We start from the raw sequence: 144,179 nt of genomic DNA on the forward strand, positions 1-144,179 counted from the left end.
ACAAATTAGACCAAAAAAAAAAACAAACGTCAGGCTTAAGACAAGTGAGCAGTGAACAAGGAAATCCTCCATGTCCTGTATAGAGTATCTTACGGCATTTACTACTTTCACTCTTTCAAAATGTGGTAAATCATTGCTACCCAGAGCAATTTACATCTCTACTTCCTAACCTTGAACTTGAAGTGCTTTAACTACCCAATTCAGCTTAGCATATCTATCTCCAACTTACCTATTACGATAACATCTTGTGAAGGATTTTAAGCTAGCCTCTAAAGTATAAAGAAAAAAAAAAAAAAAAAAAAACTCCAAATAGACATTCATAATTTCATATAGTATTAAAAAAATTATATATACAGAAAATCGTTTTTTTTTTTTTTGATAGGACAAAATTATTGTTTCTAAATACATTAACATGTAATTATTAACCGACAAAGACAAAAACAAAAACAAAATAATGTTTTTTTTTTAATATTAGGCTGGCTAAGAATTTTTTTTTTTTATTTTTAAGTTAGAGCATTTACAGTGGTGGTGCTAAAAATATTAGCTTTTAGTACCTCAAAATGCTATTTTATCTATTTTACCACCTCACTTTACAATACACCAAATATCAAATGTTCTATTTTTTTAATCATTTCATTTAAAATAATATAAAAAACTCATTAAAATAATAAGGAAGAGAGTGGATTTGAGTTTTTTAATTGAAGGATGAGATACAATCTTAATAAAATATTTTATTTTATTTTTAACAACTTGTTACAATAAATTGGTATTTATACTAGTTTATTGTAGTTGCAAAAAATTTAGTTTTATTTTTTCCAATAATACATTATATTCTTTGTTCTTTGGTGGTAAAATAGTTTTAATTGCTAAAATACAACCACCATTGTGAATATTTTTATTGTTTTTGTTAAATTTTTGGGTTGGATAGTTGCTATTTGAGTTAGACTAGTCAAAGTGATTGGAGAGAATGGGGCTAACTACAAAAATGACATATAGAATAACTATAAAAAAAAAAAAAAAATTGCACCCTGGGGGCTGGGCCCCCACCTGAGTCTGTCCTTGTGTCAATACTTGATGAGAATCAACAAGTATCAAAGGACCCATTGCACGTTCCAGTTGGGCATATTACTAGAGCAAAATCAAAGAAGCACTTAATAGGCTGCTTCAAGAGATTTTGGCTGATTCTAACATAGGACATTCCAAGCCTAGCCCAAAGGAAGATGAAGACATAATAAATTTAATCCAAACTTTTGAGGGCTAATCTGGCTTAATTGGGTGTGATTTATGATGTGGATGAATGACTGATTGACTTTCTAGCTCCATATCAATTAATAGATATTTTTCCTATTCTGGAGCTACTAATTTCAGACCAAATCTACCTTAATTTTAGGCTTCTATTATTTAAAACGTTTTTTTTAGCCATTTTCCTATTTTTGAGCTGCTAATTTCATACCAAATCAACTTTTATTATTTAGTACGTTTTTTATATTTTAGATTTTCAGTCATGTCTTATAAATAGCATGCACTTATTGTAATAAAGGATTATTGAATAAAAATCAGAAAAATGTGAGGTTTTGCTTCTTCTTTTGGTTCTTTAAGAACTGTGAACTTTACCATGGAATCTTCCTTGTGGCGTTCAAATTTTATACTTTCGGTTCGTGATTCAGTTATAATAATTGGGTTGAAGTCTGTTACTAATACCTCTAGTTTGTGTTTCAATTATAAACGTTGGCTTGGGGGTTCTATCAAAATCTGAATTTTAGTTTTCTTGGGCAAGTATTCCAATATTATTTGTTGGGTCTCAAAGCGTGTCAATTGAGATTCGCATCAACTTCCATGTCCTCTTAAGGACATGAACACTTAAAAAATAAAAAAATACATGGTCTGACTTTTTAAAAATAAATAGGTAAGCCTTATAGTTGGGGTAGTAGTTATGAACCCTAAAGACCATTCCAATGGGAATTGAGGAGGGAGGGGCCCAATTGGTAGAAAAAACCTACAACCGCTTCGAGTTATCCAAGTAGATTCATTATTATTATTATTAAAATCGTTGAAACTCTCACAATTTTCCTAGTCAGTACAATATTTAAATAAAATTATCATTTTATTTAAATAAAATTATCATTTTATTTAAATAAAATTATCATTTTATTTAAATAAAATTATTTTTGTTTAGTCCAAACTTAACAAGGAGTGAAACTCTATCTCTTTAACAAGTCCAATTTAAACTCAAATTCATCATTATCATTTTTTTAATCAAAACTTGATAAGGAGTAAAACTCTATCTCTCTAATAAGTCCAACTTAATGATGCGAACCTCAATCGACACGCTTTGAGACCCAACAAAAATATTTGAATATTTACCCAGGAAAGCTAAAATTCAGATTTATGATAGAAACCCTGACCCAATGTTTATAATCGAAACGCGAACCAAAGGTATAAGTTGACCTTGACCCAATGATTATAAAGAATCACGAACCAAAGGTATAAAGTTTGAACGCCACAAGGAAGAATCCCTGATAAGTTCACAGTTCTTGAAGAACCAAAAGAGAGCAAAGCCTCACCTTTTTTGATTTCTATTCAATAATATTATGAAAAATGTTTACAAACTTCAGAGCCTATTTAAGGGCCCCATAAAACTTGACAGACAAGAAAATATATTCTAAAATAACTCCTAATTGATACCTTACCATATCAGGAATCAAATTTGACCTAAAAAGCATTAATTGCCCCTAAAAACAAGGAAAATACCTAAAAAACGTACTAAATAATAAAACCCTAAATAAAAGTTGATTTGATGTGAAATTAGTAGATCCAAAATAGGAAAAAATTTGTCTTAACTGATATAGAGCTGGAAAGTCAATCAGCCATTAATTCACGCCATAAATCACTCCCAATTAAGCCAGATCAGCCCTAAATAGCTTGAATTAAATTTATTACGCTTTCATCTTCCTTTGGGCCAAGCTTGGAATGTCCTGCGTTAGAATCAACCCAAATCTCTTGAATCAGCCCATTAAGTGCTTCTTTGATCTTCTTGGATCTTGCTCTTGTAATAGGCCCAACTGGAACATGCAATGGATCCTTGAATGCTTGTTGATTCTCATCATAAACTCAAACTCAAATATTGATAATCTATATAAAAACAAAAATTCTGATAAGATTCAAAAAGAGAGAGAGAGAGAGAGAGAGAGAGACTCATGTTGAAAATAGGACTAAAAAAAAAAAAGACTCACGTTAGATTAAGAAAAAGAGAGAAAGAGAGAGAATCCTGTTAGGGCTCTCTCTCCCCTCCTCAAAGTACTAACAATTACCACCTTAAAACCCTAAACTTAACTTTACTTTAGGATTTAAGAGAGAGAGAGAGAGAGACTCATGTAACAAAAGAAGAAGAAGTTAGGATTAAGAAAAAAGAAAAGAAAAGAGAATGACTTCTGTTAGGAGTCTCTTTTCCCTCCTCAAAACCTTAGCAATTACCACTTTAAAACTCTAAACTTAATTGTACTTTAGGATTAAAAAAAAAAAAAAAAGCACAAGCAATCTGATTCAACTTTCTTCTTTGATTAATGAATTTTATGTTGAATTTGTTTATATTGTTATTATTAATAAAATTTCAATTTGACATATGTTGATATTTGTTTATATTGTTATTAATGAATTTTATCTTTTATATCAAAATTTTTATTTGCTTTCATATGTATCTGAGATTTTCTTTCTATCTTATTCTTTTGTTATGTTTAGAATTGATTTTCTTTTGAGTATTTGGGTTAATCTCCATAATTATATTGACATTGTTTTTGTGAGTTTGGTTTTTTGGTTGAAATTTATACTAAATATTTTTTTATATTATACATGGCAAATAAAGCATTTCTATTTTTTTGGAGAACAATCAAAGCTGCAACCTATGTTTTCCAGCCTAGGGAACGATTAATTTTTATTTGGTATGTTATATATAAATTTGTTGAATTTGGTTTGGTTTTGAAGTAGAATTTGGGGATTCTATAAATTTTGAAGTTTTAAGTCTTGGAATTTTTGGTATTTGTGTCTCAGTAGGTTGATCTTAATTCTTTACCTTAAATGATTTTTATTTACTATTTAGGTTCATTTGATTTTTTTTTCTTATTAAAAGCTATGATTTTTGGTTGATTAATTATTTGTTTGGCTTCAACATAAGGATAATGTAATTAGGTATTATAATTTTGATATTGTTCCATGTTTTGAATTGTCTATTTTGTTATTACTAAGAAAAAGTCATATTGCTACTCAAATTTGAAACTTGGTGTGTCTTTCTCGTATCATGATCTTTGTTTATATATTTGCAGTTTATATTAGTTTTGAGTATGCGTGTATATATAACTATTGTGAGTTTTACTTTATTAATTTAAGAATTATAAATTACTTTGTAGGTTTTGATAACTATGCACTTTGTAGGTTTTGGTAACTATACACTTGTAACTCAATAATGTTCAATGTTAGACAATACTTCTAAATTATGGAAAAGTATAAAAGTTAAATATTTCTTCATTTTTTTCAGAGTCAATAGTTTTTCCATGCATAGCATGAATTAGCGACTAGTTATTATTATTATGCAATTTATGAACCACAATCATACATGAATCTTTACTCGTTAGTTGTTACCTTGTTGCATTGGGAAGTAGTTTACTCGGATAAGTGGTGTTAATGTTGAGTTTCCTAATGCTAGTAAGGATTATCTCTTGAGCCTGGGGACTAGCGTCTTGGTGTTTGCAATTTGTTCATAATTTATTCAATAGATTTTGAAAAACTATCTACCATTTTTTTAATGTATCTGTATGTACACAATTTATACCTGGACCCAAACGCGTGATGGGTTCAGGCCCAAATGGCCTTATACAATCAAATTTATAAAGGGTGGGCTTGAAACCTAGGTCTTATGGATGTTGGACTACAGATGGAGGGCTAGATTCCCACTTCACATACAATCAAACGATAAATATATTAAAAAATCCTCCTCAGACGTAAGCCGAGGAAGTTTTAGATGAATATTCTTTTCTTGAACAATAGACTAAAATTGAAGATCCAGTATACAGTACTTTCTTTCTCCCTTTTATTTCTCGTCCCCCTTTAACCATGCCCTTTCTTTTTCTTTTATATCACTCTTCTTCTTCCCTTCATCCTCCACGTGTAGCAAAAACTTACCCTATTAGATGCTTGTCTCATCCACCTCCCTCTAGAAGTCTTCAACAATCGCTGGAAGGCTGATCTCCACTGTTCAGAGGTCATTTCCCCATTAATGTAGCCAGAGAAGTAGGTGCAGGGCCTTTAATGCGGTGGTAGTAGCTTTTCCCTTGATATTTTTCATACGTTCCTCCTCTTTAGGACTATATAGAACACATCTTTACCCACATAACCTTCCAGAATTCTCCTCCTAAACATCACGATGTGTCATGCAATCACTACTGAACTCATCCGAGGAGATGCTTTCCTCGGACATCCTCATCATGCTCTTCTAGTAGGAGCAAACTTGTGGGCCTCCAAGAATCTTCTCGGACAGGCTTATACCACCAATACCAGGCCCAAAGCCCAAATACTTGTTCTAATCATTCTACCCCCACAGTATCTGTTTATTATATTTTGAATTTATGTTCTATAAATACTATATTTTATTTTTAATTTTTCCATAAAATTATATTTAAGTTTATACAAAATTATTATAGATAAAAATCATAACAATTTGGTATTGTTAAATTATTTCAAATTGCTTGGACATTAGTCAAAACATATTTCCAAAGATTATTTTATTTTATTTACACTGAACTTATTAATATATACCTAATATTTCTTTCATGATTATATGTTTTGATTTTTTTAATGGGTAAATAAAATCTTCTTTGTAACCACTTGTTCTCTACGTTTTTATATTTGAATATTGATTTAATATTCTATACGTAGATATCCTTTTTTGGTTTATTAACCATGATGTATCCTATTTTCTGTGCAAATATTCACAAAGGATGAACAAATCTGTTTAGTTTTTATTGATTATGTATTTTTTTCTTAATCCTGTTTTATTTACATTCCTATAATAATTTTGTTCTATGACTTTTGCATTGTCATATATTTCACTTTTATTTTTATTTTGATTATCAATTCCAATATATAATCATTATAACAAAAGTATCAATTTCAACAAGTAAAAATCGTAAAATAATTAATTTTCTTTCTATTTTGTTTGTTTTTAGTGTGTTTGTTTTCAGTTTTTTTTTTAAAATTCTTTAAAAAGTACAATTATATTTTTAGACAATAAATAAAATATATAATTCCATCTCAATTGAGCAGTGTTCTATTGAGTTGAGTAGTAGTATGGAGTATGGAGTACTTAGAGCATCAGCACTGGAGTGGGCATATGGCAAATGTAAGCCCATTTGGCCATTCAAGCCCAATTTTCCCACTCCAGCAGAATTTGTAAATTCTCAAGATTGCAAAAAAAATTGCAATTGTGCTACAGTGTGATTCTAAATGTAGAATCACACTGTAGCTTAATTGTAAAAAAAAAAATTAATATTTTATTTGTAAATAGTATCAGTTCTCTCTCTGCGGTCTCTCATCTCTCTCCATCGATGAACTCTCTCACACCAAGCCTCTCTCTTCTCTCTCATCCCCTCTCTCTCTCTCTCTCTCTCTCTTTCTCTCTCTCTCTCTCGCCATCGCCGCCGATTCACCCACCCATCTCCAAATCCCTTTAATCTCAGGCTTTTCTCTCTCAATCAGTCTCTCATTTCTGGGTATTTTTTGTGGTTTTGGACAGTGGAGATCGGCGAGTGATTTGGGTTTCTAGCGGTGGAGATCAGCAAGTTGTGTGGGTTTCTGGTGGTGGTGGGTTTATGACTGATGTGGGCGTGGGTCAGGTGGTGCAGCGGCGAGTCGGCGACAACGGCGGTGTGGGTCGGTTTTGGGTTTCTTGTTTTGATTTTGGATTTTGATTTTGATTTGGATCGGCGATCGGAGATTGGTGAGTGATTTGGGTTTTTACCGGTGGAGATCAGCGAGTTGTGTGGGTTTCTGGCGGTGGTGGGTTTGTGATTGATGTGGGTGTGGGTCAGTGGTGCTGCGGCGGTGTGGGTCGGTGGTGGGTTTCTAGTTTTGATTTTGATTTTTGATTTTGATTTGGAACAAAGATCGGCGAGTGATTAGCTGGATTTTGCTCAGCGGAAGTGGGTGGTGTGATTGAGAAGGTGGACGGTGGTGGTGGTGTGATTGAGAAAGTTGACAGAGGAAGAGAAATAGAGATCAGAGAGAGAATTGAGAAATTTTTTTATACTATTATTTTTGAAGAGGAATAAAAATGAACATGACAGGTCCACGTGGTTGGATGTGACGACACGGGGGTGACGGATTGATGGTCAACAGCCAAGGAGCTCGGATCCACAGTGGACGGATAGATACAGCACAGTAGTCATTTGTTCCACTAATTCCAAAATAGGGTTTTCACTTTACGGTTAAGTCTGGTGTGGCTTTGCTTGGTCTCCACTAAAACGTGCATAAGAAGAATCCTTGTGTCACACGTTTAAGCCTCGATCAAGGGACTCCTACAAGGAAAAGAATTCTGGGAGGTGTGTAAAAGGAAAGAGTTCTAATTCTATAAGGAAAGGATTTCATGAAGAAGGCATGGAGGTTAAAACCCTACACTACTATAAATACCTTAAAACCCTAAAAAATCAAGGTATGCATTATTGACTCAACTTTGGCACTTTAGGGTTGTGAAAAGTTCTAATTTGACCTTCGGAGGATTTTTGGCTAGCACCACACTGGTGCTCTCTGTTAGGTCTTCGCTTTTCGTTTTGTAGGTGTTGCTTCGATTTGAGAGTGCGTGTAGCTTATTGGTGATTTTTCGGCATCATCAATTTTTATATTATTTTAATGTGTAGTATGGTAAAATAAAAGTTGGAATGTTGGTGTATTGTAAAATGGTATTGTATAATTGATAAAATGATTTTTTAAGATGGTAAAATAGGATAGAATTTGCATGAACCATTGTGGATGCTGTAAAAGGCTATGCAATTTGGAGCACCACATCGGCTAAAAAGTAACAATGGCTGATGATGCCGAAAAATCACCAATAAGCTACACGCACTCTCAAATCGAAGCAACACCTACAAAACGAAAAGCGAAGACCTAACAGAGAGCACAGGTGTGGTGCCGGCCAAAAACCCTCCGAAGGTCAAATTAGAACTTTTCACAACCTTAAAGTGCCAGAGTTGAGTTAATAATGCGTACCTTGATTTTTGAGGGTTTTAAGGTATTTATAGTAGTGTAGGGTTTTAACCTCCGTGCCTTCTTCATGAAATCCTTTCCTTATAGAATTAGAACTCTTTCCTTTTACACACCTCCCAGAATTCTTTTCCTTGTAGAAGTCCCTTGATCGAGGCTTTAATATGTGACGCAAGGATTCTTCTTATGCACGTTTTAGTGGAGACCAAGCAAAGCCACACCAGACTTAACCGTAAAGTGAAAACCCTATTTTGGAATTAGTGGAACAAATGACTACTATGCTGTATCTATTCGTCCACTGTGGATTAGAGCTCCTTGGCTGTTGACCATCAATCCGTCACCCCCGTGTCGTCACATCCAGCCACGTGGACCCGTCGTGTTCATTTTAATTCCTCTCCAGTTGCCCCCTCGTTCCTTGAGACTGTCAACTTTCCTCTGCAGTTTCATGAAATGATGGTTAGTTTTGACACTTGACAGGCGTGTTTTGATGGACAAGCTGGAACAATATCATAAATGTACCAGGGACACGTGGTGGTACTCTACTGGTTGTTTGTTGGAATCAATGCGCCCCTTCGTTTATCGCGCCGTTCCCTCTATATATACTGTCCACCCCTTTCATTTTTACACTCTGCTGATCAGAGTGCAACCGTCCACATTGTGTGATCTGTCGCCTCGAGAAGTTGAGATTCGTCATCCTCTCAGCTCTTCCATCGTATTTCCTTGCCGTCCAACTGTGAGTACCTTCTTTACTTAGTTTCTGTTCTTTATTTCGCATGTTGGTCCGTCGTCAGTATATATTTAGAGTCTTAGGTTTCCTTTACCTATCATCTGTAGGTGTCAGATGTCTAGTGAGGCGTCAAGTGGTCAGTCTTACGTCCGCAAGGGAGCGGGCTACAAAGAGGTGTTCCCGTCAAGTCAAGCAGACCAAAACACCTCTAGCGAGGAGAGGGAACCGTTAGCCAACTCTCCTTCCAATGTGGAAGATGAAGGGTAGGATGAGGACGGGTCAGAGTATGACTCGAACGATGACTTAGATGGTATAGATCCATCGATCCAGTTCGTCATAGGCCCTGATGATTTCAGAGAATTCGTCCTGCTCCCCTTATGGACGATGAACGACTTCGTTTCTTCCATCAAGCCAGCGCACTTCAATACACTAAGGCAAAAGTACCAAATACCCGACACTATACCCATCCGTCTACCCTTAAAGTCAGAGAGATGTTACTACGATGGTCTTGAAGACATTGGTGTTTACGAGCAGATGCTAAAAGCTGGCCTGCGCTTTCCTCTGAGTGCCTTACACCGTCGTCTTCTCAATACCTGGGTTTGGCAGTCACTCAAATCTCACCAAATGCTTGGAGGGTTTTCCTGAGCGACGAGGTCTTGTATAGTGTAATGTCTGATGGGGCGAGACGGTTAACAGTGGAAGAGTTCTTTCATTGTTACCATCCGTCTGAGATTACCAAGTCGAAGGGCATGTATAGCTTTGCGCTGAGGAGTCCGGTGCTTAGGCTAGTGTCCGAAACCCCAGACTCTAATCGTAACTGGAAGGGTCGATACTTCTTCTTTCAGGGAGATATGAGTCGCCCTGGTGATGACGAACACATGCCAGTAGATAAAACTTGGGGGATAATGCCCCCGTCCGGTATGAGCCCGCCTTATTCTTAACCGTTCACCCCTTTTTTTTTATGGAATTATTCTTAGCCATTCACTTTTTCAGTGAGGGACTGTCCACCTGTTACAACAGAGCAATTCGACTTTCTGGAAAAAATCTTTCAAACCACTAAGTTGTCGGAGAGGACTTGGATAAAGCTTGTCACCTTAGACACGCTGCATTCCAAAACCTACAACTGCAGCCCGTCGATACGACGTAGGAGTACGCAAACGTAAGTCTTTAATCCTTTCGCCGTTATTTTAACTTATACCACTACTTTAACCGTCTTCTTTTGCAGAAATGGACGATGCAAGGAGAAGGGCCATTATCAAACAGCAGGCAGCTAAGAAAAAACAAGGAGGTGATCTTTCTCCTAAGACAGGTCCATCTCTTCCAGCTACAAAGAGACCTTCCATTGAAAAGTTGGACCGTCATAGTAAGAAACAAAAGCTGGTGACGGGATTACCTGCCTGTCAAGGGTCCGGCATGGTAAGGTTGCCTTCCAAGCTGGGAATAGGTAAGGGCAAGGGTCTGATGACCAATCCTGATCCCGTCAAGGAAAAACCGCCCGTCCTACTCCGGGAAGATCCCTAGTATGCTCTCCGTCAAATCGGATCTATTATCAAGGAGGAAGACTATGAGGATCTCGGAAACCATGCTACTGAAGCTATAGGGGAGACTCGTTTGTTTAGCCTAACTCAGGTCATTACCCGTCATATATTTGCTTCGTCTTGTTCCTTAATACTTCGAACTAACTTATTGATATTGGTGCAGGGGGTCCTTATGGCCAAAGGCTTGATGGACCGTTGTCTTGCCTAAGAGAGAGCTCTAGAGTGCATACGTGCAAAGGCGAAGGCGACGGTGGAGGAACTTGACGAGTTGAAACTTTGGAGGATTCGTCATGAAGAAAAGTTGAAAATATCCGAGCAGGCTCGTGAGAATTTGGAGAAAGAGGTGAAGTTACTGAGGGGGACAGTAAAAGCTAATGAGGACAACATCCATCAAGCAAAAGTTGATGCTGTTAAGGAATACCGTGACTCCGACTCCCTTTTGGCCGAGCTTGGCTCCTCCTTTGGTGATGGGTTAGACGATTGTCTCCGTCAGGTGAAGGCCTCATTTCCTGACTTGAACCTGGCTCACATCAGCATAGACACTGAGGCCCAGACTCCTGCTCGCCCCGTCGATTCTGAAGGGACAGATGAGCTTTTTAGTGAAGGTCCTGGTGACGATGGGGTCCCAAAGGTTGATGAAAAAGAATCCGTTGAAGTTGACACCCGCCATCCGTTACTAGAAGGTCCTGAGGCCAACGAGGATACCATCGTAGTTTAGGACTGATATGTATATTTTGCAATGAACAAAAGCAATTTATCCAGTTTCAACCGTTGCCTTTTGTTAACTTTGTTTTGGCGATATGTATAGCTGTCCCTTTTTATAATCTTGTTGGTTTTTTATTTTTCATCTGGCAATTCGTTCATTATGTGGACTATCAATTCCATCTCATTTGTGATGATCCGTCTATTATGTGGACTTAATATATTTTTATCTTTCTTTGGATGATCTGTCCACTTGGTGGACTTGTATATTGTCATCCTACTTGGGATGATCCGTCCACTGTGTGGACTTGATATATTATCATCCATTTTAAGATGATCCGTCCACTATGTGGACTTGATATATTATCATCCATTTTGAGATGATCCGTCCACTATGTGGACTTAATATATTTTCATCATTTTTGGATGATCCGTCCACTGTGTGGACTATATATATTTTTCATCCTTCTTGGATGATCCGTCCAGTATGTGGATTTGTATATTGTCATCCTACTTGCGATGATCCGTCCACTGTGTGGACTTGATATATTATCATCCATTTTGAGATGATATGTCCACTATGTGGACTTAATACATTTTCATCCTTTTTGGATGATCCGTCCACTGTGTGGACTATTTATATTTTTTATCCATCTTGGATGATCCGTCCACTATGTGGACTTGTATACTGTCATCCTACTTGGGATGATCCGTCCACTGTGTGGACTTGGTACATTTTTAGTAAAACGTATTCCATATGCTCTGAATAAACTCCTCTTATTATAATGGACTGGTAGACTATATTGTTCATAGAAAATAAATAAAAAATGCCTTTTGGCTTTAAAAGTACTCATAGGAAATAAAAACTATGACTATCTAAAAATAAACTGGAAATGAGGAGGTAAATGTTGCTGTCGTCTTTGCCCTTTGTTTATTAGTAGTATTTCTTCAGGTGCTTCGTGTTCCATGGATGACTCAGCTTTCTTCCGTCTAGTGTCTCTAAGTAGTATGTTCCCTTCCTATGCCATGAAATGATCCTGTATGGTCCTTCCCAGTTAGGACCTAGTTTCCCTTGGGAGGCATCCTTTGTAGCGCCGAGTACCTTTCTCAAGACCAGATCTCCCACCTGGAAGTCCCTGTGCCTGACCTTGGAGTTGTAATGCTTCGCCATCAGGTCCTGGTATCGCGCTAATCTCTATTCAGCTGCAGCCCTGACTTCGTCCATAAGGTCGAGTTGTAAACGCAAAGCATCGTCATTCTTGCTCTTGTCGTAGTTCTCCATACGGTAGCTTGTTAATCCTACCTTTGCTGGTATGAGAGCCTCACTACCATACGCCAATCGAAGCGGTGTTTCCCCTGTCGGTGTTCTCGCCATTGTCTTGTACGCCTATAAAACACTTGGTAATTCGTCCAGCCATATGCCCTTTGCCCCCTCAAGCCGGGTCTTGATAATCTTAAGTAAGGACCGGTTCGTGACTTCAACCTGTCCGTTGGCCTGCGGGTGAGCGGATGACGAGTAGTGATTCTTGATCTCAAGCTGTGAACAAAAGTCTCTGAAGGTGTCGTTGTCGAATTGTTTCCAATTGTCAGAAACCAGCACCCTCGGAATTCCATACTTGCAAATAATACTTCTCCATACAAAACTACGGATATTCTTCTCAGTGATAGTGGCTAGAGCCTCTGTTTCCACCCATTTGGTGAAGTAGTCAATACCAACCACTAAGAACTTTAGCTACCTCACCGCTGTCTGGAACAGACCCATGATGTCTAATCCCCATTGTGCAAACGGCCATGGGGCAGTCATAGGGGTAAGTTCTTCTGTTGGTTGCCTTATGAAATTGCCAAATCGTTGGCACTTGTCGCAAGCTCTGACATATGTGTGGGCATCCTTCTGCATTGTTGGCCGGTAGTATCCTGCTCGGAGTAGCTTGTGCACTAAAGACCTTGATCCAGAATGGTTTCCATAAACTCCTTCATGGACCTCCCTCATCACGTAGTCCGCTTCTTCGTGGCCAAGGCATCTTAGGTATGGTCGGGAGAATCCTCTTTTGTATAGGACGTCTTTAATCAAAACGAATCGGGCAGCTTTAACCTTCAACTTCCTTGTGTCCTCTTTGTTATCGGGTAGCTTGCCTTCCTTGAGATACGCCGCTATTGGAGCTGTCCAACAACACTCATTTCTTACCTCCTGCATGCTAATATTATCTAATAATGATGAGAGCTGGGCGAAGGACAATACTTGTTTAGGGATGATCATAGGTTTGGCTGAAGCTGCCTTTGCGAGTCGATCGGCTTCTTGGTTCTCCTCCATTGGGATTTGAATCATCTTGATTTGGAGGTTATTCGTTCAACCCTTCACTTCCTCAAGATACCTTTTCATCCTTTCATTCTTGCAGTCATAGCTCCCATTAACCTGGCTGGTCACGATTTGAGAATCGGAGTATACGACCACACTCTTAGCTCCTGCAGCTATTGCAAGGTCCAGTCCTGCTACCAAGGCATCGTATTCCGTCTCGTTGTTGGTAGTAGAGAAGTCCAGACAGATCATGCATTCGATCTTATCTCCCTCCGGGGTGTGGAGTACAACTCCAACACCTCCAGCATGTTTATTGGAAGATCCGTCTGTATGGACTTTCCATATGGGCGTCTCTTCTGCCCCCTGGTCTTTTATGATAGTGAATTCAGCGATGAAGTCTACCAATATCTATCCTTTCACGGCTGCCCGTGGTTGGTATCGAATATCGAATTCACTCAGCTCGATTGCCCATAGCGCCATCCGTCCGGCAGCTTCGGGACTACTCATTGCTCTTCGTAAGGGTTTATTTGTCAGGACATTTATGGTATGTGCTTGAAAGTATGGTTTGAGTTTCCGAGCTGCGGTTACTAAAGCAAATTCGAGTTTTTCCATCTGAGGGTACCTCTCTTCTGCTCCTTTCAGTGCCCGGCTTATAAAATACACGGGCTTTTCTACCTTACCTTCTTCTCTAATAAGAGCTGCACTGACCGTTGTTGAGGAGACGGCAAGGTATAGGAATAATTCTTCCCCCGGCATAGATGGGCTGAGCAACGGCGGAGCGTAGAGATACACCTTTAACTCTTCAAATTCCTTTTGGCATTCGTCTGTTCATTCAAATGATCTTTTCAGTGTGCGGAAGAAAGGGAGGCATTTGTCCGTCGCTCTTAATACGAATCTATTCAAGGCTGCTATCTTGTCGGTCAAGCATTGTACTTCCTTTACCGTCCTTGGAGGAGATAGTTCCATGACCGCCTTTACCTTCTCTGGGTTGACTTCAATGCCCCTCTGGGATACCATAAATCCCAAGAATTTTCCTGCAGTTACCCCGAACGTGCACTTGCTCGGATTCAGCTTCATCTTGTACGATCGTAGGGTACTAAAAGTCTCCTAGAGGTCGCTCATGTGATCGGACTCTCGAATGCTTTTCACCAACATATCATCTACGTAAACTTGCACGTTTCGACCAATTTGGTGCGTGAACATCTTGTTCATCAATCTCTGATATGTGGCTCCGGCGTTTTTAAGCCCGAAAGGCATTACTTTGTAGCAGAAAAGCCCCTGACTTGTTACGAACGAGGTTTTTTCTTGATCAACCTCATCCAATTTAATTTGGTTGTAGCCAAAGAAGGCATCCATGAAGCTCAAGAGTTCGTGTCTTACGGTGAAATCCACCAAGGTGTCAATAAACGGGAGTGGGTAACTATCTTTAGGGCACGCCCTATTCAGATCTGTGAAGTTGACACACATTCTCCACTTCCCATTGGTCTTCTTGACCATTACTACGTTTGCTAACCAATTTGGGTTGTACACTTCGCGTATGAAGTTTGCTTCTTGTAACTTCTGTATTTCCTCAGCTATGGCTCGATCTCGTTTCGGGGCGAATACTCGCTTCTTCTGTCGGATAGGGGAGAATGAGGGTGATACGTTCAACCTGTGGACTATGACCGACGGGTCGATTCCTGGTATGTCCTCATGACTCCATGCAAAAACATCTTGGTTTTCCTTGAGGAATACTATAAGCGCCTGTCGGACTGTTTGGCTAGCCAAGGTGCCAATTCTGGTGGTCTGTTTAGGCCTAGAAACGTTGAGGTGTACCTCTTCTAACTCTTCCGCCGGTTCCGCTACCGTTCGCTGTTACTCGATGTTCATTGCTTGCAGGTGGTCGTCCATTTCCATCATGGCGACGTAGCATTCTCGTGCAGCCACCTGATTTCCGCGCAGCTCTCCAACTTCGTATTCGGTAGGAAATTTGATTATTAAGTGGTAGGTCAAAGTTACAGCCTTCCATGCATTAAGAGTGGGCCGTCCGAGGATGGCGTTATAAGCAGAAGAGCAATCGACCACAAGAAAAGCTACATCTTTGGTTATTTGCTGAGGGTAATCTCCGATCGTCACAGGCAACGTGACGACACCCAAAGCGTAGACCCTTGTTCCTCCGAAGCCAATAAGTGGTGCATTTGTTGGGATCAGTCGTTCTCTACCAATCCCCATTTGCTGGAACGCGGGGTAGTAGAGGATATCCGCTGAGCTTCTGTTATCCACCAAAACTCGATGCATGTTGTAGTCCCCTGCCCGTATGCTGACAACAAGCGCGTCGTCATGTGGGTGGTGAAGGTGTTGCACATCTTCTTCCGAAAACTCGATGCTGGGGTTATCACGTCGCTCCATTTTCGGTGAGGAACCTGTCAACTGGACGCTTTGAACCATCCGTAAATAGGTTTTTCGGGCCTTTTTGGACAACCCTGCAGAAGTAGTGCCCCTACAATCATCCGTATGTCTCCTACAAGTGGTCTGGGACGCTCATTCTCCCGTTGGAGATTTTGTTCCTGGAGTTGATCCATTCTCTCCTTCCTTACAAACCCCTACAACCTTTCTTGCCTAATGAGGGCTTCAATTTGCTGTTTTAAGTCATAACAATCCATCGTATCGTGGCCATGATCGCCATGAAAATAGCAGTATCTGTCTTTTGGCCTCTTGTTCGGATCTCCCTTCAGCTTGCCAGGAAACGTCAGGGTTCCTTCATCTTTGATCTGCATTAACACTTGGTCGATTGGGGCTGTGAGAGGGGTGAAGTTCGTGAATCTTCCCGCGGGTGGTTTGGGTCGTCGCTCTCTGGTTCTAGCCATCTTCCGTCCCTTATCCGATCGTGTTACTTCTTGCCTTTCCCTTTTTCTAGGCTTTTTCTCTCGGGCCAGTAAGGCATCCTCTGCGTTCATGAACTTCGTTGTCCTGTAAAACACTTCGGACATAGTCTTTTGGTCATTCTTATATAGAGAAAACAGGAACTTACCCTTCCGCAGCCCATTTGTGAACGCAGCTACAAGTATCTTGTCATCCGCCTCGTCTATTGAGAGTGCTTCCTCGTTAAAGCGAGCTATGTATGATCTTAGAGTCTCATCTTCTCGTTATCTAATGTTCATCAGACACGTGGTAGACTTCTTATGCCGGTGACTTCCGATAAAGTGTGATACGAACTGTGCGCCTAATTCCTTAAAAGTGCCGATGGAATTAGGCGTCAGCCTACTGTACCAGTCCCTCGTAGGTCCTTTTAGTGTGGTGGGAAAAGCCCTACACATGATTTCATCCGGTACACCCTGGAGATGCATTAGGGTCTTGAAAGATTCCAAGTGATCCAATGGGTCCTTGGATCCGTCGTAATTCTCCACCTGAGGCATGCGAAATTTTGGAGGAAGAGGGCATGAACTTACGAGCGTTGTGAAAGGCGAATTAGTTCTATGGACTAGGTCATCCAGGTCGCTGGAGATTCAACTTCTGAGGGCGTTCATCATCACATCCATCCGTTCTCTCATCTCCTGCATCTCAGCTGCTATGTGAGGTGGTAGGGTGTCCGAGATGGATGGCCGGTTAGTGTCCTGCCGCTCCGGTGTACTCGGAGCGTTGCTACCCTCAGGCCCTTCCGAGTTCCTCCCATCCACGCTTGCACCTTCTTTATCTTCCTCTGGTGCGCTTGGGTGCGCATTCCTTTGCTGCAGTTACTTTTCTAGATCATGATTCTGCTTGGTTAGGCACTCAACCGCCGCCTTAAGCGTTTGGACTTGCCTCTCTAAAGTTGTGGCGTGCGGTTCGTTGCCTTGATTGTTGGTTGTTGCCATCCATCGAGTGAATACCATGCAACTTTTTGTCTCAGGGATAGAGCAAAGGTTGATTACTTTCCAGTGCTGATGCTTTCCCACAGACGACACTAACTGATGATGCCAAAAAATCACCAATAAGCTACACGCACTTTCAAATCGAAGCAACACCTACAAAATGAAAAGCGAAGACCTAACAGAGAGCACCGGTGTGGTGCCGGCTAAAAACCCTCCGAAGGTCAAATTAGAACTTTTCACAACCCTAAAGTGCTAGAGTTGAGTCAATAATGCGTACCTTGGTTTTTGAGAGTTTTAAGGTATTTATAGTAGCGTAGGGTTTTAACCTTCGTGCCTTGTTCATGAAGTCCTTTCCTTATAGAATTAGAACTCTTTCCTTTTACACACCTCCCAGAATTCTTTTCCTTGTAGGAGTCCCTTGATCGAGGCTTAAACGTATGACGCAAGGATTCTTCTTATGCACATTTTCGTGGAGACCAAGCAAAGCCACACCAGACTTAACCGTAAAGTGAAAACCCTATTTTGGAATTAGTGGAACAAATGACTACTGTGTTGTATCTATCCGCCCACTGTGGATCCGTGCTCCTTGGCTGTTGACCATCAATCTGTCACCCCCGTGTCGTCACATGCAGCCACGTGGACCAGTCGTGTTCATTTTTATTCCTCTTCAATGGCTATTGAGCATTGGCCAGTCAAAGTCAAACTGAAACATTACCGTTTACACAGTACACACAAAGACTGTAATTTTTGGGTGTGACACTTTTGTACCCCAAATCTTCTAAAAGTTTCATCTTTCATGGCATTGTTTTTGGGAGAGAAACAAAGAGAGTTCACACTTCACTGCCAAATGCTAGTAGGCACAGCCAATACCCCAATACCCATCACCTTTACAACCCACAAGACCCTTCCTTCACGCCACCAACCAAAGCATAAATATTGTTAGAATAAGTAAAATAAAAAAAATATTTTTTGTGTGGACAGTCAAGCAACACACAAAAAACAAACGGTTAGGAATTGGAGGTTTGGAAAGAAGAGAGACTTTTGAGTGAGAGGGCTTTGTAGCTCAAATCTTCAAAAAAATTTCATCTTTCTTTCCTTTGTTTTTGGGAGAGATATACAACTCGACCGCTCAACACATTTTACCCAGCCAAAAGCTTAGTTCAAAGTGCTATACTACTGTTGCTGTTGGGTATATTTTCTAGAACTCACTTTCACTTCTTATTTTTGTTTTCTTTTGACTCAATCGTGCCATGTAAAAAAGCTTACATCTTTTATTATGTGATTCTTCACTCTTGTGGATAACTCCATTAAAACAAAAAATGTCCTCTTATATGTAAGCTATTAAGGTGATATAGGTAGTCAGAATGGTTATCGCTCGATTCTTGGTAATAATAATTTGCTGATAAGATCCAACCATAAATGACAAATATTTCTCTTCATTTTTTTACAAAGGCCTGAAATCTCTTTACATCCTACTTCCAAATAAATTTGACTACCATTACCATGTATGCTGCTCTGTATATTTCTTTGATTTTTTATTTTTTATTTTTCTGAGACATATATCACTAGCTAGCTTGAGCATTCGATGATAGTGGAAACAATAACTCTCTTATGGAACAAAAGATTTATACCAAAATAAAATTTTCGTTTTAATAACAGGGAGAGTGTATGATTAAAGTAGCCATGAGCTTACACTTGTCCAAGTTTAACTTAGGATGCACGGACGCGGCGCCAGAGGTGCCGCACCCGCGTCCGACCCGGAGACACACGAGGGACGCCACTGCTCGCGCGTCGGGCCGCATTCTGCCACGTGTTTTTTTTTTTTTTTTTCAACCGACTCGCGCCGACTCAGCTTTGATTCGCGCCGAATCGGCTAGAATCGGGTCGTATCGGCCGGCGACCGAAACGGCTGAAATCGGCCTTGAATCTTGCCGAAACAGCCGAAATCGGCTCTGAATGAGACCCGAACACCCTAAATCTGTCATTCCTCAATTTTATTTTGAATATTTGTTGCTTCTTTTGTGTTTTCTTTTTGGTTTTGTATTTTGTTTTGTGTTTCTTGCTTGCTTCTTTCTTTGTTATGTGAATCAAGGCATAGTAATATGTTTTTTAAGAATATTTTAATAGTAAAAATATATAGAAAATATAAATAAAAATATTTTTAATAATTTTTTAATTGCCGAGTCCCGCACCCGAGTCCCAAAATACACCCGTGCTTCATAGAGTTTAACAACTATGGCTATGATTGCTTTTATATATATATATATATATATATATTGTAAGTGCACAATTGCACCTGGACCCGAAGACAATCACGGGCTCAGGCCCAATGAGCCTTAAACAATGAAATTTGTAGAGTGTGGGCTTGAAATCTAGATTAGAAGTACTGGGAACTTGATAACAGACTAAAAGTTACAAACACTTGTAAATAATAAACGATAATGGCAAATAGACCTCCTCGGACGTGAGCCGAGGATTACTTCTGTATTATTTCTCTTTCTTTCTTAAAGGTTACAATTCTTTTTTTTTTCTTCTGTTTCTTGATCCCCCCTCCCTTTGGCCTTCACCCCCTTTAAATACTTCATTCCTTGATGCCTTTTGGCTAGTGACTAGAAGTTTCAGCCCTACTGTTCAGGGGTCACTTCCCCATTAATGCGGCCAGGAAGGTAGATGCAGAGTCTTTAATGCGGAGGTGGCAGCCACCTCCGCTCTTGATATTTTCTTTAACACTGGTGCATCGAGAAGGTTCAGGGTTTCCCCCTTTAACCATTAGTCTTTCTAGAGTTGTGCTTTGACCTTCATAATGAAGTTTTGAATTCTCTTGGGCTTGTCCGAGGAGAAGCTCGTCCTCGGCTGCACCCTCGGACCCTCGGCGTATGGGCCAATTTGTAAAGTTCAATTCTGGAGCAGGTCGGCCCTCCATGCTACAGTCCAAAGGCCCATATGCCCACTTGGGCCATTTTACACCTCACATATATATATATATATATATATATATATATATATATATATATATATATATTTATTTATTTATTTATTTAAATTGTATATATATGATTGCTTAAATTGACTACTCTCTACTCTATTTAATTGGATTTATTGTGATTCTAAGATAAATAAAAATTATATTTCTTATAAAATGATGTTTTAACTTTTAAACATAGCAAAAAAGTAATTCAAATATTTTTATTATGTTTTTCTTTTGGGAAAGAGAATTTTTACTATGTTGGTGATATGACTTTAATATTATTTATAATCATGTCAATTATTAGGAATTTTATAATAAATTGATAGTATTTTAACCTTTTCCTTGGATTTAATTAGTTTTAATGATGCATGATATATGACTTGATTTTTTTAAATATTTAAATAAGACATGCTTGACTAGCCATTTCACATTTTCCTATCTAATAATCATCAAAACGTAACTTTAAGCACGCTTTACCTGATAATATTGATCATATTTCATTAGTTGCATGAATTGATAAATTTATTTTATTCTTAATACTATCATTTTTATTTATATTTTTTTACAAGATTTACTTTTAGGCCACTATGCCACAAGAAATAAAATGGAATATTACAGTTTATCAAATATAATTTATTCATTTAGTACACAAAGTATATATGAATGGTTAGATTTTATTTTATTTTTAATGGAAGGAATTGTTAGATTTGACCTCTAAAAGTATGGATTAAATGAAATTTTAATGGGTATTTATACAACACACTATCAGTTTCATTTTTAATCTAACCTATCCAAAAAAAAAAAAAATTTCATTTTAATCTATACGTACGTTAAAAGGCTTAAATATAGTAATTGAAATTTACAGAGTAAATTGTCATATGTTCAACCACAAAAGGCATTGTAAGTTCCTCAAAATAAAAATGACTATTTGTTTGAATTGATTTTATTAAATTTTGAAATGGCATCAATAAATTAATTATCATATTAGTATGTAGATTTTTTTGCTTTTGTATCATATTTGATAGTTACTTTTAATGTTTTCTTTGGATATAATTATTTCTCAATGATTCATTTTAGTATTTTACTCTCAAAAGGCCAAAGGTACACAACGCTTCATGTTCAACTAATATGTGTTATTATCAAACTCGGAGAGACCATGATAATGCCCCATCTGATTTTGCAGGAAAGGACTCACATTTTTTCAAGAATATTCTCGACGAGACTCTTTGTGATCAAAAGCTTGTAAAATACTTAGATCTCTCTCTCTCTCTCTCTCTCTCTCTCTCTCTCTCTCTCTCATTTTTATTCGAAAAAATTGATGCTACTTAAGAAACATAGACTTGATTGGCTTGCTGCAGCTTGTTTAATTTGGATAGTATATATATGATGATCACCCTGTTAGTGCATTTATTTGCAAATTTGGAAAACATGTGACTTTGTGTGTTTTTATTTTACAAAATCTTGCATTTCATTTGCATGTAAAATTGACCAAAGATACTTAATTTGTAGATGATTCCAAAAACGTTTAAAAGGAAATATGGAGAAAATTTGTCAAGCCCGACATTTCTTCAGCTTCCAAATGGTGCAAAATGGAAGGTAGAATTGACATACCACAATGGTGAGGTTTGGTTACAGAAAGGGTGGAAAGAATTTGCTGAGTGTTGCACTTCAAAGCAAGGAGGACACTCATTAGTTTTCAGATTTGAAGATAACTCTCACTTTCATGTGCTCATATTTGATGAGAGTGCAACTGAAATAGACTATCCTTCCAATAGACCCAATAGTAATGAGCAAGGTAAGGTTGATGAAGAATGTGAGAGTGAAAGTTCTGTTCAAATCTTATCTGACTCTCCTCAACACCCAAAAACAAGGGATACATCATTAATCTCACAGTGTCGGGGGCGATCTCACAAGAAGAAGATGAAACAATTGAATGGCAAAGACAAAGCTGAAGCACTTAAGAAGGCAAGTGGGTTCAAATCCTTATTTCATCGTGGTCATGCAACCATCTTTCGTTAAGGCATGGTACATGGTAAGCTTTCAATTCAAAGCTTGCATACTAGAGCAACGTTGTCAAGGTTTTACTGTACGTTGTTTTATATATATATATATATATTATATATATATATATATATATATATATATATATATATATATATTATATGGTACTAATTAATAATATGTAATTTAATTGTGCAGAGTGTACCAGTTCCCTTTGCGGAGAAAATGTATATTCAAAATGGACAAGATGTGATGCTTAAAGTTGGTGATCAATCATGGGAGGTGTGGTTTTCGATTCCTAGGAATGGACAACGAGGTTCATTTTCTAATGGTTGGTCTACATTTGCAATGAAAATAATCTGCGAGTGGGAGATGTTTGCGTCTTTGAGCTGATCAAGAGTGATGATGTTGTGCTGAAAGTTTCTATTTTTAGAGTTTAGACACTGCCTCTGCCTCTGCCTCAGCCTCAGTTAAGCAGTTGCAAAAGTAGTATTGCTTTATAATTGTGGGAACTTGTTTATGTTGTGGTTATTAATTATTTTCTTGTATCCAAGGGCCCTTGCCTTATTAGGACTTCTAATTTCTAATTATCTATCAAAGTATTAACGGGCCTTATAATAATAATTGTAGGGTCGCAATTTGTACTTAAACCCAAAAAAAGGAAGAGTATAGGCCCAATAAGCCCAATACAATAAATTTGTAGAGAGTGGATTAGAAATTTTGCTTCTAATGAGCTTCCATAACAACAACAATGGTCCAAAAATTCAATATGATAAGGATGAATTAGTTTGTATGAAGAAAGTTGTTCTTGGGCACAAGCCGAGAAGTAGATTCTTATATTTCTTGTTTCTTAAAGATTGATTACAGATATTCAGTCTACAGTGTTTTCTCTTCCATTTCCCTGATCCCCTTTCTTCGGGACCTTCTCCCCCCTTATATATCATCCTTCTTGCTCTACACATGTAAGTCTAGTCTGCTACCGTTGATACTTGTCTCATTAGTACCTTCCGGAAGTCTTTAGGTAATAGCTGTAAGACTGAAAATTACTGTTCAGATATCACTTCCTCATTAATGCGGCTAGAGACTTAGGTACAGAACATTTAATGCAGTAGTAACAGCTTTCTCTTAGTTATTTCCCAACTGTTCCTACTCTTCGTACCCCCATGAAACATATCCTCATCCACAAGTCCTCTTAGAAGATCATTCCGGACAACATGACGCACTATCCAATCCTTACTTTGCTTAGCCGAGGAGATATCCCTCCTCGGATTACTTCCCTTAGCTTCTTCTGCCACAATTTGCTCGTGGGTCTCTAGGTCTGACATCTTTATCACTATTAATCTGTCATCGGACAGGTAAACACCCTCGGACAAAGCCCATGGCCCAATAATGCACCTTGGGCCTTTTATCCCCACAATAGCCCCTCAAAACTCCGTTTTTTTCTCCCATCCGAGGAGAAAATCTAGGTTTTGATCCAGCACGATGGCTTCCACACGCTTTTTCAATTTCTACAAGTGAGAATGTCGTTTCCCTCTCTTGTAACTGTTCCTAACGCTTCGAGGCCCGTGATGCCTCATTAAATGCTCTAGGCGATGCCTTGTCCTTCGCATTCAACGGTGCGATGCAGATCCTACGATCAAAATTTCTCCTTTAATTTTGAGCGGAATAACTCCCACTCAATCCCGTCTCTCATATAAAATGTCTAGGAGATCACAATTTTTCCTCTACTTCATAAACTAGTTAGCCCTTAAGAATCCTTCACTTTCCTGACTCTCAACAAGTTCCTGAAGAGTCATCTGTTCTTTCTCTCGTAAGTTTTCACGCTCCTAGGTTCTTTTCTCCTCGGCCACTCTTCTCGACCCCTTAATCTTTACCCTTTTTTCAAAATCTTCGTTTTTATTTTGTTCAAATGGGTAGTTTTAAAGATTTAGTAGATACTCCCATTGGTATGGAGGGTTTTAGAGCCAAATACCACATTCCCCAAGGAGCTGGTTTGAGGAATTGTGCCCCAGATCAGATACTTACTGATAGGAAAGAAAGGGAGGTCGTTATTCCTATGATCGCCTTCATAGAAAGAGGAATGATGCTTCCCATGGGGAACGTAACTCGAGACTACCTGTATAACAATATGTTGTGCCCTCACCAATGTGCACCCAATGTATTTAGAATTTTAGGTAGCGTCGACGCTCTCAATGAGCAGATGGGTTTAAGACTCACATGGCACGACGTTGTTCATATGTATGAGTGTCACTCACTTGTTGACTCGGGGTATTACCTCAAGTGTAGGTCTAGCATTGTTAGGCTCATATCGTGTCTTCCCAAATCTAACAAATGCATGAAAGACGACTACCTAATCGCCTCCGGAGAGTGGCACGACGGTCTTCATTGCCTCATTTGGGAGGGAACACCAAGTGTGATTCCATAGGATTAGGTCCCTTGGCACGGGCTTTAGTTCTCTTAGTTTTATCATTCATTTTTTGCTTTACATACATTTCCTTTTGATGACGGACTTTATTGGTCTAACCATGATTTGCTCCTCGGATGTTTTTGTAGACAAACAACACGTAGCGCCTCACCTAAGTCTAACCAACATCAAAGACCTCAACAGAGTTTTACGGTCCGAGGTGTTCGTGAGTGAAGACGGGTAGCTGAGGGCGGTCCATCTCATTTTGGGTTTTGAGCCAATATCGGTCATTTTTCAAGACGTGGGTAACGCAATCACAGCGGGCGACCCTAGGCGCCGAAGAATAGACGTCTCTAAAGCTGGATTTCTTGCCCGAGTAGACCTGCCTGATGAGTTTCCTCCCCTTCTTCTCGCATGCCCTATAGTAGCAATTCTCCTTCTTGTATATCCCGAAGTCCCAGCTGCTAGGAAGGAATCTACCTCCTCACGCTTGTCTCTCGAGGAGGAAATAAACTGATTCCAACTCGAGAAAGAAGAAGAGGAATGAATTAATCCCATCGAAGTTGGGGGATTGGGCTTCAAAGAAATCGAGAAGTTCAATGAAGCTCTATTAGCTAAGCAAGTATGGAGGATGATCAATAACCCGGAGTCCTTGTGCTACCGAGTTTTCAAAGCTAGATTTTTCCCGGAGTGCTCGATTTTAGAGGCGAAAGACTCAAGGGTTGGGTTCAATGCATGGAAGAGCATCCTTAGCGCAAGAGACGTGATCCGAAAAGGGATGGTATGGCGCATTGGCAATGGTGAATCAGTCTGCATAAAACAGGACAAGTGGCTACCTTCACAGCTGAGCAGGTCTGTTGTTTCCCCAATCCCTCAGATGCCACCTGATGCTAAGGCGAGTGAACTCATAGACCACGACAATGTAGCATGGAAAACTGATGTGGTGCAACAATTTTTTCTGCCCCATGAAGCCTCGAAAATTCTGGGCATTCCATTGAGTGAAAGGCTCCCCCCTGACCGAATCATTTGGGCTTGCACCCCCTCGGGTATGTTTTCTACTAGTAGTGCCTACAAATTGATTATATCATGTGATTCAGCTTATAGTGCAGGTCCTTCAAATCCAGCAGCTCAGAGACAATTCTGGAAGAGAATTTGGCAGCTCCGGACTCCAAACAAGATCAAGCATTTCATTTGGAAGGCTTGTAATAATGCTCTACCCACCATGGCGAATCTCCACCACCGCCACATTGTCACAACAGAAATTTGTGGAGGCTGCCAGGATCGAACAGAGGACACACTGCAAAGAAATTGAGTGTGTGTGGCATTCAATGGAGTGGTTCCACCAAGATGTATCAGTGCAGCCTGTGTCATTCAGTGACCTTTTTTCTAGGTTCATGCATTCTCAGGATGAATTCAGATTGGAGCTCTTCTCAATCACGGCATGGCTGCTGTGGAATAGGCGTAACGCTAGGCACTTTGGTCGTCCAGTCCATCCACTCTCCAATATTTGTAGTATGGCCGGTACCTTCCTCCAAGAATTCCTTGCAGTTCAGTCCAAGCCCCTAGCACCCCCTAGTCCAATCATTATGCAGCAATGGAGACCCCCTGAACATAATTCTTATAAGGTGAATTTTGATGCAGCCACTTTCAGTTCCACCAATTCAGCATGCACTGGAGTAATTGTACGTGATTGTGCTGAGGAGGTTATAGGTGCTCTTTCAATGCCAATTCCAATGCCTCAATCAATAGTAGCTGTGGAAGCTTTAGCGTGTCGCCGAGCGGTTAAGTTTTCTGCAGGAATTGGCTTACATCGGGTGGTGATTGAAGGAGACTCAGCTATGATCATAAAGGCACTTACCATGAACAACGGCGATCAGACTAGCTTTGGAAATATTATAGAGGACATTCGTGCACTTGTTTCGGGTTTTCAATTGTTAGAATTTAATCATGTACCCCGAGCTTGTAATTCAATTGCTGATGCTCTAGCAAAAAAAGCGAGCTCAGTGACAGGTCTTTAGGTTTGGTTGGAGGATACTCCATCCGATTTTACCCCCTTTGTTGTAAGGGATGCTTTTGTAGTAAGAGATATTCACTAAGTTTTTAAGTTATTGAATAAAGTCCCAGACTTCCTGGTCTGATTTCTCCAAAAAAAACGCCGTACACTTACAGCTACTTGCAATATTGTGGGGGCTGTTTGGTTCTGGTGATCATTTTTGTATTTTTTAAAAATATATGGATGAAAAAATATGTAAAAAAATATGTAATATTGATTAAAAATTGAAAATCTATATTTAAACACAGTTACCGAATGAGTCCTGTGCTCCTTTGGAATGCATTCATAACACAATTCGAGTTTTGAGGAGAACCAGACAAAGTTAAGGTTTGGTCAATTCAAACATAACACAATTCGAGTTTGTCTATTTTTATGCAACAAAGGGTCCAGGTGCATGAAACAAAAGTACGTAGTCAACTTTATTTTTATTTTTATTTATTTATAATTTAGCACGCAGTAGCTAGCATAGCAATGATAGCGTATCTTCTGACCCAAGATATCAATAAAGCTCTTTCTCAGGCATCTTTAGCCATTTATTTAAATTTTTGTAAAGAGAACAATGATATTTAGAGGGCGTTTGGATTGCACTTATCCTGCGTCTGTGCGTTTGCGTTTGTTGAAAGCAGGGACCCATGCATACCAGAAGCACAAAACGCGCTGAAGAAGAAAAGAAAAGAGCTGAAACGCAGGATGAAAGAAGAAAAGAAAAGAGCTGAAACGCGTGGATTCAACTGTTCATGGACACCTTCTAAAAACAAAAGAGCCGAGACGCACCGTTTCACTAAAAGCTCCAACGCATGCGTACATCACTGAGACGCACCGTTTCACTAATAAGCCCAGCTCCATCTCAATGCTCTGTCCTGTGATGACAACGGTGCGCACACCTGAAGCCATCTGATCGCACAAGCCCAGCTCCATCTCATCAAAACGGTGCGCTCCTTCCTCGTTCAACGGATAGTTTTTCTCTTCAGCTTTCTTCTTTTCTCCCAACTACCCTGGCAGAATGTGTTCAAACCTCTTCAATGCTTCGTCCGAATCATCTTCAATGAACTCACCAACCACAAAACCATCAAAACGCAAGCGATTGCATGGTAGAAGAAAGCCCATTACACGGAACTCTCTCAAAAAACCCCCTCGCTCTTCCTTCGCGCGAGCAAACCTTCTCTCCGCTTGGGACATCGTTGCCATTGTCTAGCTCGCATTCACGGGTAAGTTGCCTCTAATTTCTCATGCTCTCTCATCTGTTGGTGTGGTTATAATTTGATCCATGAGGCTTCATCAATCGTGGTTTTGTTTTTATTTTTTTGTGTTCATCGGTTGTGTGTGGTGTTTACGTTCAACGTTTGTGTGTGGGCATTTTTAGCAAAATCCATGACACTATAATGTGGGTTTCTTCATCCTTCGTGTAATACCGCATGTAAATTGTCTTCCTACCTCTGTTGTATATAAATGTATATGTGAGTTCAGTTTGTATTTTTCATGTGGGCATGCCTAACTGATTATATGACATGCACATGAACTGTTTGTTGAAATGCCTCAATGAGTATAGAAGGAAGTTGTAGCAAAAATGGTTAGGGAGAAATCGAAGGACGGTGCTAGTAATGATCCGAGAGGCGGCGGAAAGACATTAAGGAACTACAAGCTTTTTGTGAGTTCTGTGGTGTTCAAGTCCTAGAAGGCCAGGAGTGGAGGATTTCTAACCAAAATTGGGGTTGAGAAAGTGATTAGTTGGATAACCATTTTGGAAAAGTGGTGACGCCCTGCAAATTAAAAACAAATGGGATCACTTGAAAAAGGGTGGAAGGCCGGTATAACGAGTGTTTTGACAATGAGAGTGGGTTGGGTTATGATGCTAGCACTTTGGATTGCTTCAGGCCCCTGATGAGTGGTGGACCCGAAAGATTACGGTTTGTCCCTATTTCTCTCCCATTATTTATTATTGTTCAAAAAATTTATCACAATCTTTGTTCAGTTCCAATTTTTTGATATCATTTTTTTTTTTATGCAAATGTTAATGCTTTGTTATTCACTGGAATTGTTTTAGGGACCCATGAAATATCTCCAGTCCACAATTCAAATATTACATTTTGGCCAAACTTCTACTTCTCTTATTGTGTTTGCTGTTTTTATATTCAATTCATATTCTTATTGATTTCTTCTAAAGAAAAACCCATATATATATGTACTGTCCTATTATTTGAGCTACACTTAAAAAGAAGGAAATTATAATAAAGATTGTAGGGCATCTAAAGTACTCTAGAGGATGCTCAAATTCCCTAAACCTCCAAAATAACCAACACAACAGAACTTGTTCCACATACATCCCATCAAGAGATTAGCTAGAAGTCTTAAGGCCATGGCTCATAATGACAATGCTAATGTTAAATAATCCCAAATTCCTAATTGAATAATTGAATGTTAAAAAGTTTATTTGGTGATTCCTCACCTTCATCATTTTAATCCTAGTCTTGCTGAACTGTTTATATATTGGACACACCTAGAAATTCATCAATCATGACATGTTTAGGGATCCTAAGCTTAAACCTAGGAAGCTAAATGGTTGGTAAACCTGTGACATATTCCCCTGTTGTTTAAATCAGTTCCGGTTAATTAGTTTGAATGCAATACTGAAAATGTTCGCCTCAATAGAAGAAACAAGAATATGTAAATATGAAATTTGTCTATAATTTAATGCCAATCTCTCTGTATATATTATTGTGTTCTAACTACTGGTTCTCCACATGTAGGCATGTCCCAGTGCAAAAACCTTCAAAAATAAACGTTTGCCGAATCGTGAGGCGATGAACATCATGTTTGGAGGTACAGTTGCAACGGGAAAAAATGCATTCTGCACAAGTGCTCAAATGCCAAAGGAAACCACCGAAGGTTCTGGGGACTCTGCTGATAGCACACAATTTGTTGATCCCCAATGTGAACCTTTTCTGAATGTTGACGCAATGGAGGTTCAAGGTCCATCATCGTCGAGGGCAGGACCGACAATGACTAAGGGGAAAGGCCTGGCAACCAATGTCCACCTTTTCAAGCCAATTTGCAAGAAATCAAAACAAAAAAAAAGCGTTCAGTTGCGCAAGAGATGTCCGACTCTTTGAAGAGCATCTCAGAGGTTTTTCTTGAAAGTAGGAGTGTAGGTACCCGTACACCATTTGCTTCCACGGCAAGTCGCTCGAGTTAAAACAATGGACATGGTGTTGAGTCTTCCGGGGTGCACTCGGGTCATTGCCTTCATCTATTCGGCACCGTCTACTTCATGGAAAAAGAGAAGGGTAGGCACATGTTCGCGGCGCTTTGCGATGACAAGGACCTCCAGTGAAGTGGCTAGAAAATGAGTACCAAAGGCACCTGAATTTCATTTTTAGTGAAGGAAAGGGGATTGTCTCGATAGGATTGGTGTTGTAATCGGATTTTCAATGTTGTACTTGTTGCACTATGTGAATTTTGTTTTGTTTTTATTGGTAGAAACTAAAATGCTTACCAAGGGTGTGTATGTAAGACAATGGTTACCAATTAATTGTCATGAATATCAACGTATGCTTACTTGTTCCGTTTTCTTATGCTTACCTATTGCTTTAATTTTTTATTTTTCATATGTCCTAATATTAAGAACCTCTCAGACATTTTTTTTTGGGCATAGTGAAGTTCTCAAAGCTTGATCCTTCCCACAGCGGCATGACTTCTGACCACATGGAAGGTATGTACTTTTATACTTGCATGGCATCCTTTATACTTGAGCTGATACATACTGTTTTCCAATCATGAAGTAACTACTCTACTTGAATTTTATTATTACCGATACATCAATACTTGTCGAATTTGGAAAGAAAATGACGGAAACCGTTTTTTTTTTTCTTGGGAACCAAACAAAGCTGGATCTTTCTTAATTTTCTAAATTCATTTTTTGTTTCCAGCTTATCGATATTGAAATTGGAATATTTATATTCGTACGGGGATCGTAAGGCCAAAAATTCTTGGACTAATAAGAGTTTTGCTTCAGAGATCTCTGCTTGGACGTGCATAAATGCAATTCTCTGCATAACTTCCGCCTTGCCTCTCTCAGCTTTTTGCTTGCATGGGGTCACTTCTCTCTCTCTCTCTCTCTCTCTCTCTCTCTCTCTCTCTCTCTCTCTTCATCATAATTCTAGGCCCTGTTTGGATACTGAGAAAAACAGAGGAAAAGAAGAAGAAAAAAATCCAGGAATTTTGAGATTTCGGGTCTATACATATTCATTGTTTGTGATCCAAAGGGAAAAAAAGAACTTAAGTTGAAAGCAGGTTTAATAACTTTTGAATTTTTGCTTACAGAGAAAATATATGAAAATTAAAGGAAAGGAAAAAAAAATCCTTCAAATTTGAGAAATATATAAGAATCTCTGCTCTGCTTGAGATAGTTTTGCAAATTTTGGTGTACTGTGAGATTACAAACAGGAAATATATAAGATTTGAGATTCTAACTTGTTTTGTTTTCCTTAGCTTTCTTGTAGTTTACAATAAAAAAAAAGGAAAACTTTCTTTTAGCTTATAGTTGCTTTGTTGGTTAAGGAATCTTGAGGACTTGTGTTTGCTTGTTCAGAAACATGGAAACATGTTGGGGAGGACCTTTTTTGTGGTTTGTTAATTCTTTTCTTGGAGTTTTGGGAAGTTGTTTAGTCTATATAGATATGATTTATAAAAAAGTATTAGGTATTGGGGGATCCTATAGCAATAGCAGCTATGTATTGTAGGTGTTGTTTGATAGCCAAATCGGAGAGATGCTTCGGAAAGGAATTTTTATTTTTCCTTCTTTTTTAGTTGGCATAGAAAATAGAAATGAAAAAACCTGTGGCTTAAATTGGGAATATTTAGCTCAGGCAATGATTGTTCTCAAATATATATATATATATATATATATATATATATATATATATATATAAATTTTTTATCTTTTTTTTCATCACATTTAAATATTATTTTTCCATTAATTCTTTATTTTTTTTAACAACTACATATCTTTCGATAATTTTTATTCAATAACTAATTATTATAATAGCTAAAAATATTTAAAGTGTAAACAGTAAACGCTATAATGTTCTTTACTTGTAAAGTAACATTGTAAGAGCACTTGCAGCAGTGGAGCTAAATAGCTATATAGCTATTTTAGCTCTACCAAAACACCAAAAAGAAGCATGCAGCAATGGAGCTAAATCTATATTTTTTTAACTCATTGCTACAGTGCACATCTATAGATAGATGTGCACTGTTCATGAGAGCTAAAAAAAAATTAATTTTTTATTTTGTGTTCACATTACCTTTTTATTGTGGTGTTTTTATTATAGTGAGATGTATTATTTTATTGTGGAAGATATATTATTTTATTGTGATGTTTATATTATTTTATTGTGTTGAAAGCTAAAATAGATCCACTGCTGCAGCATGTGTGTAGGAAAAATAGATAAAGTAACTTTTGGTGGAGCTAAATTGCTAAATTTTTAGCTCCACTGCTGTGGATGCTCTAACAATTCTAATCTAAAAAATAGAGCAGGGAAGCCGTTAGAGTGGATTTTTGAAGTGTTTTCCCTCTAAAATTATCTTTAAAAAAGCCATTGGTGATGCTCTCACTCTTCTAAACCAAATTTGTTCTATATGAAGTGTGCGGAGAGTGCCACCCTGTAGGTGTTAGTCACTCAAGTACTTGTTGATGACCAAGCCAAATATACATTTTAATCTATACAAAGCTCAATTTATTCATTGATTTGTTTAAACTGTTTTACCAACGAACCGGATTAATTAAATAGGTCAATTTATTAATTGAATAAACAAAATCAGTGGATAATGGAGTTCAATTTTATCAAACCCATCAATCTTTTCAAGGCTATAAAACTTCATTCTTTCTAATATATATGTTTTTTTTAAAACCTCAAATGCTCAATAAATCTCAAATGTTTTAGCGTTATTATAAAATATAATTCATTTACCAAAAATAATTTATGTATTATTTTATTCGGATTATAGTATTATTAATTTTATTTAATTATAATACATGTGTCAATTTAGTTAGAAAATCTTTGACTACTCTAATTAAATGTCCAATCTATCAGAGTGTGTGTATATATATATATATATAATTTCCAATAAAATTGCTAGGATTCATACAAGATATATTCACATATATGGCTAAATTAACGACAGAGGAGAATCAAATCAAAATAGCATCTCGTAGAAAAAAATATCGGATACTGTGGGCCAAATTTTGAAGCAACTGCACGGCTAATTATCGACACAAATGATTATCTCTTGAGCTAAATGCTAAATGCTAGATGCTAAATGCTAAAAATTTTGAAATCCTTGATATGAATGCTCTAACGCTAGTAAATGTCAATCACATATAATGATTATCTCTTGAACCTGGGGACTAGTGACTAGGTGTTTGGAATTTGTTCATAATCTTTTCAATAGATTTTGAAAAACTGTCTGCCGATTTTTTAATGTATCTATTTACTTATTAAATTTTGAATTTATGTTCTATAAATACTAGTATATTTTATTTGTAATTTTTCCACAAAATTATATTTTAAATTTATACAAAATAATTATAGATAAAAATCATAACAATTTGGTATTGTTAAATTATTTCAAATTGCTTGAACATTAGTCAAAACATATTTCCCAAGATTAATTTATTTTATTTACATTGAACTTATTAGTATATACCTAATATTTCTTTCATGATTATATGTTTTGATTTTTTTAATGGGTAAATAAAATCTTCTTTGTAACCACTTGTTCTCTACGTTTAAATATTTGAATATTGATTTAATATTCTATACGTAAATATCCTTTTTGGTTTATTAACCATGATGTATCCTATTTTCTGCACTGTTTTCAGACTCGGACCAGACCGGAGGTCGGACCATGAAAACCGAAAATTGGGATGAAAATCGGTTTTTTAAGCATAAAAAACTGGATTTTTTTATTAATTTCGTGAACCTCTAAAATCGGGGTTGGGCCGCACGAACTAGTAGCAAGAACCGTGTGATCCAACCCCTTAGCAATTTTTTTAATTTATAAAAACAACTTAACACAATTTTATTGTACTTAATTAAATTATCTATCTCTTACAAGGAATAAAAAAAAATATAATTAAAATCCTTCAAAGAAATTCGACTTTACTTCAAAAATTAATCATAAATTTTAATGTTTTCACGGTTATTATTTTATTTTATTAACTTTCTTATTTAATTATTAAATATATACTTAAAAATCATTAAATTTCCCTCACATATATAGATATATTAGTTAATTTTGCTAGTTTTCTAAAATTTAATATCTATATTTAGGTTTTAATTAATTATTAAATTAATTATGACATCATCACAGTTCGACTCCGGCTTAATCTCGATTCAACCTCAGAAACCTTGAACCTCTCAATTTTACGGTTCAATGAACGGTCCGGGTTTCAAAATCATGATTTTCTGTGCAAATATTCACAAAGGATGAACAAATTTGTTTAGTTTTTATTGATTATTGGCGTAAATGCACTTTTAGTCCCTACATTTTGACCTGATTTCTATTTTGGTCCCTACATTTTATTTTTACCACTTTTAGTCCCTAAACCAATTAATGCGTGACATTTAAGTCCTTATCGTCACCCAACTAACAGAAAATGCTGACGTGGCTAACGGCACAGTAAAATAATAATTAAAAAATCTATTTTATCATTAAAAAATTGACACATCAGCATTTAAATTAATTTTAATTAAATAAAAAAATTAAAAACAAAATTAAAAACAAAAAATTGAACATGAACATCAACAACAACAAACCCAGAATCAAGAACATGAACATCAAACCCAGAATCAAGAACATCAACATCAACAACAACAAAATAGATTAGACCGAACCACACCCAAACCAACAATATCAAACCACACCCAAACCAACAACAACAAACCCACACCGATCAGACCAACAACAACAACAAACCCTGCAATCCCAACCAACGAACCCAGTCGAACCCAGCACCCACCAACAAGCTCCCTTCCTCCGAGACGGAACTGGACTGAGAAACCTATTGGAAAAGCTACGCCACTCTCTCTCTCTCTTCGCATCGGAGCGAAAAATAGAGCTGTGGAAAAACACTATCAATCCCAAACAGATTTCGAACTTGGAATACATAAAGCAGAAAATTGGGGTTTAGAGAGAAACAAGTGCAACACTTCAAAGAAACCTCGTTGTGGAATAAAGGCTTCGACAAAAGCGTCGGACACATGGCTCGAATCGTTTGCATCGTCTACGCTCGAATCCACTCCGTTTTCAAACCCTACATTTCGGATCTACCATTTTTCTCCAACAACAGCAACCTGCGCCTTGTTTCAAATCATAACAAAAGGAAAAACTTTTGGATCAAGCGATTGCCAAGGTTCTTCCAAACAACGTCGAAGAGGGAAATGCCGGTGGAGTTGAAGAGGCGGAGCTTCGGAGCGCAGACTCGGAGTAGAGCTGGACGATCTTGAAATCGTCGCGGATGAAAGCGACCGGACTGCCGAATGGGGCACAGGCGACTTTGTGGAGGCTGAGATCGATGTGCCTCCGCTGCATCGGGTGGTAGAGTTCCGGTTTTCGGTAGTAACGGTCGCCGAGAAGTTGCCACTCGGCGGCCACCGACACATTGGCCATCGGAAACGAGAGGAATTCAGATTGGGCATTTGATCGGAAAGGTATGGTTCATGAGACTTCCTTTTGCATTGGGCTGTGTCTGGGGTTGTGGGGTTAGTGTATTCTAGATTCTAATTTTGTTTTGTTTTGTTTTTTTTTTTCATTTTTCATTTTGTTTAAATTGATAAATTAATTTTAAAAAATCAAAATATTAGTGGATGCTGACGTGTCTTTTTTAATTATTATTTTATGCTCACGTGTCATTTTTAAATATTATTTTATTGGTCATGTCAGCTCAACAGTAAACTCTGTTTGCCACGTCAGCATTTTCTGTTAGTTGGATGACGGTAAGGACTTAAATGTCACGCGTTAATTGGTTTAGGAACTAAAAATGGTAAAAATAAAATTTAGGGACCAAAATAAAAATTAGGTCAAAATGTAGGGACTAAAAGTGCATTTACGCCTTGATTATTTCTATTTGTATTTTTTTTAATCCTGTTTTATTTACATTCCTATAGATAATTTTGTTCTATGACTTTTGTATTGTCATATATTTCACTTTTATATTTTTATTTTGAGTATCAATTCCAATATATAATCATTATAACAAAAGTATCAATTTCAACAAGTAAAAAATCGTAAAATAATTAATTTTTCTTTCTATTTTGTTTGTTTTTAGTGTGTTTATTTTCAGTTTTTAAAAATTTTTTCTTAAAAAAGTACAATTATATTTTTAGACAATAAATAAAATAATCTCATCTCAATTGAGCTGTGTTCCGTTGAGTTGAGTAGTAGTATGGAGTACCACATCAACATCCACATCCACATCCACATCGGCTAAAAAGAAACAATGGCTATTGAGCATTGGGCAGTCAAAGTCAAACTGAAACATTACCGTTTACACAGTACACACAAAGACACAGTGTCTGTGTGAGGGAATTAGGTGAATTGCAGATCCCAATCCGACTTTTGTACCCCAAATCTTCTAAAGATACAGTGTGAAGCCCTCTGCTCCCTGCAGCAGTACTGTTCCGACTAACACGCAAACAAACAAACAAACAAACAAACGGGACAGTGGACAGTGGACAGTCAAGCAACACACAAAAAAAAAAACAAACGGTACTTTTGGGTGAAAAGAAAAGAAACGATGCTCTGCCTTCTCTTCCTCTACCAGCTCCTCCTTCACGGCAAACCAACAGCAAAGCATCTAAAAAAGACCCACACATTCCTCAATCAAAAGCCACCATACCACATATATTTCTTTCTTTCTTTCTTTTTTGGTTTTCACTTTTCAGGAAACAGAGGTCTCTTCTCACGAAACCTTGCAGCAAGTTGTTCTCCTAGGCCCAGCACAGATGCTGATTCTGATTCTGATTTCGATTCTGATGTGTACCTCTCATTTCTTTCTAGACTTTGTTTGCTCAAGTAATCCAACTTATTGCTCTCCTAGTCCTAACTCACTATTATTCTTATCATCTATTGTCCATGCAACTTCGGTCAGATATGGGCTCAAATTGCAAATTTGGAAGTACTAATACATTCGTGTTTACGATGTTTTTTTGTTACATTTGAATTTTACAATGATTCATTAAGTGGCGTTTCTTTTACATGTACACAAGCTGTTTGATAAAATTCTTAAGTGGTGTTTTGTTGGCCTTTTTTTATTGCATCATATAGTTGTGAATCTTTTTAACTTTTATTCTCAAATTGCTTTTAGTTCAAGTATTGTTGATTTCAAAAGTCAATTTGGATTATAACACTCTAATCTGCACCTAAGAACCAGTGAAATTGTTTGTTCGTTTTTCAGATTTCAATTTGCTTCCAACAAGCTTCCCTTTCTTTATTTCAGCATGTTTTCTTTCCTTTTTTATTGTTGTGTTTGGCTGCAGAGAAAATCTCAGATATTTTCACAAGTATAATTTTGGATTTTTTGATTTGTTGGTGGTTGACAACTTTCATTGTGATTTGATGGTTGGGTTGTGTACATGAAAGCTTCTTAGAGAGCAACTTGGCTATTGTGGTGGTAGTGTACAGTTAATGAGGAAGGTTGTGACTTGTGAGGTGATTGGAGCAGCAGTATTCCATATTACCCTTCTGTCACTCTCAACTTCTTGCTCAAGGTAATAAAAAGTTTCCACCTTTTCTTGAGTGTGAAAGGATTTTGGGCTATTTTTTATTTTTTGGTTTTTATGGGTTTTCTTAATTCTTTCATGTTAAAGTATATTGCATTGATTTTACCAATGCTAATGAATTTTTTGGGGGGGAGGGTTTGTGTATAATATGATTGATAAAATTCCTCAATGAAGGAGTGGTACTGGTATACCATATAGATGAAAAAAAAGTTGTAGCTATAGTTTCCTTTATTTTAATTTTTGTTTGTTAGCCCACCAAGGAGGTTAAATTTAATCTCAAACTATTAATATTGAACCATACTTTTATATTGTTATTTTGTTGTGAAAGTTTAATACGTAGAACAGACTTCTTCTTCTTCTTCTTCTTCTTCTTCTTCTTCTTTGTGTGTGTATGTTATCCCATTTATAAAATCTACTAAAAGTTGAAACTATCTATGTTTGGTATGGTTTTTGGAGCCTATATAAGCTTGCTGTGAGGTAATAACTTTATAAAATAAAAAATAAAACATAAAACAGTGAGAAATGCTTCTGTCATTGATGATGAAATTTATTTAGCAACTGATATCTATTTGAAGGTAAATATTGCAATATCTATGGTTTGAATTAATAAATAACCTGTGGCTGCTCATTTTCAGTGTCTTTAGTCCCTGTTATCTCTAGCGATTGCTTCAGCCCTGAGATGTTTGCCGAAGCTTTGCAGGAGTTTCTTTCTATTGTCTTACTTTGAGTCCCCCACCCTCGGTTCGTCTTCTTCTCCCTTCAATTGTAACCTTCCCTGGATATCAATTTATTTATTTATTTTAATTATGTATTGGCAAGCTATCTCAGTAAGTGAAAAAGATATTACATTACATACTCTTCTGTCATATAAGTTACAGAAACTACGATTGCAGACTGCAAGATGAGAAAGCATGGTTTGTTTGGCTGATACTAGAAAATAACGTAGCAAAAGGCCATTATGTTTCTATGATTGAACACAATATGATATTTCGGTTTTGGTCTTTTATTTATTTATTTATTATTTATTTATTTGTTGTGTCAAGGATATTTAAAAAAGAAATTCGGACCCATTCTTTTTTACTTATAAGCCTAACTTTGGTTACTTCTTGAAGTATTTTTCTGTAATGCTTGGTTTTTATTTATGCAGTAAGTTTTGGATGTTCTAAAAGATGTTTTTAAAATAAAATAGTCTTGAAAGATGTTAGCACTATTTGAAGAGTGAATTGCACTAGAAATAGGATCAACAGAGGTATCCAGTTTGTGCTGAAAATTTAGAATTGGGTATTGTTGAGAGTAATTCATCTAATGAGGAGAAAGGATAATCTATTTAGGTAGTATTTCTGCACTAACAAATGCACTTAAGAAATGAGAACCGTGAGAACAAAACGAAAACTTTTGATACTTTACAACTACTAAGTTTGGTCTAGGATATCAAATTTTAAGGCCTACTGTTATTGGCATCATAAAGCATGAAACAGCTTACTATGTTCTATTTTCCTTGAATACTTGGTATTATTTAGTTAGGAGAGATGATTGTTAAATAGTATTAATGTTATAGGTTATAGCATCTTATAACATTGATCTTGAATGCCATTTGATATTCTGTTATGAATTAAACTATCAAAAAGGGTTAGGATAAGTGTATTAGTCAATTAAAAAAAACAACAATGAAAACAAAGATACATAATCTATCTTAACATTTATTTAGAGATTGTTTTTGTGTAATGTGTAATGAGCATTGACTTTACTGTGCGTTTGTTGAGTTTGCAGCATCTTTACCTGTTTGATCAAATGTGTTTGGAACTGCAATTTATTACTGTCATTTTTTTTCTCCCATATGTTAGGCTAATTGGAGTGCAATTTATTGGGTCTAAATTTGCTGAATTATTTGATTGGCTGCAATTGATGTCATATGAGCTTGCTTTACTATTTTGTAGATAAGCTTATTTTCCTTTTTGATTTCAAGAGGAGGTTGTGTTGACAAGTTGTAAATTTTATATTTAGCGACTAATATGACTTATTATCAAACTCGGAGAGACCATGATAATGCCCCATCTGATTTTTTGGGAAAGGACTTACATTTTTTCAAGATTATTCTTGACAAGACTCTTTGTGATCAAAAGCTTGTAAGAATACTTACATCTCTCTCTCTCTCTCTCTCTCTCTCTCATTTTTATTCGAAAAATTTGATGCTACTTAAGAAACATAGACTTGATTGGCTAGCTGAAGCTTTGTTTAATTTGGATAGTACCATATATGTATATATATGATGATCACCCTGCTAGTGTATTTATTTGCGAATTTGGAAAACATGTGACTTTCTGTGTTTTTATTTTACAAAAGCTTGCATTTCATTTGCTTGTAAAATTGACCAAAGATTCTTAATTTGTAGATGATTCCAAAAACTTTTATAAGGAAATATGGAGAAAATTTGTCAAGCCCGACATTTCTTACGCTTCCAAATGGTGCAAAATGGGAGGTAGAGCTGACCAAACATGATGGTGATGAGGTTTGATTACAAAAGGGCTGGCGAGAATTTGCCGAGTTTTACTCTCTGAAGCTGAGACACTTAGTAGTTTTCAGATATGAGGAAAATTCACATTTTCACGTACTCATATTTGATCCGAGTGCAACAGAAATAGACTATCCTTCTAAAAGCTCCAATGGTCATGAAGACACTGATGAGAGTGATACTTCTATTCAAATCTTACCCAACTGTCCTCTACGCCCAAAGCGAAGGGATACATCACTCTTACCACATCATCGGCCTCAAAAGAAAATGAAAACTACTTGTACAAGTGGCAGAATTAGGAGCCAAAAATCTAAGGTTCATGCAAGGATCCGACAATTGACTAGGATAGAAAAAGCTAAAGCTCTTAAGAAAGCTAGTAAGGGTGGCAAGATTGGACACGACCCGCGAACCCGACATGACACGACACGAAATTAGCAGATTATGGGTTAAGATTTAATGGGTTCGTGTCATATTCGGGTTGACACGACGAACCCGTTTGATAAACGGATTGGGTTAGGGTTCAACCTATGGAACCCGTTTGACCTGTCTAACCCGTTTAATTAAATGAAATTTTACTAATATACCATTCAAACTATAGGTATATAAACTTATTAGTTGTTGTAGTTTATTTTCTTTGGCGTATTGTGATTGATTATTTATGATATTGATATATGCTTTAGTTTTGAATGATTATTTGTGATATAATTACTCATTAGTTCTAAATTTTATATTTAAAATATTTATTTGCTTGTTTTTCCATAAATGTTTTTCTTCATTTTGATAAAATCAGATAAACAGGTCGACACGACTGACCCGTTTAATAAATGGGTTGTGTTAGGGTTGATGAATCTTGACTCGTTTAATAAACATGTCGGGTTAGTGTTGACCCATATAGTCGAATATGTATGAGTTGACATGACACGAACCCGACACGCGAACACGAATTGCCACCCCTACCAACTTGGTAAGCTTTCAATGTAAAGCATGCATAACGTTGTCAAGGTTTTGCTAGTATATAGCTAGCACTAATGAATACAATTAATGCTATCTATTTTGTGCAGAGTATACCAGTTCGTTTTACCAAGAAAAAGTATATTCAAAGTGGACAACATGTTACGCTTAAAGTTGGGGATAAACCATGGAAGGTGTTGTTTTCGATTTCTGGAGAGAAACGACCAGGTTCATTTTCTACTGGGTGGTCTACATTTGCAAAGGAAAATGGTCTGCAAGTAGGAGATGTTTGTGTGTTTGAGCTGATTAAGAGGAATATTAATGGTGTTGTGCTGGAAGTTACGATTTTTAGATATTGACTCAGTTAATTAAGCGGTTGCTATGGTAGTGAATTATGGTTAGAGACTATTTACTTCTCTTGTTTGATCTGATCTGATCTGATCTGAATTATCTATATTATTTTTTATACTTAACAGTATATTTGGTTGAATTATTATTTTATTTCCCATTGAACACAGCGTCTGTTACAGTTACGATAAGTTTGGTTGGGCTTTTTGAAAAAGTGCATAATGAAAAAGTGGAGTTTTTAAAAAGTGCATAATGAAAAAGTGTTTTTTCAAAAAGCTAAGTGTTTGGTAAAAGCTGTTAAAAAGTGTTTTTTGAAAAAGTCGAGTGTTTGGCTAGCATTTATAAAAATTGCAGTTTGAGGGGTAAATTACTAAAAAGGATAATATCTATATAAAGAGAATTATTTGTTTTAATTACCTCTTTTAATGCAAGTTATGGACATAATATTTTCACAAAAATTTCACAATAAAGTCTATATAACGAGTAATTCTATGGTACCCCCCTAAAAAAAGGGGTACGGTACCCACTAACAGGTGACCTGCTACACCAGGTTACTTTTTTCTCACATTTGACGGTTCTATTCTCACATTGTGCCGTTTCAACATTACATGTGACAGTTTTTTTCTCACATTTGGTGGTTCCCTTACTTTTTTCTCACATTTGACGGTTTCATCCTCACATTGTGCAGTTTCAATATCACATGTGATAGTTTTTTTCTCACATTTGGTGGTTCCCTTACTTTTTTCTCACATTTGACGGTTCTATCTTCACATTGTGCAGTTCCAACATCACATGTGACAGTTCTTTTCTCATATTTGGTGGTTCCCTTACTTTTTTTTCACATTTGACGGTTCCATCTTCACATTGTGCAGTTCTAGCATCACATGTGACAGTTCTTTTCTCACATTTGGTGGTTCCTTTACTTTTTTTTCTCACACTTGACGGTTTCATCCTCACATTGTGCAGTTCCAGTATCACATGTGACAGTTTTTTTTCACATATGGTGATTCCTTTTTTTTTTCTCACTTGATGATTCCATCCTCATATTATGCAGTTCCTTGATGATTCCATCCTCACATTATGCAGTTCCAACATCATATATGACAGTTCTTTTGTCACATTGGATGGTTCCCTTATTTTTTTTCTCACGCTTGACGGTTCCATCCTCACATTGTGCAGTTCTAACATCACATGTGACAGTTCTTTTCTTAAATTTAGTGGTTACCTTATTTTTTTTTCTCACACTTGATAGTTTCATCTTCACATTGTGCAGTTCCAACATCATATATGACAGTTCTTTTGTCACATTGGATGGTTCCCTTACTTTTTGGTTCCATCCTCACATTGTGCGGTTCCAATATCACATGTGACAGTTCTTTTCTCACATTTGGTGGTTCTTTTTTTTTTTTTTCTCACACTTGACGGTTCCATCCTCACATTGTGCAGTTTCAATATCTAATGTGAGAGTTCTTTTCTCATGTTTGGTGGTTCCCTTATTTTTTTCTCACACTTGATGGTTTCATCCTCACATTGTGCTGTTCCAACGTCATATATGACAGTTCTTTTGTCACATTGGTAGTTTCCCTTTTTTTTTTTTCTCACATTTGATGGTTCCATCCTCACATTGTGCAATTCCAACATCACATGTCAGTTTTTTTGTCACATTTGGTGGTTCCCTTTTTTTTTCTCACATTTGACAGTTCCAGGATAGTTTTTTTCTCACACTTGACAGTTCCATCTTTACATTGTGCAATTCTAACATCACATGTCAGTTTTTTTGTCACATTTGGTGGTTCCCTTTTTTTTTCTCACATTTGACAGTTCCATCCTCTCATTGTGCAGTTCGAATATCACATATGACAGTTTTCTCACATTTGGTGGTTCCCTTACTTTTTTTTTCTCACATTTGACGATTCCGTCCTCACATTGTGCGATTCCAGTATCACACGTGACAGTTCTTTTCTCACATTTAGTGGTTCTCTTACTTTTTTCTCATATTTTACAGTTTCATTCTCACATTGTGCAGTTCCAACATCACATGTGACAGTTCTTTTCTCACATTTGGTGGTTCCCTTACTTTTTTATCACATTTGACGGTTCCATCCTCACATTGTGCAGTTCCAACATCACACGTGACAGTTCTTTCTTCACATTTGGTAGTTTCCTTACTTTTTTCTCACATTTGACGGTCCCATCTTCACATCGTGCAGTTCCAACATCACATGTGACAGTTCTTTTCTCACATTTAGTGGTTCCCTTACTTTTTTTTTCACACTTGACAGTGACATCCTCACATTGTGCAGTTCCAACATCACACGTGACAGTTCTTTTCTCACATTTGGTGGTTTCCTTACTTTTTTCTCACATTTGACGGTCCCATCTTCACATTGTACAGTTCCAACATCACATGTGACAATTCTTTTCTCACATTTAGTGGTTCTCTTACTTTTTTTTCTCACACTTGACGGTTCTATCCTCACATTATGCAGTTCTAACATCACATGTGACAGTTCTTTCTCACATTTGGTGGTTCTTTTACTTTTTTTTTCTCATACTTGACGGTTTCATTCTCACATTGTGCAGTTCCAACATCACATGTGACAGTTTTTTTTTCTCACATTTGGTGGTTCCTTTTTTTTTTTCTTTCTCACATTTGATGGTTTTATCCTCACATTGTGCAGTTCTAACATCATGTGTCAATTCTTTTGTCACATTTGGTGATTTCTTTTTTTTTTTTTTCCTTGCATTTGACAGTTTCATTCTCACATTGTGCAGTTTCAACATCATATATGACAGTTCTTTTGTGATATTGGACGGTTGCCTTACTTTTTTCTTACACTTGGCAATTTTATCCTCACATTGTGCAGTTCCAACATCACACGTGACAGTTCTTTTCTCACATTTAGTGGTTCTCTTACTTTTTTCTTACACTTGATGGTTCTATTGTCACATTAAGTAGTACCAACATCCCATCTGACTTTATTTTTATCATATTCAGTGGTACCCTATTTTTTTATTCTCAAATTTGACCGTTCCATTATTACATTGGGCAGTACTCGCATTACTTCTGACCGTACTTTTGTCACATTTGGGGGTTTCCCTTACTTTTTTTTTTCTTACAATTGACAGTTCAATCGTCATAGTAAGCACTACTAATATTACATCTGACCATAATTTTACATTTAGGCTTATCACTGAGGTCACTTTTTTACTTACTAATAAACGCTTAGCATAATAGTAATTTTTTAAAAGTTATTAAGAAATTTATATCTAAAACTGAAAGCTTAAAATAAAAAAAAAAAGCATCCCGTGAAATTAGCCCAACCACAATAATTACTCTTGTTCACAAAAAAAAAAAAAAAAAGCTGGAATTATCTTGATTTCTTCCACAAATATTTGAACATGCTAATTAACTTCCTACGTATCTCCCTTGGTAGCTTTCATCACATTCAGGGGCATACCTCCCTATAAAATAACATAGTTGAGGTCATTTTCCTGATATTTATATTTTTATTATTTATATATGATGGTAAACCAAAAATTAGACTATCTCCAATTCGTCTATAGTGTCGTCCAAGACTAGAAAGGTCATCCAAGTGCAAGAAGGTCGTCCAACATGGAGTTACCTGGACGACCGCCAAACACTTAGAAATTTTCAGAGTAAATCTATATCCAAAAGCTCATGATTCGGACCACGCTCTACTATTTTGAAGTAAAAGCAAAATTCTTATTTATTACTCTAACTTCCCACAAAGTTCTTAACTTTTGATGGCAGTTGTAGAAATTAAGTCTAAACCTTCTAACTTTCATTCACGTTGAGGAAGTTACTAAACAAGTAACCACTTCCATACAATTAGCAAGTTATGCAAAAAATCCTATACAAAAATTGTTGACAATTTTAAAATTTTCAGTAAACACTTGAATTGAAACTACAAATCTAGTATGAAATAGTCATAAATCAAGGATACTACACCATGTTTGATATTTTTTAGGCATTTTCATTAGATCCATGTGTGTAGAAGTGTCAAATGATTGTGTCCGACACAAGTATAACCACCCCAACTAAAGTGTCTATGCAGTTTTGTTTCATAAAATTATTATATTTAGAATCATCTAAAACAAAATAAACATCCCAACAAAATTTCCACAATAACAAAAATTACCAATAGAAAAGATAAAAACAATTAAGCACAACTGACCGATTTTACCAAAAACGAACAATCCAATCCTTTTTAAAAAAATTATCAAAATAATTATCATTGAGAGTTTAACATATTGACCACAATGATAAGTGTGGGCCTCATTTGAGTCAGCAGAGTCTCCACTACCCAAGTCTGAGAGAGCCTTAATAGAAATGAAATGTTTTCGTTATTGAAGACTTCTTGATGTCACAATGCACTTATCTCTCTCTCTCTCTCTCAGGGTTTCGCATAATTTATACAAACTCGTCATTCTATAGCCATTTGGTATTTGTTCTTATAAAATATTGGAAGGGGTAATATGAACATAATTGGCTATTAAAAGGTCAAGTTATTCAACTAAAGAAGCTGCTGAAGATGGGATACGCACTGTGTCCAACAAAGCAAACTTAAATGTTCGTGATCCAGCCATTGCGAAGACCAAAGGCGACCATGGTAGCACGAGCAACAACCACAGCCATACGAAAGTTAGGCGATGCAGCTATTGTAAAGATGTTGTACACAGGGCGCACATGTCCATCTACACATATTCAACAAAGTGAACATGTTGATGGTGACAACGTCCCTGAATCCATGGAACATCAAACTGTTGGCTCACCTGATTTGGAAACAAATTATTATAATTTTCTTTAATAGTGAAATGTCGATGGGTTATTTACTAGACAACATATGATTTTTTTTTTTTTCAGCTGTTCAGCATTTTTGGGTAAACTTAATTTTTGGTTATTGTTATCACATTGTTAGTTTTTGGAATATAGTTACTGGATTGGAGTTGGTATTAAGTTCATCTTGTTATCACTAGTTCTTTTTGGTTGCTTGCTTTATGTTTTCTAATATGAAAAACTCTTTGAGTACTGATCTTAACAGCAAACCTTGAGTTCTTAGTCATGTGGCTTAATGGTTAGAAATTTTTTGTTCTAGGTTGTGTTTTTTTTTTCTTTTCTTTTTCAGCTGCTAACCAGAACAATATTTTTATGGAACTATGACATGAACATCTGAGGTAATTGATGTAGTCACTTCCTTTTTGCTTGTCTAATGTTTTCTGTTTTTCATTTCAGCTAGTGCTTATATACCTAGAGCACTAGATTTGATGACTGACTTACTTCACAACCTCCAATATAAGACTATGGCTTTAATGTTTTATCATATTCTTGTTTATTTAGCAGCTGTTTATTTAGAGGGAACCTGTATTCTTGAGGACGCTCCTCTCGAATTTATTAGTATAATTCTGTTTACTTATCAAAATAAAAAATCTGGCTTTGTCTTTATACATGCCACTTGGTATTTATTGATAATCACAATTAAGACTTTGGTTAATATTCGGGTGTCCAGTAGGTCTTTAAACTTCACAAAATGGAGTTTGATCAGATATGTTTAATTGGAGAGATTCTTATATTGCCCTGATGGCAAGTTTGATCAGATATGTTTAATAAAAGTTTACTGAGCTAAGCCTTGGCCAAACCTTGGAAATCATAGTGCCATAATGCCTTTTAAATCCTCTTAGTCATTATCCTGCTGCAATACTTCTTGATAAGTACACCCATGTTCTGGCAATTCCACCGAAAAGGTAATGAGCTACTCCTAGTGCATATCCTTGGACAATGCTCAAGGCTCTAGGCTGAATAGCAAGAGCAGCTTTTGATTTATTATTCTCAGGTAAAAATGCATCCTTATCTCTGAATTGTAGTTTTCTCTCTCTTTTTTTCTGCTATATGACTCATCCCAAAAAAAAGAAAAAAAAAATGCTGCTATATACATCGATGTTTATTATGAGTTTATTTTTTTAATGAATGTTTATTCCAAGCTTTACAGAAGAAGCCTACGCATATAATTTAAAATCTTCATTAATACATTAACCTAGGTTGTGTTCATTGTAGGTGAGTCGTATTCAACAGGAACATGACAGAAAGGAACTGACACTTAAAGCTGACCACAGTGAAGAGCTAAAACGTGCCCAACTTGAAGCTGAAAATGAATTGAGAGAGGTACATTAGCTTCAAGTTATTGACCTTTAGTACCCAAATTTGCTTCAATGGCTAATACTATGTGAGTTTTGTGCAGAAAACAGTGTTGCTCAAGGAATGAACATGAAGCTCAGATGAGAGCTTTGAGATGTGAGCATGAAGATGAGAGCAGAAAGCTGCAAATGTACATTAAAGACTGAGAAATATATTATGAAAATTTCAGTTTAGGAAAATGACAAAAAAAAAAAAAAGAAAAAGAAACAGAGATAAGGAAAGTAAAACACAACAAAACCAAAAAGGTCCAAAACCCTCACTAACCCTCAACAACTGTCTCACCCAAACCAAATCAAACCAACACACACATTTCAGAAGAAAAAAAAAATGGCGAAACTAAGGACAGCAATGGACTCCACTTTCTGGGGCCTGAACGTGTCATCACCAAGGAACCTGGAGGCAATCACAGCTTGGCTACCATTTTTTGAGCCATGCATGTTGACATAAATACAAATGTATCCACAAATCAATTAATTCCTCTTTGTATATCAGACGAAACGAGAGTAACAGCAGTACATACAATGAACAAGCAAAGCATCTGAAGGGATGGTGTATACACTTACCAGACTGTAGGGTCAAAGGAAAGCACAATAATTGTATTCTTTTTATAATTATGCTTGCATTCCAAGACTAATTTCTTTTTTTCTTTTTTTTTGAGAAACCATACCCGAAGTTCCTATATTATTGAAAAGATAAACAATTAACAAACTACAGAGTCATGTTTGACCAGGGGAGCTATATTTATACCATACCTGTAGCTCACTACTAAACTTAGATCTTCTGGCTAAAAAATGGACAACTGAATTGCTTATACGTTTTACATGAGAAATTGCAAAAATGAAAATCACCAGCTAAAATAAGAACGTCATTGATCACATGGCCATACTTCGGGTGTATTGGGTTCTTTGTCCAAATCGCTTGAATAATCACCTTGGCATCACCCTCCAAAATACAGTCCAAGAGGACCAAGACTGATTTCCTTAGTTTCTAACCTTCTCAATTCTCATGACTAGGTTCATGCTAGAATAAATGGCTAATTGAATCATTTTCAATCAGTTTAAACTTTTGGAACAAGTGGTAGTTTATTGGTTAATAACACATCTTACTTGCAACCCATTAATCAAGTTGCAATGACTCATTGATGTTCCTGGAATTCTCTTAGGCTTTGGCAGCAACAGCCATGGGATTGAATGTGAATCTCAGCCGCAAATAATAAATGATAAAACCTAGCTAAATGTACGAAACATCATGGTAGTGTCAAAAGGTGGACTTGAAAACACCCTGTTTGGTTACTCAAAAAAAAAATCAAGAAAACTCCGAACAAAAATTCCTGTCTTTAACGCCCTATTCTCCAAAACTGTTTGTTGGGCAAGAGTGGATCTAATCTAATCTCATCTCAAGCCACAATAATTGGCCAATTTCTCATTCCATGCCATTTGTCTTCATAATCTGCTACAACTTGTCATAAATTGACTTTTTTTTTTTACCCACATACCAATTATGTGTCAGCATTTGCTAATTACAATAGGCATTCCAGCAAGACATTCCCTAGCCCTTACCAAACATTTTTTTCTATGTGATTAGCAACATGATCATACTACCAACATCACTGTCAGCTGCGAAGTATCTAACAAATTATCTATGTATCAAATGGATGACATTGTTTGGAATGGCTTGCAGTCCAAATCCACGAGGAAATAAAAGAAATTAATATAAGCTAGATCAATTCTCATTGTCCATGGAACATAACTATTTTTTTATTCAAGTATTACACAGACCCTAAAGTTGTTGTGTCATAGTGTTAGAAAGAAAATATCTTACATTGTTCATTAGTTAGGTAAAATGATTAATCTGGCATGGGATACATCATACATGAACTCCCTGTAATTTACCAGATAAATTGATTAGTCAGGCAAGTAAATAACCATCTAGGTGCTTATGGGCCATGCATACGCTACACTCATGTGACCATTTCTGCATTGTAATGCTAGTCAAATATATTTCATAATTTCCTTCTAATATTTATCTTTTAGACTAGCGCTGCACTTTAGTAGTGCTACACTCAAAATTTTAACATTGTTAGAGCAAGCTGCCAGGATCTATTTGCTAAGGTACCAACAGCCAATTATGTGTCTTGGTGTTGTATACCAATGCTTTTTTCTTTTTTTTTGGACTGGTAAATATGTTGCATACCAATGCTTAAGCGCTAACAATCATGAACAATTGGTTAGTTGGAACTAATGTTATGCACCTAAGATACACTATTTTTCACATTAGTATAAGTAATAAAAAAGGACATATCAATTAAGAAAGTAATAGAGCATACAACCTTTGGTAGAATAGAATTGATGAAAACAATACATGTGGTCGATCCTAACTAATGTTAAGACTAAAGCTTTGCTCACAGTTTTGATTTATTTTTCTTCTACTGTTATACTCATGAACAACCTGAAACTCATAATGTACGCAATGCACCAAGTTACACATTAAAAAGTGAAAATATAAAGAAGACCAACAGCATTTACATTCGCTAATTGTGATTAATGCGACATAATAGTAACCAAACATGCTATCAGAGATATCTCCTTATCTTTTTGTGTTCAAGCATAACAAACTAATTTCACAAAATTCTGCATTGCTGACACAGCAAATCAGTTAATGTGGTAAAAATTTCCCCCAGCCTTTTTTAATTTGATGAAATTATAAAGTGTCAAAACCCAACAAAGAATCCCTAAAATTATGGCAATAGCGATCAAACCTAAAATGCTTTCAATCAGTTTCTTAAACAAAGAGAAAAACTCTTTTAGGATAAAGAGAGAAAAGACATTTAAAAAAAAAAGAAAAAGGAAAAAAAAGAACAAAGATTCTTTAAAGGGAGAGTAAAAGGGGGAGATGAAATTTTGGTCATAAAGACACACAGCATTGATTTTCAAGTGCAAAGCGTCCATACAGTGTCAAATGTAAAGCTACACAAACACTATAAAAACACCTTTTTCCCCCCATTAATCCTATTCTCCAAAACTGTTTGTTGGGCAAAGCTTTTATAAGACCCAGATAAAGAAAAAAACCCAACTTTAATTTTTTCGATTCCTACCTTTTTCTCTCAGCAACCAAACGTGGTATAATGAAAAACCCAATATAAACCCTAAACTTTCATAGTGATTAGTTGAACCCAGAAGAAAGAATAGTCAATGAAAGTTGGAGATTGAGATGGAAACAGAGAACCTGAAGATTGTGGGTGTCGCCGCCGATTTAGAATGGAAGAGAAGAAGCGCCGCTGAGTCGTACGGGAAGAGATGAAGCGCCGCCGAGTTGGAGTGGATATGAGTGCGCTGCTGATTTGAATATGGATTGGAAGATAATAAGCTAGAGAGCGACGCCGACGAGTTGGATTGAATGAGAAGAAGCGCCTCCGATTTTTTTTTTTTTTTTTTGATTCTCAACTTAAGATTTCAATTAATACTAGAAGAAGACAAACAGAGAACATCATGCTGCACTTGTGCAGCAATTATAGGTGGGGTATCCTCCACCCATATGGCCCTATCTATTACAAATTTGGCATGCCTTGCCATAATGTGAGCTGCAGAATTTGACTTTCTGCAGATATGAGAAACTTTCCACTCTTCAAAACTTCGAAGATCCACAATTAAGCCCTCTATGACCTTTTGGATGCTACTCGGTGCTAAGTGATGGTCCCGGATTGAATTAACCACTATTTGAGAGTCACTCTCAATGATAATTTGTTTAAGGCCGAGATCCCAAGCAAGCCGAACCCCCTCTTCTACCGCTTTAGCTTCAATCTCTAATGCACCCAGGGGCAGCTCCCATTTTTTACTCATTGCTCCCATAATTAGACCATCTTCATTCCTTATCACCACACCACAGCCACAGCTTCCAACCTCACTGAAAACAGCACCATCTGTGTTAATTTTATACCATTCTTGCCTAGGAGGGAGCCATGGACGGATGGACTTTGAAAGGAGCCTCAACTGTGGTTTTTCCTCCTGCTTAATTTCTTCTACATAGTCAGCCACAAACCTGATCAAGTCCTCTTTATTTTTACATTTCCCCTCATGAGAAACCAAGTTTCTATTGCTCCATAAGCTCCACGCAGTCACAGCGAATTTAGTCCAATCAACCATCGGGTGGGATTCCATTATCTCCCATACAATGTCGATGAACTCGCCTTGTGGGCCTTGTAACCATGGGAGTTTAATTTTAGTTCCATTCCATACATCTTTTGCAAACTGGCAGCCCCACAGGACATGGCCCGAAGTCTCGCTTTGACCACACAGAGCACATTGATCTTCACACCCTACTCCCCTATACATAAGCCGATTCTTTGTGGGGAGGATATTTTTGCAAGCTCTCCACATAAAATGCTTTATTTTATTTGGACAACTCAGCTGCCAGATAACCTTCCAGATGGACCTCATCTTTGAACTATCTGAGCTACCACCAAATAGAGGTCGGGAGTTCCTTTCTTTCAACCATTTTTGCGCGACCACATAAGCACTCTTTACTGTAAACCTTCCGTGTTTGGTCCATGCCCATATGAAAGAATCATCAGGCAAGCGAGAGCTTACCGGGATTCCCAACACAACTTCTGCTTCATGAGGGAGAAAAGAACGCCTGACCTTAGCAATATCCCAACATCTTCTATCAGCATCAATCAGATCCGAGACGAGCACTGCTTCTTGATGGGGCTGCCTTGGGCTAAATACTTTGAATGATTCTGGTCTTGGGATCCACTTATCATCCCAGATATTTACCTGTTGTCCATTCCCAATATTCCACCGAGATCCCTTTACAATAATATCTTTTGCTGCCATTATGCTCCGCCAAGCATAGGATGGTCTTCGACCCAGCTGAGCATGTAGGAAAGAAGCCTTTGCAAAGTATTTTGCCTTGTACACTCTATGCACCAAAGAATTTGGATTTTTCAAGATTCTCCATCCTTGTTTAGCTAAGAGGGCTAAGTTGAAGGCCTTTAGATCCCTAAAGCCCAAGCCCCCCTCAGCCTTTGTCGTACATAATTTCTCCCAAGAAACCCAAGCCATTTTCCTCCCCTTCTCCTTCTGGCCCCACCAAAAATTGCCCATCAACGAATTTAGGTCCTTACATAGTGACTCGGGCAACTTGAACACACTCATTGTGTATGTGGGCGTGGCTTGTGCAACGGCTTTGATAAGGACTTCTCGGCCTGCACTGGACAACAATTTGCCTTTCCACCCAGCAATTTTTCGTCCAACTTGGTCTTTAATCCGGTTAAAAGCTTTCCTTTTCCCCCTACCTACTAGTGGAGGCAGCCCAAGGTACTTCTCATGATGCATAACAATCTCCGCCCCGAACACTTGCTTAATGTGGTCTTGCACCTCCCTACCCGTATTCTTGCTGAAATATAAGGAGGTTTTTTCCTTATTAAGCTTTTGCCCCGAATCACGCTCATAATCCTCCAAAACCTTCAAGACCTGCCACACTCCGTCACCGAAGCTCTACAAAAAATGATGCTATCATCCACAAATAACAAGTGTGAGATACTCGGTGCCCCTCTACTCACTGCCACCCCTTTGATATGCCCATCTTTCTCCTCTTTTTTCAGCATTGCCGACAGCCCCTCCGCACACAGTAGGAATAAATACGGCGACATTGGGTCGCCTTGCCTCAAACCTCTCGATGGGACAATTTTTCCTTTTGGCTCCTCGTTGATTAACACTGAATATGTCATCGTACTGACACACATCATCATTAGTGCAATCCATTTCTCATGGAACCCCATTCTCCTCATTACAGCTTCAAGGTATGACCATTCAACCCTATCGTAGGCCTTACTCATGTCAAGTTTCACTGCCATTAGCGCTTCCTTGCCTTTTTTCCTCTGATCAATACAATGCATTGTTTCGAATGCCACAAGCACATTATCTGTTATTGATCTACCCGGCACGAAAGCACTTTGAGATTCATCTATCACCTCCTTTAGGATCCGCTTTAGCCTATTCGCCAAAACTTTGGAGATAGTTTTATACACCACATTACATAAGCTTATAGTTCGAACCCCGCCCATTTTCTGGGGGGAAGCAACTTTCGGAATAAGACATATATAGGTTTCATTAAGTTCACAAGGCAGCACAGTAGAATTTAAAGCTTCCAACACAAAACTAATAACATTAGGCCCAACAATATCCCAATACTGATGAAAGAAGATGGGAGACATACCGTCGGGGCCTGGGGCTTTTGTAGGATGCATCTGTTTCAAGGCTTTCCACACCTCCTCTGCCTTAAATTCAGCTAAGATTTGAGCTTGTGGGTGCGCCTCAGATTTGAAGGTTTTGTTTAGAGAGGCTGATTTGAAGGTTTTGTTTAGAGAGGCTGAGAGGCAAACACATCAATGAGCAAACGTTTAGAGAAGTAAACGTGAGACAGGAGAAAGGCTGAAAAGAATGTTTTAATTTTTTTTTTTTATATATATAAAACTGGTTTCACCGGTAACCAAAAACCTTTAAAATTATATCAACGGTCAAGATCAAAACTAAAGTAAATGAACGGTTCAGATATATCATACCTTTTTTTTTGGAAAGGTACGGTAGAATGACCTCTATATAACAAGTTGTTAACGGTAAGAAAAAAAAATGTCATTAGTAGGTTTAGATGAGAACTAATAACAACTTACTATGTAAACTTTATTATGAAATTGTTATAAAAATATTTTGTCAATAGTTCTATTTTTTTTCTAAAGAAAAATAGTACTAACTTAAAAAGTTTAAAAATATAATAAAATGTCACAATATTTTCACAATACTAATTTAAAATTAATCTTTATAAAATAAAATTTTATTAACACTTACCATTTAAATAAGTTGTTTTAGTACTCTCCATTTTTTTCTCCACACACACTATATCATCACAGTTATTAAATATTACACACTTATTTATTAAATGTCACAAATAGTACACACTTCTCTTTTATTACATCCATGTTTTCTTTTTTTCTTTTTTCTTTTCTCTTGGTTTTTTCTCCACCACACACCTACCCCACTCCCATCTCTATTTACTCTTCTTTTTCTTTTTCTAGTGCATTCTAGATCCACTTTCCCTTTCTCCAGCTCTCTCTTTCTTTTATATTTTCTATTTCTACTTGAACACTCTCTAGCAATGCTAAGAAGTCTCTGTATCTCTTTTTTCGTTTTTTTTTTTTCACACTCTAGAGAAGATATGATGATTGAAACATAAGGATTTTGGGTGGATTTTGGGATTTTGGGTTTTTTGGTTTTTTTTTTTTTTTTTTTTTTTTTCTGTGGATTTTGGGTTTGATTTTGAGTTGGGTTTGGGATTGGTTTTCCAATGGGTTTGAGTTGATTTTACGTTGTTTTGTGTTGATAAGATTAGACAAATAAAATTAAAAAAAAAAATACAAAGGAAGAGATGAGAGGCGTGAGTCAGCTTGATGAGAGGCGTTGAAGAAGACAAAGAAAGAAGAATGGACAGATTTATTGAAGGCTAATTTGGTAATTGCCCAAGATTGTCCAACAGATACATTAGAACGCACACGGGCTTTTTGGCAAAATGGACCTCCAGAGCTCCATAATGGCTTGTGCGTTTTATGCCTTGGCCTAAAACGCAACTTTTTCCAAAAAAGTTGCGTTTTATGCTGAACGAAACGGGCTTTGGACTCCAGCTTTCTTCAAAACGTTCATTTTCAGCTCTAAAAGCTGAAACAAACGGGCACTTAGACATATTAAAAAATTTGTGAAACTCACCTCAAGGAAAGTCACAAGCTATTATTTGAAATAGATAAATGAAAAATAATAATAATAAGGGTAAACTACGTATTTGGTCCCTATCCTATACACTATATTTCAATTTGATCCCCAACCTTTCAATTGTGTCAATTTAGTCCCTAACCTTTTAGTACTGTGTCAATTTAGTCCCTATAGTTATCTTTTGAATGAAAATTGATGACGTGTCTAATGGCCAAATTAAAAAATTAGTTTCTGTTGATATGACAATAAACTAAAATTTTATTTTGGCTGTTTGTCATGTAAGCAATTTTTATCTAATATATAATGGCAAGGACTAAATTGACATAACATTAAAAGGTTAGGGACCAAATTGACACAATTAAAAAGTTAAGGCCTAAATTGAAATATGGTGTAAAGTCACATGTTACATAACTTTGGTCAATGGATGTGCTTTTGTTTATGCTGAAATATAAAGATAAATTTATTTGAAAAATAAGGAAAAAGAGGAATCAATATAGCCAAAAACAATTGGAGTTGTCTATTTATGCAACAAAAATTGAAAAAAATACAACCAAAAACAACAGGCTCCATCAGTAAAAGTAGTCAAAAGATTATTATTATTCTAGGTAGAATTTAGTATTATTTTTAGGAAAATGTTAACAAGCACCAGACAGTACTTGTTAAGGTTTTTTTTTTTTTTTTTTTTGTGTTTCACTTAAAAAAATGAAAAAAAGTTGTCAAAAGAGTTTAAAAAAATTGCTAAAAACTGAAAAATTACCAAAAATTGAAAAAGTTACCTAAAAGTGTATTATTAACGGTGCCCGTTAATACAATCCTTATTTTTTTACGTATACTTGGTAGTAGTTTGTACTAGCATATCTTCTGACCCAAGATATCAAAACAGTTGACTTCTGATTCTACTTAACCAAATATATATTTGTTCAACAGGAAGTGTATGGAGTTAGACAAAGAATTAGTTACCAAGTAAAGTAAACAGTAACAACAAGCTTGTTTTAGATAATACATTATTAGTGCTGGCCAAACATGAATTAACAAACAAGGGGGAAACTACTTCCTTTTTTTTTTCTTTTTCTTTGAGCTTAAAACGGAGAAAATAACTCCTGTATTTATGTCTAACAAAAATACTTCATTAGTAAAAACCCACCGAATGGTCTGTTTCAAAAATTGGGTTAAACTCCAAGAACTATAACTATTTTACCCTCCTTTACAATAATATTTATGTGTTCAACAATTTACCTATATATTACATGATTAATTTAGTTACATAAATTTTTTTCATAATATAATACAATTTTATTTCAATATTGTTGCAATACGTGTAAATTAATTGGATTTAAAAGAGTGGAGCTATTTTCAATTAGCCCAAACCTAAACACGCATAAAAAACCCAGCCCATTATCACTCTAGGCTAACTGGTACTTGCGTTGAGGTGCCAAAACTTTACATGTGTACGAAAATAATTTGGAGGTCAATCTCATGTGATTTTAGAATTTTATTTTCCCTTTTAAATTTTAGTAAAGAAGTGACGTCAAGTATACTACTACAAATTTTACTACAAAGAGTTTATAAGTTAATGTGTCATTGTCATCAATCATCAAAAAAACAATATGAATATTCACTTATTATGTATTTAAAACTTAATAATAACATTTATTGTTACGTTAGTTTGTAAGCGTTATGTAATAACATTTATAATACTTTTAGTGTTTTCCTTAATGACAATGTGTGATGTAAAGTTGTAGTGACAATGTGTGGTGTAAAGTTGTCTAGGGCCTTGTGGCGTACAGATAGGAATGATAAGATTCCATGATTCTCAAATTTTTAGTTCTATATTCTATTCTAGCCTCTAGGATGTCTCAAAACATAGTATTATTTTTTAAAAGGTAACTAAATAAATTTTCAAATATGTCATTTCTTCTTTGAAAAAAAAAAAAAAAGTCATTACCTCTATTTCATTAAAATTTAAATTAATAATGGTAGTTTTGAAAACATGTACATGTTATTGCTTTAAAGAAAATACATCAAATGATAGTCCCTTGCGTCTTTGTAACATTGTTTGATGTTACTTCTACGGGGAGAAAATTTAATTTAGGTTTGAATTTGACACCACCCCCTTTCCCCTGCCCAACACACTTACTTAAAAAAATTGACAAAGTCTCTTGTCCTAATACAAGAGTGTTATGATAAAATATCACCTACATCATAAAAGCTAAAAGGGCTGGAATTGTATCCGGTGCATAAGGTGCACTAGACATGTTAGTATGCAGATATATGTCCAATTTTGAATAGGTTTTTGTATCATAACATGTCTAGTGCACTAATGCACTCGACACAAGTTGTGTCCAAAACTTAAAAAAAAAAAAAAGGTTTAACATCACATGGTGGGCCGATTATTGAAGTACATTTAAATAGGTTATTAAACTTGAGGGTGACAAAATTGGACATGATCTACGAACCGACACGACATGACACGACACGAAATTAGCTGGTTATGGGTTGAGCCTTAATAGGTTTGTATCATATTTAGATCAACATGACTGACTTGTTTAATAAACAAGTTGAGTTAGTATTCAATATATGGAACCCGTTTGACCCATTTAATCAAATTACCAATATACCCTTCAAACCTTAGGTATATAAACTTATTAGTTGTTGTGGTTTATTTTCTTTGACATAGTGTGATTAATTAATTGTGATATTGAGATATACTTTAGTTTTGAATGATTATTTATGATGCGGTTACTCTTTAGTTTTGAATTTTATATTAAAAATATTTATTTGTTTGTTTTTTCATAATTTTTTTTTTCATTTTGATAAAATCTGATAAACAGATCGGCATGACTGACTTATTTAATAAATAGGTCGTGCTAGGGTTGAGGAATCTTAACCTGTTTAATGAATATATCGGGTTAGTGTTGACACGATGCGAACTCGAACGCAAACACGAATTACCATCCCTAATTAAACTACTCTCAAATTGTGTGAAAATAATTATAATTTACATAAAATATACAACATGATCATTATTTGTAAACACAAGTGATTCTAATGTTGGTAGTGACTATAAGAGGCTTTAAAAAAAAGATGAAAATTTTAAACTGTAGCCGTAATTAATTGTAGTTAATGTCTAAAATGTGTATTTTTTTTAGAAACAAACATACACACACAAGGGAGGGGAAAAGAGGTTCTAACACAAATGTACACTACAAATTCCATTCAAAAGCTATAGTAACTTTTAAGGGAGTGTGAGGGAATTATAAAATGTGTGTCCTAGGAAATTTGAATGTTAATTTTAAAGTAATTTACCTTATACACTTAATTTAAACTTCTTTTTTTTTTTTTCAGAAGGATAATTTTAAAATCACCAGGACTCTATACAAGATTTTATGGTCAAAACGGCAGAAAAGAATCAAAATTCAATATAAAACGTGGGATACAATTGTGACAAACAAAACCAAATTGGAAGCAAGTGCATGGCAAACACATCAACTTACTTAGCCACACAAAAAAACTTGCTTAGCCACACAAGAGCCCCCCTTTTTGGCCATATACTGAACGTTTCTATCAAGACAAGAAGCATATCAATCATGGGCAGCAAGCAAAGAATAAGTACAAATTAAGTAACGAATCCCACACCATAGTATATTATTTACTCTCTCTGTAATCCAACTAGATTCTGGATAGCGTGGTTATGCTAGATCTATAGAAATAGAAGCTTGTGGAATCATAGGTAGATGGGGCAATCTCACAAGCCATTGTTCTCTTCATTTGTCACTCGCTCTTCTTTTGTTTCATTTTTGGTTCTCTTACTCATAATTATACCTCTAATTGTTATAATCTGTTTCTTGAGTTTCAATTCTACAACTTTCTCTATAGAGAAAACCTCTGAATTGGTTGAAGTAGCAGAAGCAGAAGCAGAAGCTCCCACTCCAACTCCATTGATTAGTTCTTCACAACACAATGAAGCATCAGAAGCACCAACTCCATCTAGTTCAAAACAAACATCAGAAGCTCCAACTCCATTTAGCTCTACAAATTCTAGAGAAACATCACCTCCCACTCTCGTAAGAATTAATAATTACTCTTAATTTTTCATTCAACATTTAATTTTTCTTAATTCACTAACTTCGTTACTAATATTACTCTTGCATTTTTTTTTATGTTGTTGGGCCTATAGGGACAAAAGAAAGAGACAACATTGAAGCAAAAGGGGTTTAATGAAGGTTTTGTGACTTCTAAAAGACACAGAAAGCTGCAGAAAATTGAAGCAAGTTTGAGTAAAGCCAGGTCTGCTATAAGAGAAGCTGCTCTGGTCAGGAATTTGACATCAACTCATCAAGACCCAGACTATGTTCCTTGGGGCCCAATATATAGGAATCCAAATGCCTTTCATAGGTATCATATTCATATATCATATATGTTAATGTTTATTACTTATACTTCTTCTAATGTAACAGTAGCAACGTTTTGAAACTTATACTAACTCAGTCTGAGTAGACTCACTATAGCAGATTGACTCCAACAATTTATGTCAACCATGGACGGAGCCAATCATGGACTAGGGGGCAATGGCCCCCCCTAATTTTTTTTAAAAAAAAAATAATATAATTATATAACTATATATTTAGGTACAAATTTTAGCAATTTCGTCTAATAAAATTACATTTTGTCCCCCTTATTGATCATTATAACAGAAATGCTACAGCTACAAACTTTTTTACAACATTTTAACAGACTATTGAGGTAGCAAATTCTTATTAGTTTGCATTTGGGTCCACCACTTACATCACTTTTTTACTTACTAATAACCACTAATCACAACAAAAATTTGTAAAAATAATTTGTAGATCTAATATTTTCCTCCTTTTAAAGTTCATAAAAATATTTATAGATCTAAAATCTAAAAAAAAAAAAATATACAAGCCCAAAATAGTAGCCCAACAACAAAAAGTTTCAATAGGCAATAGAAAAGCTAAAAAAAAACTTTGAAACTAATCAACCAATTTTACAAAAAACAAACAACTTAGCCCTTTAAAAAATTTTAAACAAAATAATTTTGTCTTTACCAACAAAAGACACACTCTACACACACATGAAAAAAATAATAATAAAAAAAGAAAACCTTTGCCGGCTAAGCAATAGAACCAAAAGTTGAAACCACTGTATATAACTAACAATAAAATCGTCCCTCCTAGCTCCAAGTTTTGGCTCCATCCCTGATGTCAACCGTGTCAATTATAGATTTTGTGTGTTTGTGGTTAGTGAATAGTGAGTCACACTGGTTAATTTGCCAAAACTTGAAATATTAGCGAGTCAAGTTAAATTCATCGATTAAATACATATTAAAACTTGAATTATTTTCAAAATTTTAGGTACTAAATTAACCCAATGATAGTTTACTGCTAAAATTCAACTCCGGCATATAATTGAAGGTGCAACATTGTATTTACGCTTGTTTCATTTTTAATTTTAATGCATTTATGGATTTTGTTATTAGTTTAGAGAGATTACATAAACAAAAATGCTAAAAAATTATAACATTTTTTTGCATTAGGTCCAAGTTTTACTTTTGTAAATTCAAAGTTCCAAACTTCAATTTGAAGCTTCTTTAAGCTTCATTATTTTGGATATATAGTAATGGGGCGAAAAAATCATGAAACAGTCGATAAAATTTTGTGTTTCACCAAATACTTGTTCATAAGTCAATTTGACTACCATTGAACATAGAGAGTAGATAGAGAAATTTATGTGTGGAGAAAGAAAGTTTCCGTTAAAGTGAAAAAAGTGAAAATAAATTTTCTATGAAATAAAATTAAAGTTGGTTGCTTGAGTAAGTTAGCAAAGTTTTATGACGGTTTCTTGCTTTTTCTTTGCTTCACTACTGTTTAGAATGTAGAAATGAATACTGGTTTCCAATTGAAACAGTTTCATAACTTTACACTATTAAGTAATTTTGTTTGTGTCTTTGGAAGTAATAAGCAAAAAGGTGATGGGTGGTAGTGGTTACAATTAAAGCAAATGGAATTGTTTAGATTGGACCAACATGAATCACAATGCTTAGACCCAACCAAGGTTGTCAAAATCGGGATCCTACGTAGGATCGTAGGAGGTAGGTGAGATCGTGGATCGTAGGATCGGATCGTAAATCGTAAGATCCTATATTATTTGAGAAAAAACAAAAAAAATAAACATTTGTATGTTAAATAATCACATAAATTATACATTCATTAATATAATTACCATACATCACTATATTCATTTATAAGCATCATTTAAAGAGGTCAAAAATCTCAAAACATGACACTCTATTGGAATATTTTTTATTCGGATCCAACTGGCACACTCTCTACATTAGAGTTGAAAATTTTGGTCTATTGGGATTTTATTTTTCATTTAAGTCCAACTGAGCAATCTATTAAGTTTAAAAACATTACAAGAAATAAAGGTCGTTTGGGATCGTCAGAATCGTGTGATCCTATCGATATTGAACGATCGCAAAGATCCTTGAAAGATCCGAATCATTTTAAGCAGGTGAGATCGTAAAATCGTAGGATCGTAGGATCCAGATCGAGATTTTGACAACCATGGACCCAACTACATATTAATCATAGTTAAATTCTCTTTGATTTTTATTTTTATTTTTCTAAATGTTGTAGGAGTTACCTAGAGATGGAGAAGGTATTCAAGATATATGTATACGAAGAAGGAGAGCTTCCAATGTTTCATAATGGTCCATGTAGGAGTATATATTCCACAGAGGGAAGGTTCATCCATGAAATGGAGAAGGGACAACTTTATCGTACAAGAGACCCAGATGAGGCCCTAGTGTACTTCCTTCCATTTAGTGTGGTCATGATGGTTCAGTACCTATACGAGCCCAATTCAAAGGACATTGCTGGTATTCAACGTGCTGTGGTTGACTACATACACATCATTGCCAATACACATCCCTTTTGGAATCGAAGCCTTGGGGCTGATCATTTCATGCTGTCTTGCCATGATTGGGTAAACATTATACCTTTTTTTTATTTATTGCTAATTTAGGATTTTAGCTACAAATTTAATTTAAATTTATAAATAATAATTATTAGGATATATCCAATTTCATTATTTTTATAACATGATGAAATAGTCGATTGTGAGTAATGGACACTTTTTGCCCACAAATTTTTATATGGACTCACTCTGTTTTTTTAAACCCACAAATCATAATCAATCATTTCAACAAGCTGAGAAATTGAGTGTTTTGGTAGTATTAATTGTTGAACTAATTGGTTGGATTTTTTTAATAAAAAGAGTAACCTTGTCTTTTGAAGCAACTCTAGTCAACTATATTGGTTAGAAATTGAAGTATTTTAATGCGCATTGTTGATAAGTAACACGTATCATATTCTTTTATTTAATTTTATTGAGATAAAGGTAAGCAGTAACACATTATACTTGTTATCAGCATTCAGCACATACATATAGTAACATTAATTTCAAATAAAATAGTGATAAATCTCACAATAGTTCTAGGTTTACCCACTTTGAAAATTTGATCTGCCTTGGTGAAATAGTTTGGCCAAATTTTCGAGTGGAGAGCTAAAGGTCTGATTATGACTTCTTAAAATTGTTAACACAAGTGAGTTTTTGCTAATTAAAAAGAAACTATAAGTCTGACCTCTACATTTAGATCTAATTGCCTACTCCATGGTCAGAGTTCTACGTTTGAATCTTCCAAATCCTATTTCAGCTTCAGGGCTGTCTTGGGTTGAACCAAGCTTATAGGCCTGGTATTAAAATTTATGTAGTATCACCTAAATTACTTTTGAGTTGTTTTCTATCCATCATTTGGAATAACTTGTTATATTAGAATTACTAAAGCTCTTTTTGAATTGCAATCCTATCTTTTGGAATGACTTGTTTTATTGGAATTACCAGAGTTCTTTATGGATTGATGTCCCATCTTTTGAAATATTTACAGGGGCCAAGAGCATCTTCCTTTGTTCCACATTTGTTTCACAGGTCTATTAGAGTTCTGTGCAATGCTAATACTTCTGAAGGATTCAATCCTTCAAAGGATGCATCATTCCCAGAAATCCATCTTAAGACGGGGGAAATCACAGGGCTTATAGGTGGCCTTGCCCCATCTCGCCGATCAATTCTTGCTTTCTTTGCAGGCCGTTTACATGGCCACATTAGGTACCTACTACTAGAGCAATGGAAACACAAAGACCAAGATGTGCAAGTCTATGACCAACTTCCTGATAAAGTATCTTATAACTCAATGTTGAAGAAGAGTAGGTTTTGCTTATGCCCAAGTGGATATGAAGTAGCAAGTCCAAGAGTTGTGGAGGCAATCTATGCTGAGTGTGTGCCAGTGTTGATTTCTGATAGTTATGTACCACCTTTCAGTGATGTTCTAAATTGGAAGTCATTTTCTGTACAAGTGGAAGTGAAGGACATACCAAATATCAAAAAGATATTGATGGGCATATCTCAAAGGCAGTACTTGAGACTGTACAAGAGAGTAAAACAAGTTCAAAGACATTTTGTTGTGAATGGACCTCCTAAGAGATTTGATGTTTTCCACATGAGTGTTCACTCTATTTGGCTTAGAAGGTTAAACACCCAAATTCAAGATCAATAACTGCAGATGAATGGATTGGAATTGATTGGAGTTGCCGTTCAATTGAACCCATGTCAAGGGAATTTCTAATAAATTGATAAGGTTTTGGAGAATTTTCCAAATAAGATTTTGAGCTTTGACTAGTGGATTATTGACAATCTTTTATTTTATTAAAGAAGTAAATGTGGGGCTATCAGATTGTTTTATGGGTTACTAAGATAGTTTATCTTGAACTTTATTAAGTTAAATTTATCATTAACAACATAAATCATGTTTATTTAAGTATATAGTGACTGTTTCAAGTCGATTTTTATGCCTAGAGTGATAATATTAGCAGAAGAGCCTCATAGCATACCATGCCTGGGTCAGGCCACTAAAGATGAGCAAGCACCTCCTAAAGCATGATCAGTAGGAGACGAGGACAAAATGATACAACTATTAGTTTATGACAACCAACAACCATCGTTTCTCAGATTTGGAGTCCCTAGTGACACAAATATTAGATTAGATGCACAGGCCAAACATTACAAGTTACACCGCAAGAAAATATAGCCCTTAGAATTAACAATTGTTTGAGTTTGTAGCATTAGTTATTAACTATTATACACACAAATTTGGTAAATATTAATGTCACAAAATTAGAAGCTTTAATTATCTAGTGCTTAGAGAAAGATGATTTTCTTAACTGATATGAAATTCTCCACTTGCATGAACCTCTTTGACCCTCTTATCATACTCATCTTCTTCATCATCTTCTTCCTCCACCTCTGCATCTATGTCTTCACTGCCTTCCTCATTTTCTTCAGCTCCCCAGCCAAAGCCCTTGACAGGCCTAGATGATGGAGGTGGGTTTCTTGCCTCCCCCACAATTTTCATGATCTCATCTGCGCTTTGAAGAGAGAAGCTTGGGTTGTCTCTCTGGTAATAGATAGCTTGATTAGACTCTGTTAGTTCTCTTGGCAAGTTCTTTAAAAACCAAGGGTGGTTCTTGATGTCTTTAAGTGTAATTCTCTGCAAGACCAACAATGGCTGTTAGTTCCATAAGAAAGTAGTGGCTCAATCCAAGTACTAACATTAAATAAAGGTGTTTTTATTATGACAAGTACATGTCACAAACACATAACCTAAGCAGTGGCTAGGACACATACCTGTCAATTAAGCACACCAGCCACTAAAAGGAACAAATATTGTGTTACTGATCCCAGTTGTTTTGGGGATTAAATCAAATGAATCAATACACAAGCATAAGTCACACCGATTGTCCCCTTCTTAAATTCTATTAGAATCCAGCCAAGCTGAAATGACACTGAGTGCTCTCATGGTGCTTGTGATTTGCACTTCAAATGAATCAAGTCTTTGGGACACATTCTAAGCAAAGAAAACCAAATTTCAACTAAGCCAATATAAACCCTCAGAAGCAGCGTGTGGTTTCAAGTCTATAAATTGCTCTATAAAGTCATTAAATTCTGAGAGACAGTCAATAGGATATTAGGAATTCAGGTTATATGGTTCGATAAGTAATGCTGAGCATTCTGCCTTTGCAGTAGATCGTGACAAACAGTGGCCTTCTGAGTGGATTTAGTCCTGCCAGGAGCTCTAATTTAAAAAATGAAAAAGGGGGGGGGGGGGGGATGGTAATTTTTGAGGTGAACCTAATAGAAGAGATCATACTGATATGCCAACTAAAACAATATAAACTTGAAATGAGTAACTGGGATAAATTGGCTAGATCTATTGCCACCTTGTTATGGACAGTGACATACTATTTTACACAGAAACCTCGAAAATGGTACAATAAGAAATGCAGAGAATAAGAACACAGCACACAAAAAAGGGGCAAGATACAGTTTAACTATGAGTAAGAAACAAGCACCTTCCCAGAAAATGAAACAATGCATGACTTTCAAAATATGAATCTAACCTTAAGCATTTCATAGAAAAGTGGAATGAGCAATAAATGGCATCATGTATATGGAGGGGTTGCAATGTCAATCAGGAAAAAAATTCCTTCATCCATGCCCTATACGGCCCCCATAGAGCACCCATACCAATCAATCTTGCCATCAATGCTAAATTTCTTTTCAATAACAAAGTAAATGGTAAGCAAACACATTATTACTCTACATAATGTTAATGCTCCAAGGAAATTTCCCAGAAATAGGGAAAGATAAAATTTGTAGGGTTCATTAAAAAGTAATTTCCAATGAGAACAAAAGGTTTAAGAAGGTGTCTTCTAGAATACTTATATGATATTGACAAGCTAATCAGACATGGTAGCTGCAATACATTGTAGCTCACCCAAATTTCAGTGATCAGAACCAAATTTAGTAACAGTAGCATGATACATACCCTGGATGGAGTTGCAACAAATATGCGAGAAAGCAGGTGTTTGCAATCTTGAGATATGTGAACATAGTCAGGGATTTTGTACTGAACAGCCATTATTTTCTGCCAAAGAATGACAAAAAAGGAAGAAAATGTCAACACTAAAATAACAAACACTCATATTTTATTAAACTTTGGAGATGATATTTTTACCTGAATTGTTTTCCTAAAATTCCTGGGATCATCTTGGTCTTCGAAAGGATATGCTCCCACCAGCATAACATAGAGAGTCACTCCACATGACCATACATCTGCCATCTAAATGAAAGCAAGAAAGATATAATTGTTTCTACAATGAACTAGTTAAAGTTAGTGCTGTGTTTAAAGCTACTCAAAGTTGTAATGTGAATGAATATACCATGTAACAGGCCTGTTAACCATATCTTGTTGTGTTTCATTAAAATACGACTTACAAAAACTTGAAAGCTGCTTATTATTGGATAGCATGACCAGAAATATAAGAGAAATGAATTAAGATAAAAATTACGCAGAAAGGGGAAATTTTTAACTCCCTCTCAAACTTGCACTCGTTATCTACAATTAGTAACATATGGGCGGTTGCTAGTGACATAAACATGTATGGTCAATTTTAGGTGGCGTTTGGTATGGGGTAATGTTTTAGGATTCTCAGGAATGGTTAAAGATTCTCATGTTTGGTTGCAAATTACGCTAGGGAATCAGATGCCAGGGGAATCCTTAAACCCCTCTCAGTAGGAATGTGAATTCCCTTTAAAACAGGTGGGAATCCAGATTCCCAAACTTAAAAGAAATTGTATTTTTTATAAATTGACAATTTTAACATTTTTTCCTTATTATTTAAGCAATTAAGATAAACTATAAAACAAATTATCAATATCTTCTCTCTTGTCTTTATCTTTTCCCGCCAAAACAACATAAACAGGATAAATAACTCTGCTAATAGTTATTTTTGTATTATTCTTGTCATTTTGAAATGTTAGATCGCAGTTTTAATGAATGTGTTGCTAATTGATAGTTTATATAATGTTTTTTATCTATCTATTTAGAGTAAGATATTTTTTTAAAGGACTAATTAATAGTTTATATATATTTTTTCATTATTTATTTAAAGGAAGATTTTTTTTTAATGGGCTTGGTACTTCACATTCAAATCTAAGGACAAAATGGGAAAAACAAATAATTCATTTAAGATTCCTGGGAATACACCAAACATTATCATCTCACATTCCTAGGAATCTCCCAATGAAACCAAACATAGGAATAGCTACATTCCTAGGAATATGATTCCTAGGAACCACATTCCTGGGAATTTAGATGCCAGGAGTAATGTGGATTCCTCGTACCAAACGCCACATTAGTATACTAACACTCCCATGGTATCAAAAGATTTTATGAGCCAAACATGAAAACATGTATGGCCATATATGATGACTAATCGAAGGCATAATATGCATAAAGAGATGACCCATTTAAGGTTCATATGTGATACTTGACAGACACATTAGCAAAGAAATAAATGGAGGAGCAGCCAATCAAAACGACCCCCCTAAAGTAAGAGAGTGTATCAAAATTTTAAAACTTAGGGGGCAAAACCAAAAGATCCTCAAACTTTAGGGGTGTATTTTGCACTTTGGCCATTTTTTTTTTAAATTTTTATAAATGTAATTAACCTCATCCATGGCATAGTTCTAGAAAACAAAGACCCCTTTCTCTCTATCTTCCACTAAGAAAATAAAAAAGTGACACTTAAAAAGACAAAACTAAGTTTTCACATGGTTGTTAGTGGAAGCTGAAGCGATAAACCTCCACTATTCAAGAACCAATCATAAGCCAGTGGAGTCAACAAGTGCTCCATTGTTGTTATTAATTAATACAGTGCAAAGACCAAGCATGCCTTCAAATTCGGCCAAAATTGAAGTTTCAAACCGTATGGCCACATGGAGTGTCCATAAAAGTCACGGTCTATGTTAAGTGCACATTAAATAAAGGCAACCTTATTGATGTAACAGCAGGAAATGCTAAAATGCACCATTTGGTCTTGCAATTTGCATTGAAGCCAACCCTTTCACAGTACAAACAAGCCATGAAGAGTAATCCATATAATAGGACGGTTACAAAAATGTCTTTTCCATAATGAAAGAGGTACCCAATCCTTAAAAGAAACTTAAAACTTCAATAGTACCAATTATCATGCTCTTTATTTTATTTTATTGTATTATTTAAACTATTCGCACACTTATCCTAGTTAGTACCAACCTTTATGGTTTGCTTATGTGCACATTAGACGACAATGATTAAACCCAAATGTGGAGCACTAGACACACAAAAAGGCCATCCAGGACCAAGAATATGCTGGGGAAAATATTAGAATTTTCCAAAGAATACAAAGAGCAGACTAGAGATTTACCTTGCCGTCATATTCTCGCCGTGAAAGCACCTCCGGTGCAATATATGCCGGAGTTCCAACTGTAGATTTGGGTCTTGAATGCAGCAGAGATGACTATACCATGGATAAAATAAAATAAAATAAAAAATAAAATGTATATACCCACATTAAAAATATATTTATAAAAAATAAAGTCTAAATATTACTAAGAACAAGTAAATATACTTGAAACCAATTTCTACACCTTAGAATAACCAAAATCACAAATTTTCAAGCGTGGTGCAGGGCTTCCATCCAAAAGTGTGTTTTCCAGCTTCAAATCTCTATGGCATATTTGCTGTAAAATAAGAATAAAAGATAAATTATTGTATTTACTACAATTAATTTCAACGAAAGTGTTAGTTTAATGTTACCATGGAATGACAATAATTGACACCAGAGATCAGCTGCTGAAAAAAGTATCGAGCCTGAGCAATCAAAGAAAAATGAACACATATTATTAACCACGAAAATGACTGCAATTAAAATTAAACAAAGAGAAAGTGAGTGTAAGAGAGAGCTTATTATAGTAAAGGTGAAAAGAGAGAAAGTAGTACTAATTACCTCATCTTCACTGAATCTACCGGCATTGCAGATTCGTTCAAAAAGCTCTCCGCCGGCTGCATATTCCATCACAATAGCCAAATGTGTGGGGGTCAAAACCACCTGCAAATTGTAACAATCAAACAACAAAATTCAAAACTTCACTTGAAAATTCAAAACCCCTTTTAGCCAAATTCTTGAAAACATAAAACTAGCCTCCTTGAATCGGATTATGTTGGGGTGCCGAAGTGATCTGTGGTTGATAATCTCTCTAGCCACATTCTCATCAATCTGCAATTTATGTGAAATTATTTAGAACCCAGTGATGCTAATAAAATGAGAATAACTCAAATTCAAGTACCTAATATCACAATTGGACTCATTTACTCGAAAATCTGTTTCTGGGGTCCTCTAAAACATGAAAAAATGTAAGATTCCAAGACTGAAACTTTCTTTTCCTTTCCTACATATATTGTTTTTCCCGGGAAACAAACAGAACAGAGCCTAACAAAAATTTCTTTCCCATGTTTGGGATTTCTCAAAACATAATTCTCAATTCAACTCAATCTCATACACCCTTTTTAATTAACTTTAAATCGATTGCAATATTAACTAAAAAATAAAAATAAATAAAAAACTCATTTTCTCAGTAACCAAACCGAAAACAAACAAACCTTGAGGCCACGTTCGATGTATTTCATGGCAACAAGCTCCTTGGTCTCCTTGTGCCTCAAGAGCCTTGCCACACCAAAATTCCCAGCCCCCAAATCCTTCACTACCTCGTACTTGTCCATCTTCTTCACCCAGTAGAAACTTGAAACTTGATTGTGTGTTTTTGCCTCAACTAGTATATATCAAATATCTGATCTCCTCAGTGATGATTTCAGTACTATTATATTATAAATGCATGCCCTTTCACACTAGCTCTTGCATGCACAGACAAATAAATATAGGCAACTAGGCATGGAAAAACTGAAACTTTTAACAGTTGTGTGTGACCCTCCGCGTACATATTTATGTATGTATAATGTATGTATGTGTGCGTGGGATTGGATCCAAAATCTTTGTTTATATATATATATATATATATATATATATATATATATATATATATATTTATTTATTTAAGGTAAGGATAGTTGGGGACTTGAAAGAAGTGATTGATGTAAGTTAGGAGGTGATGAAGTGTGCACGTGGTGGAGGGGTTAGAAAAATGAGTATGGGAATCCATGACCAGCTTGAATCCAATCAGTGACAGTGCCAAAACCCACTTGTACTGTCTTTTGCTTCATTTCATAACACGTTAATGTATCGGTTACTTTTCTTTCTATAATAAAATATACATATGCACTGCTGCTTTGCTCTGCTAAATTGCTATTGGATCTCTAAAAACGCCGTTTTGCTAGGCACACACAAGTTATATATGCCGGTTGATCTTGACTTTTTTGGATGCTCTTTTGGCAAGCTAAGCTACCCCCATCAAACAATAAATTTATTCTTTGAATTTGCCCAAATGAGCTGTTGGGGTGTTTATAAAGTACTTAGTGTAAGGTCACGACTTGTACTTAAATCCAAAGACAAGATTGAGGTAGGCCTAAAAAGCCCAATACAATGAATTTGTAGAGAGGATGCTTGAAATCTAGGTTCTAGTGATTTTAGATAACAAAGATGATGGGCTAGATTGTAACACCATACACATGAGATAGTTTATATATCAGAAATTGTCCTCGGACTCAAGCTGAGGATACTAGGTCTTATATTTCACTCTTCTCAAAGACAGATTACAGTGATTGATCTTAATGTCTACAGTCTTTTTTCTCTCATTTTTCTTCTGATCCCCTTTCTCCGGGACCTCTCTCCTTCTTATACATCCCCTTTCTCTCCCTTCTTGCTCTCCACGTGTAGCTCTAGGCAGCTCCCCTAGATACTTGTCTCATCCGCACCTTCCTGTGGTCTTTAGGTAACAGCTGTAAGGCTGACGATCACTGTTCAGATATCACTTTCTCAATAATGTGGCCAGAGACTTAGGTACAAAGTATTCAATGCGGTGATAGCAGCTTTCTTCAAGATATTTCCTATCTGTTCTTCCTTTCTATTCCCTTGTGTAACATATCTTCATTTACAAAACCTTCCAAAATATCGTTCTAGTCAACATGGCGTGCCATCTGATCTTCACTTCACTTAGCTGAGGAGATATTCCTTCTCGTACTACTTCTGCAAACTATTTCACAATAATCTGCTCATGGACTTTTAAGCTTGACATCCTCACTACCATCAATCTGTCCTCGGACAAGTTAGTATCCTCAGATCAAGCCCATGGCCCAAAAATATGCTTTGGGCCTTTTATCCTCACACTTAGTTTATAAACTAGTATAAGGTTTGTAATTAACATATTAGTTTGATCCCATTAATTTTTTTTAAACATCTTAGTTCAAAATTCATTTATAGTGTTCATCACAGTGTGAAATCGATGCATAAATTGACAAATCAACAAATTAACAACCATATTAAACTTCAATTAGAGTGCTAATTACTGACTTTTTTTTTTTTTTTAGAATCAAAACTTAAAAAAATTAAGATGCTAACTGCAAATGCATCCATAATTTAATATATGGATGACCGCTAACATATATATTAATTTGGATACTAATTTGGATGTTGAAGTGAAAATTACAACTTGTAAATTATCTTTTTTCCCCCTGTAGTAGTAAAAAATTGACACACGTTAATGGCGAATCAAATCCAAAGATTTTAGGAAAACAAGAGGAACTACCCAAATTAGGTGTAATTATTGTTTGTAACATCTCTCTCATATTGGGTCAGTCTCATACTTATGCGGTCCACTCCCATGTGATAGGATGTTACAACATGGAACACAAAATAATGAAACTAATTGATGTTTTGGTTTGGTAATAAAGGACATTTATCATAAAAAAAATGCTAAGGTCATAGGTTGAATTATATTGTATCTTTTTTAAAAAAAAGAAGAAGTTGTTATTCTTGGAAATTAAGGTGAATAAATATAAGCTCTACATTATTGAGATTTAGAGGTTGAGTGTCCACCTTAGTCTAGCTTCCTAAAATAGCGATATCTTTTAACTTTTTTTTTTTTTTTTTGAAAATGACAAACAGTAGTTAGCACGGACCATTCAACATACAAGTGCAGGAGGCAATTAAGCTTTCCCTAAATGTTCCGGCCATTCAACATTATGAGAAATATTTCGGACTTCTCTTGTTTATTGGTTGGGCAAAGAAAGCTTGCTTCACACAGATTAAAGAGAGAATTTGGGCAAGAATGCAAGGTTGAAAAGAGAAGCTTTTGTTAGAAGCTGAAAAGGTGGTCATGATCAAAGCAGTGGTTCAATCCATACCCGCTTACTCTATGAGTGTGTTCAAATTGCCTGTAAGCTTGTGCAAAGATATTGAAGCTATGATCTGTAAGTTTTGGTGGGGGCAAGAGGATTCTAAGAAGATTCATTAGGTTAAGTGGAGCTCTTTGTGTTCCTCTAAATCTGTTGGTGCAATGGGTTTCCAAGATATCCAACAATTCAATAATGCTTTGCTGGCAAAACAGGTTTGGCGTTTGATTCAGAATAAGGAGACTTTGTTTTACAGGGTCTTTAGTGCCAAGTATTTCCCCGATGGTAATGTTTTGGAAGCCCAGGTCCATCCAAAGAGCTCCTTTGCATGGCGAAGTATCCTACAAGCACGTGATGTCATCAAGTGGGGAGCTATATAGAGAGTAGGGAATGGTTTGTCCATTGATATCTGGACTTAGAAGTGGCTGCTTGAACCTGGCCAAAGTAAGATTATTTCCCCAAGATGTGATATGGAGGTTCGTAGAGTGAATGATTTGTTTTATCCAAATACAAGGGTGTGGGATCCGGGTTTGTTGGCAAGGTATTTCTTACCTTGGGAGGCAGAGTTGATTTAGCACATACATGTGACTAAAGCAAGTGGGGAAGATGTTTTGGTATGGCTATTTACATTGGATGGCAACTACAGTTTGAAAAGTGCTTATCATATGTTGGTTTCAGATGATCATCGGCTTAACCCGACTTCTTTGTCACGTACAATTGCTGCTACAGTTTGGAAGGGTATATGGAAGATCAAGGTTTAGAATAAAATCTGCCATTTTGTCTGGAGAGCGGCCAAAGACTCATTGTCGACTAAGTAAAATTTGAAGGCTCTGCATATACTATTGGAGGATACCTATGTGATGTGTGATGATCAATCCAAATCTTTAATGCATTGTCTTTGGCTTTGTGATCATGCTCAATCGGTTTGGAGATCAGATGTTAACTTTGCCAACTTGTACCACAAAAAGCATCTAAGTTTCTTCGATTTGTTGGAGGATGTGATGTTTGCTAGCTTGAGTTATTGTCTAGCTCTGTTCTCAACCATTGCTTGGAGTTTATGGCAGAAGCGTAACAAGATAAGGGAGAATCAGGTAGCTTGGCCGTTGCATGAGATCGATGAGCGATCTAAGGCGCTAGTTTTGGAGTTTTTGGAAGCTAATAAACAGAGCAGCAATCTAGTTCTGAGGAGGTCTGCTTGTTGGTTGCCGCCTGTAGAAAATTGTTATAAAGTTAACTTTGATGCAGCAATGTTTGAAGGTTCGGGTTGTACAAGTATAGGGGTGGTGGTTTGGTACCACAGAGGTGAGGTAATGGCTGCTTTGAGTCAAAAAATTCCTCTTCCTCAGATTGTAGCTTTGGCAGAGGCTCGGGATGCTCTTAGAGCAGTTGCCTTTGCTCAAGAGATGAGTTTTTACAGAGTGCAGATAGAGGGGGACTGTCTTGTGGTTATTCAAGCTTTGTCTTCCAAGGATCGGTGTAATACGTTGTATGGGCACGTGGTTGATGAGACTTGAAGATTATCATCTTCTTTACAGTCCTGTCAATTTCAGCATGTTCGAAGAGAAGGAAATAAGTTAGCTCATGCTTTAACTAGGAGAGTAGTTTTATTTGCAAATATAGAAGTATGGGTAGAAGATCTGCCTAGTGGTTTGGATGTTGTATTCTAATATGATTTTAATTAATAAATTTTCTTACCGTTTTTTTAAAAAAAAAAAAGTTAGCACGGACCTACAAAAGAAAAATTTAAAAACTATAGCTATCTAATTTTTTTTTCTCTTACTATTTGTTTCTCATCGAGCCATATTTATATATATATTTTCTAATTTATCTTTATATATATATATAAATCTTGTTTTCTACTTTTATTGGATAACCTTTTTCTCTATTCTTTGCTTCCACTTCTAAACTAAAAAAGAGGAAGGAAAAAAAAAGTCTCAGAATGTGCATAAAGCACATCAAAAGGTTTAAGGGTTTTTTTTTATTATTTTTAAATTGAAAGCAGAACTAGAAGAGATCATTTTATTTCATGATTTTTTTAAACATGGAGAGAGAAATGAAAGGTGTAAGGACTTGGAAAATAAAGGCCCAAGCCCCTAAGAACTGTAGTGCCTTGTCTTATAAACTAAGCCCATACCATAAAGTTTCTTGAAAGAGAGTGAGAAAACACTTCAATTGCAATCTCAAACTAAGTCCTAGTGTATAGCCAATCAAACGAGAGTGATAGAAAAACGAAATACAAGTGATGATTGAGAAAAACACTCTCCGGGTAAGTCTGAAGATTGATTTCTTATATATGAATGTTAATGATCATAAACTGTTTAATTCTTAGTTATTTTTTCTCTCCAAAAAGAATTCCTCCTCCTTCTAAGAGGTTCCCTCCCTTTTATATTCTCCCTTCTTGCATCATAGCCCTCCATCTGTATGCCTTTAAGGATTTCTCAGGGTACTTGTCCCATCACAGCTCTGCTGAAGGTGGTAGAAAAGACTGTGAGCTATGAAGTCACTGTTCAGATGTCATTTCCACATTAATGCAACTGATATGGTTGGTATGAAAAATTCAATGTGGAGGTGGGGAATATATCTTTTAGGAAATCTCTTTCCACATTTCTTATCCCTCCATGGTCCCTTTTTCCTTTCCTAGGCCTTTGTAAGAGACTAACTACCCTATTTTTGCTTTCATCCTAGGACAAGAGGGTTCCTCGAACCTTACTCATCTCCTTGGGCTAGCTTATACAAGATTTTCCTCGGTCTGATCCTTTCTGTTCCTTGATCCCCCCACAAAAGGCAATCTTCTAATCAAACTACTGCCATGTTTATGATTATTTTGATTTTTCCTTATATTTTGGATTGTGTTTCTTAATGCGCTTTATGCACATACTTAAACTCTTTTTTTCTTCCTCTTTTTTAGTTTAGAAATGGAAGCAGAGAATAGAAAAAAGAAAAAAAAAAAAAGGTTATCCAATAAAGTAGAAAACACAATTTTCAAAAATAAAAAAACCCCTAAACCCTATGGATGGAGGATTTTACATTCAATAGAGTGTAACTAGGACCAAAGTCTTGTACTTTTTTAGATTGTACTTAAGGACCAAAACCTTATAATTTTCCATTTAAATGTAAATTAAATTATTCAATAAAGTATCTATTTTTTAAAAGGTTTTCTTATTTTTTTTGTAATTCAATAAATGGCAACTCTATTGTAAAGTCATCAATCTAGGTGGAATAATATTTAAAGTGGGCTCCCCACTTTGAGGGATGACAATCATGATCTCACTCATTCACATGGGTTTAGCTCAAATAATTAGCGGGGCAAGGTAGAATTTCTCACAATACACCATTTTGCTTTGGGGGCTTTTCCATCCATGTTTGTTGATAAGATGACTATTAAGTGTAAAATAAGCTTACAATCTTTACGGTTAATCCAACTAAATGTGTCACATTGTTTATAAGGAAAGTTATTAAATAAAACAATTATTAACATTTACTTGTAAATAAAATAATTTGTAACACTTTCCAAAAAAAAAAAAAAAACTCGAATATCTCTCTCTCTCTAGAAAATTTCAAAATAAACATTATACTACCCGCATTCCTTGCATTCCCTCTACTCCCCTTCTCTTCCCCTCCATCCAAATGCACTAAATAATCAATTAAATACAAAAAAAAAAACTAATACAAGTAATAACTTTATATAATTACATCATTGCGTTCAAAGAAAATAAAATTTACCATGTGAGCAATAATAGGGTAAAAAAACTCAAATATCTCTCTCTCTCTCTAGAAAATATCAGCATAACATTTGTGGTGGGCTTTTTTGAGATTGTGGGCTGGGCTTCCTCCTACCACACTATGGCTCAAAGGTTCTGGGTAGGAGAGTTAGGACCGGTCTGATTGCAACTCACCTCAAACCGGCTTGTGCGCAAACTAGAGCCCCTTTGTTAATACCTTGGTCACATGCCCATAGCATATGAGATTGTTACAAGAAAGTTATGGCAAGCAAGTTTAATATAACAACAATAAAGGAAAAACGCTTATTGTTAGCCAGGACAAGCAAATAATTCCCAACTAAAATAAAGAAAAGAGCAATATGACAATAAAGATGCAATATAAATAAAATGACAATAATAAAGATGAGATAACACCAATACTTAATCGATAAGAAAACAAAGAAATTCTTAGTCTGCCACGCTTGGTTGCCTTACGAAGTTAAGACTAAGGAGGGAACTGCTTCTTCAATGTGGGTAATCTCACAGAGATGTCTTGCCACGGAAATTGCCCACTTTGAGAGAATGGGCCTAAATGGCTTAAGCTCACATTCCTTAGTTTTCACTAGAGGTTAGGCTTTTTAGAGGGAGAGAATGGATTAACCTATTGGTGCATGCCACATTCTTGCTTACTCTCTATTTTTCTTTCTTTTCCTAAGTTTTTGCTCTATTTCTTTTTTACTCTCTTGTTGCTTGTTTTTTTTTGTGATCCTTCCGTTGTTGTTGTTGTTCACTGTGCACAGCGAAGTACCCTTTTATATTGCCTGCTGTGATAAGTTTTTACTATTTTACCCTTTAACTGCTTTTTTTTTGGTGTGGGTGTCCTTCCAAACCACCTTTTGGTCTATCAGCTGCTCAACCAGCACTACTTACCTGTATTGGCTGAGCCACCTTCCATTACCAGACAAAGAGTCTTATTTTGTTTGCTTGTTAACCCTAGCATTCCCATCTGGATAAGGGTGGACATTCTCTCTCACTATCTCTCATGGCATGCACCTAGTGATTCCAACTTATCTTTCCCTTTTTTGGGTAGAATGTCATCTCAGCAAGAAATTTCCTCTAAAAGAGTTTGAGTGGGAACCCAAGGATAGGCTCCCCACTTCTCCCCACCACCAGACCATACCTTTTCTTACCTCTAACCCATGGCCCACCACTCCTGTATTGGCTGGGTACAGGTTGGTGGTGCCTGAGCCTTGTGCGTGCTCCACTTCCGTGTGTGTCCACAGCTTGTCTGCTGCTCATGTGTTTGCCATGACCTAAAGGCTCGTCTATGTATTCTGCTGCTCATTCTTGGCCTCTTATGGCATGAATGGGTCTCTGAGCCTTTATTCTTTATAGCTTGCTTTCCTTCCTGAGCTGAGCCTTGCTTGATTGTGGGTTTTTCTTCTTTTAACCCGTTCTTTGTTCCTTTTGTGGGTCTGCTAGCACTTTTGTCATGCCATCTTGCCATTCTTGCGATGCTATTGTATGACCAGTGCTTGCTGGGCTTTCTTTTGGGTTTGCTGAATACTTTTCCTTTGATTAATTCCAGTGGCCCAGTGTTATCATTGAGTTAGTATTCATACTAGTTTGGGCTTTCTTGACCCATTCCATTGCTTACGGGCTTCCTTGGCCCATTTCATCATTTTTGGGCAACCTCAGCCCATTTCCTTTCCTCGGGCATCCTTGGCCCATTCAAATTCTACATTCCAATGGGCCTTTGCTAAGTCTTTTGGGCTTCCTTGACCCAAATTTTCATATCTTTTTCCTTTGGGGTTTATGGGCTTCCCATCAACCCCTTACTCACTTAATTCATTACTTCGGGCCTCTTTGGCCTATTCTTACTTGCTTTCTATTTCTCATAGTGTCAATGGGTTTATTACTTCTCTCTCTGGGCTCCCTTAGGCCCACTTGCTTTATTTGAGGCCCATTTGCTATTTTCTAGGCCCATGACCCATTATTCTTGTCATTCGAGTTTAATGGTTTTTTTTTTCTCAATTTACTAACTCTTTTCCTCCCATATTGCTGGGCTTCTTCCTGCTATTGGGCCTCCTTGCCAAAGTGAGCATCAACGACATTATACTACCTGCATTTAGGGGTGTTCGCGGTGCGGTTTTAGGTCATTTTTAGCATTGCACTTTGCGGTGTGGTTTAGTCAAAATCATAACTGTACCGCACCTCATTTTTGAGGTCACATGTGTAGTTTGGTGCGGTGTATAGTTTTGCCAAAACCATAACCGCACCGCACCTCATTTTTGCGGTCACATGTGCGATATGGTGTATAAAAATTCACCTGCTATATAAAAATTCAACATATATATCACCATACAATTCAAAATGTATCAGTAATATCACTATCTCAAATTCTCAGGTATACATCAAACATGTAATGAAGTCAAGTACTTTGAATAAGGTAGAGTGGCAAGCAACTTAAATATTTTAACTATCAAAATCTAATACTCTTCAGTCTTCACTTTAGATCAAGAATATGAAGTAAAGAGTTTATGTGAAATACTAGGTACACATATGATATTTGTTACTTTGTGAAAGGAAAATTGTCATCAAATGGACTATTCATGAATTAAGTTGCAGATTATCGGAATTGTTTCAATCCAATGACATCATGTTCATTGATTACTGGAGAGGATAAATAAGAAGTGGTTTTTCTAAACATGCTAGTGCAGTATAATTATTCTTGAAGAACATAGCCAACTAAGATGAAATAGAGTTGTGCAGATCAAGCTTGCAAGTTGAAGGATTTGAAACGTCATAAGGAAATTAAAAAAAAAAAGTTACATTGGTATGGTCAGAAGTAAAAAAAAATTTCATGCTCTAGCTAAAGCTTAAGAATCTTGAGAGAGGTAACTTTGGTTCTCACTTCGTTGCCACTTGCCATAGAATATATAAAATAACAAATTCCTTGAAGATGGAAATTGATCACAACCTATAGCTTCTAACTTAAATAATATCTAACATAAAAAAATAATATCTAACTTAAATATCTAACATAGGTAGTTCCAAGTTGCCACTTGCCATAGAATATATAAAGAGGGCGTTTGGATAAACTTATTCCTGCGTCTGCGTTTAATTTTTTTTTTTTTTTTTTTTTTTTTTTTTTTTTTCCTCCAGCCGCAAGTGTTGACTAAATCTTCTGTGAACAGTGCATTCGTGCACTGTTCACGGACCCACAAATTTCACTTTTCAGCAACTTTTTCATTAAAAATGAGTCCCGCGGTACTATTCACACATTTTAAAATTATTTTACTACAGTGTTTTCAGTTTTCAATTTTCAACAATAAGTTCAACAATAAGTTCTATCCAAACGGACCCTTAAATAACAAATTCCTCAGAAGATAGAAATTGATCACAACCTATAGCTTCTAACTTAAATAATATCTAACATAAAAAATAATATAATTAACATCTAGTGCAAGTGTGCAACGGCAGTGAATGAGCAAAGAAAAACTTTAGCATTAAATTGACTTTAAACAATAGATTGACTTTAACAACTTGTCCCGACTCCTGAGTGAATAGTATAATAGGCCAATAGATTAACTTTAATAAAGAAAAACTTGAATTGAACACATGAATACCTCAATAGAAGAAGCAACTGGTATGGTAGTGAGTAGTCTAGGACTCTAAGTTGAAGTGTGGCGGCTAGGGTTTGAATTTTTAGGGCTGAGAGAGTGAGAAGATTTTTATTTTTATTTTTTAATTTTTTTAACTATCAGAAATTACAGAACAATGAGATATGGCTAGGGTATTAAATTATTAATGTATTGATCTTTTGTCCTTATTATATATATATATATTTAATAATAAATAAATAAATATATTAATATATTTAGAGGGTGCGGTGTGGTGCGGTTTGTGCGGTTTTCATATTATAAAACCGCAAACTGCACTGTATCATGTGGTGCGGTGCGATGCACTGTTACTTGTGGTGCGGTGCGGTGCGGTTATGCCATTTTGCTAGTGGTTTTGGTGCGGTTTTTGCGATTTGTGCGGTTTGGTGAACACTCCTACCTGCATTCCTTGCATTCCCTTACTCCTACTCTATTCTCCTCCATCCAAACGCACTAAATAATAAATTAAATATATAAAAAAAATCTAAACAAGTAATAACTTTATATAATTACATCATTGACTTTAAGGAAAAAAAGATTAAAATTTACCACGTGAGCAATAATAGTAAGTGTATGTATTAATTAGATTAAATCTTGGGAATATGATATTTTCACGGTTGTTTTTTAGATATTTGACATCCATTCCTCTCACAGTCACATGATGAGAAATAATGAATGCGGAAACATTAAAAAAGTGGATCGCAAATATTATATTGTGTTTCGTTTTGGAAAACCGAAAACATTCTAAAATAAAGTTTAATACAAGAACCAATAGAGAATTAGGTTTTTTATCAAAAAAAAAAAAAGAAGAGAGAATTAAGTTCTACTTTATTTCTTAATTTTTTTAATATATAAAACAATTTTATAGAAACAATATCAACCAAACCCACTTAAAAACCTATTTCCCTTACGAAAATCACCAATCCTTACCAAGAGTCAAGAGAGAATGGGAGCTACAATTAGTATATTAGTATAATTTAAAATTTAAATTGCACTAACTCTTTCAACTAACAAATGATGAAATTAGTGAGTTTCAGTTAGTTTAACTGGTAAAATTCCTGATGATTGAAAAAGAGATCTAGGGTTCGATTCCCGCCTACACAAAAAACTTATTGGTATTTTGACCTGATGATATAGAGCTATCATTAAAAGCGAACGCCATAGATTGAAAATCTCTCCCAAAAAGAAATGATGAAATTTGAATCGCCATATTCAAGTATCAAGAATTGATATTATCCTCCCTAATCTAACAAAATTAACATTGGATTCAAAATATTCATTTTTAAAATGATATTTCCAATAAATATCAAAGGAACATTAAAGTAACCATACCATTCATATAACCATATACTCCATCATTCTAAATTTCTTTCTCCTCATCTTCATCATCAATGCTTCTTAACTACACTTCTTCACAATTATGCCAATACAAAATTTCAAATTTGGAAATCATATAATTAAGATTGTTTCACAAATATATATATATATATATATATATATATATATATTAAATTAATGAGTGGGTAAAATTATCCGAATTTATAAATTCCATTACAAGAGAATAGTCCTTTGATTTAACTTCCTTGAAAAAAAATTTGGTTCAAGAATTATACCAACTTAATCTTGATTCAATAACAAGTTATCCTCCACTTTGATTGGAAAGCAGATAGAAAGGTCTAAGGTTGTCAAAAATAGGATCCTACGTAATTAGGATTGTGGAAGGTAAATGCGATCATGTATCGAATAGTGGATCGTAAGATCCTACATTATTTGAGAAAAAAAATACAAATTGGTATATTAAATAATCACATAAATTATACATTCATTCATAATTTGCATTCATTTAATGTAATTACCATACATCATTCCATCTATTTGTAAGCATCATTTAAAGAAGCCAAAAATCTCAAAATGTGACCCTCTATTGGGATGTTATTTTTCATTTAGGTCTAATCGACACTCTATCTCTCTGCATTAGAATAACAAAACTTGGTTTATTGAGATATTATTTTTCATTTAGGTCCAACTAAGTCTTCAATTAAGTTAAAGAAGATTACAAGAAATAAGGATCATTTGGGATTATCAGAATCATACAATTCTACCAATCCTAAATGATTGCAAAAATTCTTGAAAGATCCAGATCGTTTTGAGCAGGTGAGATCGTAAAATTGTAAGATCGTAGGATATAAAACGTAATTTTGACAACCATGGAAAGGTCCATGCAACTAAATTTAAACCGGCCATTTTTAAGGTATCAAGAATTGACATTCAAATATATATCAAGAATTGATATATATATATATATATATATATATATATATATATATATATATATATATTTGTATTATATATTAATGTTATTGCTTTTGCCATATTTTCTTAGAGTAAGTAAATGAATGGATTTGACCCTCGCTCAGATCTTAACCCAATAGAAAGGGGCAAAATGACATTATGCCATATGGCCATTAGGTGTTACTGTCACTAAGAGAAAGTTTATTGAAAAACATGTGAGTGAATAAAAATTTAAGTTAGAGAATTTGTAGAGAAATTTTGACAACTTGATTAAATTATATTTTGTTAAAAATCAAACGTAATTTAATCATATTTAGCTTAGTGTTAGGTTGCTTTATTCTAATAAAACAGTGAGTTCAAGTTGATTTTAACTATTATGTAAAATAAATAAATAAAAAATTATACACACTATGTGTGTGCAGCAGTTAGTAATCAAAAAATAGATGTAATTTTGAGGTGTTTTTGAAACTGTATCTTTAAAGTGATAATTGCTCACACTCAAAAGAGTTTGCTGCTAGATTACCAGCAATTCACTTCCCAAATATAAAAGTAAAAAAATTGCATACTATAATTTTGAATTTTCTCATTTAGATTTTTCATACAAAATTATATATTTAGAAGTCTAGAGAGAGAGAGAGAGAGAGAGAGAGAGAAACTAATTTACTGTATTTTTTTCAAGCCCACAATTTAGATGCAGTGGATATTTTTACTTGAAAAATTATGAATCTTCATTTTAGATTGACAACTTAAAAAAAATCATTTTTTTTTAAAATTGCACTTTGTTAATTTATAAGCTTATAAAAAAATAATTTAAAAAATTTAAGAACTATAATAGTCAGACTTAAAAAATCTACTAACAATATATATAACTTATATTTTATAAATAACTAGTATGTTACCCGTGCTACCATACGAGAATGGATATAATTTAATAAAACAATGAAAAAAAATTGCATTTTATTATTTAAGTGATACTATCGATTTTGTTATTTATTTATTTATTTATTAATCATGAGTTTATTCATGTTTACAAGGCTTAGTTAAGTCTAAATTCATGTTTAAATATGAAACGGGAATATATATCATTTAATAAAACAATGAAAAAAAATTGCATTTTATTATTTAAGTGATACTATTGGTTTTGTTTTTATTTATTTATTAATCATGAGTTTATTCATGTATAAAAGGCTTAGTTAAGTCTAAATTCATATTATTAATTAGAAAATTTCATTAACAAAACTTAGCATTATGTAATTTTTTTACAATTGCATGGATATACTTAAAAAATACACATTAAGATGCATAGTATAATTCTTATATATATAATGTAAATACTATTGATAAATAGTCATTCTTATATTTTGTTAAGTCTTTAAAAAATGTTGTAAGGATATTATTAGGTAGATTTATTCATGTTTAAAAGGCTTAGTTGTCTAAATTTATATTATTAACCAAAAAATTTTGATTAACAAAACTTTGCATTATGTAATTTTTTTACAATTGCATGGATATACTGAAAATACACATTAAGATGCATAGTATAATTATTATATATATAATTTAAATATTATTGATAACTGCACGAGAAATGGTTAATTGTAGTGATACTATTGGTCAATTTCTTTTGTCTTTTTGGGTTTATCACAAAGAGGATAGAATTAGATAAAACATTAAAAATATATATTGCATTTAACTACAAATTTTGATAATCACAAGGATAAGGTAGATTACACTTTGAATTTTCCACAATCTATAATCATTGATTTTGGCAAACCATTAATGAAATCATAATTGTAAAACTTCAGCTTAACAAATAATTAATAATGGAACAGAATATTCCATCTTATTATTTAAGTGATGCTATAATCAGAGTAAAAAAATACAATAAAAGAGACTTAAAGAAGTCTATGCACCAACTTAAACATTTCAAGGTCAATTGAGCATCTTTTGCACGTCACTACAAATTCTTCATATTCGTAAAGATAAGGTTCATCTCGGTTCCAATGTTCCATTCCAATTTTGTGGCATGCTTGAAAATTTGGAATTTTATATATGTCGGTTCCTGCAGTAAGTAGTCGAAGCATTTTTCGGCATTTGACAAGCCAATGCTTCCCATGTGTTCATCATTTAAAATTTCCAAAAGTTTATCAATGCCTTCATTATTTGACTCACAAAGTAACATGATTTCATAAATATAAGGTGCAATAAAATTGCCACAAGGAAGAGTTTTTTCAATTTTTTTTTTCCTACAACGACTTTTTCATTCAAAAAATATTGGTAGCTTCACACTATCAGTAGCGTATAAGGATTTTATGCTTCATAACATGAAAATATTAAGCTTTTTTCTTTGTCATGTAGTAGAGCTGGATGATTGAAATACGGAGTAAGCTCAATTTGTTGGAGGACTAATTTCTTTTCTGTTAACTTCTTGAAGCGTTTGCAACTAATTAAGACAAAGGAAAAAAAATTAAATTAATAGACTGAATTAATTATATAGAGGGAAATGAATAAGTAGATACAAATTGAAGAAATAGTTTTTTTAACTTAACTTAATGTTTCCTAAGAGTGTTGCCGAATCTTTGCCCACTTTCAAAAAGATTTCAACCCATATGTCATTAGGAAGGTTTTTTTAAAGTTTTCATATTGTTGTTTTGTTTGAAATAGTATTATAACATTTCATCTACCATTTATAATAAAATCATTTTTTAAGGTTCATAGTGTGATATTAAATAACAATATATAATAATCATGTGTTTAAGAATTTTGAAATGATTATACATGAATTTGATGGTGAAATGGTTCAATTCGTATAGAATTTTGTATTGCAATTGGTTCTTAATGAATTTCATTGTTTCTATCCGTTAATATTAATACTTTACAGTTAATGTTAGTGGTTAATTAGGTTCATTGAATTGCTATTTTAGTCTCATAACGATTCACAGTATTAGAAAGTGGGCAATGATTCGGATCTCAGGAATATAACACAAACTAGTTCAATGAATCAACAAAAGCGAAAATCAATGTAAAACATAAAGGAATTGAATTTGCATAGAAGGAAGGGAAAAAAGTCATAACATAGAGAAGAAAATTGATCAAACTTATTAATTATTATTTATTGAACCGTACAATGAGAAATATCCAGAAACAACTATAAAGATAGATTCAGAATTAGGTCACTGTTTTTTTCAAATTTATATTCAAATATTGGTAAATTATAAAAGAGTAACAAGAAATGTGATTCATTTAAATCACTCAACATATTATGTATTCAATTTTAATTAGTGTATATATATATAGATATAGTCATTATGAATTTAGTCATGGATGTTTATGTATGATCTTATTATTATATGTTTAAAGTGACAAAAAAATGAAAAAGAAAATAAATACAAGTTATTATCATGTGATATGGTGAAACCTCCCATCAAATTTGACTCTTGTCATAGTTTATAGTTTGGAAAAAAAAAATTATCAAAGACTTGTGGGGTTACTGTTCAATGTGACATGAATTATTAATTGATATGATATAATTCTTGTCATGTATAAGTCAGTATAACCTTGTTAGTTTTTGTTCAAATTGACAAAAATGAAATGAAAGAAAATAAGAAATCTAGCTTTTTACAATGCAACGTGGCAAACCTAATTAACTACTATGTAACCATGTCATGGTCTAACTTAAAATATAACTACGAAAAAAATGGTGGAGTTATTACTTGATTTGTAATGTTATAGTCCAACATGAAATAGAAAATATAAATAAATAAATTGAAAAAAGTTGTTTAGTTACCCACTTGATTTAAGGTTATTAGCAAATATAATAAATTAAGTTACTGTTATCTTTTTATTAATTAACTATTTAAATACAATATGATTGGAATATATAATATTTACTTTATAATGATTATTTTTTATCATTAGATCAAGATATTAATGAATTAAAATAGTTTATTTATTTATTTAATCGGGGCTTTCATGCACTACAAAAATATCTTTCTGAACATAGATCTTTTCTACAATCTTTAAAAAAAATAATTGAATGATTACAAAAATTATGAGAGATTTGAACTATGATTCAACTAATATGATGTTATCCATTGAGTTACAAAATACTCCTGGCTTATCTTAAAATTATAAATTATGTTCCGTCTAATGACTATGCTTTTCAATTTCATATTTGATTTGTCTTCTTTTCAATATTTTCAAAATACTCCTGACTTATCTTAAAATTAAAAATTATGTTTTGTCTAATGACTATGCTTTTGGTAAGGAAATCAGTAGTTCTAAAGACTCAGTTCGTTGGCAACAAAGTTTCCAATATTATGACAATTTCCCGTGGGGGAAAAAAGCACAGCAAATAAGAACATAAACTGTGAAAACATAAACGACCTTTGTCAAGACAATAAGCTGTTTATAGTATATACTATTACGCAATCAGGGGAAACCTGATTAATATATGTAGACGACTAAATTTCTTAGTTCGAAATAAATCAAACAAGTAAAATAGTTTCACAAATACGAATTTGTATTGATAAATGTGTGGTACAATTCTCTGTAATTACAAAAGAGTGATCCTCTGATTCGATCTCCCTGAAAGATTTATTGATTGGAATTGTGGTAATGTGATTTTGATTTGAACACAAGATATCCTTCAATTTGGCTGAGGAATGGATCGAAGATCTTTGAAACGGAATTACAATGAATCTCTGGCTATAAGCTTGTTAGAAATTCTTTGTTCTTCGTGTTCTTCATGTGTTCTTCGTGTTTGAAGGTTTGTGGTGGAAGTTCTTCGGTGCTTTAGAGGCTTGATTCCGTAGAGTTTCGTTGATTTATGGTTTGTTGAGGTTTCTGGAGGCTTTTGAGCTTGATTCTAGTGAACTTTGAGATCTGGACGAGTAGTTTGGATGATTTTGCTTCGAATGTTATCTGTATTCGAGGTTGAAGTTCTTGAAATTCTTGAAGGCTTTGGGGTTTAATTCCGGCAGAGCTTCTGGATTTCTGAACTCAAGATATCTTCTTCCTTCTCTGTCTGTGTCCTCCTAAATGTCTTAGGAAGGCTTCTATTTATAGGAGTTTAGAGGTAGGTGAGCGACACGTGGCGGAGTCTGATTGGTGACACTTGTCACAGCTTGATTGGTCCGCTTATGTCATCGCTTACACGTGCTGGATTGCTTGTGTCATTGCTTACACGTGCTGGATTGCTTGTGTCATTGCTTACACGTGCAGGGCTGCTTGTGTCATCGCTGACGCATGCTGATGCAGTTTCATGCCATTATTTCAATGACACTTGGCAAATTTCTATTGGAATCTGAATAGTGATGGCAAAACCTAGCAGCAGTACGTGGCGCTTTGTAATTGGTTGTATTTTGTGGACTTGATAGTATGATGTGTCAGTTTGTGATAGGTCGGAAATTTTCCCTCTCTACAATATAGGCAAACAAAAAAACTTTTATAATTAAAGAATAAAAATTGTTCACAAAAAGGACGGAACAATAAGCAGATGAAAGAAATGAGTAATCAAACCTTAAGAATGGTTGGAATTCGTTTTGCAGACCATAAATCAGGACCATTAAAATTCTGAATTTCCTTACAACTTGTTATGAAACAGAAAATAAACATGTAACATCAATGATATGAAAACAAAAAATGTATAATTAAACAATAACAATTATTCACAAAAACGAATGAAAGTATAAGTAGATGAAAGAAAGAAATAATCAAACTTTAGGAAGTATAAACCAGGACTATTAAAATTGTGAGTACAATCCAAATTTATGGAAAATTTCTCCTTATATAAGATACAGAAATACCCAAATACATGCATCATTGATACCGAAAGATTCTTATCAAATTCCATAGCATCTATTGAACAACAAGAGAGCTGTATATGAAGGTTATTATTGGAGAAGGGAATATTAACCTTGAAATATGCAGGTGTGGAAAAAAAAAAGAGCATACCGGAATTACAACTGATCCACTTAAATTTAGCAAATGGAACTATATGAATCTTGACATATGACACAAAATTAAAATTCTAATTTAGAATTGCAATTGGAGTTTCTCTCTACTTCACCTATTATATATATATATTACCATTCAACATTCAAGTATTTATTTATTTTGAACAAAACGAGTATTATACTGATGACTGATGAGTTTTTTTTTTTTTTTTTTGGGTGAAAGATTAGTTTCTTTTCTTGGAGGGGGATAACCGAATAAATGCATGGTTACTGTGCACATAAGATGAAGCTGCTGTATATAAAACTATAATAAAGAAAAATAGTTATTTTCATTATAAAAAACAAATAATAATAATATTGCGACTTATGCTTGACATGTGGAGCACATGTGCCAAGTAACTGCGACCATCTAGTCAGTCGTTGCCATCATTAATTCTGTTTATATTTTTGGGCAAGGGTTACCCACTGAGACGTGGACAGGTGCACTGAACCTATAAGACAGTTTTTTTTTTCGCAGGCATGAGTTTTTGTATCCTATCCTATACGTGTCCCTTAAATGGTTCGTTATAATTTTATATATATATATATATATATATATATATATATATATATATAGTTAAGTTATAAGACAATAAATATTTTGTATACTCAATTATTATCTAGTTTTTTGTTGAAAATATTTAAAAATATATTTGTAACTTACAAAAATAAAAAAATAGAAAGTTGAGAAAAGTGAAAGAAAATAGAAAAAATTACTAATATTTAAAAAAGTCATACACAAAAGATAAAAGTAAAAAGCAAAGTGCTAAAAGTGATGTCAAACAAACCTTTTTTTTTTTTGGGGTGCATTTGTTATTGTTTCATGAACATTTCCATTAAATTAAGAAGTCTAACTTAAATCATAAAACTTTAAACATTTAATTGTGAATCTGTGATGTTTTTAGAAAGAAAAACATCTCCAAGAATGCTAAAATCTACAAATACATTTTAAATATTTTTTGGGGTGATAGATTGTAATAAGAGTAACATCAATTTTACTATAATTACTACTAGCATTATTTTAATTGTCTACAAATCACAACTGATTATCTTAACAGCTACATGCAAAAATTAAAATAAAATAAAAATTATTATGCCTTTATATTTATCGAAAGATCTCATATTCCAAACGGCATATTATATGAATAAAATAATGACGTACTTCCTATTATCACATGAGTAATTAGTCCATTACAAAGGTAATAAGCTTAGTCTGAGTCTGACGCACAATCATTGAGGACCGGCTGCCATACAGGCCATGAAACTCCATAACATGCCTTGTGGAACTGGATGAAGTGTGGTCTGACTGGCATATTTGAAGAACGTACAGTCCAATTTGTGGACTTGAAGGAGCTGCTGTCATGGTTAATTCTACAGGAAAAGAATGCAGAAATTTTTGCAATGACAAAACGCTGTGGCGCTTCACCAGATCGATTGCCAATCTCGCCATAGAAAGGTATGCTGAATTTCTATCTTTTCAATCGTTGCCTGTTTGTTTGTCAAGTGTCAACCACTCACTCACCAGGAGTCGATGGCTTCCTCCACCAACAGATTTCACGAAAATAAATTATGATGTGATGGGGGCTGTTTTTTCCAAAGAGAACAAATCTAGTTTGGGGGTGCACGTGGTTTGGTTATCAGGAACAATTCTGGTTTAGTTATTGCCTCATGCCCCAGCCCCAAAAACTTGTCCCAAGCCAAGCTTATACTTGCGGTTGTGAGAAAATTGAAGCACTGCACTGGCAGCACCTAAGACGTACACTCTCTTTTGCTTAAGAGTTGGGAATAACAAAGGCAGTGCTGGAAGGAGATTTGTTGGTTGTCTTCAAAGCTCTCACAGTCATAGATGAAGTCACTGTTAGCTCCTTTGACTCCATATGCAAAGTTTCTTTCTCAAGATTTTTATGAATTACTTTCCTCTCATATAAAAAGAGAGAAGGTAGCTCTATTACTTATAGTTTGGTTAGATATATTATTAGTATCTTAGACTTGCTGCTTTGTTAGTGTAGATGGAAAATGTATCACTACAGTTTTATTCTGTATTACAAGCTGAATACAAATATTCAGTTTCCTTCTAAAAAAAATTAAAAATTATATGATTCCTCCGGCCGGTCCTCCTCCCTTGTCGTCATTCGTTGCACATGGTCTCCTACATTCTACACTCTTCTTGTTTACCACTTTCCAGCCCCGAAATTAAGAAAAGAATATATATATATATATATATATATATATATATATATATATATATATATATATATATATATTAGTTTTATTCTTTAAAAGAAAAAAAAAAAAAGCAAAACATTTTACAAGATTGAAGATTATAAAAAAGCACACTTTTCCTAATTGTTATATGCTCTTCATATTTTTCCTAGTTTTTTTTTTTTTTTGGGCTGAAATAATGTTTTAGGGGGACCGATCCTATGGAATCGGGATGTTATGTCCTTCTTGACTGGATTAGTCCCTCTTCACAAATCGACAAGATTGGGTGTCGGCCAAGTTTCAAAATTTCTCCAACTATACAAGCACAGATCTAACTTTATTGATCTGGTGGTACATAGCACTTAGACCAATGTCTTGCGGAGGATACAAGAAGGATATAATATTAAAATTTCCCAACATCTTAATATAGGAAAGGAGTGTATTTTATGACTTAAAGATTAAGATATATTTGATTGAACTCTATATATATATATATATTATATTTTTTATTTATTAAAAAATAAGTCAAAAATTTTGTAACTCAATTGGTTGATATATTTTGATATTTTCAATTAATAATTCAATTACTAAATTATTTAAAAAATCTATTAAAAATAGTTACCATCTCTTTAAAACTTTTTGTTAAATTTATTTTTATATATAAAACAGTCATTTTTATCTATGAGTGAACAAGTTGCAATTTACAAAGTTTGTATTGACAAAGCTATTGGGGATAACAGTAATACACAAAGCAATCAAGAAAGAACAAAGTGAGCATAAAATACAAACAGAAAATTAAATACCTTAGAGGCACAAAATTGTTATTCTTAGACAATATTTTCCCTTACGCTATTGTTACTAAAGGGTTATCACAAATTTATCCTTAACATATAACTAAATTTGTTAAGTTCTACAAATAGCAATTTTGAAGAATACCTACAACATTTCTTGTGTTTCTTAGATACTGACATGGTTTTCAAACCTAACCGTTTATTGAACCGTAAAAAGAAGAGGTTCAAGATTTTTAAGGTTAAACCGAGTCGAACTGTGATGACGTCATAATTAATTTAATAATTATTTAAATATAAATAAATATATTAAATTAGTATAAATAGAAAAATTAAATTAAATGACCCAATTAAATATAGAAATCTATTTTTCAAATGTATTTTTTTATATCATAACTTTCACAAGACAAATAAGAAATATCATATCCTAAGCATATATAGATATAATATTTCTTTATTTATTTATATGTTGATTAGTTAAACTCGTGATATTAATATTGTAATAATATAGAAATTAGAAGGACACTTAGTAATTTTAAATTAAAATAATTATTTAATAATTATTATATACTTAATTGTATCTGTTGGCTAACTCTTTTTTCTCTACCATTCAAACTTTTTTTTTTTGGAGTAAATAGTAATACTTATTAAAACACACACAAAAAATATAATAAATAAAATATTATGTACTTTTAATTAATATTTACAATTTTTTTAAAATGAGAAAATCTAGTGTTACAAAATATTTCACAACTTTTTTGTCACAATTATCATGTAACAAAGTTTGAATAGTCAAAACTCAGAACAACTCCATTAGCATTGGCCATCTTGTGCACTGTGCAGTAATGTCTATAGTGTACCAAACTTGCAGCATCAAAAAAAGAAGAAGCATGCTCTCTCTGTTCATTGTACCATTACTGGGAAAAATACAAAGAAGTGGCTAGTACCACATCACGGGCTCAAAGATCTAATGGCTGAAACTAATTCAAAAATCAAAAGTTTCCTTCTTTCCCAAAGCAAGTCAAGTGAAGGGGTTTTGGAAACATAAAAAAGAATTCAAAACAAGCACAAACACCAAACAGAGAGAAGGTGAGAAACTCAGAAACCACAACAGTGGAGACAGAAAGATGAAAGAGAAGAAGGAGAAAAAGAAGAAAGAAGAAGAAATAGAAGCAGAAGACGAAGATGAAGGCTGTGACTGGCGATTTGTGTTAGGTTGCTAGCTTGCTGCTTCAACTTCGTGCAGCCCCTTTTCATCCTCTTCTTCTCAGTTTGTTTTTTTTCCCCCTTCACAAATCTTTTGGTTCCAGATTTGAAAAAAGTCTAAAGTGTATGCTGGCCAAATCTTTAATTTCAACCGGTATTTGTTGAAAAAAAAAAAAAAGGAATCGTGAGAACCGCGAAAACCATTCACAGTTTTAAGAACCGTGCGGTATAACTGCGGTTTGCACGGGTCCATGCTTTTCTTGCATAGAGAGGTTCTTCAACCTAAAAGATCCGCAAAGAAGAGGGGTTCACGGTTAACTGGGTCGGACCGTACGGTTCGGTCCGGATTTCAAAACCATGGATACCAATTCTGGGAGAGAAAAAAATTGGTTTTCAAGTGAACACGAATAATTATTTATACCTATAGGGTTATAATCCTTCAACAGACACAAATGAAAAGTTAAAATTTTTTATAAAAACCGTTCACAATGCTTAACACCTTTTCAAAATTTCAGAACAGTTACCAACGTATTCTGCAAAAATTTAGTTTTTAATAAGCCTCAATCGATCAAGAGAAATTGAGCATCAATCGAAGGTTCTTCTCGATCGATCGAATAGGAATCGAACATCAATCGAGAGAGGCAGAAGCTTTAGATCAAATTTCTTGATCACTTTGATCAATCAAGCAAAATCTCGACCAATCGAATTTCCTGGACTAGAATTTTCACATAGAAAATTTTAGAACTTAAATTTTCATTTTATTATCTTTATAAATCAATACTCTCCAAACTTAAATATCATTATTACAACCTATTCATATATATATACTCATATAGTTATATATACAACTGTAGGGGATGAACTCAATTCTGGGCCAAGGCCCAAAGGGCTTGAAGGATCATAATTGAAAAGATGGGCTAGGCCCATCTCTATGAGTAATAAAAGGAAACATACCCAGACGCTTCCCGCGGAATTCTGGGTATGCCGCCAATACTAAAACTCTGTTTGAGGTCATAAACATGGGTGACCCTATAGTGGACAAAGGAAGGATCTCGGGGAACCAATCACCCTCTTTAGCTGAGATGCTGCTCTTACCAAATATACCTTGGGAAACCCCCTGAAGGGATAAGGATCACAGAAATCACCACCTCCACATTAATGAGAGGTTCTCTACCTTATTTCTTCCACATTAAATACCTATAGGACAACTTGAGCAATACAGATACCCCCTAAAAGTATTATTTCATGATGAAAATGGAGGAGAACCAATGGAAGATGGGACAAGTATCCCCAAAAAATCTAGCTAGGAGCGAGCCAGCTGAGAGATAAGGAAGGGAAAAGGCCTATAAAAGAAGAGGAGGTTGCAATAGAAAAAGGGGATCAAGAAATACAAAGAAGAAACTCTATAATAGAAGGACGAGAGAGTCATGTGTATTTTCCTTTTCTTGCTCATTCCCTACGCCCCGGGAAAACAATTAGTATATAATAAAACATCTCATCTTTATTCCTTCTGGCTTAATTAGTTGTTTGAGTTTCCCATTGTGAAATTTTTACCTCATTTTAATGATAAATTAGTTGTGCAAGTCATTTAATTAGACCATATATTAAATATTTGTATGTGTTTGAGATCTTGACCCCCACAACAACAATCCGCAAAGGGTGTCAAGAATCAAAACCCACTAACAAGTTTATGAATAATAATAATAATAATAATAATAATAATAATAATAATAATAATAATAAAGTACCATCTATTAATCAAAACTTGTTTGCATGGCGCCTAATGCATGATAAAAGTTCCTTATTCTACAAGGTTTTCAAGGCACGTTTCTTCCCAAATTTCACTATTATGGAGGCCTCCGAATCAAGAAATAGCTCTTACACTTGGAAGAGTATTCTTCATGGGCGTGATGTGCCTCATAGAGGCGCTTGTTGGAGAAAAGGTAATGGTCATTCTGTAAAATTCTGGCAGCACTCATGGCTCCCTATCAAACACCCAACCCATGTGCCATCCCATGTGGTTGCTGGCTTGGAGGAAGCTAAGGTGGAGCTACTAATTGATGCTGAGGAACGTACCTGGAACACAGACTTGATTGATGGAATGTTTGCCCCACACGAAGCCGAGGCGATCAAGGCAATTCCACTAGCACGAAACACCAGTGAGGATACCTTGTATTGGCCATGGACACAGAGTGGGAAATACTCCTGCAAGTCCGATTACAGGTTCTTGAAGAATGAATATGATTGGGTTGGAGAGGCTGAATCATTCACATGTGAAAGGAGTCTCTGGAAGAAAGTTTGGGCTCTACGAATTCCTCCCAAAATCAGGAATTTCATATGGAGGGCATGCCACAACTCGATCCCAACAAAGGAAAATCTGCTGCGTCGCCATGTCTCTGACAATGCATTATGTGACTGATGCTCCTGCAATGTGGAGTCTACGACTCATGCATTATGGACATGCAATGAACTCACTTCAATTTGGTCTTCAGAGGAATGGAGTTTTCGTTCCCACACCAACTTTATCTCCTTCAAAGAATTGCTGTCTTGGATACTTAGGAACCATGAGAATCCAGAGCTCTTTGCGATGCCGTGTGGGGAATTTGGCATCAAAGGAATCAGGTGCGCCTTCGCATTCCTTGCTGCAACTCTGATCAGGTAGCATCACAGGCCAAAGCAAAACTGGCCGAGTTCAATACTTCTCTCCCATCCAAGCCACCAATGTTGCCTTGCCGAGACAAAAAGTGGTATGGAAGCCGCCGCCCGATCCAAGCATGTTTAAGATCAACTTCGATGATGGAGCTGTTTTCACAAAGGAACAGAAGAGTGGTACTGCCGTACTGGAGTAGTTATCCGTGACTACCAAGGTCAGGTAATTGCCTCTCTAGCACAACAACTCCCCCAGGCGTTCCTGCCACTTGAAGTTGAAATACTTGCTACAGCACGTACCCTCGAGTTTGGTTGGGAAATTGGTATTGGTGAAGCGGTGCTTGAAGGAGACTCAGAGCTAATCATCTCAGCGTTGAAGGAAGATGGACACTCTATTGCTGTGGTGGACCCTCTCATTCAGGATGCTCTTGCTTGGTCCGATAGGTATTCTAAATTGTTTTACTCTCATTCTTCTGCAATAAACTCGCCTATAGCTTAGCTAGACATTCCATTCATGCTTGGACTGTGGCGTGTGGATGGAGAATGTTCTTCCACTTTTGTTTTCAATTCTCTTGTATGATGTAGCCACTTTGGCATTTCCAATTTAATTATAATTATTTTCTTCTCAAAAAAAGAAAAACCTATTTGCTATTCCAATTTATAACTTGTGAATTGGTGTATAATTTTTAAATATAAAAATATGAAATTTAAATATTTTAAATAAGATAGTTATTAAATTATGACCAATTTGATATTTTGCAACTAAGTAAAGTAGTTATTAGGAGGTGTTGTTCACATGAACATAAATCAATAAATAAAATTAATTTTATAATTTACTCAGTTATTTTAAATAATAATATTTCAAAAAAAATTATATACCACCTTAAGATGGAGAAGGAAAAAAGAGAAGATAATAGGTAATTTGATAAACTAGCTTTTATATTTAATTCCATAAATTTATGAGTGGCCAAGTAGAGAGTCTAGAGACGCAAAGTATGACGTTCTCTTGGAATGATATATGTGGAGATATTTACCAACCAATATAACAAACATATTTAGGTGCGCTGATTTTGGGAGACAATCATACAACAACTTGGCTAGTCTTGTCGTTATCTTACTAATCTTCACCAGCAAGGAAGACAAGAAGTTTTATAATACTATTTTCCTACATATCCATATAACATAGTTACTACCACTTTCTCAAATAATAATAATAATAATAATAATAACAACAACAACTAATCGCTAATCCGTTTTATGTACGAAACCTGCCCATTTGTAAGGTAAACTAAAATAATTTTATAAAATCTTAAATTGATTAAGAAACTACACCATTATATGATTTGCTTTTGTATGACTTTAATTTTTTTTACAATTTGATGAAGAAGTCATTGCTTGAACGTGCAATGACTTAAAAAAAATTGTCAAAGATATGGCCAAAAAAAAAAACTCAAAAATTCAAATATTAAAATATCTAAAAGATCAAAAAATATTAAAGAATAATCCACGTCTATAACTATTGAAAGAAATCAAAAAATTCAAAGCCTACAAATTATAGATAATATATATATATATGTGTGTGTGTGTGTGTGTGTGTGTGTGTGTGTGTGTGACTACTCAACAGAGAAATATAAGAGTGTTACCATTAAAAGAATAATTCAGATGTTAAAACTTTTGAAAGGCCAAAAAATATTAAAGAATCATAAGATTTACTTCCTATAATTTAAAAAAAAAAAAAAAACAAAATGTATATGATTATGCAATAGGGAAGTATAAAAGAAAAATTGATTACCTTCAAAAGAATAATACATGGTATAATCATTGAAATCTGCTAAACATGTTCTAATATTGCAAAAACTAACACAAATTTAGATGTTAAAACTTCCAAAATGCCAAAAAAGATATATAATTAAAGAATATGTTATTGAAACAATTCAAAAAGTATATGACTATTCAAAAGAAAAAAAAAAGTACACATACTCATAAAGAAATAAGTTTTAGATTTTAACGGGTCTAAACTTTAAACGATGAAAAGAAATCATATACACAAGAAAAACCATAAAATAATAATTTTTTTTTAACAAACTAGAGGAGAAGAAAATAGCAGAAGAAAAGTTCATACCTATACTCGGCTTAAAAAAAATATATATTGAGGTTTGCATTGCTTTTATAATGTTCATGATTAATTTCGCAAATTTGGAGATAAATTATCACCATTTCAGTTTAAGTTGGACTTATTAGAGAGATAGAGTTTTATTCCTTGTTAAGTATGGATTTTGGCTATTGATGTCAAAGATTAGTCCTCTTTGGGTTGAAGTTGATATTGTTAATTAAAAAAAGTTAAATAATTTTATTTTAAAAAAATGATAATAATGTGGCAAGATTTGGAAAGGTCAATGTGGGGATAAAAGGCCTAAGATACGTTTTTGGGCCGTAGGTTTGGTCCGAGGACGCTTACTTGGCCGATGACGGATTGATGGTAATAATGATATCCAACTTGCAAACCCAAGAGCAAATATGGCGGACGAAGCGAATGTAAATAATCTAAGGAGGGGTACATCCTCGGCTAAATGCAATGAGGATTAGGTGGTACGTTGTGTTAACTAGAATGATATTTTAGAAGGTCGTGGGGATGAAGATATGTTTCATAAGGGCGCAGAGAGCAAGAGCAGTTGGGAAATATCTCACAGAAAGCTGCTACCACCGCATCAAATGCTCTGTACCTAAGTCTCTGGCCACATTAATGAGGAAGTGATATCTGAATAGTGATTCTCAGCCTTACAACTATTACCTAAAGACTTTAGGAAGGTGCTGATGGGATAAGTATCCATGTTAGCAGTCTGGATTTACATGTGGAGAGCAAGGATGAAAAGGGGATAAAGTATAAGAAGGAAGGAGGCCCCGGAGAAGAGGGGATCGAGAGATAGAAGGAAAAACACTGTAGACTGAATATTGTTAATTAATCTTTAAGTGAAGAGAAATATAAGCACTTGGTTCTCGGCTTGAGTTTGAGGATAAGTTTCATTTTATAAACCTGTTCATCTTTATTGTTTCTTGATCTTGGGTCATTGCTGTTACCGTTTAAGCTCATTAGAATCAAGATTTTTGACCCGTACTCTATAAATTTATTGTATTGGGCTTTTTGGGCCAAGACCCTCTTGTTGGGCCTAGGCACGAATTGCGTTCTTACAATTGGCACCGTCTGTGGGGAATTTTGGATTTTTAGTGAGTCTGAAGTCTGTTTATGGCAAATTCAGGTCCACACCAGGTAGAGTCTAAGGGGTCTCAGCGTCAAGATGATGTTCACACTATCGAACAAGCTGGAGATCAAGAGGGAAATGTACATACCACCCATACAAACAGGAGTCAGTCACGAGGTGGAAGCAGAGTCTCCCATGAAGAGAAAGCCAAGGCCATGTAGTTGGAAATTGACAGTTTGAAGAGAAAGTTACGTCACGAACAACGGAGGCGGATTCAGTCCATCTCTGACTCTTCTTCTAGTGAGAATGAGAATAAGGGGGATAGCTATAGGCGAAGGTCGAGAACTCCCCCTAGTGAGTCTTACTCGTATGAAGATAGTGGCCCCCATAATCGCAGGAATATGAATTCATCCACTAGGTGCTTAGGAACTGATGTTATGGGTAGGGCGCTGAATCAAATTTCTAAGTCTCCCTTCACACGTAAGATTGAAGAGGGAAAACTTCCTCGGCATTTCGCTCAGCCAACATTCACCATGTATAATGGTCGAACTGACCCTATGGAACATGTAAGCCATTTTAACCAAAGGATGGTTGTGCACTCCAAGAACGAAGCGTTGATGTGCAAGGTTTTCCCCTCTAGCTTGGGGCCTATTATGATGGGGTGATTTAATGGCCTGGGATTAGGGTCCATTAATTCCTTTAAGGAACTTATTCGGGCGTTTGGATCTTGCTTCATTACATGTGGTAGGGTCCCTCGGCCTTTCGATTCTTTGTTGTCCATGGCCATGCGAGAGGGTGAAACCTTAAAAACGTACACAAATAGATATTGGGAGATGTTTAATGAGATTGATGGGGGGTTTTGATGATGTGGCCATTAGAACTTTCAAGGTCGACTTACCAACCGAGCATGGGTTGAGGAAGTCATTAACTAGGAAACCAATTAGTAGTGTGCACCAGCTTATGGACGGGATTGATAAGTATAAGCAGGTTGAGGAGGACCAACAATTAGGTAAAGGAAAGGCGAAGGTGGTCTCTCTGGATAGGAGGGACTTCAGGTCAGACAAATACAGTGATAATCGTCCTTGGCGAGACTTCACCAGGTAGACTGGGGCTGGTATTGTGCCACAGGCCGTCAACATGGTATTTTGAGAGCCAGTTCATCAGATTCTGGAGAAAATCAAGAACGAACCATACTTCAAATGGCCCAACAAGATGTATGGAGACCCCACAAGACGTAATGAGAACCTTCATTGTCAGTACCACCGAGAGCGTGGACATACCACCGAGAACTGCAGAAATTTGTGGTATCATTTGTAGCAATTGGTTAAGGAGGGAAGGTAGCAACAGTTCCTATATAGGCTTAATGGGCAAGTCGGTGACACAGGCTCAGGTACTCAAGGGAACACCTCTTCGAGGCCTCCGTTGGGCAACATTAATGTCATCTTTGCAACCCTTGGAAGGGCGGATTTGTGTCCCTCCAGGGTAATGACTGTGGCTTGGCCACTGTCCGAGAACTCTAATCATAGGCCGAAGAGAGCAAAGGTTGCACTACAATTGGCATTAAGTTTCTTGGAGAAGGATAAGTTCGGTACTATACAGCCACATGATGATGCTCAGGTGGTCACATTCAGGATAGGGGGTATGACGTGAGGCGTGTTATGGTGGATTAGGGAAGTGGGGCGGAAATTATGTATATCGACTTGTATAGAGGTTTAGGATTAAAACTAGAAGATTTGACTAGTTATGATTCACCTCTAGTAGGTTTCGATGGAAAGATGATTATACCAATGGGACAAGTCAAGTTGCTGATACAGACAGGGTCAGAAGTTGTAGAGGTCAACTTCATAGTGGTGGATGCACATTCTCCATACACGGCCATTGTGGCGAGACCCTGGCTTCATGCCATGGGGGCTGTCCCTTCCACTTTGTATTTGAAGGTGAAATATCCATCCAGTGACCGGGTTGAAGAGTTGATTAGAAGCCAATCTATGGCGAGGCAGTGTATGGTGGCTGCAATTAGGCATCAGTTTAGAGTTGGGTCACCGGCATCAGACGATCATGATTTGTAGCAAATTAAAGGAGCTAGGGTTATCTAGGGATCTATTGGGGGAAGCAGAGTATGAAGCTTTAGAGCAAGTTGCTATACGTGATGATAAAGAAAAGTATTTTCCAATAGGCGTCCATCTGCTTACTCAAGAGAAGGAGGAATTGGTGAAGTTCCTTAAGGTAAACATTGATGTCTTTGCTTGGAATGCTTATGAGGCCCTAGGAGTCGATCCGAGCTTCATTTGTCATCATTTAAATGTCAACCCCGCTGTGGTAACAAGGAAGCAACCACCTCAGCGATCATCTAAAGAACATACTGAAGCTGTCAAAGAGGAAGTGATTAAGCTTAAGAAAGTAGAGGCTATCAAGGAGGTATTTTATCCTGATTGGTTGGCCAATACAGTGGTAGTTAAGAAGAAGAATGGCAAATAGCGAGTATGCGTAGACTTTACTGATTTGAATAAGGCGTGTCCTAAGGATCCTTTCCCCATGCCTCGCATTGATCATTGGGCATCCTCGGATGAGTTTCCTAGATGCTTTTCAAGATTATCACCAAATACCTTTGACTTTGGATGATCAGGAGAAAACAGCCTTCGTTACTCTTACTGGAAACTATCATTATAAGGTAATGTCTTTTGTTTTGAAAAATGCAGGGGCTACTTACCAAAGGATGATGACTAGCATGTTTGAGTAGCAGTTGGGAAAGAACATTGAAGTTTATGTGGATGACATGGTGGTAAAGAGTAAAATGGTGTCTGAGCATGTTGGGAATCTTGAAAACGTCTTCGAGACACTAAGGAAGTATAAGTTGCACCTAAATGCTTCCAAATGCTCTTTTGGCGTAGGGTCTGGTAAATTTCTAGGCTTCATGGTTATACATCGTGGAATCGAAGTTAACCCTAATCAGGTTAAGGTTGTTAACAATTTGCAGCCACCTCGGAATCCTAAGGAAGTTCAAAGATTGACAAGAATGATGGCTGCTTTAAATCGGTTTATTTCTCAGTCCGCGAACAAATGTAGGCCTTTCTTCTTGTTGCTAAATCAATGGAAAGGATTTGAATGGACTGAGGAGTGTGCTTTGGCTTTTCAACAGCTCAAAGAGTATCTTTCTCGACCACATATTATGTCTCGGCCTAAGGTAGATAAGGTTTTGTTTGCTTATATCGCTGTAATTTCTCATGCTGTCAGTTTAGTACTGATAAGGGTTGACAACTGTGTTCATAGGCCGGTCTATAACGTAAGTAAATCGTTGCATGAAGCTGAGATTCGCTACTTATCGCTGGAAAATGAAATTTTGGCAGTGATGCATGCTACGCGAAAGCTTCCTCATTATTTCTAGTCTCATACAGTTGTGGTCCTAACCCAACTCCCGCTCAGGTCTCTACTTCGGAGCGCTGATTATACATGAAGGATTGCCAAGTGGGGAATAGTTCTGGGGGCTTTTGATATAAAGTACATGCCACGTACCTCTGTGAGAGGTCAGGTCCTTGCTGTAGGTCCGCCCTTTCTTTTGATGGGCTTAGGAAAGGTGGATTCTCAAGTAGTGTTTAAGCTCCTAAAAGGCCTTCTCACACTCCTCCGTCTAGGTAAAGGCTTGCTTCAGAGTTTTGAAAAAGGGCAGGCATTTTTCCATTGCTTTAGAGATGAACCTGTTAAGTGCTGCTATCCTTCCTATTAGTTTCTAGATTTCTTTCATCGTCTTTGGTGATGCCATCTCTAATATGGCTCGCACCTTTTCTGGGTTTACTTCTATCCCCCTCTAGGACACCATGAACCCTAGAAACTTCCCAAACGCTGCCCCGAAGGCACACTTGTTGGGGTTCAGCTTCATCTGATATTGCATGAGAGTAGTGAATGTCTCCTTGAGGTCGTCCAGGTGTGCAGATTTTTTCTTGCTCTTGAAGAGCATGTCATCTATGTATACCTCCATGTTTCTCCTGATCTGCTTACTGAACATCCTGTTCACTAACTTCTGGTAGGTTGTTCTCGCATTTTTTAGTCCGAAAGGCATTATCTTGTAGCAATAGAGCCCTTGGTTTGTGATGAAGGAAGTCTTCCCTTGGTCTTCTTCTGAAATCTTGATCTAGTTGTATCCTGAGAACGCGTCCATGAATGTAAAGAGCTTGTGTCCTGCCATGGAATCCACCAGCTGAACTATTTTTGGCAGGGGGAAACTGTCTTTCGGGCAAGCCTTGTTCAGGTCTGTGAAGTCTACACACATCCTCCACTTCCCATTCGCCTTCTTTACCAGGACAATGTTGGCTAGCTAGTCTGGATAATAGACCTCATGAATGAAGTCTACTACCAACAATTTGTTTACCTCGTTTATGATTGCCTTATTTCTTTCAAGAGCAAAGACTCATCGCCTCTACTGGACGGGCTTCTTCTCAAGATCTACATTCAGTTAGTGTTGGATGACCTCAGTTGCTATGCTTGGCATATCCTTGTGACTCCATGCAAAAACGTCCAAGTTTCCCTTAAGGAATTAGACTAGTTTCTTCTTCATCTTTTCGCTCAAAGTAGTCCCCATCGTTGTAATCTTCGCTGATTCCCTATCTACCAGCTCCACGGTTTCCAAGGCTTCCACTTTTTCTTCATCTTTCTCCTCAATCATCCAAGTATGGTTCTCCATTGCAACTAATACTACTTGGTAGCATTCCCTAGCCAGCACTTGATCTCCTTCGACTTCACCTATGCCATTCTCTATTGGGAACTTTACCTTCAAGCAATAGATGGATGTGATTGCCTTCCAGCGGTTAAGTGTAAGCCTTCCAATTATCACGTTGTACAAGGAAGGATAGTTTACCATTAAGAAATCAAGCTGACGAGTCAACCGTCGGGGGTAAGATCCCACAGTGACCGTCAATGTCACTATGCCTTTAGGATACACCCTACCTCCACTGAAGCTGATGAGGGGGGACTCAAAAGGCCGCAATATTTCAGGATCTACCTTTAGCTGTTGGAAAGTAGAGAGGTAGATAATGTCCACAGAGCTACCGTTGTCGATGAGGATCCTCCTTGTGTTAAACCCCTCTATCATGAGCATTATGACCAGGGGGTTGTCATGCGGCTACTTCACACCTCTAGCAACTTCTTCTGAAAATAGGATGCCCTTGTTAGTCCTTCTTTGCTTCAAGGGTGGTATCCTGTGGATGCTGTTTACCTGCCTCTATTGTGACTTCTTAAGGGATCTAAAAGACCCATCTATGGATGGTCCTCCTATGACCGTCTTGATTTCTCCTATCACACTCTGAGGACGATTGAACGTGTTGTTCTCATCCATCGGAACAGCTTTGTGCTTATCCTTGTTATCACTTCTGGATCTGCTAGAGTCCCTCTTCTTCACAAATTTCTACAGCTTACTTTTCCGAATGAGCTCTTCTATCTACTACTTTAGGTCTCTGCAATCTTCTATGTAATGGTCGTGATCCTTGTGGAAAAGGCAGTACTTCTTCTTGTCATGCACATTAGGTGATGAGTGCAACGACTTTGGCCATTTGAGATAATGCTCGTCCTTAATCTACGTTAAAATTCTGTCAACGGGCATAATTAAAGGGGTAAATTTTACCATCCGAGGGGTTTTATTGTCCTTTTGCTTGTTCCCATCAGTGCCCTAACTATCTCTCCTTTCTCTTTTTCGTCCCCTCTGGTCTTCTCCCTTTCCTTCCTTCTCCCTGGGCTTCTTTTCGTCCCTTATTGTTGCTAGGGCATCTTCGACGTTCACATACTTCTGCGTTTTCAAGAGCATTTCTGTCATTGTCAGAGGAGGGCTTTTCGCAAGTGCGACCACGAACTCTCTGGACTTTAATTCAGCTTTGAAGGTCATCAGCTGCACTTTGTCATCTGCCTCATCTACCTCTAAGATTTCTTTGGTGAAACGCTTCACATATGACCTAGAGTCTCCTTCTCCCCTTACCTGATGGTGATCAGGTGGTTTGCCAGCCTTTTCGAGCGCTGTCCACTAACAAAATGACATAAAAAGGAATTGTCCAATTGTTTGAAGTTGTTGGTGGATGACGTTGGTAGCTTAGTTAACCACTCCCGTGTTGCTCCTTTGAGAGTGGTGGGGAAGGAATGGCACAGTATCTCGTTAATGGGCTATTGAAGACCCAGAGTTGTCTTGAAGGTGTTGAGGTGGTCCAGAGGGTCTTTAAGACCATCGAACGGCTCGAGTTGTGGGAGACGAAACTTTGAAGGCATTGGGCATTCTAGGACCATTATTGTAAAGGGTGAGTTCGTCCTCCTGACTATCCTGTCTAAGCTCTGATCTGTTTTCTTCCCTTATTGCACTTCTCATCTCATCCGTTTCCCTTCTCATTTCCCTAAAGAGGTCTGAGTTCGCTCCCTCAAGAGCAGTTGGTCGTCAGTGGTTATTTCTTCTTTGGTTGTCTACATTGTCATTTTGGTTGGTCCCAAAATGATTATCTTCTTGCTGAAGCTGCAACCTCATCTCCTGGTTCTGTCTCGTAAGCTCCTCCATGTTGGCTGGTGAGTGTTTGGATTTGCAGGGCTAATGTTGCAGAATCTTGTGGCGTGTTGGACTCTATTTGGACTCTAGAGTTGAATGGAACTAGGCTCTCGAACCAAAGTATGACATTTGCCGATCTTACAAACGACGCCAAACTGATGATGCTGAGATTGTCAGTCTAGTAAGTCTGTCTAGATAGGTTAGTGTGCGCGACCGCGACCCCGACCCGCCAATTTTTTCTCAAACTGGGCCTAACCCGCACGAACAGGTGGGATCGTGATGCTCAAAATGAACGAATTCACTATAAAATGTACTCTCCCCTAGATCGAGGGTTTTACATGGAGTCACCACTTATTTAATTTAAATGGAAAAAATAAGAAAACCTTCAATATAAAAAATGCTTCTGTTGTATTAATATATATGACAATTTACATCAATTGTGTAACAAAAATTTACAATGCTTTTTGTCCTAGATACAATTTAAGAAAAATAAATTACATTGCTTTATTTCCTAGTTACATTCTAAAAAATGTGAAATTGCATATACAATAGCATAGTCTAGACCCCTTGATCTTAGTTCGAAAACTAATTTACGAGATGAGAAAGGATTCAGCACCCGTCTCCCCCGGTAAAACCGGTCTCCTAGGTTAAGATGGCCAACATCATGTCATGTCAAACAAATACAAACAATATATCATACAAACATGTTAATTTGCAAGAATTGTAAGCAAATATGTGTTTTGAAGGTAATGGCATGTTCATCCAAGAAATCAATGTAAACAAAGAATTCCTAGCCTAGACATGTTCATCTAAGTATGTGAAAAAAAGAAAAACAAAATTGTCATGTTATTTGTCATCAACATAATTGCAAAGAGAAAAAAAATAAAAAATAAAACATTTAAACAATTTTGATCATCCAAGCAATTATGAAAAGAAGTAAAGGAAAATCCCTTAGACATGTTCATCCAGAGAAAATCAAAATACTTAGACATGTATGTTCAAGCATTTAGCAAAGTAAAACAACTACCTAGACATGTTCATCTAAGTATTCAAGAGAAAGTTGTGTTTTAGCCTAGAAGTGTTCATCTAAGCATTCAAGAGAAAATTTGTGTATTAGCCTAGAAGTGTTCATCTAAGCATTTAAAAGGAATATCAATGAGACATATGGGCATGTTCATCCAAGCATATCATGAAAGAAACAAATAATGACTTGTTAAACATTTATTCAGGCATGTGTAGAAAGTTAAGAACATAATTAACTACTTACCAACATAGAACATAAATTAAAAGGGGAAAGTGATCACTTAAAGGGCTAGGGAGAAAGCAAGGAAGTACTCAACTACAACCAAAGTAAGAACAATGGTTGCACAATAGCTTTTCTTTTTGCTTTCTCATTAGCTCTCTAGAGGGAATTCGGAGTCCTGAAAATGGAAGAGGTCTTCTCTATTTATAGGGAAAGGGATGGCTTAGTTTTAAAGCTAAGTTATTAGCTTTCTTCTGAAGCTAACGAAGGAGATAAACTTGTTTAAATGAGCTGGAACAGATTTGGTGTTGATCTCCATGTGAATTTTGAATGGAAGTTGAAGATGATGCTGAACTTGTGTTAGCTTTTGCAACTGTTTGGTATTTTGGCTCTAACTTTCTGTTCAAAATTCCAATTGATTCAAAATTGATTTTTTTGGAAAGGAAATTCAATTCTCTACAACTTTTCCAGAAATAGAGAAAACCAATTTTCAACGTTTTCCAGGCTAAAAATGCGAATTAAGTTGCCACAGAAAATAGTAACGTTTTTTTGAGTGTTTTTCTGTTTTTTTAATTTTTTCAAAGAATGTATCTGTTTTCCTATCCAACTTGTTTTTCAAAAACTTTCTTCTGAAGCTAAGGGAGGGAATAAGCCTATTAGATAAGCTTGATCAGATTGGGTGTTGATCCTCATTTGAAATTTTGAAAGAAAATTGAAGATAATGCTGAATTTGTGTTATCTTCTGCACTTGTTTCGTATTTTGGCCATAACTTTCTTCTCAAAATTCCAATTGATTCGGGATTGGTGTTTTTTTGAAAGGATATTTAATTCTCTACAACTTTTCCAGAAATAGAGAAAATCAAATTTCAACTTTTTCCAAGCCAAAAATGCGATTCAAGTTTCTGCTGAAGATAATAACGTTTTTTGAGCATTTTTCTTCTTCTTTTTTTTTTTCTTCTTTTTTTCTTTTTTTTTTATTTAAATTTTCATGGATCATATCTTTCTCTCTCCAAATTGTTTTTCAAAAGAGCTGATAAGATGCCATAAGGGAAAACATTTTTTATTTAAAAATAAATAAATAAATAAAATGAAATCCAATCAAAATTCACACTTAATTAATTTTAAATTAATTATTGTTGAAACTAATCAAAATTAAGTGTTTAAGATAGGACGTGATTGGGCCCATCGTGTAGGTTAGCCATGATCATTGAAAATTGATTGTATGATAACTTTTGATCAGGTGGTCCGATCAAAACCCATGACATATCATTATGATCGTTAAAGCATCAAGATTTGTTTTGTATCACAAATCTGAAGATCTACCGGTTGGTTAAATGCAAGTTGTAAAATGGGGTGTCAACAGAATGCCCCTCATTGATAGAGCTTTGAAAAGCGAATGTCAATGTAAAAGAAAGACACCTAATTTTGCAACTTGAAATTTAACCGATGTGTGATGAAAAGTTTTGGAAACTTGTTGGTTTCCGAAAAGAATTTTGATCCAAAATGTGTTGGCAATTTTCTTGAAAATTTTGAACCTGTAAATTATTTTTTTTTAAAAACCTTATCGGGCTTTTTTATTTGAAAAGTCTGTTGGGTTCTCTTGTAAAGATCTTGGCAAATTCTCTAAAAACTTGTCCGTTTTTTGAAAATTTTTGAACCTGAAATTTGTTGAAAATCTTGTGGAATTTCTTCTTGAAAATTTTGATATTCTTATCGAAATTTGTGTTTGTGAAAACATGCTGGGCATTCTTGGAATGATCTTGTCATGTCTTTTGAAAATTTGATAAAAATCTTGTTGGGTTTTCTTATGAAGATCTTGGCAAATTTTCTAAAAACTTATCTGTTTTTTGAAAATTTTTGAACAAGAAACTTGTTGAAAATCTTGTTGAATTTTCTCTTGAAAATTTTGATATTCTTATCAAAATTTGAGTTTGTGAAAACATGCTGGACAGTCTTGGAATGATCTTGTCATGTCTTTTGGAAATTTGAAAAAAACCTTGTTGGGTTTCTCATGAAGATCTTGGCAAATTTTCCAAAAACTTATCTGTTTTTTGAAAATTTTTGAACCTGAAACTTGTTGAAAATCTTGTTGAATTTTCTCTTGAAAATTTTGATATTCTTATCAAAATTTGTATTTGTGAAAACATGTTGGGCATTCTTGGAATGATCTTGTCATGTCTTTTGGAAATTTGATAAAAACCTTGTTGGGTTTTCTCATGAAGATCTTGGCAAATTTTCTAAAAACTTGTCTGTTTTTAAAAAATTTTTGAACCTGAAACTTGTTGAAAATCTTGTTGAATTTTCTTTGAAAATTTTGATATTCTTATCAAAATTGGTATTTGTGAAAACATGTTGGGCATTCTTGGAATGATCTTGTCATGTCTTTTGGAAATTTGATAAAAACCTTGTTGGGTTTTCTTAAGAAGATCTTGGCAAATTTCTAAAAACTTGTCTGTTTTTGAAAATTTTTGAACTTGAAACTTGTTGAAAATCTTGTTGAATTTTCTTTTGAAAATTTTGATAATCTTATCTAAAATTGGTATTTGTGAAAACATGTTGGGCATTCTGAAAACGTTTTTATGACCTTCAAAAAACTTTGTCAAACCCTAGAGCCTAAGAGGTTAGACAATACTAGTCAACTTCAATGAATGCAAGAGACTCCTTAGTTGAGCCTTGTGTGATGTGGGAGACTTCTTAGTTGACCCATGTGAGATGTGAGACTTCTTAGCTGATTTGGTGATCTGGTCTTGAAGTTGTTATTGAATGCTGGAATGAATGAGAGATTTTTGCTTAATTCCTGCAAAGATGAAAATTTTCCTTTCTCAAGCTTGTTAGAAACCAATTAATTTGAACCAATGCCCCTAGTATAAACATGCTTGCATAGAAAAATAGATGAAAAACTTGCATATGAAAACTAATGGGCCAATGCTCATAATTTAGGCATGCTTAATACAAATAAAAAAAGCAAATGGGCCAATGCCCCTAGTTTAAAGCTATTTGCAAACAACTTTGGGTCATTGTCTTGATTTGGTGCCTATTGTTTACAGAGCCTTTAACAGGTTGCCGACACACCTTTCTTTAAGAGGACAAGGTCAGACATGGTTCAAGTCTGTAGGGAAGACATCTAGTCTAACCAAAAGATGATCATGGCTTCAAACCTTGCATGGCATTTTCAAAATGGACTTGACCATGAAAAAATTTGCTTTGGAAAGAAATTGATTTTCTTCTTGAAAAACCATTTGGTGCATAGTGGTGCCTTTTGAGAAAATTCTTTTCCTTTTCTAAATGATCTTGAGATAATCCTTTCAACAACTATTTTAGCATATCATACTGTTTAAGAATCAAGTCAATCTTTTTGATTAAAAAGGATCAAAGTCATTAAATACATGTAATCAAATTTTCTTCTTCTTTTTAAACATTGTTGGATTAGGTCTTCAAAGACAATCAAAGAAATGAAATGTAGAGATATTTAAGAGTCTTTTTTTTTTTTTTTTGAGAGTGCTTCAAGTTTAGAAGACACTTTTTTTTTTTGTGGGATAGAAACAAAGAGGAGTGCCCCAAATTTGGGAGTCACATTTGTTGGAAACAAATAAAAGGGAGTGCCTTCAATTAGAGAATTCTTTCAAGTTATTTGAGAATTTAAGAAACTGTGTCATGGAGATTACTTGCCAGTGGGGCTTGATAACCTCAAGCATTTTTTCTTTTTAAACCAAGAGAAAATATTGCCAGAGTTAAGGATGCGCCTATGACTAGCAGAACTTCAAGGAGGTCTTTATGCATGGGTTGTAATGTAGGCTAGGTTCAGGTTATGAAAGAAAATGATATAAAAAGGCTCAAAATCCCTTGTAGATATTCCCCTCAAGTGTGCAATACTCAAAAGTTAGGCATTAGAAGGATTTTCTTGTTTCTCCCTTTCTTGGCATTGTGTTGAAATTCTCATCATTCTTGTCATTTGCTCACTGGTCATCATGGATCATTTGTATCGAAGTTATATCATTCTTGTTTGCCTTGTATTTTTCTTAGGCAATCTTTTTTGGGCTTTCAAATTTTCTTCTTTGATTCGAATTTGCGCTGAGGTCTTTGTAGTGATTGAATTCTTCTGAGTTTCTCTTCATTGATCTATTGTATGAATGTTCTTTCTTGCTTGTTTTTCAAACCTCTAAACTTTCATCTTAACAAATCTTTCATCTTTTTTTGGAACTTGTGACTAGGCTGCCTTTTCGGTTCTCCACCTTCTTTGTTCTTCTTTTTTCTGTTTTTTTGAAACCTATGACAAGGTCGCCTTTTTTTTTTTTTTTCTCTTCTTGTGACTAGGCCACCTCTTTGATTTTCGACCAATTGGACTTCTTTTGTTCTTTTTTTTTTTTTTATTCCTCTTTCTTTGATAGCAAATGAATTAATGAATTTTTTGACCTGATCGTGCTTGAAACAGCTGCCTACGTACCTCTTTTAAAAGAAGGATCAAGTCATCCGTAGTTCAATTTATTTATTTATTATTTTTTTTTTTTTTTGTCTTAACTTTTGCTTAGGCCGCCCTTTCGGGTTTTCAACCTAGCAGACACTCTGACACTCAAATTTTTATCTCTCCTTTTACATAAACCGCCTTTTCGGGTTTTCAATCTATCTTTGTTTTTTTGTATCCCTAATTTTTGCCTAGACTATCCTTTTAGGTTTTCAATCTAGAGGGATTTTCTTGTTGTTGCTTCTTGCTTTCTGTCTTGACGAGCTCTTATCTCTTTCCGTATGATGGAATCTCTTAGCTTTCAACTTAACGAACTCTTGTCTTCTCACCTTGATGGAGTATTATCATCTGCATTCTCAAATGTGATCTCCATTGTTTCTTCTAATCTTGATGGACTCTGCTTTCCTTGATGTCTTCATTGAAGCTTTGAGATTGTCCTCCATAGAATAAAATTTGAATATGCACACTCGAATTTTCCCACCCTAGGTTTAGGTTGTTATGGGTTCATGGAAAAAAGGCTAACTGTTTAATAGCTCAAATGGGCTAGCAATGGATAATATTTGTAATGGGTGTCAAGGAATAATGTGGCTAAACCAAAGATAGCCTCCTATCCCTAGTATGGCTTGTTTATAGGCACAGTAACTCGAACTCTTTTAGTAACTTCCTCTTGGAATAAAAATTATGAATGCACAAAAAATGTTTTAACATTTGGATTGAGTGTACATTGTTTGAGAATTTCTAATTGGTGGAATCTCTTTCTGTTGAGATTTTCTAATAACTGGATTTTCTTTGATTGCCTTTTAGGACCTTCTCTTATGTTCTAAGTGATTCAGCAAAGATCCTTACATGAATCAGATGAAATTAATTCTCTCTTGGTGCACATTGATTGGTTGGCCCATTAAGCATTATGATTTGCAAAAGCTTTGCCAAAGGAATTCTCACGTAGTACTAGAGGAAAATAACATTTGAAAATTTTGACCTCTCACACTCTTTCTTTACATGATTTTTGAAAATCCACTAAAGGGCCCAATGCCCCTGGTTGGAAGATTTTTTTTTTTTTTAATGAAAGTTCTCCTTGATTTTATTTTATTATTTTTTCCTTATGAAGAAAAGCATTTTTGTAAATTTTGAAGGATTATCATGAACAAGTCCATTTTGATAGAAATTGTAGGCCTCAGGGAAACCATTTTCAATTGGGCTTTGAAGGGAGTCGGAAATGTCACTAAAGATCCCAATGCTCCTAGTCCAAATTTTTCTTTAATTTTTTTTTTTTAGTTTTTGAATTTTTTTTTTTTTTTTTTTTGCATCAAAAAAAGCATGAATAACAAAATGCATCAAACAAGAAATGAAATTAAGATAAGAGAAAAATGGAAACAAGTAAGGAACGGACAAAGTTTGTAATAATAAAAAGTTCTTGAAAAACCCATTATGGCTTGGCAACTCATGAAGTAGAGTTGGATTGATTGGTAGATGTTGGTGCAGCAATGATTTGTTGGTCCATGAGATCTTGGATAATCCCACCGTTATTGATGCATCGTCAATTTGGGTTCCAGTAGTAATTAGGGTCTTGAAGTTGGGAAAGTATCGAGCAAATAGATACTTGTTGTAGGTCGGAAGGAGATTCTTCACAATCATGTTCAATTGTTCTTCCTCATTGGGCCTAACAGTCATCTAGGCTGCTTTTTTCCTCCACCTTATGATGAATGCATGAAAAGATTCATTGGAATCTTGCTTAATTGTCTCAAGGTCTCGTCGAGTGATGTCCAGCTCAGTATTGTACTTGTATTGCTTGTAAAATTCATGGCACATATCTTCCCAAGTCCGAGATCGAGAACCCTCCAAATTTAGGAACCAACGTAGGGCAGCTCCGGTGAGTGTATTTTGAAACATTTGGGCCAGTAACTCTTCGTCAGCTCCCAAGAGTTGCAATGCCCTTATGTACATTTTTAGATGGGCTTTAGGGTAGCTCGTGTCATCAAATTTGTCCAATGTTGGCATCTTAAACTTTGGTGGGGCCCTTGCTTGAGGAAAGAGCGAAAGTGAATGCAGATCCATAGCTTCTTCAACCCTTCTAGATCTCATTAGGAGCTTTTCCATTTGGTCCATTCATTCAACCATCTTCTTCTCATTTTCAGTCAACACCAAGTCATGGCTTTCTTTAGAATTTCTGGGTCCATTATCATTTTGGGCCTTAGAGGATTCATGAGAGTTCTTGTTCTCCATCTGTTGGATCAATGCTTGGATGTCCTTTTGGAGTTGGACTTGACCTGCTACCAAAGTATTGAGTAAATCTTGAGTGGTGAGAGGTGGTTGTTCCCTATGATCATTCATGTGTCGATCTTCTTGGTTGTTGGCCATTTCTTAATTGGAAGCCTTGGTTTTGATGTTTTCTTGGGCCTTGCACTTTAAGACTGGTGGCTTTAATCTTGATGACTTTAAGCTTGATGGTCTTGAGCTTTTAGTTATGCTTTGAACTAGGTGGGCTTGAACCCTGATTGAGATTCTTTGGTCTCAACCAAAATGTAGAAGGTAGATTTTTATTTTTATTTTAAGAAATCTTAAACAATTATGATGGGCCTAAGCATTGGACTAAGGCACATCATGGATCAAACAACGGCCAAACACATTCATGAGATGCAATGTATTTTATGGGATTGACCTAAAGATTGGTTCAATGGCTTCTTATATGAAGGTAAAAGGTAGGCTAATAGGTTCCCCAAAAGCTAGGACGTTGTACCTCCCAACTTGTGACGTACGAACGCCGCGTTGGTCCAAACGGTAGAGTTTGTCCTTTACGAAACGCAAGAAAGATCAAGTGAGTCTTAGGTGAAGGGGTGGTAGGTTCACCACTTGGTACTCGAATCTAGGAGGACCGCGATCCATAGCTACAATTACCGTGGTTTCTGGACAACATACACAATTCATATCACAATTTCAATCATGCAAATGATGCTATGGCAAGCAAATATGACATATTATTAAAAGCAAAAAACAAACTAATGACATGGTTGGCCACCATAACCTAAATTGGAGTCTAGCCTTCAACATCTCCAGTGGAGTCGCCACTGTGAGCGACCGCGACCCCGGCCCGCCAATTTTTTCTCAAACTGGGCCTAACCCGCACGAACGGGTGGGATCGTGATGCTCAAAATGAACGAATTCAGTGTAAAATGTACTCCTTCCTAGATCGACGGTTTTACATGGAGTTGCCACTTATTTAATTTAAATGGAAAAATAAGAAAACCTTCAATATAAAAAATGCTTCTGTTGTATTAATATATATAACAATTTACATCAATTGTGTAATAAAAATTTACAATGCTTTTTGTCCTAGATACAATTTAAGAAAAATAAATTACATTGCTTTATTTCCTAGTTACATTCTAAAAAATGTGAAATTGCATATACAATAGCATAGTCTAGAACCCTTGATCTTGGTTCGGAGACTAATTTACGAGATGGGAAGGGATTAAGCACCCATCTCGCTCGGTAAACCGGTCTCCTAGGTTAAGGTGGCCAACATCATGTCATGTCAAACAAATACAAACAATATGTCATACAAACATGTTAATTTGCAAGAATTGTAAGCAAATATGTGTTTTGAAGGTAATGGCATGTTCATCCAAGAAATCAATGTAAACAAAGAATTCCTAGCCTAGACATGTTCATCTAAGCATGTGAAAAAAAGAAAAACAAAATTGTCATGTTATTTGTCATCAACATAATTGCAAAGAGAAAAAAAATAAATAAATAAAACATTTAAACATATTTGATCATCCAAGCAATTATGAAAAGAAGTAAAGGAAAATCCTTTAGACATGTTCATCTAGAGAAAATCAAAATACGTAGACATATTTGTTCAAGCATTTAACAAAGTAAAACAACTACCTAGACATGTTCATCTAAGTATTCAAGAGAAAGTTGTGTTTTAGCCTAGAAGTGTTCATCTAAGCATTCAAGAGAAAATTTGTGTATTAGCCTAGAAGTGTTCATCTAAGCATTTAAAAGGAATATCAATGAGACATATGGGCATGTTCATCCAAGCAAATCATGAAAGAAACAAATAATGACTTGTTAAACATTTATTCAAGCATGTGTAATAAGTTAAGAACATAATTAACTACTTACCAACATAGAACATAAATTAAAAGGGGGAAGTGATTACTTAAAGGGCTAGGGAGAAAGCAAGGAAGTACTTAACTACAACCAAAGTAAGAACAATGGTTGCACAACAGCTTTTCTTTTTTGCTTTCTCACACTAGCTCTCTAGAGGGAATTCGGAGTCCTGAAAATGGAAGAAGTCTTCTCTATTTATAGGAGAAGCGATGGCTTAGCTTTAAAGCTAAGTTATTAGCTTTCTTCTGAAGCTAACGAAGGAGATAAACCTGTTTAAATGAGCTGGAACGGATTTGGTGTTGATCCCCATGTGAATTTTGAAAGGAAGTTGAAGATGATGTTGAACTTGTGTGAGCTTCTGCAACTGTTTGGTATTTTGGCTCTAACTTTCTGTTCAAAATTCCAATTGATTTAAAATTAATTTTTTCTAAAAGGAAATTCAATTCTCTACAACTTTTCAAGAAATAGAGAAAACCAATTTTCAACGTTTTCCAGGCTAAAAATGCAAATTAATTTGCCGCTAAAAATAGTAACGTTTTTTTGAGCGTTTTTCTGTTTTTTTAAATTTTTCAAAGAATGTATTTGTTTTCCTATCCAACTTGTTTTTCAAAAGCTTTCTTCTGAAGCTAAGGGAGGGAATAAGCCTATTAGATAAGCTTGATCAGATTGGATGTTGATCCTCATTTGAAATTTTGAAAGAAAATTGAAGATAATGCTGAATTTGTGTTATCTTCTGCACCTGTTTCGTATTTTGGCCATAACTTTCTTCTCAAAATTCCAATTGATTCGGGATTAGTTTTTTTTGAAAGAAAATTTAATTCTCTACAAAGTTTCCAGAAATAGAGAAAATCAAATTTCAACTTTTTCCATGCCAAAAATGCAATTCAAGTTTCTACTGAAGATAATAACGTTTTTTGAGCATTTTTCTTCTTCTTTCTTTTTTTTTTTTTTTTTTAAATTTTCATGGATCATATCTTTCTCTCTCCAAATTGTTTTTCAAAAGAGCAGATAAGATGCCATTAAGGAAAACATTTTTTATTTAAAAATAAATAAATAAATAAAATGAAATCCAATCAAAATTCACAGTTAATTAATTTTAAATTAATTCTTGTTGAAACCAATCAAAATTAAGTGTTTAAGATAGGATGTGATTGGGCACATCGTGTAGGTGAGCCATGATCATTGAAAATTGATTGTATAATAACTTTTAATCAGGTAGTCCGATCAAAACTCATGACATACCATTATGATTGTTAGAGTATCAAGATTTGTTTTGTATCACAAATCTGAAGATCTACCGGTTGGTTATATGCAAGTTGTAAAATGGGGTGTCAACAGTTAGCACAGACTTTGTCTCTATACCTGCAAGAGTAAGAATGGAATCCTCTGAAAGTGGTCACCGGTGTGGTACCGGCCACGGAGTTTTCGATGGTAAAGTCAACAACTAGAAATGGCAGAGAGGGCTTATAAGAATTAGAGTGAATAAAGTTTTTTAGCGAGTATGTATGTATATACCTTGTTTAGTTCTGAAATATGTCTTATATTCATCCTTTTTCTTTCAAGCCGTTGTACCATGGGTATAATTTCTTCTTTTGCAATGCATTTGGACTCATTCAATGTAGGCTTTGATGGGTCTCCAACGGTCTTCTTAGCCGATTGGTAACCGTCCAAGGCATTGAATGCTCCTCTCTATGGCGCTTCTACCATCGTCCATGTTGCAAAGGGATGGACGATGGCCCTTGATGAGCTCATCTGGACAATGATATTTATTGGGCCTATCACTATTCATCAATCAAAATTGAACTTGATGTTCTTTTAAATGTCAAAAAATCATCTATAATTAATTTTTTATTAAATTTTACAAAAATGTTCATTTAATGTACAAAATCAAAGAGTCAAATATTAAATAGCTTCAAAAACAACAAAACAACAAACATAGTTATATCAACTAGCAACACCTTTGTAGGTAGTTGACATCTCCAATGCAATAACATTACATGAGCTTTGAGATTGGTTAGCTAAAAGGGTTTTGTTTATTTATTTGATTATTTTCGGTAAAAATACATTGTCTTCCTTGAAGTTTGCTTGTTGTGTGTTTTTGATCCCTTAACTTTCAAGTGAGCTCAATTGATTCCTAAAATTTAAAAAATGAGTGTTATTGGTTTCATAGTTTATTTTTGTTAAATTCTTACTTTGCATCTAATGGAACAATTACGTGGCACTTTTTTTTTGTACATATCAAGAATCACACATGTAGTTAAAACCCAAACAATTTCTTTTCCCCAATTTAAACCCAAACCATGAAGACCTTGCTACTTTCCCAAAACATACACGGATCATTATATTACCACCTTATCGTTAGACACTGATGTAAGCCCATTCCTCGTATAGGCCCTTCGTTTATTTATTTATTTTTAAACTAACCCTTCAATATGAATCAATGACTTGCTATCTTAAATTTTGGGCCTAGAGATGGTTGGTTCATTTCTTTTATGCGTAAATGCACTTTTTGTCACGACCCAAACCTGTACTTCAGAATTTAGAGTATGACCGACATGTTAATATCAAGTTAACCTCAATACTAACACGAACCAACCTAAACTAACGGTACTTATCAAGAATTGTTTCCTGTATACCTACTTATTTTCTTGCATAAAAACCATAATATACAAAAATGATAAAAACATTGAAAATTCATTTCATTTGAACTTTGCAAGATTACCATTTGGCTGAAACTTTAGGTATTCATGTAAATATTACATAGCTAAACATTTAGCAAAAACTCTTATTTACAAACCCAACCCCAAAGACATACAACTGGGGTTTAAACCAAACTAGGGTTCTAAATTACATCTGTGCTCAAGGATCAAGTACATCTTGATTCCTCTTATACAACAAAAGAGCTAAACTATTATACAACAAAAAGGATTATACAATCTAACAAATGAGAATTACTAAATCCTTGCCACCTTTAATACTCTCGCTGCTTCCAGGAAGAACCTATGCACTGAAATATAATAGGGTGAGCTACGAAGCCCAGTAAGGTTTTAAGCTCTATGGGCCTTTGATAAGAATGCATATAATTCAAATATTTTATGGATATGTCAGCTTTAATAAAATGGCCTTCATACTATTCATATTGTTCTTAAAATAACTTATGAACTTTCAGATGAAAACATTTCATTTTCCTTTCATATAGTAATAAAAGGACATAATGAGAAACTTAAACATAATTGAACATACTTTTCTTATCATCATACTTTTCTTACAGCTTCCAAATAGCTTAATAGCTCATTTATAATACATATTTGTCAGTCCAATTATAAGTCTGTCATAACTTTGGGAGGCTTCCAGCACATAGTGCCAAGCATCCAGCATTCCCCACAATACTAGGTAATTCCAGAATCATATCATAATGCATACTTTCAACCATAGGAGTAGGTTGACATCCTCCACAAGTTGGTGGTTACCAACAAGGGTGGGTACAGCAGAGCCAGTCCCACTTTTAATGGCCAATCAAAATCTCTATGGAAATACCAGTACTATAACCCCTACTGGCTGAATTCAGATCATAACAATGGAATAACTAAAAACTATACTTTTCAGATATTATACTTTTACATAAATATTCCATAACAGTAGCATATTCATTTCATCCTTTACATACTATGTTCGTGAGATGAGTAATAGCATCAATATGCTAAAATTATCATATATATATAGGATTCAATAAGTCACGAACATAATTCTTTATTTAAATCATGATTATATGTAATATCTCTAATTAAAAGGTTTTGATGCATAATAATTTTCTAAATATTCCTTGTACTTATCAAACGCACATGTCACATATCCCTTACTTGAAAACAGAAGACGCGAGAGATTCGTACAAGAGGAGCTCAAGTGTCTATGTTCTCATTCTCGTCACCTAAATGAAAGACCAAAATTTATTACTAACAACTCTTCCTAAATATGTAAACTTATACCTCAAACACAATCTAACTCTCAAACTTAATAAAATCTTAATTTCCATCACATAATGTTTCCCCAAAAATAAGGTACAATCATCAAAAACATTAAATACCAAAACATAGAGAAACCAGAGCATAAAAATTCATCTATGATCTAAACATACCAAAAGATAAGCACGTTAATTTATAGCTCAAAACATTTCACCCTAACTTCAAAATTAAATCCACAAAGTCAGAGTTATCCTACACTGCTTACTGCTCAAAACAGCAGCAAAATCCCCATTTATAAAATACGAATGGGTTGTCCATACATATCCAAATGTCATGCAATTTTATAGAACTACTCCCCTGGATGTCTAGTATATGCCATAAAAATTTCAGAGTCAAAAAATAAAACCATGATTTATTAAAAATCTTACAAGCCAACATGCTCAAATCTGTCCTAACAGAAATTCATGGAACTTAGAAATTACACCATTATTTTTTTATTAATTCAAATACAGTGAGACCACTTCCATTACAACTATTTGTGTCTTAGGATTCATAAAACTACTCCTAGCATCCTAATTCACAGCAAATGATTTAATACAAAATTTTCTTGTGGTAAACATCAAATTTGTCACAGTGACAGCTTCAGTGCATGTTCTTACAAAATCATCAACTAAATGCATTTGGTCTTCATTTCATTTGGGTATTTTTATACCAATACTATAAACATTAAAATAAATTATTAAACATCCAATAGACCAAAACACCATCAATCTTTCAACTTACCAAAATAGAAACACAATTTAAGCTTCTAAAATCGGATTAGAGAATAAAGAAAGGGAAATAAACAAACAATCATACTATCAAAATACTCTAAAATCAAATAAGGTTTTGATTACTTACCCACAAATTTTGAAGCTGAAACTTTAGTGTTAGGCTCTTAATTTCTTCTTAGAGAGAGGTACATTTTGTTTTGGTGAGAGAGGGAGAGAGAGGTATAGCCGTGTAAGAGCAAAGGAAAAGAAAAGAAATAGCAAAAAGAGATGAAGCAAGAAGCTTCTGGTACAGCAAAAGAAAAGATAAGGGAATTGACTATGGGGTGGGGGCATGTGTAATGCCAGGGAAAGAAAAGATCACAACCCACTTTTTCAACTTTTGGCGTTTATACTTTTCACCCCCTTATAAGCTTATATTTCTAGAAATGCCCAAGAAATAATATAACTCTACATATATATCATTAACTTTATAAAACTCATTTCTACAACATTAAAAGAGCATATATCTTCTATAATATCACAATATCAAAGTTTTTATGCACTTAAAGTAATTAAGATGATAACAAGCATATAAACCCATAAATTAAATGTGCAATTAGGTTGGGATGTTACACTTTTAGTTTCTACATTTTGCATCTTTTTCATTTTGGTCCCTACATTTTTATTTCAATATTTTTAGTCCCTAAATCAATTAACGTGTTTCATTTTGTTCCTTACCGTTACTCACTTAACAGAAGTTGCTGATGTGGCAAGCGGAGTGCACTGTTGGCACATTAAATGCTGACGTGGCCAATAAAATAATATTTAAAAATGTCATGTCAGCATAAAATAATGATTAAAAAAGATACATAAGCATCCACATCAACTTTTGATTTTGAAAATTAATTTATCTATTTTAACAAAAAAAAAAAATTAGAATATAAAATACACATGAATTCAGATTTGGTCTCATCTTAAACATGAACAAGAAAGAACACAAAACCAAAATATTCAATCATATGAACACAAACCCAGAAAAAATAAATTTACCAACAAAAACATAAATTTCCTATCTCAAATCTGTATCTGGTTGCCTTATCTCGTTTCCCTAGATCTCTCCAGCAACGCTCTCGCTGGACCAATCTCCCCGAAGATGACCCCAACATGAATTCAGATCTAATTACATCTTAAACATGAACACAACCCAAAAATTTTAATCTTAAGAATACAAACTCAAAACACAATTGGAATATAAGATCACAAATACAATAACCTCCATAACACAAGAACACACACAAACCTAAAACCTCTAGTAGATCAAATCTATAAATCCAGCAAGGAAACACATAGAACATGTAAACCCAAACACACATATCCACACACATCAAAGCCTACATATTTGTAATTCAAAACACAAACACTTCAACAGTACACACATTCATCAAAATTTACACCCATTTTGAAAGCAATCTGAATTTACACACATTCATCAGCTTCTTGCAACCAAACCTAATTAACAAACCAAACTAAAAAAAAAAAAAACAAAGAGTCTCGACCATACCCAAAACAAAAAAGACAAATGAAATTAAAATAAATAGAGAAATAGAAAAGGAAACAAAAGAGGAAGGGAGAGTGATAACGACGCCCCCCATTGGTGGTGGTGCTAGTGTGTGCCACCCTGTCGTTGATGGTTGGGTTCGTGGGTCTCGGTCATTTTGAGTTGAGTGAAAGAGAGAGATTGAACCTGCACTCTGCCTCTGTTCCAAGATTTGTGTCATTGGAGAAGAAAACTAGCGCTCCGCCGCTCACAGCCACCACTCGGCAATGACTTCTCTTCAAACCGACCTAGTCTTTCGCCATCTCTCCACACCTTTTTCTCTCTAACCCATCCTCTTAGACTGAAACCCAAAGCTACTGTTCTCAATGGTTCGAACCCTCAAGGCCAAAACCCAAACGAATTCATAGCAGTGACCCAATCTCACTTTATCTCCTTTGTCAATTCAGATCTCAAACCACTCTCTTTGAAAATGAGAGAGAGGTACCTTTGACTTTTCATGTTCTGGATTTGGGAAAGAAAGAACATAAGTGTTCTTCCCGAAAAATAATGAAAGCTAATGAAATTTTTTTTCATTTACTTATTAGATTTTAATGTTTGTTTTTAGTTTAATTTTCTTTTTGTTTAAACATTATATGAGATGACTTTTTAAAAAAATTAAAATGATGTTCTCAAAAAAAAAATTTTAATGATGACATGGCATTTTTTAAATGCCAAATAATTTCTTTAATATTATTTTATTCTCCACTTCAATATTTACTATGCCAACAGTGTACTCCGTTTGCCACTTCAGCAATTTCTTTTAAGTGAGTAATGGTGAGGACCAAAATGAACATTTAGCCACTCGTAGATATGTGTTCTTTGAAAGCTAAAAGTATGCTTGATTGCTTTAGCTGAAGCTATATAACTATACAAATATTGTTGTGAGTGGTTCCACAATTTTCAAATTATCAAGTTTGGTGGCCTTACAGAATAGATATAATTGATTTAGAGACGAAAAGTTGTGAAATGAAAATATAGGGACTAAAATGAAAAAGATGTAAAATGTAAGGACTAAAATGGAAAAGATGCAAAATGATGATGTGACATTTTTTAAATGCCAAATAATTTTTTTAATATTATTTTATTCTCCACGTCAATATTTACTGTGCCAACAGTGCACTCTGTTTGCCACATCAGCAATTTCTTTTAAGTGAATAACGGTAAGGACCAAAATGAATATTTAGCCACTCGTAGATATATGTTCTTTGAAAGCTAAAAGTATGCTTGATTGCTTTAGCTAGAGCTATATAACTATGCAAATATTGTTGCGAGTGGTTCCACCATTTTCAAATTATCAAGTTTGGTGGCCTAACAGAATAGGTATAATTGATTTAGGGACTAAAAGTAGTGAAATGAAAATGTAGGGACTAAAATGAAAAATATGCAAAATGTAGGGACTAAAAGTGCATTTACGCCTTTCTTCTACTCTTATTATTATTATTTTATTTTTATTTTTTGCTAATAAGAGTGTCCAAAGTTATTTAAGCACCTCATTACCCCATTGTTGATTCCTTTAATCTTCCTGCACCTATTTGGACAATGATGTTTTGGTCTAATGATAAAAAGTAATAATAAAAAAGTAGATACTATAAATTAAAATATAATAATATTTTTTTTTTAAGGACAATGTTCAAAGATTTTTGTCAACTTAATTAGAACTAAAATTCCTTGGAAACAAATTTTATAATAATAGTTCCTTGGAAAGTTTCCTAAAAAAAAGAAAAGAAAAAAGAAAGCTCCTTGGAAATATTTCTTTTGGCCTTGACTGCTTTCCTTCCTAATTTTTTGGACAATGTTGGGAAACAATAAGTTGGCTGTGGGAATGAGAAAGAAAAGGTTAAATTTCAAAAACCTACATTGAGGTTTGTGATAATACCAACTAGGTTCAAAATATTTTAAAACCCACCAATTTGGTACAACTTTGTCTCTTTCGGACCAAACTCCGTTACTACTCTCTTCTCTCTCTCCACTCTATAAGGGTCCGTTTGGTTGCAAGAGTGGAAAAGTAAGAGGATGGAAAAGTGAAAAGATAAAAAAGATTTGGTTTTTCCTCGTGTGTGTTTGGTTGGAGGGGTGAAAAAGTGAAATGGTGAGAAACTTTTTTGTTTGGTTGGAGAGAAAAAAGGGATGAAAAATGTAGTTTATATAAATTGATTATTATGTCTTTGTTATAAAGTGAGAGGGGTAAGTGAGTACAATAAAAAATTTGGGCCTAGAGGGATTATTTTTCTCCCCATTTTTTATCTCTCTTGTTTTCTTTCTTGAACCAAATGGTGAAAAATGTCATTTTCTACCATATTTTTCACTTTCTATTTTCCATCCTCCTTATTTTTCATCCTTCCTAATTTCAATCCAAAAAGGTCCGTCTCTCTTTTCTATGAGGACGTTTGGATAGCGCGTTTGCGCGTCTACGTCAACGTCTGGCCCCCATTTTTTTTTTCCAAGCGCATCTGTCACTGTTCATTGGCCATGAAAAGTGATTTTAGGCCAATGAACAGTATTTTTTGGCATGAACAATACTTTTTACACGTTAAAAAATTATTTTGCTACAGTATTTTCAGTTTTCAGTTTTTAGCAATAAGTTCTATCCAAACAGACCCTATATCTCCAAAAGAAAAAGAAAACTCTCTTCTCTAGGGTCTATATCTCAGAACTCTCTTTTACTCTCTAATCGAACTTTAACCACAGCGAAAGAGCTTGGATTCCCATCGCAAGTCTGACGCCATCAGCACTGTCACGAATCTCGTTCCTCTCTCTCAGATTAGAACCCACAGTGGTGGTGGTGCTTCGATCTAGATCTCGCCTTCAATGGACTTTGATCAAGGAGCAGCTGATCACGATCAACACAGTCGACAAGGTTTTGTTGCCAAAGGAGCTATTTAAAACCCAGACTGAAACTCCAGCACCAACTCCGACTCCCAAAGAGGCGGCGGATTCGGATTCTCCCAAGGCGAACAAGAAGAAGGTGCCTTCGCTGTCAGATGAAGTGAACTCTCCTTTGGCTGACGATGCAGCAGTTCATAACGCAGCCATTAGATTCGACAGTGCGAGTTTTGGATTGTTGATTGTCTGTGTATGGTGGATAGTGAAGAATGCCTATAAATGTGTTTTTTTTTTTGTATGGATTATTGTGCTGATTTTTCTGGTATTTTGTGATTATTTGTAGAGGATATTCATTGAGGTTTTCTGAGAGTGAAGACAGAGAGACAAAAGAGATAAAAGAGAGATCACTAACAGCGTTTGTTATATTAGGAACAAAGCTGTCCTTCAAGGACCAAACTGGTGGGTTTTAAAATGTTTTGAATCTAGTTGGTATGATTACAAATCTCAGGGTGGTGGGTTTGTGAAATTTTCCCAAAAGAAAATTAAGGACATATCTATAGAGATTATTATTTTCACTGCTCAGTTTGGAAATAGAGTTTAATAATATGAGAGAATGGAGTGGATTGTATTTGTAGGTGAGTGTGTGTATACTACTCATGTGAGAGCCAAATATTCTTGAGTCTAAACTATAACAAAACCTCTTCGTGAGAGCTTAACCTTAAGTCTTCTCCTCGTGAGTTGTATTCAAAAATACTAATAATGAGTTGAGTTGTGCTGTTCAGGGAGGAGGTTCATGTTGAAGGATTTCAGCGTTCTGGAATCACCGCATTGGAAAGCTAACAAGTCATTTACAAGGGTTACATATATAAGTAGTCTTTGCATACAGAGGTTTTGTTAATAATGAGATTTTTATTTTTATGAAAGGGTTGGTTATCTCTGCAATGGTTTTTCTTTTTGAAGAGTTCTTTAAATGTTTTTCTTATTTCATATCACCAAATTGGGGAGAAAATAGTAAAATAGGCATAATTTTCTAACTATATAGTTAGTTGTTACGGTTTACAAACTATATCTTTTACTAGCATCTCGAGTCTCAGAGGCTCGATTTTGGGTCAAAAATCGAGTTTTTGAAAGTCGATTTTTAATGTCTGATGTGGCAATTTTTTTCCACGTGGAACCATCTGAAAATCGAGTTTCTATGACTCGATTTACAAACCCAAAATAAAAAAAATTCAAGTCTTTTGCCATCTGAAATCTACAGCCATCAAAATCCAAAAAGCCATCAAAATTCATCCACCACCATGTGAAGATCAAGACTGAACAGAACCCAGCACGCACAAAAAAAAAAAAAAAAACCAATGCCCCAGATCCAGGGCTGCCTGGGTCTCGCCGGCCGGGGTCGCGCGACCTGGGCGCGCCGGCCTGGGTCGCGCGACCTGAGGCGCGCCGGCCGGGTCGCGCGACCTGGGCTCGCCGGCCTGGGTCGCGCGACCTGGGCTCGCCGGCCTGGGTCCGCGTGGGTAGGCGGCGGCTGGGCGTGCAGAGGAGGAGGAAGAAAGAAGCAGTGGTCGGCGGCGGCTGGGCGTGCAGAGGACGAGGAAGAAAGAAGCAGTGAGAAGAAAGAAGCAATGAGAAGAAAGAAGCAGAAAATGGAAGAAAGACTGGAGTGAAACGCAGATGGAAAAAATAAGAAGGAAAGAGGGATAGATATAGGACATAAATCGAGTTTCTAATTCTCGATTTCCAACTAGACGCCACGTGAAAAATACGCCACATCAGACAGAATTAGACCATAAAAATCGACCCTTAAAAACTCAATTTTTAGGCCCAAAATCGAGCCTCTTAAACTCGAGATGCTAGTAAATGATATAGTTTGCAAACTGTAACAACTAACTATATAGTTAAAAAATTATGCCTATTTTACTATTTTACCCTTTGGTGTGCGCTTTTTTACTACTTTTGACTGCTTTTAGATTTTGGTGATATTTGTTGTAATTGGGCAATTGATCAATCACAACAAGTATCAACAAAATCTGGTTTTATAATTTTTAGATTTGGCACTTGGGATGTAGCATTTTTTGGCAAAAATTATATCTTGTACCCGGCATATATGCGGGGTCTCTCACACACAGGCGGGGCCTACAGTGTGTGGATCCGCCAGTGTGTGAGTGACCCAGCATATATGCCGGGTACACCATATACTTGCTCATTATTTGGGGTGCTAAAATAGCATTTTGGGTGATTTAGTACACCAAAAACTAATGCTCTAACCGTAACTTTTCTAATGTGGTCGGCCATTAGATAATGAGTAATGTTACAACCATAAGTTATTTTACAACATTTTTACAAACTGCTTATGTGGCTCATTCTTAGTGGTTCTCATCTAAACAGACTACTAATATAACTTTCTCACTTATTAATAATCATGCATTATATCAGCAGTGTAAAAAATATTATAAAATAGTTTGTTTTACTAGTATTTTCCTTAGATAATTTTAGTAACCTTAATTTGGACTTTATTTTTTATAAATTTATATTTAGTTATTTGTTGTGGTTTTGTTAAAGGGATATATCTTAAAGATTTCTGTATTACATGGGGTAAAGATGCAACAATATAAAAAGATACGGTTCCGTCAAGGCAAAATTTGGTAAATATTACATTTTTTGGAAAAAAATTCGGTGACTAGCATACGGCTGAAAGTATTTAGTAAGTTGGACTATTTTTGAAACTTGAGTTTGTGTGATTTAGTACACCAAAAACTAATGCTCTAACTGTAACTTTTCTAATGTGGTTGGCCATTAGATAATAAGTAATGTTACAACCATAAGTTATTTTACAACATTTTTACAAATTGTTTATGTGGCTCATTCTTAATGGTTCTCATCTGAGTCGACCACTAAATCACTTTCTCACTTATCAATAACCATTCACTATATCAGCAGTGTAAAAAATATTATAAAATAGTTTGTTTTACTAGTATTTTCCTTAGATAATTTTAGTAACCTTAATTTGGACTTTATTTTTTATAAATTCTATATTTAGTTATTTGTTATGGTTTTGTTAGAGGGATATATCTTAAAGATTTCTGTATTACATGGGGGTAAAGATGCAACAATATAAAAAAGATACGGTTCTATCAAGGCAAAATTTGGTAAATAGTACATTTTTTGGAAAAAAATTTGGTAACTAGCATGCGGCTGAAAGTATTTAGTAAGTTGGACTGTTTTTGAAACTCGAGTTTGTGTGATTTAGTAGACCAAAAACTAATGCTCTAACCGTAATTTTCTAATGTGGTTGGCCATTAGATAATGAGTAATGTTACAACCATAAGTTATTTTACAATATTTTTACAAACTGTTTATGTGGCTCATTCTTATTGGTTCTAATCTGAGCCGATCACTAATATCACTTTCTCACTTATCAATAATCATTCACTACATCAACAATGTAAAAAATATTATAAAATAGTTTGTTTTACTAGTATTTTCCTTAGATAATTTTAGTAACCTTAATTTGGACTTTATTTTTTATAAATTTATATTTAGTTATTTGTTGTGGTTTTGTTAAAGGGATATATCTTAAAGATTTCTGTATTACATGGGGTAAAGATGCAACAATATAAAAAGATATGGTTCCATCAAGGCAAAATTTGGTAAATAGTACATTTTTTGGAAAAAATTCGGTGACTAGCATGCGGTTGAAACTCGAGTTCCAACCCAAAATCGAGTTTTTCAAACTCGATTTACACCTGACGTGGATATATAAAATAAAAAAATAAAAAAAAAATAAAAAAAAAAACGTGGAAGTCGAGTTTAGTAAGCTCGAGTTCCATGCTTTAAAAAAAAGTAATCCAGATGGAACTCGAGTGTAGCAAACATGAGTTCTGTTATTTCTTTTTAAAATGGAACTTGAGTTTAGTAAACTCGAGTTTCACATTGTACTAAACTCAAGTTCACATTTTTTTTATAAATCCAAGTCAGGTGTAAATCGAGTTTGAGAAGCTTGATTTTGAGTTGGAGCTCGAGTTTCACAAACTCGAGTTTCAAAAAACGGTCTAATTTACTAAATACTTTCAACCGCATGCTATTTATCTAATATTTTTTCTAAAAAAATGCTGTTGAGCAAATTTTGCCGTTCCGTCAACTGTTAATTCTGGAACCTAAGATTTGGTAAAGCAATGCAAGATTGAAATTGGAATCTAATGGTTGTCTATGTAACTGATAGTTCCATCAATGAGTTATTTATTATATCTCATGGTTGTCTATGTGACTTTTTTTTTGGGATATTTTTAATCACGCGAAGAACCATGTCAATTATTTTTTTTATTAAAAAAAAGAAAAGAAGAAGCAATGAATCAATACCTAAGGCAATTGATGTTTTTAGTGGCATGATTTTTTTTCTTTTTAATAAAAATGGTGAGGGGACAATTACCCAATACAGTCCTATTAGGCAATGAACATAATAGACTTGGTAGTTCCTTTACTTGCTAATGAACCAATACCGTAGAACTTTAGGGGCTCTTTGGTACAAGATCTTAAACACATGTTTGCAGTTTTTAAACAACATTACATGTATTTCTACACACTTTTTTACCTACACGTATTTTCAAAAAAACTGAAAATATGTGTTTAAACACACATATCAAACGGGTCCTTACTTTCTTAAAGCATTTAACTTTTTTTTTTTTTTTTTTTTTAAATAGCCTGTTTGAAAGTATATACTATTGGTCCCAAAAATTCAGCTATGGATGTAGTAAATATTGAGCAAGGTTAGGATTACAATTAATTTGTATTATGGGCTCATATTAATTCATAATGAGAAATTTGAATGAGAACAAGAAACAATTACGGTAAAATCATGTAAAACTAAACTCTTATCATTTCATTTCATATCATGGATCGTGTTACAAGGGTTTCTCTCAAGAACAAAGACACCCTTATCTTTTGAAAAATTCTCATTTTCTCCTTTCTCCTTTTCTCAATAATCTCTTTTTCTCATGTATTATTTCTTCTGTCCTTATCCTTCCTTATATTAGCTCTATCTTCTTCTCTAGAGCATGTTGTCCTTGTTCACTTGGATAATTTCCTGTCCCATTAGAGTTTTCTTTCCTTATTTTTCATCATGAAAGGAGACTTCTGGGGTTTTTTACTGTTCAGGCTTGTCATTCTGCATTAAATGCGGTGGTGTTAGGCAGGTTACCTTCATCAATGTGGAGATTACTATAGAATCACCAGGAAGCTTCAAAAAGCTTCCTCAGAGAAACTCATGCCTTCTAGAATTCTGCCTCGGAAGCTCAGTCAGAACTCGGATGGGGTCCTCGGCATTTGGATCTAGGATGGCGCTATGCCTAGTTTATAGTCCAAGGCTTGATTCTCTTGGAGAGGCTTATTCTTAAAGTGGGCTAGTTTCAGTTGGGCTTATTTCTACTATTTGGGTTGATGTTAATTGGGCCCTATATATTCATTTCCCTACATATATCTAAGAAATAAGTGGGCTCCAATTAGCTCAACTGGTAAAATATTTGATGGTTGAATAAGAAATTTGAGGTTCAATCCTCGCCTACATCAAAAACCGATTGGTGTCTTAGTTTGATGATAAAGAACTATTATCAATAGTAGGCTTCATAAGTTGAAACTCTCTCTCTAAAAAAAAAAAATTAAAAAAAACCTAAGAAATAAATTGTTTTATTGGACTGTAGGGGAAAAATTAAGTTGATTTTTAAAGAAGTTGTACTTTGAAAAATTGTGATTTTAAGTCTCCATAACAAATATGCTCTATTTATCAACTTTCTTTCCCACTAATATATAAAGTCCTATAGTGCTAAGAAAAAAAGTCCTAAACTAATGCATCTATTATGATAGAGTTAAGATAATTATTAAAACTAGCCTCATAAGTTTTTTTTTTTTAAATGTCATAATTTTTCAGTCATCCCAATTTAGGATTTATGCTATTACTAGTAAAATTAGCTAATCATCCAAATGGCTAGGAGTGTAATAAGACCTAGCATAAAAAAATGACACATCTACATTTACATGAAAATAATGACTTCAATGCTATTTCAGTGTTCACTTTTTTTTTTTTGCTAGGTCTGATTACACTCTTAGCTGTGTTTGGTTCTACGTAAAATGTTTTCCAAGTGTAAAATATTTTCAGGTGAAAATTTTTTTCGGAAAAAAAAAATATTTTTAGGTGTTTGGTGGTATTTTAAAAAATACTTCGAAAAATATTTTTTAGTGTTTGGTTGTGTTCTTACAAATATTATAGAAAACATATTTTTTACTTGTTGCTCATATTTTCTCAGCTTCCAAACAAATACAAAATATAATTTCTCAGCAGTGAAACACAAAGGAAACAAAACCCAAAAAAAAAAAAAAAAATCATCAAATCCGGTCAAATTAAGAGAAGAAGGAAGAGAGAGAGGCGACTGGGTTCGATCTAAAGGTGAGATCGAGCAGCGGAGCAGGCGAGATCACACGGCAGAGGCGAGATTGCACGGCGTTTGAGTCGATCTTTGCTTGATCGGCGTGAGAGGCATTGCCCTAACAGCGAGATTGTGTGGCATTGGAGTCGATCTTGGTTCGTTTTTTTTTTTTTTCTGGAAATGGTTTGAAGGTAGTGGTTTGGAGATGGTTTGAAGGTAATGGTTTAGAGATGGGTTTTTCTGGAAATGGTTTAAAGATGGGTTTTGGACCGTGGGGTGGCACGATCTAGGCTGGTTGGAGCTTGGCGGAGGTGAGCTTGGAGATGGGTTTTGGACTGTGTGAGGAGTGTGCTCGAGCTCTCTCTCTTCAGGTGTGGTTTCCGAAAATTGTTTGAAGGTAAAATCAAAGTGTAATAATTTTCCATTCAAAGGGGCTTATTTTCCGGTCAAAGCGTAAATGATTTTCCTTTGACCGAATTTTCCGTAGCTATCAAACACACGTAATGACGTAAAATAATTTCCTGAAAGTGTTTTCAGTCAAAACAAACGCAGCCTTACATGAAAATAATGACTTCAATGCTATTTCAGTGTTCACTTTTTTTTTTTTTTGCTAGGTCTTATTACACTCTTAGCTTTTTTGGTGATTAGCAAAAATATAAATCTTACTATCAAACGCATAAAAACTAAATTGGAATGATTGCAAAAATATTGATATTTTAAAATAAAAAAGAAATGTCTTTGAACACGCATGTATAAGATAGTTAAATTCTTTGTATTTATTTATTTATTTTAATTTGAAATGAAATTTTACCCTAACCTCATCTACGTGTATGTGTGTGAAACTTCCTTCTAGAGACTTGAATCCCGACCATTCTCCTGCCAAATAACTCACAAGCATTTATACTTATAAAATAACCATCACATCAAGGGTCTTGTGCTTAGACCTAATGGGAGCCCTAGAGTCAAGAAAATGGAAGGAGAGGGAAAGGACATAATTCATACTTGAGATTAATGACAATGGACCAGAAGTCTAGGTTCTCCATAAGCCCATACTTATCGAGTTCCAAACCCTTAGTTGTCCCCTGTCCATTTTTTTTTTTGACTAAGAGCAATAGAAATTAACATTTTTAATTTTTTTCCCCTACCATTTTAATATTTTACTTAAGGGTCTGTTTGGGACTTGCTTATTTTACTGAAACTAATTTTTTTTTTGAGCTAAAAATATTGTAAATAAAAATAAAAGTTAGCTGAAATAGTACAGTGAGACCTATGAATAGTATCAAAAAGTGCAGTGGAGCCCATAAATAATAGTAAAAATAAGTTGAATAATAAAATAAGCTGGCAAAATTCATCATGCCAAATGGACAATTAATTTAACAATGTGATTGTTATCCAAAAAATCTACTGCTTTTAGTTTTTATAGACACAAAGGCAAGTGATGGCTATTTAGTTTGCGATCAGTTCATCGCAGTGTGTTATACTGTTTCTCTTAGGATCCGTTAATTCACCTATTTCATTCACAAAAGTTTTTAACTTTTTACTTTTTTACTTTTTAAAACTTTTTTCTTAAATTTTTTAATCAATGGTTGAGATTGAAAGTTACTTTTTGCAACTATCAATCTCAATCATTGATAATAATTGCATCAGGTGCAATTCTTTAAGTATTGCACCTAATCTTAAGGAAAATTATTAGGTACTCCCGGAGTATCATAAATGTGTACTCCCTCCTCTCACATGAATAGTGGGTATCACCATGAATTTAATTAGTGAGACCTACCATTCATATGAGAGGAAAAAATACACATTTATGATATTCCGAAAGTACACAATAATTTTCCTAATCTCAGTCCATGCCAAACGTTCTTGACTTCCAACTTCCAATGCACGATAAAAGCTGCATCTCAAATTCCAACTTCTTGACCATTTTCGGCACAAAAGGGTTATATTTTTGTACCTTTGTTTATTACTTACACCAACCACCCCCCCCCCCCCAAAAAAAAAAAAAAAAAAAAAAAAAAAAAAAAAAAAAAAAAAAAAAAAAAAAAAAAAAAAAACAGAAGGAGATATACATCAATCTCATCAACCACTAATCTTAGTAGGGAATTGGTTTTTTTGAAAAATTGCCGGCCACATACATCAATCTCATCAACTTTACGTATAGGCAGAGAATGCTTTATTTTACATTAGCCTCTTAACACGCCCAAGTTTTCTTTCTCAATTAAATTTTTTTTTTTTAATAACTTCAGGCTTTGTATAGTACTTTTTGTCATCGGGTTTTATATATTACTCTTTATCATTAAGTGAATATATTATATTTGTCTTATAAAAGAAAATTATATTTGTGGTTTTTGTTTTATGTTTATGTGTTAGTGGAATTCTTGTTCATAAGAGCACCCAGGACAACAAAAAGAGACCTTCATTTAAAAGTATGAAATTTTACTAATTGTAAATAAATTGGAAACCGTAAAATTATACATATACACGTACTTCTATTTATAAAAAATTTCAATAATTTTTTAGAATCAATAGATGGCTTCACAAGCTGGATAATTTCCTAATTTGCATATGAACTTGAATATATACATAGAGAGAGAGAGAGAGAGAGAGAGAGATATATATATATATATATATATATATATATATATATATATATATAGAGAGAGAGAGAGAGAGAGAATATATATATATATATATATATATATATATATATATATATATATATATAAATTAATGGACTAATAATTGCTAGAATTTTTAATTACGAGGAACGTTTGTCAAGATACTTAAAAATACTATTTGGTAGCAACTAAGGTTATGTTTGGTAACAATTTTTGTTTTTTATTTTCAAAAAATTGTTTTTGGGAATATAAAGAAAAAACAATTTTTTTGTATTTTTGAAATCAAAAACATGTTTGGTTAGTTGAAATAAAAATAAAATAGTTTTTTGAAGGAAAAAAATAGAAAATACTAAAGTATGTTGTTACTAGAATTTGAACTCTAATGCTAACTCATTAAATGAGACAGATTTATTAAATTAAATGCATGTTTTCATTGACTTTTGAAAATTAAAAACTAAAAACAGCTTTTTTGCATGTTTTCAGTTTCCTCCACAAATTGAGTTTTAAAAACAGTTTTTATTTTCTATCCATTTTGGGTTGCCAAATAAGTTTTTTAGTCTCAAAAATAGAAAATTATTTTTGGAAACAAAAAATAAGGAGAAAAAGCAGTTACCAAACATATCCTAAATCTTATTATGGTGCTTAATACGACACTGGCCCTTTAAGATTTGTTTTCTTTTGGATACGGGCCTTTTAAGATTTTGGAATATGAAAAATTTATGAACATGAAATATAATGGTGTAATAAAGAGAGCAATTTAATTACACATGCCATAATTAATAAGTAAAAAGAGCCTTCATAGAAATTTGATAAAAATAGCATCTTCCTTTCTTTACATTAAATCTAGGCTTTGCCTAAACTAAAAGAAAAGAAAGAACTTATTCACATTTAAAAAAAAAATTACTATAAAAAGAAAAAGAAAAAGAAATATTACATGATATACAAGTAATACAACACATTAAGTGAGCAAGGATATGATATGAGGAGGGAGTAGTAATGGGCGGTTTGATGACAGCAGCTGGAAACGGGTATCCAAGTGAAGTGATAATGGTGGGAGTGGGACATGTTCAGTTCAACGGTGCAGAAAGAAAGTGATATTCATATACATACAGCACAGGCACAGCTAGATAATGACCAGTGAGTGCAATGGATCCTAGTTGTCCCTCCCATCCCAACTCTTTTATCAACTCAACGTTCTTATTTTCCCACTTTCCCTCAAATCATACAATGCACTGCTTCATGTCATGTAGGCCCCAAACACCTTCACACTCTCCAACATTAAAAACACCCCCCTTAAAGTTTTAATCTCTCTCTCTCTCTCTCTCTCCCAAAACAAAAGTCCCGGCAAATTCGCCTATGATTGATTTTTTTTTAAAATTTTTAAATCTAATTTTTGATTAATTTTTTTTTACTCTTTATTTTTCCTTTCAATTTAAACTGACTATAAAACTAAAAGTGTGATTATTACATATTGGTAAGATGTGTAGGGTGCGACTTGTGTCCGGTGGTAATTGTCATTGGGTACATTGAATTGCAAATATATGTTCGTATTTTGACGTGTCCAGTAACAACTGTCACTAGACACAAGCCATTCTGTGAGACCGAGCAACAAATATTAATGTTTTATTTTATAGTATTTTATATTTTTAAAATAAACTCGCCGTTACAATGCCAAAAAGACTGTATCTGATGAATGAATGAAAAAAGTGTGACAGATTGGAAATTGGTTTAGTGACGGGTCCCATGTAATGGAAATGGAATAGGAATACTAATAGCTGGCTAATATTTTGAAACCTTGACAGTCTGGTCCTCACCCCCCCTATTCCAAAATTCCAACCCCACAAACCCATCACAAGACACAAGCCAAACAACCTATAACCCCACAAAACCACAATCCCCCTCTTTAAAAACCCACATCCCACACAACTCTTTCCCACAACCCCAACTCCTCTTCTAACTCCTATAGAATCTCTCTCTCTCTCTCTCTCTCTCTCTCATAATCTCTATATTTAAAGTGTTCGGTTCCTATAGAGTTTACAATTATATTGTGAAACAAATTAGACATGGCTGAGGGTGAGGAAGTTCAGAAGCAAGCCCAAGAAACATTGGCAAGGGTGGAAGAAGAAGTGGTGGTTACTGATGTTCCGCAAGCTGAGAAAGCCGCTGCCACCACAGTAGAGAAAGTGCCACCACCTGTGCCAGACACAGAAGAGCCAACAAAGCCCAAACCCATTAAAGAAGAGCCTGAAGAGGGTGCTGCTGAAGCTGAGGTATCAAAATCAGGTGACAATATCAATGATGAGAAGAGTATCCCTCTATCTGGCTCCTTCAAGGAAGAAAGCACCAGAGTTTCTGATCTGCCTGAGACCGAAAAGAAAGCTCTTGAAGAGCTTAAGCAACTCATCCAAGAAGCCCTCAACAAGCACGAATTCACAACTCTGCCTTCACCACCACCACCACCACCACCACCGCCACCCAAAGAAGATCAAGAAAAGCCAGAAGCTTTAGAGGAAAAGGACAAGAACCCAGTTGAAGAAAAGCCTTCCCTAGTGGTTGCTGATGATGAAACTGCAGACCCAGAATCAGAAACTGTAGCAGAACCAGAAAAGATAGCAGAACCAGCAAAAGAAGGAGAAACAGTTGAAGTAACAGAAACAGTGGTGGTTACTGAGGTGATTGAAGAGAAGGTGGCTGCTGAAGTTGTAGATGACGATGGTGCAAAGACTGTGGAAGCCATTAAAGAGACCATTGTGTCAGTCTCTTCTTTGGTTCCACAAGAGCCCACTCCTACTACTTCTGAGGCAACAAAAGAGGCAGAAGAGAAGGCTGCTCCATCCTTGGAGGCAGAGGCAGAAGAGAAGGATGCAAAAGTTGAGACTTTAGCTTCTCTGCTTGCAGAGGAGGTATCCATATGGGGGGTACCTCTTCTTGCAGATGAGAGAAGTGATGTGATACTGTTGAAGTTTTTGAGGGCAAGAGATTTCAAGGTGAAAGATGCTTTCACCATGATCAAGAACACGGTTAGGTGGAGGAAAGAGTTTGGGATTGATGAGTTGGTTGAACAAGAGTTGGGTAGTGATTTAGAGAAGGTGGCGTTCATGCATGGGTTTGATAAGGAAGGACACCCTGTGTGCTATAATGTGTATGGGGAATTCCAGAACAAAGAGCTTTACCAGAAAGCATTTTCTGATGAGGAGAAGAGGCTGAGATTCTTGAGGTGGAGAATTCAATTCCTAGAAAGGAGTATCCGGAAATTGGATTTCAAGCCAGGTGGTATTTCCACCCTTGTTCAGGTCAATGACTTGAAGAATTCTCCTGGGCCTAACAAGTGGGAGCTTAGACAAGCAACCAAACAGGCTCTCCAATTGCTTCAAGACAATTATCCTGAATTTGTAGCCAAACAGGTATGCATTTTTTTTTTCTTTCTTAAATTATTATTTGTAACGTTCTTAATTGTGTCATATGTTGTTTTAATTTTGGGTTTGACTGTTTTTTAAAGGTGTTTATCAATGTCCCTTGGTGGTACCTAGCAGTCAATAGAATGATAAGCCCATTTCTGACTCAGAGGACTAAAAGCAAGTTTGTGTTTGCTGGTCCTTCCAAGTCTGCAGAGACCCTATTGAGGTCAGTACCATTGTACCAAATATTGTATGAAGGGTTACTTTAGAGGCTGCTTTGCTTAATAAATTTTGGTTTGCCAATGCAGGTACATAACTGCAGAGCAGGTACCAGTCAAATATGGAGGGCTGAGCAAAGATGGTGAATTTGGCACAACAGATGCTGTTACTGAGGTTACTGTTAGGCCAGCGGCAAAGCACACAGTAGAATTTCCAGTTACTGAGGTGTGTTATTCTATGTCTTTATGGTCAAGGGTGATTTTTGAGAAGCAAGGAATTAAAAACTCATCTATTCTAGACTTTACTGTGACTTTAGCCTTAAAATACGATATTCTATTATATACTGTTTTTGGTAAAATTTTTATACTGTCTTGTCTTGTTGAAAATGGGAGGAATCTTTTCTTGGATTCTCTGAACACTCTGCAGTGACATTGTATGTACATTTTTGTGTTTGTTTTTACTCTTCTGGCACAATTTAACTGGGAATTTGGAATTATAGTGTAGGGAAAGAAAATGTGATATATTAAATGTACCATAAATGGAGAAATGTAGTACATGGCAATTAATAGATGGGAGAGGACTTGTTTGTAAATTAGCAACTTCCTAGGTATACACTTCATGTAGTAAATGGCAATGAATAGGTTATCGGGTGTGTGTGTGTGTTTGTTTTTCAAAAAAAAAAAAAAAGACAAGAAAAGAGAAGGAAAAAGGTATACACTTCATTTGGTCTCCAATACGAGAAATGAACAGGAATCAAGATTTGGAATACTACTAAAAGTTCAAATCTTGAGTAATTTTACCACCCGCCTTCTCCGCAAACAAATGGAACATTTCTCCCGTTTATTTGTTAAATTATTATGTCCGTCTTTGGAATCTACACAGCAGCTATGTATAATAAGTAGATACTGATTAACATTAGAGTTGCGATGGCCCAAAACTCTTTGATGATAGGGCTTTCTTAAAGCAGAGAAATGATGTTAGTACTATAATTACTCCTGCTCCTATGCAATGATAGCTTTCATTGAAACTCATTATTATAAATGAGTAGATTATATGCCGAAAGAAGTGATTATAGCTTCAACTTTCTGAATAATTAAAAATAATATGGGAGGAAAATCATTAACTATTTGCACTGTAAGTTTAAGAAGATATAAATTTTGCAACAAAGTAGGTGCAATGCACGTATATTAACATATAACTACCAATTAGAAAAATACATGAGAAAGTCGATAGCCTATAACAAGCAAAACCCCCTCTAGATGCCTTTTTACGGTGATGACAATTACATTAAGAGGTTGAAGAAAAGCTGGTTTTCTATATTGTTTTGTGAACTGATTATATTTCACTGGAGGTAACAGCATGATTAGAGCACACGAGTTATGCAAATATGGCACATTATCAATTGATTTGAGTATATCATTAGGGAAATATGTGTGCTTGTTAACAACTGAAGTTTAAGTGTGATCAAAGTGATAATAGCAGTTATTTTCTCCCCTCTTAACCATACAAGAGAAGATAATTTTGTATCTTTCTTTTGATGAACATTAAACTAAGTTTTTATAACATAAAATTATTGATATGCAGTCCTGCCTTCTCACTTGGGAGGTCCGAGTTGTGGGATGGGACGTGAGCTATGGTGCAGAATTTGTGCCTAGTGCAGAAGAGAGTTACACTGTGATCATACAGAAGGCTAGAAAGGTCGCCTCATCTGAAGAACCAGTTGTTTGCAACAGTTTCAAGATTGGTGAACCTGGCAAGGTAGTACTGACCATTGACAATGCTACCTCTAAGAAGAAAAAGCTCCTTTACCGCTTGAAGACCAAGGCTTCTTCTGATTGAATCAATTGAATTGTTCAAGAAAAAGAACAGTAAGGCCGTTTTGCTTACATTCCTGCATCCAGTTTTATGACTTTATCTTCATCATGATCGTCAAAGATTGAAGGATGGGGTTTGGTGATTATAGATAGGGAAGCAAATATATTTGTTGAAGGTGGTTTTTTCTGTTTCTTTTTAACTGAATGTTTAAATATACATTTTGTGGTTATTTATTAAATATGAATATGCTTTTTTAAATTAAATTTGTAATTGGTGGTGGCATGTGAAATCTTACTGATGTAGAGAACATAATTCCATTTCATGAATTGATTTTTCGGGGGAGTTATATATATAACATTTGTGGGGGCTGGAATGCAGCTCAGTTACAATTGCCATAAGAACTGTTCCAAATTTTTTCTATGTAAACTTTTGTTGTCCCCTATCCATTTTTCACTCTATTTAATTAAGTATTTTCTGAAAAATAGTACTATGCATTGGTTGCTTGGTGTACCTTGATAAAAATATGATATTTGATGTCCTAAGCTGGCCCGAGGTTTTTTTGGGAAAAATTATCTTGTGACACTGACACTCCGCCCAACATGTGGGTCTCACCGGCATAACATATGGGGCTCACCAAATATGTGTGGGCTTCTTATAAAATCGTCTCATAAAATACAAGTTTTTTATATATATATATTTTTTATCACATTTCTTGTAATTATCTTGACTACCTTTAAACTACAGAATGTTGGACCTGATGTAATTGACGAGCAATGGTTGTTTTACGCAATCTAGTTCTTTTCTCCTGGTTTAAATACATTGGAGATTGGAGATTATGAGAACCTTCATGTTTCAATGAAAGAAAGATTTTGCACAATGTGATGCAAATAATTTTTTATTTTGGTGAAAGAGGATGTTAGATAATTAACTAGAAATAAGTCTGTTACAAAAGGCTCCCTCTCTATCAAGGGAGCATAGATGCTCCACCACAGGCGATAATGTGATGCAAATTAAGAGAGCTAAAATTTGGAATCATTATTATCTTACACTAGTCAAACCATGGTTCATACCTAGCCTTTCGGCGGAAGTGTTTCACTTACATTACACAGGCCTCTCTCTCCACATATAGTCTCTCCCCATGGAGAGAGTACTTGTTCAATTCGAGAGGCTAGAGTATCCTCAAAACGTCATGTAAAAAAAAAAAAAAAATGGTGATAGTATACTGTACACACAATTGAAATCATGTTTTAAGTTTTAACAACTTTATTTCAGTTAAAAATGTGAAATCGTGTTTTGATTATAAAATTATAACTCAAATTAATTTTAACTTTTGTGTGTAATTCAATATGTATAACAATAACAATCATTAAAAAAAAAAAAAAAACTTGGAATTGGGACTTGGGAGACATGCTTTGCTAAAAGCCAGTTTTGATATTTGAGAGATACCTTTCTTATAACGTCATCTTCTTATTAAGTGGTCATTGTTTTTTCCATTACAGTAAAGCCACTTCCATCAAGTCAAGTTTTGCAACTTAAGAGATACATCTTCCAAGATTATTGGCAATTAGGAATTACTAGAATAATCATATAATGTCTTTCTCGGCTGAATACATTTGAAAATTTCAGCAGCTGGTTTTTTCCTGAATTCTTTTACCTTTGTCAAATTCCTTCATGTCTATAGTCAAGTACCCCTTTAAACATCCATATTAATTTGTGATCATATTTTTTTTCCTCATTAAAGGCCAACTTCAAACTTGTACTGTGTGTCTCAAATATCTTCTTTTCCATGTCTCCTATTCCGGCTTCCTAAACTGTGCCAGCCATGGACCATGGGTAAACATGCCAAATGCAGAGAACAATTTATATTTTGCAGACATCTTGGGACCCATGAACTAATACATATTGTTCTAAAACTTTTCAAATATTTTTTCCCTCTCTTCCGCACTGATTTTCTTTCATCCTGAAACCCACTAGCTTTGAATAACATAATCCATTTTACTATATGCTTTTAAACATTATTTCCTTTTTCTCCCCTACTTTTGAGTCTTTTTAGGCATGAAGAGAGGTGATTTCTTTATCTTGTAAAAGTGGTAGATGGTCATCATTTGTACTGACTGCCCCACCTTACCTTAATAAAGTGCACGGTTGTTTTCCTTCATTACTTTAATAAAGAATGTCATATAGTTTGTTTATTTTTCTTTCTCATCATTAATCAAGATCGCCCAACATATTATAAATGCAATCCCTCTCAAATCTCAATGTACTATGATAATAAAGGGTAAAGAGGCATCCAATGTGAAAGGCATTTGAAGTTCAAACTGGTATATGGTCCAAACCTTGTCACGTAGTCCTTTTTCTTTTGCTTCTTGTTTGGTTTATGTCAAAATAAAATGACAAAAGATCATTCTCTGATCTGGCAAAGTAAAAGCTTGAGCGGCAAAAGTATGGACCCAAAGTATATTATGTGGTCGGGGGTTAGAAAGAGCAAACAATATAATGCAGAGGCTGCGGCAGCAAAATGCAAGTGTACATTCACTTCAGTGAGTTTGGCACTTGGCATCATTATTTTTGTGTGCGGTGGTCCCAACTCTCAACTCTCATGCCCCATGTGCATTATTATTTCCATCCCCTTTTAATTTAGTGAAGTCCTTTCTATAAACAGTTAAAACATCAAATGAGAGCATTAAAGTTTAAACATGGGGCCTCTTTTCATTCTTTTTTCTTGATGGCCATCGTATCAAAACTTGTCTAGCTTCATCAAATTGTTTAGGGAGTGGACTGTCCTGTCCTTGCCTAAACACAGGCCTGTTCTTTGCTTTCTTGACAGTTTCTTTAGACCAAGTTGCCTTTAGCCCTTACCTACACCTACAGGCTACAGATGTTGAATAGTACGTTAGAATTGTTCGATAAAGGGTTCAAATACTGCATCCAAGGTGATAAGATTTTGTATTTTCTTATATTTCGTTCGGATGAAAGACTTCAACCTCGATCGTTTCAGTTGGAAATATCAAAGAGTGAGGAATGCAATTTTTTCTCATTATAAACTTGTCTCATCATGAAGTTTTGTGTAACAGGGGAGTATGAGAGATCAATATTACGGATTTTAAAAAAAAAAAGAGAACTCGTCCAACCACTTAGATAGTTAAATTGATTGTGTTAAATTTAGTTTACTATATATATTTATCTATACTACTATTTAAGGGGCTTTTTCTGTTTGGACTGAATTTTTTTTTTTTTTGTTTTAAAATACCCCTACACCCTTAAGTTTAAGTAGAGACAACTAAATGATAGTTTGGTAAAAATACATGTCTAACTTGCACTAAAATATTGTCTACAAAATAGGAACACTCTTCTACAAAATAGTAACTATATTTTGACGTAAAAAAAAAAAACTATAAGTTTATTGTTTTTTTTTAGAAGGAAATAGAAAAATAAGTTAAACACCTCACGTTTATCCAAAAACAAATCTAAATATATATATAAAAAAAAAAACTAAAGGACAATCCAGATTTTTTTTTGTTCTAAAATACTCTTACATTCCTGTGTTTAAGTAGAGACAAAACTAAAGGACTATCTAGTAAAAATACAACCCTAACTTCCACTAAAATATTGCCTACAAAATATGGTCACTTTCTTATTGATTTTCAAATTTATTTAATCACTTATAAATTAAATTCTCAAAATAAAAATTATATATATAATAAAAAGCATAGATTTTTTTTTTGCTACTTCCACTAAAAAAAGAAAAAGAAAGCCTCATCTCACGCACGAAGTGCGTGGGATGAGGCTAGTTTATTTATAGTAGTCTAGCAACTTTGAATTAACAATTGTACATTTTTTTTAATAGAAAGATAATAAAATAAGATGTTAACACAAATCCATGAATAGCCCATTAGATCCAACCCAATTGCCTAGCCTACTAAAGGCAAAATGTGCATTGCCCATGAGCTGGGTTTTTCTCTTTCGGCCCAACTTGAACCCACCATGCCCAGCACATTATGCACATGGACTAAGTAAAAATGAGTCGGATTAGTCTGACTCGGCCCATTGTCAATTTACATATTATCAACAAAATACATATTATATATAAAAAGTTACAAATTTAGATGTGTGCAAACCCAACCCCAACTCCAACTCTATATTTGGGATTTTTTTTTTTGAAGTAATGGTTTGAAATTTTATTTTGAGTCTTTAATTGGGTCGGTCCGATTGATAATTTTTATTTTTTTCAACTCATCTAACTCAACTTATCGTACTACATATATAATAAAAAGCTCATTTTAGAGATAATTACAGTTTATTTACTTACTCATGACTTGAAAAGTGTTACTTTGTTGACTTTGAAGTTGAATTGTTAGCCACTTAGGGACCGTTTGATACATGTGTTTAAACATGTTTTTAATTTTTAAACAACATTACACGAATTTTCACATTTTTTCATCCACACGTATTTTCAAAAAATACAAATAATATTACTAGAATAACATTACCAAACGGCCCTTAGTCTCATTAAATGTCCCCTTCCCATTTTCTTTTATTTCTCTTCCCTCTCCTCTCTTTTCTCGTTCTTCACAATGGACATGCACATGGCAATGGAACCAGAACCTCTTGGGTCCAGTTGCTGACGTGGAAACGGTGATTTGTAATCGGAGGGGGAGCACCAGAGGCTGTGGATTTCAGAGGTGGAGGCAAGAATAGAAGTCAAGGCTCACTTTGGGATCCTTAATCTTAAACATTTACAATCAAAGTATAACATAACCTCAATTTGCAGCACACACAGTAAGAGCGAGTCATGGATAATAGCATGTGTAAGATGAATATATTGAAAAGCTTATAATTAAGAGTTTGTTGCGCGAAATAGCTCTTAGCGACTTCGTCTGGGGTTGCCTGGAGGCCCAAATTATTATATTATAGTAATTAATTAAATTATATCATCAAACATAGAAAACAGATAATAGAAATGGAAGGTGAAGATTGAAATAGAAACTTGGCTCTGAATCCATCGGAGAAGAGAGAGACAGGATAAGGGCTTTGCTTTGTCTTTTAATTTCCTTTGTATTTCTTTTTTTTTTCAAAATTTATTGTATATTTTATTATTTTGAAAGATAAACATAGTCATATATGTGTGTGTGTGTAAGGACTGGTTTTGAACTTTAGCCCACTAAGAATAGTGGATGATAGCCCAACAAGCTCAAAATAATATATTTGTAAGAGAATGGGATTAAGTATGGGCCAAAATGAATAGGATTCATGCCAATAAGGCTGAAGAATATGAATTAATAGAATTGACGTTCCTTGGATCTAATGGTCAAGTCCGAGGATGAGATGTTCTTATATTTAATCCAATTTATCTGAATACAGTATGTTCTCCTTTTTCTTCCTTCCTAGATTATATGCCCCATTTCTGTGGTAGCCATTCCTTTATATATTCCCTCACTTCTCCATCTCGGCCCTCTACTTGTTGATTTTTTAAGAAATCTCCTGAATGCTTGTCCCATCAGGACCTCATAGAAACTTTGTGAGGAGATATGAGCTAGGATGACACTGTTTAGGTATCATTTCTGCATAAATGCAGCAAGTTTATTTGGTGCAGTGCATTTAATGTGGTGATAATAGCCTTCTTCTAAGATATTTCTTCTTTTGCTGTTGGTCCAGCTCTACTACTTTCCTTGAAACTTATCTTCCCAAAATGGGTAACTCCCTAAAGCTCTTCCAAGGTGGGTCGGCCCCTCGGGAGCCTCAGTTGCTTCGTTACTCTCTTCCCTTCTCCTTGGCCCGCTATCTTGGGCCTATACAAATCCTTCAACCATCCTCGGGTGTTCTCTCGTCTTCAAGTGTGGCCCATAACCCAATGAACGTGCTCGGCTTGCCTGTCTTCACAATATATATTTCAAAATTTATTGTATAT

General features: G+C 35.2%; 5 protein-coding genes, 3 long non-coding RNA genes and 2 pseudogenes across 9 annotated transcripts; 6 read left to right on the forward strand and 4 right to left on the reverse strand.

Annotated features, from left to right (window-relative positions):
• The first annotated feature begins 21,436 nt into the window (after positions 1-21,436).
• On the forward strand, positions 21,437-22,749 carry LOC142632544 (B3 domain-containing transcription factor VRN1-like; annotated as a pseudogene).
• Positions 22,750-25,344: 2,595 nt separating this feature from the next.
• Positions 25,345-26,731, forward strand: LOC142632545 (uncharacterized). The gene is made up of 2 exons (XM_075806926.1): positions 25,345-25,656; positions 25,811-26,731. Exons 1-2 carry the CDS (start codon positions 25,345-25,347, stop codon positions 26,729-26,731), a joined length of 1,233 nt encoding a protein of 410 aa, XP_075663041.1.
• An 11,565-nt stretch (positions 26,732-38,296) lies between these two features.
• On the forward strand, positions 38,297-41,418 carry LOC142630674 (B3 domain-containing protein At4g01580-like; annotated as a pseudogene).
• Positions 41,419-47,303: 5,885 nt separating this feature from the next.
• LOC142630646 (uncharacterized) lies at positions 47,304-51,511 on the reverse strand. The gene is made up of 2 exons (XR_012843373.1): positions 50,801-51,511; positions 47,304-47,697 (listed from the first exon to the last, which is right to left on the reverse strand). It is a non-coding gene; the product is annotated as an uncharacterized LOC142630646 (long non-coding RNA).
• Positions 51,512-58,947: 7,436 nt separating this feature from the next.
• Positions 58,948-64,225, forward strand: LOC142631000 (putative glycosyltransferase At3g07620). Its single transcript, XM_075805055.1, has 4 exons — positions 58,948-59,399; positions 59,513-59,730; positions 61,992-62,340; positions 63,302-64,225. The coding sequence occupies exons 1-4, from the start codon at positions 59,070-59,072 to the stop codon at positions 63,965-63,967; spliced, it is 1,563 nt and encodes a 520-aa protein (XP_075661170.1). The 5' UTR covers positions 58,948-59,069; the 3' UTR covers positions 63,968-64,225.
• A 252-nt stretch (positions 64,226-64,477) lies between these two features.
• On the reverse strand, positions 64,478-70,357 carry LOC142633140 (serine/threonine-protein kinase SRK2A-like). The gene is made up of 9 exons (XM_075807407.1): positions 69,953-70,357; positions 69,495-69,569; positions 69,300-69,401; positions 69,110-69,163; positions 68,941-69,033; positions 68,718-68,810; positions 66,485-66,589; positions 66,296-66,394; positions 64,478-64,957 (listed from the first exon to the last, which is right to left on the reverse strand). The coding sequence occupies exons 1-9, from the start codon at positions 70,070-70,072 to the stop codon at positions 64,628-64,630; spliced, it is 1,071 nt and encodes a 356-aa protein (XP_075663522.1). The 5' UTR covers positions 70,073-70,357; the 3' UTR covers positions 64,478-64,627.
• A 19,124-nt stretch (positions 70,358-89,481) lies between these two features.
• On the forward strand, positions 89,482-90,398 carry LOC142632252 (uncharacterized). The gene is made up of 2 exons (XR_012843759.1): positions 89,482-89,744; positions 89,840-90,398. It is a non-coding gene; the product is annotated as an uncharacterized LOC142632252 (long non-coding RNA).
• Positions 90,399-102,864: 12,466 nt separating this feature from the next.
• On the reverse strand, positions 102,865-103,425 carry LOC142632546 (uncharacterized). Its single transcript, XM_075806927.1, has one exon. The coding sequence runs from the start codon at positions 103,423-103,425 to the stop codon at positions 102,865-102,867; it is 561 nt and encodes a 186-aa protein (XP_075663042.1).
• A 13,910-nt stretch (positions 103,426-117,335) lies between these two features.
• On the reverse strand, positions 117,336-119,732 carry LOC142632064 (uncharacterized). Of its 2 annotated transcripts, XR_012843721.1 has the most exons (3): positions 119,531-119,732; positions 118,529-118,596; positions 117,336-117,675 (listed from the first exon to the last, which is right to left on the reverse strand). It is a non-coding gene; the product is annotated as an uncharacterized LOC142632064 (long non-coding RNA). The 2 variants fall into 2 exon arrangements; XR_012843722.1 differs by lacking the exon at positions 119,531-119,732 and having other exon boundaries at positions 118,529-118,923.
• A 15,027-nt stretch (positions 119,733-134,759) lies between these two features.
• LOC142630360 (patellin-3-like) lies at positions 134,760-138,621 on the forward strand. Its single transcript, XM_075804349.1, has 4 exons — positions 134,760-136,243; positions 136,339-136,463; positions 136,546-136,681; positions 138,041-138,621. The coding sequence occupies exons 1-4, from the start codon at positions 134,903-134,905 to the stop codon at positions 138,293-138,295; spliced, it is 1,857 nt and encodes a 618-aa protein (XP_075660464.1). The 5' UTR covers positions 134,760-134,902; the 3' UTR covers positions 138,296-138,621.
• The last annotated feature ends 5,558 nt before the right edge of the window (positions 138,622-144,179 follow it).

This window comes from Castanea sativa, chromosome 4, assembly GCF_040712315.1.
Source record: "Castanea sativa cultivar Marrone di Chiusa Pesio chromosome 4, ASM4071231v1".
NCBI lineage: Eukaryota > Viridiplantae > Streptophyta > Magnoliopsida > Fagales > Fagaceae > Castanea > Castanea sativa.

Bases quoted from the DNA above. Each gene is read 5' to 3' on its own strand.
- LOC142632545 (XM_075806926.1), top strand. From the start codon at position 25,345: ATGATCAATAACCCGGAGTCCTTGTGCTACCGAGTTTTCAAAGCTAGA. The intron at 25,657-25,810 runs GTGCAACAATTT...CATGTGATTCAG, and splicing joins TAGCATGGAAAACTGATGTG to CTTATAGTGCAGGTCCTTCA.
- LOC142631000 (XM_075805055.1), top strand. From the start codon at position 59,070: ATGGGGCAATCTCACAAGCCATTGTTCTCTTCATTTGTCACTCGCTCT. The intron at 59,400-59,512 runs GTAAGAATTAAT...TTGGGCCTATAG, and splicing joins AAACATCACCTCCCACTCTC to GGACAAAAGAAAGAGACAAC. The intron at 62,341-63,301 runs GTAAACATTATA...AAATATTTACAG, and splicing joins TGCTGTCTTGCCATGATTGG to GGGCCAAGAGCATCTTCCTT.
- LOC142633140 (XM_075807407.1), bottom strand. From the start codon at position 70,072: ATGGACAAGTACGAGGTAGTGAAGGATTTGGGGGCTGGGAATTTTGGT. The intron at 69,402-69,494 runs GCTAGTTTTATG...TACAATTTGCAG, and splicing joins ACATAATCCGATTCAAGGAG to GTGGTTTTGACCCCCACACA. The intron at 69,164-69,299 runs GTAATTAGTACT...TTGATTGCTCAG, and splicing joins GTAGATTCAGTGAAGATGAG to GCTCGATACTTTTTTCAGCA.
- LOC142632546 (XM_075806927.1), bottom strand. From the start codon at position 103,425: ATGCTCATGATAGAGGGGTTTAACACAAGGAGGATCCTCATCGACAAC.
- LOC142630360 (XM_075804349.1), top strand. From the start codon at position 134,903: ATGGCTGAGGGTGAGGAAGTTCAGAAGCAAGCCCAAGAAACATTGGCA. The intron at 136,464-136,545 runs GTCAGTACCATT...TTGCCAATGCAG, and splicing joins TCTGCAGAGACCCTATTGAG to GTACATAACTGCAGAGCAGG. The intron at 136,682-138,040 runs GTGTGTTATTCT...ATTGATATGCAG, and splicing joins TAGAATTTCCAGTTACTGAG to TCCTGCCTTCTCACTTGGGA.